Source organism: Lutra lutra, chromosome 18 (assembly GCF_902655055.1).
Source record: "Lutra lutra chromosome 18, mLutLut1.2, whole genome shotgun sequence".
NCBI classification, from domain to species: Eukaryota; Metazoa; Chordata; class Mammalia; order Carnivora; family Mustelidae; genus Lutra; species Lutra lutra.
The window spans coordinates 886875-1004572 of record NC_062295.1 but is presented as its reverse complement, the minus strand read 5'-3'; the positions used below and the strand labels follow the sequence as shown (position 1 = coordinate 1004572).

General features: G+C 65.5%; 5 protein-coding genes across 8 annotated transcripts in view; 4 read left to right on the top strand and 1 right to left on the bottom strand.

Annotated features, from left to right (window-relative positions):
- Positions 1-3016: 3016 nt before the first annotated feature.
- Positions 3017-4707, top strand: LOC125090220 (serine protease 29-like). Its single transcript, XM_047712758.1, has 5 exons — positions 3017-3110; positions 3278-3458; positions 3607-3872; positions 4073-4236; positions 4322-4707. The coding sequence occupies exons 1-5, from the start codon at positions 3053-3055 to the stop codon at positions 4484-4486; spliced, it is 834 nt and encodes a 277-aa protein (XP_047568714.1). The 5' UTR covers positions 3017-3052; the 3' UTR covers positions 4487-4707.
- Positions 4708-7423: 2716 nt separating this feature from the next.
- Positions 7424-12451, top strand: LOC125091108 (tryptase-like). Its single transcript, XM_047714548.1, is given in 8 exon segments — positions 7424-7582; positions 7837-7885; positions 8681-8840; positions 10679-10728; positions 10731-10946; positions 11265-11410; positions 12258-12312; positions 12315-12451. Coding segments are annotated over 8 exon segments (972 nt in total).
- A 3968-nt stretch (positions 12452-16419) lies between these two features.
- On the top strand, positions 16420-18207 carry LOC125090219 (tryptase-like). The gene is made up of 6 exons (XM_047712757.1): positions 16420-16474; positions 16684-16744; positions 16899-17070; positions 17165-17430; positions 17571-17734; positions 17893-18207. Exons 2-6 carry the CDS (start codon positions 16684-16686, stop codon positions 18055-18057), a joined length of 828 nt encoding a protein of 275 aa, XP_047568713.1. The 5' UTR covers positions 16420-16474; the 3' UTR covers positions 18058-18207.
- Positions 18208-22289: 4082 nt separating this feature from the next.
- On the bottom strand, positions 22290-78432 carry CACNA1H (calcium voltage-gated channel subunit alpha1 H). 3 transcript variants are annotated; one of them, XM_047712736.1, is made up of 35 exons: positions 78234-78432; positions 77633-77952; positions 44522-44633; positions 44305-44438; positions 43765-43862; positions 42545-42704; positions 41529-41847; positions 41273-41365; positions 39500-40274; positions 38083-38525; positions 36547-36698; positions 35730-35915; positions 35352-35469; positions 34986-35141; positions 34671-34761; positions 34349-34557; positions 32887-33297; positions 32392-32492; positions 32139-32262; positions 31992-32060; positions 31691-31875; positions 31461-31587; positions 31198-31323; positions 30997-31086; positions 30602-30794; positions 30180-30197; positions 28750-28901; positions 28013-28122; positions 27725-27858; positions 27403-27473; positions 26288-26366; positions 25333-25454; positions 24830-25223; positions 24567-24730; positions 22290-23956 (listed from the first exon to the last, which is right to left on the bottom strand). In XM_047712736.1, the coding sequence occupies exons 2-35, from the start codon at positions 77932-77934 to the stop codon at positions 22949-22951; spliced, it is 7026 nt and encodes a 2341-aa protein (XP_047568692.1). In that variant the 5' UTR covers positions 77935-77952; positions 78234-78432; the 3' UTR covers positions 22290-22948. The 3 variants fall into 3 exon arrangements, with proteins under 3 accessions (XP_047568692.1, XP_047568694.1, XP_047568693.1); XM_047712738.1 differs by lacking the exon at positions 30180-30197 and having other exon boundaries at positions 78234-78430; XM_047712737.1 differs by lacking the exon at positions 78234-78432 and having other exon boundaries at positions 77633-78048.
- A 33663-nt stretch (positions 78433-112095) lies between these two features.
- Positions 112096-117698, top strand: part of TEKT4 (tektin 4) — a 6057-nt gene continuing 454 nt past the window's right edge. Inside the window, exons 1-5 of one of the 2 annotated variants that reach the window (XM_047713886.1) lie at positions 112096-112523; positions 114679-114749; positions 115151-115294; positions 115730-115952; positions 116831-116985. In XM_047713886.1, the coding sequence (XP_047569842.1) occupies positions 112218-112523; positions 114679-114749; positions 115151-115294; positions 115730-115952; positions 116831-116985 (899 nt within the window). In that variant the 5' untranslated portion in view covers positions 112096-112217. Of the gene's footprint in view, positions 112752-114678; positions 114750-115150; positions 115295-115729; positions 115953-116830; positions 116986-117698 lie in introns of both variants that reach the window. The other variant, XM_047713885.1, reaches the window with a different exon arrangement.

The window sequence follows — 117698 nt, the reverse complement described above, 5'->3', positions numbered from 1 at the left end:
CCAGAGATCCCGGCCACGTCCCGCCAGCTCTGGACACCAGGTGCTGTGGGGGCCGGCAGGGAAACCCCTCCGCGTGGACTCCGGCTCCCTGGGCGACTGAATACAGAGCACACGCGCTCACGTCAGCGTAGCCAACTTGGAGCTCCAAGTATTTACGCAGAAACTTTTTTTCCCTTTTAATTACTAAGCATTGCTTTGTTTGTTTTTTAAAAGATGTATTTATTTCTCTGAGAGAGCGCACAAGCAGGGGGAACAGTAGAGAGAGAGAAAGAAGCAAACTCCCCAGTGAACAGGGAGCCTGATGCGGGGCTCAATCCCAGGACTCTGAGACCATGACCTGAGCCGAAGGCAGAGGTTTAACCCACTGAGCCCGCCAGCACCCCTAAGCACAGCTTTAAATCCCACACCTAGCCCTCCCTCCGTCCACCCTGCCAGCCGGTGAAGCCTGTTTCTTGGGCTGGGAAATGGGGACAGGAGCTGTGTCTTTCCTGTATTTACGTGAATGGTGGGTGATGAAGTCTGAATGGACGGGAGACACGGACACGTCGTCTAATGTGCGGCTGGCTGGGGGAGGGACGGAGGAGGGAGGGAGGGAGGGGTGGAGATAGGAATGGGTGGAGGGATGGACAGAAGGGTGGAGAGAGGGATGGATGGACAGATCACAATGGCCCAGCGGTCCCAGCCTGAGTACCGTCTTGGACCCGGCCCCGCCCCGCTGAGTGTGCTGATAATTAGGTGGGACGAGTACACGCGCAGAACGTTACCTCACTGTTGTTTTCACAGCAAACCACATAAACGTCTGTCCGCGGGGAGCTGGTTCCATAAGTTTCCCCAGAGCCGTACAACTGAACACACCGCGTCATTACCCACGACGCATTTCTCTGTGGGGGGCGGTGAAGGGAACGCGTGCTCGCGGCGACATCACGGCCTGCCTCCTCTCGCCGGCTGGGAGTGGGAGTGACCGTGGGCGGCCACGGCGGCTACTGCTGGCGGGAGATTATTGAGAATTTCTACTTTCTTTTTTTTTTTGTAGCCCGAGTTAGATTATTTTCACAATTAAAAAAAAGTATTTTCATGTTTGGAAGAAACACGGTTTCTGGTTTTTAAAAGCCACATCATAGTGGATTTTAAGTTCTTCCCAAAACTTCTGCTTTGATTTGGAGCATCTCAACGGCTCCGTCAAAGTGGCCCCAGGAAAGCCTCTTCCCGTCGGGGACGTCCCCACAGACACCGGGCATTTGCTGTGCAATGCAGAGACCTGACCCCCGCCGCCGCAGAAGGGAGACTTTGTGAGGGCTCCCGGAAACACGTGGGAGGGCCTTCCAGGTCTTGCCAGAGAGTTCTGCCAAAGCCAGGGTGCCCCCGTTCGTTGTTGTTGGGTTTCTGTTTGTGCCCAAAGACTGGGTCACCACGGGGGCCGTGGAGGAAATGTGGAGACGGACGCTCCTCCCTCCAGGTTCCTGTGACGCCCCCGACTCTCCGCTCTGTGCCGAGACCCCCTGCCCAGTCTTCTGCCCAGCCAAGACCTTTCGCAACCAGCCCCGGGCAGCCACATTCCTGACCCAACGACATCCCTGAACCAGGCATCCTGGCCACAGTCCTGACGGTTGCAAGCCCCCTGCCACGCGGCCCCCAATCCTTCCTCTGATGCTATCTCTCTGCCTTCTCCGGGTGGTCTGGTCCCGACCCTATCACGGCAAGCAGGTGTCCTGCCCCTGGGGGCCGTTGCTCAACAGCTGAAGCACCGGTGGCCAAGGAGCGAGGGCCTGAGGTTGCTGTCCTCCAGATAAGGGACCCCGTCCTCACCACTGGCACAGAGAGCACCCTGGGTGCTGCCATGCCGCTGCTGCTCGTTCGTGCCCCCAGCGTCACTCCCCGCGCTGTGGCAGCAGAGGCTGGAGGGTGTGAGGAACTGGCCGTCAGGCCCAGATCTGAGTCAGGAAGATGCCGGGCCCCCGTGCTCCCGCCTTCCATGCCTCTAGATGGCCGTTTTCCCTCAGTGACCCATGTCCTCCCTCGTCTCTCTTCCCAGATGCTAGGCGCAAAGATTTCTCTGATGGGCTGTCGGTCTTGGGCGTGCTTGGGAGACCCCAAGCCTCCCCTCGAAGGCTGGGGTGCGGGGCTTAGACCCTGCTCACTGACTCCAGGAGGACCTCACCCCCTCCGCCTGCCCACACGCTGCCGTGTTTGGCACGGGGCTCTCCAAGACTAGGGGCCCAGGCTTCTCCATGCACCCATGCCCCGTGGGGTCCCCTGGGCTCACTCTGTCCTCTTCATTGCCCTGTGCCCACGTGCCCTGGACAAACAGGGCTGGGCCGGGCCACTCAGCACGTGTCCCCTATCACGGCCCTTTATCCTCTGTCCCCGCTGGAGGGGAGTCCGGGTCGAGGTATGCCATCTCCCCAGCGACCTTCCCCCGGGTTCCTGAGGCCCAGTGGCCCCAAGCCAATCCGAATCACTGTCACCATTGACCACAGGCGCTGTTCCGCGCTTGGAGCTCAGGGACAGGAGGTTCTGAACGGGGCTGGGGCGTCACCTTCCTGAGTCGCTCTTGGGGAAGGTGACACACAGGCTGCTCCTGACACGTGAGAGAAGGTACGGGGTGTGGAGGCCTGGGGGCTGCAGCCGGAGGCTGGTTGGCCCACTCAGGGTAGGGCACGGGGCTGGAGACTCTCCCCAGGTGGGGAGGCCCCGGCAGACCCCATAGGACTTTGCACCTGCCCTGACAGGTCAGGCCAACGCAGGGGAAGACGATGTGTCTGCAGTGGCTGAAAGGGGGGGTTGGGGGCGGGCGGTAGGTGGGGAAGCACCCAGGCTGGGCCGCCCTTCTTCCCCATCCTCCCCTCCAAGGGCATGGCTGACCCAGCCACCTGTTTACTTCCTGTGACCAAGAGATAAAGGGGCTCAAAAGGCCCCCAGAGCAGAGGCCCACGGAGTCCTGGCAAGGTAAGGGTGCTGCCCCTCCAAGACACCCGCAGAAGCTCCCGGCCCTCTCTGTCCCTGAGCCCGGGGCCTGAATCCCAGCTATCCCTCCCTGCCCTCTCTCCCTCAGATGCTGTGGCTGGTGCTTTCGACCTTCTTCTTGGGGAACTCCATTGCTCGCAGCCCAGGTGAGTCCTGACCCCATGGAACTCCTCCCTTCCCCAGAGACCCCTGGAACCTTGTGTCTAGTTCCAGCTGCTGTGGGGCCCTGGGGTGGGGGGGCGCTCAGCTCAGCCAGCTCCTCCGGCCACTCACTCCAGGAGGGCCTCAGTGCCGCCCCCTGTCGCTTCCTCAGCGCCCATCCCTGATCGTGAGCTGGTGGGCATCATCGGCGGCAACAACGCCCCACAGGGGAAGTGGCCGTGGCAGGTCAGCCTGAGAATCTATGCTTACCACTGGGCCTCCTGGGTGCACATCTGCGGGGGGTCCCTCGTCCACCCGCGGTGGGTGCTGACCGCCGCCCACTGCATTTCCCGGTGAGTCCCCCACGCTGCTGTCCAGCTCTGGGTGGGACGTGGCAGGGGAGTCAGGGCTCACGGGAGGACCCAGTCTGGAACTGCCAAGGCCACCCTCTGCGGTGGCTACCCCCGGGGGACCCACCTCCGTGGCTTCTTTTGACCTCAGGAAGGAGGCCGACCCCTCCGCCTACCGCATCCACGCCGGGGACGTGTACCTGTACGGGGGCAGGGCGCTGCTGAACGTGAGCCGTGTCATCGTCCACCCTGACTACGTCTCCGCCGGCCTGGGCGCGGACATCGCCCTGCTCCAGCTGTCGGACTCTGTGGAAGGCGCTGCTAACGTCAAGCCGGTCAGGCTCTCGTCAGCCCAGCTGGAGGTCATCCTGGAGGACCAGTGCTGGGTGACCGGCTGGGGCTCCATCGGGATGCACGGTGAGTCCGGGGTGGGGGCCGTCATCCCCGGGAACTCCTGGGGGCGGGTGGTGGCGGTTCCGGGAAGGAAAGAGAAGGGGCCACCGGCGCAGGGGCGGGGTCTCTGGCCTCATGTCCCGCCCACCCCAGCCCTCCCCTCGGGAGGGAGATCTGACCCAGCGGCAGGACGCGCCGCCAGCCCCGGTGGCTTCTCTCCCCAGAGCCGCTGCCCCCGCCTTACCGCCTACAGCAGGTGGCAGTGCAGGTGGTGGAGAACGGCGTCTGCGACCAGCTGTACCACAACGCCTCCGAGCACCACCAGCTTGGGAAGATCATCCAGGATGACATGCTGTGTGCCGGCACCGAGGGCCGCGGCTCCTGCTACGTGAGTCCCATCCCGGGCCCCGGCCAGCCCCTGCTGCGGGGGGTGGGGGTCGGGGGACCACTCAGCCCTCCCTCTCCTCCCGCAGGGCGACTCTGGTGGCCCCCTGGTCTGCAAGGTGAAGTGTGTCTGGTACTTGGTGGGCGTGGTCAGCTGGGGCTACGGCTGTGGCCTGCGCAACATCCCTGGGGTCTACGCTCGCGTCCAGACCTACAAGCCGTGGATCACACGGCAGATCCAGAGCGGCCCCTGACCCGGCCTGGGGCAGCGGCTCCCACCTCCTCCTGGCACCTGCTGCTTCAGCCCTGGCCCCTGGTCCCGGACTGGGCCCCACCTTCTCGTCTGCCCTTCTCTGTGTCCACAGCTTCCCAAGCCACCAGCAGATGGAGCAGGGAGATGCTGGGGAGTGGGATGAGAGGCCAGTGGGGCGAGGGCGCCTCATCCTGCTGTCTCTGTCCGATTAAAGAGCTTGAGGAATGACCGGAGTGTGGTCAGAGTCTTTGTGGGACAGACTGACCATGGGCAACGTGGCTTTCCAAGGGAGTATGTCCCCCAGCCCCGATGTGCAGAGGGCTGCCCTGGGGCGGTGTCCTTCCAGGCTTGGAAAGGGACAGCGAGGCTCTCAGTGCCGGCTCCACTCCGGGGTCACAGCCTCTAGCTCTGTCCCGCCCTGGAGGTCACCATCTGGTACGGTGGGTGGTCCCAAAGGGGACTGATCTGAGTCCCAGGATTCGGTCTACTCACCCACCCATCCCTCTGTCCGTCCAACTTCTTTCGCATGGCCTGTTCTCTGAATTAGCCAGTCACCATGCAAACGTGACCTGGATGTGACTCGGGTGTCTCTCCCCATCCCGGGAGATGTCTGCTTGTTGGGTGAGAGTCTTCCCTGACCCTCCCAGGGTGCCCTCTCAGGTTGGCTCTGAGTTCCAGACGCTGGGCTCTGCGGGAAGAAATGCCCACTGGCAGCTGGGATCAGGGAGCCAACAGGCTGATGCTCCGGCCCTGGGGAGCAGGGGGCAAGAGGAGGCCAGAACGTGGGTGTGCTTTCCTGGGCTGCCCCGGAGCAGGCCCCACGGCCATGACGGAGAAGTCTCTGGGCACTCACCTTGGCGGGGTGTTGGGAGCCGCACCAGGGACAGCCTTACCCACAGTCCTGAGGAGCTATTGGCCTGAGCCCCATGGGGGTTCACAGCTCTAGGCATCCCGCAGGACTAGAAAGCTTTTCCACACAGGTGAACGGACAAGTGAACTACGAGTGTGTGCCCAGGTGGAAACAGGAGCAGCTGCAGGTCTCCCTCGGTGGGGGAGCGGGCCGTGCGGATGTGTCCACTGACCCCTGTGAGATGAGTCTGAGCCTGGGGTGGTGAGATCAGTCAGTGCCCGGAAACTCCTGGACTTGGGTCGTGGGGATCTGCCGGCCCGCCGTGGGGACACGCCGAGAGGCTGAGGGGCCAATGCAGGACATTCCTGACCGTTGACGACAGGGGAGAGACTGGGCCCTCGGCAGGCAGCACGACTGGTGGGATCTGGGGTGGTTTTACTTCTTGGCCGTGACCTTCCAGACATCTGCATCTTCTGTTCGGAAGAATAACATGTCTGTAACTGGGAAACAAATTACGATTTTTACCACGAAGACGAGAGAAATTTTCTGGTTGGGTTTTTAAACCACGTAAGTGCAAGCTTGAGCCGCCTGGTAAAGCACTCCCGTGCAAAGGCCCTGGGGCTGGGGAGGGCATGGCTGAGCAGCCGTGGAGGGCTGTGGTACCAGTTTGGTGGAGAAAAACACCCCGGAGCTTGGGGCGCCTGGGTGGCTCAGTGGGTTAAAGCCTTTGCCTTCAGCTCAGGTCATGATTCCAGGGTCCTGGGATCGAGCCCCACATCGTGCTCTCTGCTCAACAGGGACCCTGCTTCTTCCTCTCTCTCTGCTTGCCTCTCTGCCTACTTGTGACCTCTGTCTGCCAAATAAATAAATAAAATCTTTAAAAAACAAAACACCCTGGAGCTCGATGGCGGGAGGGGGAGCAGCACTGGGAATGCACTCAAGGCACTGAGCCATGCACTCGCGCTGGTCCAGGAGTGGAATCGACGTTTCCTACATGAGAATGTGCTCAAACACGCGAAGACCCGCACCGGTGCCTGCGTTTATGAGGGGTCCGGCGAGGGGCCGAGGGCACAGTCTGAGCCAGACGGAAGGCCGCCCGCCCAGCACGGGCCACTCTGTGAAGAGCCAGACCTCCCGGCCCATGGCTGCCCTGCGCCCCCCAGGGCTGGCCCCTCTGCCTTCCACCTCCCCGGATGGACAGCATTTGCGGGAAGCCAGAGGCACATGGGGCGGGGGCAGGAAGGGGAGTGGCTGCCGGAGATAAGATGCGCTCAGGTGTCTCCTGCCTTGCCAGAGTCAACAGGGACACAGCTCCCTGGGGCCGGCAGCTCCCGGAACCTCCCAGGCCTTCCCGCTCTGTGTTTGTTCTGCACCTGGACTAGGCAGACACTGAAGGTCACTCCGGGCCGGGCTTCTCACCTCAGATCCCACCCCGTTCCCCAAAGCCTGATCCCTGACCCCTGGTGTGGCCTTGCCTTGCTGGGATGGCTGTGTCCCAGAGCCTGGGGCTGGGCCCCGGGGGGCCAGGGAGGGACCAGGCCCTCTTCCCCGAGGGCAGGGCAGGAGACAGAGCTGACAGCAGGACCCTGAGGGGGCTGGCTGGGAGGGACAGCTGTGTGACCACGGTTGTGACACCATTGCCCATCAGTGGGACCTAGCCAGCAGCCACAAGTGGGGAGTCTCCCAGGGAGGAGGTCGGTGGTGTCTGGGACAGTAACTTATCTTCAGGGGGGCCCTAGGGTCACTTCCTGGCAGAGGGGAAAGGGCTCTAGCCCGATGGGAGCTACAGCCAGGGCAGGAGGGAGCAGCTCTGTGTCAGGGAGCAGGTCCCAGCCTGGGGCGGCCTGGGTCTCAGTGATGGCACAGCCCACGTGGCAGGGACGGCTGACCTTTCTTATCTGTCCCTGGCAGGCAGTGAGGGGGTGGAGAGCTCTCCCAGGAACATCAGGAACCAAGCAATCAACTTGGCTGGCTGCCAGCACCTGGGGAACCCAGGATCCCTGTGCCCTGGATCCCTCTGCTTGACCCCCACCCCAACGCCCCAGTACCGCCCCCACACCAGCAGCCAGTGGCTTCTGTCCTGCCCTGATGCATCCGGGACCGCCAGGGACAGGGAAGAGATGGGAAACCAAGAGGGAGGGGCTGGGTGTCGCTCCAGGCCAGCGTGACACCATGCCAGAGTCAGGAGCCACCAAGGCTCACGGAGAACCTAGAGTCCCTGGCGGGTCGCGGCCGACATCTGTCCCGGTGAGGAGGGGGCTGTGGGGAGCAGGAGGGCCAGGTGTCCCCTCTCCAGCCCCCTGTCTGCCTGCGCTCATTCCCAGGGCGGGGTTGGTACGGACCCCCACAAGGGCAGGGTCACAGGCTGGGGGCCACCCGGTTTCTCCTCTCTGGAGCCCCCGGTCTTGGCTGTGGGGAGACCTGTGGGGAGGCTGGTCCCGCAGCCCCCCACCCCTGCCCACTGGGCTTCCCGCACTCTCCACCCCTGCCTCTGCCTGCAGATGTGGCTCCTCCCGGTGCTCCTCATGCTCCCGTTCCTGGGAGAAAGGGGTGAGTCCCCAGGCCAGAGCGCCCAGCTGCCTGGAACCCGGGCCTCTGACTGGGGGGACCCTGTCCACGACCCCCCCACCCGGGGCCTCCTGCAGCCACACGCATCCTCCACGGTCCCTCCTGGGCTCCTTGCTTCCCAGCTCCCCGGGAGACGGGGCGGGGGAGGGGGACACTCGATCCAGACCGTCCTTGGGTCCCCCCACAGCCCGCACCAGCGGGTCTGTGTGCGGGAACCGTCACAGCCGTGTGCCCTGCCGTAACCATCAGCTCTCAGGGTCCTTTACCTTGGAGCAGCTCCTCCGCGTGGGACTCAGGAGGACGTCGAGGCACGGGTTGGGAGACTGAGGCTTCTGAGCTGCCCCCCCCCTCCCCAAGCCGGGCCGGGACCACAGGCAGGACTTTCTGCCAACTCGTGTTATTTATGCTTCAAAATCGTAGTCGTGCAAACGCCGTCCAGGGCAGGAAGACGGGAGGTCCGCCTCCTTCTCCAACCCGGTGCCGCCAGCCACCCTCGGGGGCTGCTGACGTCTCGATTACTTACGATTCAGATGAAAAAGTCCGGTTCCCAATCCCAGGGACGCTTCCCTCCCGTGGCCAGGGGCCTGGCCCGCACTGGCCCGCACGCAGAGCAGGCGCACCGCCGTAGAGAGTTCCACTGGGCTGTGCTATCTGCGGTTCAGAAAGAGCTGGCTACGGCGTCCACGCTGGAGGCGGGAGGAGGGCCCAGCTCTCCGGCCCGGACCTGGGTCCTGTTTTCCCAGAGGAGCCCGGCCGGTGACCCCGTCTCTCCACCAGGGAGCGGCTTTAGCCCGGAGGCCCACATCGTTGGGGGCGCAGCGGCTGTGCCCCGGCAGTGGCCCTGGCAGGTCAGCCTGCGTGACCGGGGCCAGCACGTCTGCGGGGGCAGTCTCATCGGCCACCAGTGGGTGCTCACCGCCGCCCACTGTGTCTCCAGGTGAGTCCGGCCTCCCCACACCGGGTGGCCCGGGCCGTGAGATGCCACGGGGCCAAGCGCGGGGAAGGGGATCGTGGCTGCGGAACGGCACCTGGGCCCAGGTGGTTCGGAGCCCTGCGGCGAGGGCTGGGCGCCTCAGACGCCGGACACTCCTTTCAAATTAGGAAACAAAACACACTTTATTTATCTGAAGGTACTTGGAAGTCACGAACTTGTTTCCAATTTTGGGGACTGGTTAAAGGCACAGCCTAAGACCGATCATCTGAATCCTTTCTCGGTGCGCAGTTCACACTGCTGAGGGACCCCCCCCCCTCCACCTGGGAACACTCTGTCCTCCCAAACTGAAGCTCTGTGCCCATTAAGCTCTCAGACCCCCTTCCCGGCCCAGCACCCCCCTCTACTTCCGTCTCCACGGTTCTGATGACCGCAGAGACCTCATCGCAGCCAAATCCTACAGTCCATTTCTCCAGAGTCTGTCCTGTCGCACGGGGCGGAATGTCTTCAAGGGTCAACCACATTATGGCAGCGAGTGTCAGAAATTCCCTCCTCCTATTGCTGGACGTTGCCCCGCTGTGTGCATGCGCTGCACTTAGTTGATTCATTCCTCCCCGTTTCAGCGATTGTGAGTCTCGCGGCCCAGCGCGGGGCTGCGAGGAAGCAGAGAACGTTCCGGAGCTAGATGCCCCTTCATGATACTTGAAAACAAAAAGCAGAACAAAGCTCCCATAAAGCAATCGAGCACTGAAGTCTACAGAGAGAGACTCCACAATCAAGGTGTCCCTCCCGGAGCTGAACTATGGGGTCAGCTTAACCTTAGCAGACAGGATAATTAAAACACAACCGGCTGGTCCCAGGTGTCATTTTGGGGTAAATAAGCCTTGGCCATTTCATGCTGGGGCTGTTCCTGGAATGTCCTCGGGAGATGTCCAGTCCTGGAAATCATGACCGATGGCTACCGGGGGCTTCCTGCCCTAGTGCACAGTCCCAAGCACACTCAGGACAACCTCCATAGGTAGACACTTTTACCCCCAGGTTCCAGGATGGGAAACTAAGGCACAGAGAGGTGAGTGATTTGCTTGAGACCGTATCATAAGCAAAAGGCAGTTGCGGGATGTGGACCCCAAGGAAAGGGACACTGGGGTTAGCGGCAGTCCTGCTGGGACAGCTTATCCCTCCGGGGCACAGGCCTCAGGCAGAGAGTGCATGGCTCCCTGAGGACCTGCACTTTCAGCACAAGCTCCTGCTCTCCGCGCTTCCAAATGGGTCCTCCCCAAGGGAGACACGCTGCCTGCCCACCTGCTGTCCTCAGATGCCGGTGGGGGGCCTGCTGACACGCTCCACGCGTTCTGCAGCCCCCCAAATGCAGCTCCCCCAACTTGCACCCCTGCCTGCTCTGTGGGGTCACCACCCCAGCCCCTGCCGAGAACGTAGTCTCCCTGCCCACCACTCTGGCTCAGCCCGACCCTGCTCCCCCAGAACCCCGACCCACCATATTGGCGCTGCGCCCCAGCTGTCCGTCTGGCCCAGAAGAGCAGGGCTGTGTCTGCTCTGTCCCCACCAGGACAGGCCCTGCCGCTGGGAGGGCTAGCCACAGCCCAAGGCTGATCTCCGTCACCAGGAGCTGGACTTTACTTGGGAATCTCTCCGGGCCAGACAACACTTCTCGGGAACAAGGGCCCAGAGGGGAGCCCTGTGCTCCTGTGATCCGACTCAGAAGGCCAGGGCAGAGCAGAGGTCCCTTCGGCGCTACGCCCCCACCCCAGCGGAGCTAGCCCGGTGAAGCCAAGCCACCAGCCTCCGCCCTCCGAGCCCACCACATCCTCTCTGCTTCCCACCAGCTCCACGAGCCTGAAGGACCTGAGGGTCCAGCTGGGAGAGGCTGCGCTGTACTCCGGGGCTCCATCTCCGTGGCTGTCGTCTGTGCCATCCGGCACCCCTTCTTCACCGGGGACGCTCTCCAGGGCGGTGACGTGGCTCTCTTGAAGCTGGCACGCCCCATGCCTTTCTCCAGCACCATCAGACCCATTGCCCTGGCTCCACCAGGCGCGGACTTCCCTGCAGGCTCCCTCTGCTGGGTGACTGGCTGGGGGGATGTCCAGCAGGACGGTGGGTGAGGGGCAAGGGGCTCGGGGCTCGGGGAGCTGGCCCGAGGGGAAGGCACTCCAGGAGCGGAGTGAGTCACCCCAGTCTCCTCTCTGAGCCTCACATCATGGTAGAGGCTGGCCCAGGCCTCATTCCGCACCACTCAGCCCTGCCTTGGTCCCGCATCCGCCTCCCCACTGGCAAGACAGGAACGTAGGCCCTGGGAACAGATGCCATGGAGCTGCTGCTCTGGGCTGTCCACAGGGAGCTGGCTGGGGGCTCGGCGGCGCACCACCGCGCGGCCCCTGAGAGCGCCTAAGCCACTGTCCCTGTGTTCCACAGTGGCCCTGCCTGAGCCCCGCAGGCTGCAGGAGGCAGACGTGCGTGTGGTTGGCCTAGACAGCTGTCGCAGGCTCTACTACCCAGAGCCCATCACCAAGAACATGCTTTGCGCTGGTGACGTCCAGGGCCAAAATGGATTCTGTGAGGTCAGTCCCGTCCAACCCGCATTCCTGCCCCTGATGCACCGCAGGCTCTGGGAGAGTCACTGGACACCCCCCCAGGCCTCAGTTTCCCCAAAAGTGCAGCGGGAGTAGGAAGCGGAGCCCCCCCTTTCACAGGGAACCTGTGATGTAACTCCCTCCTCCGTGCTTAGCCAAAGGCTCTGGTCACCTCCCTAACCCTAAGAGACCCTGGGAAGCAGGCTGGATCCTGGACTTGGGGCAGGGGTGGCATCTTCTGATCTAGCTCCCCGAGGCCAAGGGCTTTTCTCACCCAAGGTAGAACAGCGTCTGGCTTGGAACCGGACTTGACAGTATTTCTCGTAATGAGTCCAGAACCATCCTGACAAAAAAAAAGCAGAACGCGCAGGCTCCAACTGTCATAGGATGTGAGCAGGTGTGGCAGGGGTGAGAGGGACAGGGGTCCAGGACCAGAGATGCCAGGCGACCTGTAAGGGAGGCAGAGTGCATTGGAAGAAGCAGAAAGGCTTTGGGAGAATAACAACAGCAACCATAAAAAAGCGACTGCATCCCAGCACTGCTTTTACTAGCTGTGCAACCTTCAGCAAAGTGCTTGACCTCTCTGAACCGTTAAAAACAAACAAAAAAAAGAGGCAGCTAGAGCTGATACGCAGGCTGCAGGGAGGAACAGCTCCAAGATGGAAACTGGGGCGACCACGCCAGCTACCTAGAGCCCCAAGGGGACCTCCCCCTGCCTCCAGCATCCGACCCTCTCCCACGTGCTCCCTGACGTTAGCCTCAGTCTGAGAGCTCCCACCCCTGCTCCGCAGACCAGAGTCCCACTGCCCCTGTTTGTCATTCCTGTTTCCTTCAGGGCGACTCCGGGGGCCCCCTGGTCTGTCAGCTGCGGGACAGGCGCTGGGTGCAGGCAGGGTGGTGAGCTTCAGCAGGGGCTGTGCTGAGCCCGGACTCCCCGGGGTGTATGCCCGGGTCTCTTCCTACAGGGCCTGGATCCAGCGCCACCTGCTCCCGCCCGGGCACTTTCGCAGGAACTTCCGCAGGGGCTGACCCCTCCCCTCTCACCTGCATTCCTCCACGGGTCTCCCACATGCCGAGCGCCCCGTCTCCCTTCCTTCCCGCTGGCTTTGCCCCTCGCGCTCAAACACCGCCGCCCGCCCCGCTCGGTGCCCGGGCCCCACCCGCCCCCGGAGCCCAAGTCCCGGCTCTAGCTGAGAGAGAGAAGCGGGCGGGAGGCGGGCAGTCTGCCTGGCACCCGCTGAAGGATGGTAGCACGAGGGGGGCGTGGGGGCGGCCCGGGACGGCCACCGCCGGTCCGCGCGGAATAAATGCTTGGCTCCCTGCTCCTCCGGTCACTTCCTTCCAACCGTGGGAGAGCGGCAGGACCGCGCGGGTGCGCTGCACGCGGGGGCGTGGGCGGGGCGAGGGGTGGGGGGGTCGTCGGTGGGGCCGGCGTGGGCGGGGCGGGGCGGGGGGGGGCGGGTCGTCGGTGGGGCCGGCGTGGGCGGGGCGGGGCGGGGGGGGGGGGTCGTCGGTGGGGCCGGCGTGGGCGGGGCGGGGCGGGGGGTGGGGTCGTCGGTGGGGCCGGCGTGGGCGGGGCGGGGCGGGGGGTGGGGGGTCGTCGGTGGGGCCGGCGTGGGCGGGGCGGGGCGGGGGGTGGGGGGTCGTCGGTGGGGCCGGCGTGGGCGGGGCGGGGCGGGGGGTGGGGGGTCGTCGGTGGGGCCGGCGTGGGCGGGGCGGGGCGGGGGGTGGGGGGGTCGTCGGTGGGGCCGGCGTGGGCGGGGCGGGGCGGGGGGGTGGGGGGGTCGTCGGTGGGGCCGGCGTGGGCGGGGCGGGGCGGGGGGTGGGGGGTCGTCGGTGGGGCCGGCGTGGGCGGGGCGGGGGTGGGGGGTCGTCGGTGGGGCCGGCGTGGGCGGGGCGGGGCGGGGGGGGGTCGTCGGTGGGGCCGGCGTGGGCGGGGCGGGGCGGGGGGGGGTCGTCGGTGGGGCCGGCGTGGGCGGGGCGGGGCGGGGGGGGGGTCGTCGGTGGGGCCGGCGTGGGCGGGGCGGGGCGGGGGTGGTCGTCGGTGGGGCCGGCTGGGCGGGGCGGGGGGGGGGGGGGTCGTCGGTGGGGCCGGCGTGGGCGGGGCGGGGGGGGCGTCGTCAGTGGGGCCGGCGTGGGCGGGGCGGGGGGGGGTCGTCGGTGGGGCCGGCGTGGGCGGGGCGGGGGGGGGGTCGTCGGTGGGGCCGGCGTGGGCGGGGCGGGGGGGGGGGTCGTCGGTGGGGCCGGCTGGGCGGGGCCGGCCCTCCCAGGAGACGCCCCGGGCTTCTTCTCCGGCCTGTCGGCGTCTCTCTCTGCAAGAGTTTTCAGCTTGCGGCTTAATGCCGGACTCCCCCGGGGCGCCGGACACCCGCCGAGGGAGCACAGAGGCCGGGAGCCCGGGCGCAGCCGGGCAGGGCGGGAAGCCGCTCCCTCCTCGCCGCGCCGCCCGCAGCCCCGGCCCCGCCCCCGCTTTCTCCATAGCCCCGCCCCCAGCGCGCGCCCCGTCCCTGCAGCCCCGCCCCCGCCCCTCTGAGCCCCGCCCCCTCTCCGCAACCCGACCTCCCGCCGGCCCTCCGCAGGGGGTTGGAGGGGGGTGATCCCGGCGCAGAGGGACCCCGGCACACAAGCCCCTCCCGACTGGTCTGCAGGGCTGCGCGTCCGCGCCCTCCCCTTGGCGGCTGGAAGGGAGGGACTTGGTGGCTGGGGGCCGGCTCTCCCTCTCGCTCAAATAAATAAATAAATATGTATATTTCATTTATTTATTATTATGTTTTTAAAGATTTTATTTATTTATTTGACAGAGATCACAAGTAGGCAGAGAGGCAGGCAGAGGGAGAGGGAGAGGCAGGCTCCCCACTGAGCGGAGAGCCGCATGGGATCCCAGGACTCTGGGAACATGACCTGAGCTGAAGGCAGAGGCTTTAACCCACTGAGCCACCCATGCGCCCCTAAATATGTATATTTTAAACACTTCATCTGCTAGAGAGAGAGAGAGGGAGACAGCAGACTCCCCGCTGAGCAGGGAGCCCCACTCCAGGACCCGGATATCAGGACCTGAGCCAAAGGCAGAACCCTCACTGACTGAGCCACCCAGGCGCCCCGACCAAAATCTTTTAAAAAAAATTCAAGTGTCCAAATCAATGGGTCAGACAAATGCATGAAATCAAGTAGCCGCCACCATGATCAAGTTTAGACACAGTTCCCTCTCTCCCTCTCTGCCCTCCTGTCTCCCGCACCCCCAGCAGAACAGTCCCACAGGGAGGCAGGACAGAGGACGGGCTGAGGGCAGGCCCCACCTGGTGCTCCTGCGCACCCCAAAGCTGTGGGCTTTTGTCCGCCCTTCGTCTGGCGATGAGTGGCCGGCTCAGGGACACAGACCACAGCACGACCAGGTCAGACCCGAGGTGCCACTGTGGTTTCCTCCTCAGCCAGGTGGGGGTGGGGATCGGTGCCCCCCACCTCCAGGAAGCCGTCCCCAGACTCCCCGTCCCCACACCCGCCCCGGGCTCCCGTGGTCTCTGCCGCACATCAGATGGGCACAGCGCCCAGCTGCTTGGCTCATGGCGGGCCTTCCTAACGGTCCTCCGTGTGGCCAGGGCCTCATGACTGAACCACTGAGCGGCCCTGGGAGGGGCTGGCCTTGCCTGCACCCGACCTGGGTTTGAGAAGGAAACTCTGAAGACCATCTGCGGAGCCCCTCCATGTCCCTGACACAGTGCCCTTTCTGTCCCCTTGACAGGAGAGCAAACTGAGGCATAGGGAGGGGTGTTCTGTCCCTGCATGCCTCCCTGCTCTGGTCCCCAGATGCCCTCCTGGGTGGGTGGGCTCTCCTGCTGCCCAGTGGATGTGGCTCATGTGGGCCTGTGCAGTGGCCCCTCAGTCCAGGAGGACCCCTCCTCCTTGTTCCCACCCTCACACTAGCTGCTCAGTTGGCTCAGGCTGCCCTTTGGCCTTGACTTTTCCTTGTCTGAGCTGGGCTTAGCTGTATCTGTGAACAGGAGCTGGGCTGTGTGGGTATGGTTTTCAGGGACATGGGACACCCCAGATGTAGGTTCACCCTCTGCCCTGCTCCCCTCCCCGGCCCAGGGCTGCTCAGGTCTGCAGCTCCGGGCTTGAAGGACCCTAATCCCGTCTTTCTGTACCTCCCCCCACCCCGTCCCCACGGAGCCTCGTGGGCTGAGGAAGGCTTGGACGTGCATCGGCGAAGAAGGCTCCTGACTTGGTCCTAGAACCTCACGTGACATGGAGATCCGTTCTAGAAGGATTAGAGGCAAACCTGTGTGTACACGTGAATGGATAAGAATTAAATCTGCAGTCTATAACACAAACACCTCCAATTTTACAAAGCAGACAAAACAGTTTTTAGCAACTGTGAAAACCAAAGCATAAAGGTGTTCAGTTAAAAATCTCCAAATGCTGAAAAGAAGCCAAGAGCTCTATCTGACAAACAAAGGGCTGAGCCAGAGGCGACAAGCCACTGACCGGCACAGGGAAGCTCCCAGCTGCCCCAGAAAGGAGACGCACACAACTCTCGAATGGAAAGGGGGCCTCCCTGATGGCAGTGTGGGGGCTGCAGGGGGTTCAGGGGCTGTGGGGTGGGGAGGTGGGCTGGAGGACCCGGTGAGCAGTAGGCTCAGGGAAGAGGGAGGAGGTGGGCGGGTGGACAGACGGGGTGGGGGGCCAGGGTCTATATGTGTGGACTGGTAGGCATCCTAGTCATCCAGAGCCTAGGGAGCCAACCATGCCTCCCTAGGCAGAGGGGTGTGTGTGTGTGTGTGTGTGTGTGTGTGTGAGAGAGAGAGAGAGAGAGAGAGAGAGAGAGAGACATCCTCTGCTTGGCTCTATGCCCACTCTTGGGGCCTGGGGACACCCAGATGGGCATCTGGGTGGTGGGGACATGTGCCTGCCGTAGGAGGGCCTTCCTCTGAATCGTCCACTCCCTTGACCCTGGATTGGAGGATGCAAGGCCCCTCCTCTGACCACATCCCAGCCAGGAAGGATAAATGGGCAGGGGAGAGTGGGCTGAGTTCACAGCAGCAGTGGTCGGCCAAGGTAAGCCCCCCACCCGAGACCCCAACATCTGGGTGTCGCTGCGGAACAGAGCAGAAGAGCCCCAGATCCAGAGCATCGAGACCCAGCCCCCTGGGACTTGACTGACCCCCCCCTGATTCCGGGGGCGGGGGGCATCACGCCATCCGCACGCCATACCCTGCAGACCCCAGCCAGGCCCCACTGCCCCCACCCCACACTGCTCCTTTCAGATGCCGAGTCTGCTGGCACTGGCTCTGCTGCTCCTGGGGAGCCTGGTCCACTTGGCCCATGGTGAGTTCTGACCTGGGCCTGCCCTGGCCCTGCCCCCTCACTCTGCACGCCCAGCGATGACGGGGTGGATGGTGCAGAGAAGCCCAGGGTCGGGTGGGGCAGGGAAGGGCCCGGGCCAGGCCATGTCCTGTGCTAAAGGCGCTTCTGACCCCAGCTTCAGGCCGGGCGCTGGAGCGAGTGGGCATCGTAGGGGGGAAGGAGGCCCCCGGGAACAGGTGGCCCTGGCAGGTGAGCCTGAGACTTCACGAAGGTTACTGGAAGCACATCTGCGGGGGCTCCCTCATCCACCCGCAGTGGGTGCTGACCGCAGCGCACTGCCTGGGACCGTGAGTGACCCCGGGGCCTGGGGGTGCTGGGGCTTCCTGGAGCTCCCCCTGGAGCAGCCTGCTTAGGCCCCAGGGGGCCGCCTGCTCTCCCTAGGCATGTCACGTACCCTGAAGAAGTCAGGGTCCAGCTGAGGGAGCAGCACCTCTACTATGGGGACACGCTGCTGCCCGTCAGCCGGGTCATCGCACACCCCTCCTTCTACATTACTGAGAACGGGGCCGACATCGGCCTGCTGGAGCTCGAGGACCCGGTCAACATCTCCCACCATGGGCAGCTGGCCACCCTGCCCCCGGCCTCAGAGACCTTCCCCATGGGGACGCCGTGCTGGGTGACAGGCTGGGGGGACGTGAAAAGTGGAAGTGAGTGTCAGGGGCAGCTGGAGGGCTAGGGTGAGCAGGGGTGGGTCGCGGCCCTGACCCAGCCTCTGGGACCCCCGCTGGGGGGCTCAGGGCCACGGTGGCTTTGCTCTCCTGAGTTGCACGCTCGCCTCTCCCTCCAGCGCCCCTCCCGCCGCCGTTCCCCTTGAAGCAGGTGAAGGTGCCCATCGTGGAAAATGGCATTTGTGACGCACAGTACCACCTTGGCCTCAACACTGGGGACAACACACAGATCGTCCGTGAGGACATGCTGTGCGCGGGGGGCCACAAGAGGGACTCGTGCCAGGTGGGCCCTCACGTCCTCCCCAGCCCCCACCCCCCACTCCCCAAGCCCCCACTGACCCGGTCCCCCCCAGGGCGACTCCTGCCAGGTGGGTCCTCATGTCCTCCCCCAGCCCCCAGCCCCCTGCCTCGCGAGGCTTCACTGACCCGTCCCCTCCCCAGGGCGACTCCGGAGGGCCCCTGGTCTGCAAGGTGAGGGGCACCTGGCTGCAGGCGGGCGTGGTCAGCTGGGGCGAGGGCTGCGGTCAACCCAACCGGCCCGGCGTCTACACCCGGGTCACCTACTACTTGGACTGGATCCACCAGTATGTCCCCAAAGAGCCCTGAGCCCAGGCCCCGGAGCTGCCACCTGGACAGGCGCAGAAGCCAGCCCGCTGCTGTCCCACAGCAGTGCCTAGGCGGCATCCTTCCGCCCACCTTCCCCATGCCCTGTTGGGGAGCCCCTGGTGGGCGCAAATCCTCATTAAAGTGGATGGAAGCAGACATGGTTGTTGGTTGTCGCTGCGGTTTGAGTCGCGCGGGTCACTGAGGGAGAGGGAGGGGTCCAGGGCACAGCCGGGTGTTTCTGCTGTCAGCGTGGGGCCTGAGCATGGGGGGTGGGGGTTGCTGCGAGATGTCCCCTGCCCAGTCCCTCGGACAAGGGTCCATTCTCAGCTCACGGTTTCGTCTCTTGGGGGAATGACATCGCCCATTCGGAATGGGGACAGCAAGGCAGACTCTGAGAAGATGTTTGTGGGGACACCCAGGCACTGCGAGGGGGTCGAGTGGGCACCGCCCCTGTGCCCTGTCTCCGATTCCCCGCACACTGTCATGTCTCACGGCCGCGCCCACTCCTGTCCCGGGCGGCCGTCCAGGCTGCTGCAGGGTGCAGGCTGTCCGCACTGGGGGGTCTCGGGACCACGTGGCTGTGGCTGTTGCTGCGCACACCCCCCGGTGATGGTGGCATGTGCGGCCGGGGGGCTGCTGAGGTCTGGGGCCTGCACGTCGTCCTCCCCTCTCTAGATGGGGCCATGGGCTCTGGCACGCTGCCCCCCTTCCCCCCCACAGGGGAGGGGAGTGTGCCCATTCCTCCCCACCCTGCTGCCCTCTTTGCTGGACTGGGTGGTGGTCTTGTTCCATTTTTAGTTGGTGTTTTCTGGAGTTTGGATGAGTGCAGTCCTTTCAGCAGGAGGCGGCCGTGCCCTGGGTGGGGGAGGGGAACGGCTGTCCACCCGCACCGTGGCAGCACCACAGCCTGGGGACCCTTCCTGAGTCCCTGCCCCTGCACACAGACGCCCAGCCTGGGGGTGTTCCAGCATGACCCTGGCCGTGGCCAGGTCGCCACTGACGCCCACACGAGGTGCGTGTTCTAGGTTGGGCTGCTTTGCACTCGGGGTTATAGGGCCCCTCACCCTGGGGTCTGGGCCCCGGGAGCCAGGACGTGGACTCCCGCTGCCCGCCGGGCCCCCCAGGAAGGGCCGGTCGCTGGTGCAAACTGTTCCTGTCCTCCGCCGATGGAGGAACTCATTCGTTTTCGGGTCCTCTAAAGTGGGGGGCTAACGTCCGTCTTTGGGGGTGCGTGTTCCCTCGGCCCCTGCTTTTCTGTGTAGACGCGGTTGTGCGCATGAACATACGGAGCGCTAAATCAACGGCTTGTTTTCGGGAGTTTTCTGGGCTCGCTCTTCAGGCCAGAAAGAACTTTCTAGATCCAACATTCACCTCTCTCCTTCCAGTTGTCGGATGCAAAGATGCACATTTAACCTTGGAGTCTCTAGAAATGACCTCTGTGACCTCTGGTCACAGGAAGGCAGGGGGCCTGGTCTTGGCACACAGAGCCCGGCGCGCACAGAGCCCTCGCTCTGCTGGAGCCACCGTGACAGATGAGGTCCTCGGCCCGGACTTATCACCGCGGTTGCGTGTCCACTCCAAGACCATGAAAGGAAGGAAGAACCCGGAGAGCTCACTCCTCCCCCCACCATCTCACCCCTCGGGGTCCCTTCCCTCGATTGTCAGCCTCACATATGTACACGCAAACCTTTTTTAAAAAAAGATTTATTGGAGAGAGAGAGAGGGAGAGAGAAGGAGCAGGGGTAGGAGCAGAGCGAGAGGCTCCGGAGCAGCCTGCCCCCTGAGTGCGGACCTCCATCTCATGACCCTGAGATCCCAAGCTGAACCGAAACCAGTCGGGGGCCCGACTGCACCCCCCCAGGTACCCCCACACTTAAACTTTCTTAAGAGCAGGTTGTGGGGAGAGAGACCGAGGGATGAGATCCAGAAGGGATGGACCCAGAAGCCCCTGGATTCCTTGAGATGGGGGTGAGGGTCCCAACCTGGGGAGTGGGGAGGGGGCCTCGGACCCCTGGCTTCCCCATCTGGTCCAGGCAGCTGAGGAGCGCATCCCGTCAAGCAGGGGCGGGTGAGAGACCTTTTACTGGGGAAGTCAGGCCACCCTTGCAGGGCAGGCTGAGCCCGAGGGGGTCGGCCCTCCCACCACCACCAGGCGACAGGAGACCCCGCTGGGCTGGGAGGGCATCCCCGGGCCAGGGGAGGGGGGCACCTCGGGACAGGACAGCCCCCAGGAGCTGAGTGAGGGGGTGCCGGTAGGGAGGAGGGTCCCCACTAGGGGAAGCGAACTGAGCCAGGACAGCGAGGGCCCTGAAGTCCTGCCTGTGGGGACCCGGGGATGACTCTGGAGGCTCAGGGGTCCTGGGCTAGTCTCCTCCAGACCTACCCTGCTCCCCAACACTGGGTGCCGTCAGGGCGGCCTGGGCCGAAAAGCTGCCACCCCCTCCAGGCTGGCAGGAGCAGGTACCCCTCCCGAGGCCCACTGCCCGGGTGGGGGGCCATCGGGCTCAGCATAGACCCCACACACAGAGGCGACGCCACTGTTGTCCTTCATCATCAGGACAAACGCCGACCACACCTTCTGAGCCTCAGCTCCCCACCAGAGGGAGACAAGCATGTGCCCCGAGAATCCACACCCCGAGAGGTCGTCAGGCAACCACCCCATGCCTTAGTTTCCCCGCCTCTCAGAGGGGACCGTGGACTTAGAGGGTCTCATAGGGACCCTCCCACCTGGCCTGTGACCTGCAGCTGGGCAGGGAGCGGGGGGCGGGTGCAGGCAAGTCCAGCCCCTCCCAGGGCCGCTCAGCGGTTCAGTCATGAGGCCCTGGCCACACGGAGGACCGTTAGGAAGGGCCCGCCATGAGCCAGGCAGCTGGGCGCTGTGCCCATCTGATGTGCGGCAGAGACCACGGGAGCCCGGGGCGGGTGTGGGGACGGTGAGTCTGGGGACGGCTTCCTGGAGGTGGGGGGCACCAATCCCCACCCCCGCCTGGCTGAGGAGGAAGCCACAAGGAGTTTGCACATAGGGCACCTCAGGTCTGATCTGGTCGTGCTGTGGTCTGTGTCCCTGAGCCGGCCACTCATCGCCAGACGAAGGGCGGACAAAAGCCCACAGCTTTGGGGTGCACAGGAGCAGGTGGGGCCTGCCCCTTGGCCCCTCCTCTGTCCCTCCCCCGCACCACAGGTATATGGTGCTCCCTCTACTCCCCGCCCTAGGCCGACGCATGCAGGGCTCAGGTAGCCCCCTGACCCTGCAGGACCCAGCCATCGTGAACCTGAGGCATAGTGAACCCCTGCCCAGCTGGTACCTGATGGGGGACCTGTGAGTGGCTGGGGGTGGGGGAGGGCAAGGGCTTCTGCCAATTCTGTGGGCCTCCGGCTGGGGTCACTTTTCCAGCAATCGTGGAGTTGAGCCCCTCAGCTGGACACCCTGGCCCCAGGAAAGTTGTGGCTGAGAGAGATTGGGATGAACCTGAGGGTTGACACGAGAAAGAGTCCCTTGGTGTCTTGGTGTCTGCCCTGCCCATTGGGGTCAGAGTGCAGGACTCTGGCCTCAGCCAGGTGGGGCCTCCTGCCACCCAGAACCCCCCACCCAGAGGTGGCTGTGGTGGGCCATGGCCGGGTTCCTGCTTTGCTGCGTGGTGGGAAGGGCCTGAGCCCACCCTGGAGCCAGCCAGCATGGTCACAGCCATCGCCAGCAGGGATCCCAAGTCCTACCCTGTCTGGGCCATCAGTACCCACTCTCATGCCTCCCACGAGCCCTGGGTCCTGAGAGGCCAGTAGGGCACCAGGCCCGTGAAAGGTCAGGGCCAGAGCCTGGAAGGAGAGGCCAGCGCCCTGCAGAGCCTCAGCGGCTCTCCCCAAGGGCCCCCCGCTCTGCCCTCAGCACCCCTCCATGCCTGAAGCCTGGCAAAAACTTGCCCCGAACTTTCCCCAGCATGTGAGTGGTAACCCATGAACTTGGCTCCTACTGGGAGCCTGACTCCTCCCTCAGCCACCCGAGGGGACAGGCTGAGCCTCTGGGGGACCCCGTGGCTGGTGGCACAGCCGGCCGTAGCCCCGCAGCCCCCAGCCCCGCTCTCGGCAAGGTGACGGCTCACCACGCTCCCATGCAGTGGTGGGGGTCCCACCAGCGGCGATACAGTGCGTTTCTTAAATAAGTTAATATTTATTCCGTTTGGCTTTGCCTCCCATCCCCGCTTCCGTCCCCTTAAGAAGCCAAATGTCCCATATCATATTATTGCAACGTTTAACCTGAATTTATGAAAGAAAGGGCCACGAGACACAGGGGGTCGGCGGACACCTCAGCCCGGGCCCAGGTGGGGCCGCCGGCCGTGCAGGGACCCCACTGCCCCACAACGTGGGCGTTTCTGGAACACCCGAGGGCAGAACCGTGGGGCGTCAGAGACGGTGACAAGGAGTGGGGACAGACAAGTGAGAACTCAGACTGAGTGACAGTGAGCGTGGCTGTGGCGGCCCCGGGGACCAAGCTGCCACCCAGGAGGGCACAGGCGGCCCCAAGCACGTGTTCCCTAGAAAAGTAAGTGGGTGTGAGAACGGGGCGCACCCAGGCAGCCTCGGACCGCTTCCTCCCAGTCGTTTCCCCATCTGTCGCGGGGCACAGCAGCTGTCGGCGCCGGCGCGGCCTCAGACCACGGTGGCGAAACAGAAAAACCCACCAGTTGGAGTCGGCAGGCTGAGGGGCGACCCCCCCGCTGCGCTCTGCTCCACCCAGACCTGGCATCCGCCTCCCTCCCCGGGCGGACGGCCTCGCAGGCCTCTCTGCTGCAGCGGGCCCTGCGCTGGGGACCACGCACAGCCCCGCCCGGGGCTGCCACCCCGCCGGGTGCGCACCGGCCCCGCTGCTCAGACCTGTGTGGCACCATGCCCTGAGCTACACGGGCCTGTCTACGCTGCCCCCGGGGGTGGGGGTGGCTGGGGGAGACCCTGCTTTCTTTGGGGGACTCTGGAGGACTTTGAGGTGCAACCCCCATTCCTTCTCTGGGGGGTCGCTGGAGGACACAGGAGGCTCTGTTTTGTGGGGTTCAGGAGGCACCGTGGCCCCTGAGAAGGAAGCCCTGGGTTCTGGGGCCACATTGTGGCCACCGTCCAAAAACGGGCCTCCGCCAGGGCCCCCCACGTCCAGCGGCTCGAAGGCGAAGTTGGGGACGGTCAGGTGTTCCGCGCGGCAGGCGGCCTGAGCCCGCCGCTCCCCCTTGGCTCCAGGGTCCACCCCCACCCCCTCCACGGGCTCCAGGGAGTCCCTGTGCGGTACGACCTCACAGGACGGGGTTCGCCGCCGCAGAGTGGTGCTGCTGCCCTCGGCTGGGGGGGGCCGGGCCGTGCCCTCGTCCTCCACAGGGGGGTCCACGGAGATGCAAGGGGGGCTCATCTTCTTCTTCCTGCGTGCCCCCAAGGCTGGCTCGGCCTCCGGCGCCCGAGCCTTCACCTCCCGAGCCTCCGGGGGCCCGTCCCCGCCCCCCTGCTCCCCGGAGGCCCGCCTGTGCTCATCTGCCTGGCCCGGCTGTTCCAGGAAGCCCTGGGTGTCCATGCCGTAGAGCCCGCACAGGTCCGGGTCTCTGCCTCCCCCTCCGCGGGCAGTGGGTGAGGCTGAGGGGCTCCGGGCCGAGCTGGTGATGTGGCTGACCTCCTCGTCAGCAGGATCTGGGGTCTCGGCCGCCTCCCCTCCTGGGGCCGGCGGCCTGCTGGAGACACAGCGCTGTCCAAACGTGTGTTTGCGGGTGCGGATGCTGCTGGGCCGCGGGGACCGGGGTGGGGACCGTAGGGAGGGCCCCAGGGATGCCTGCCTCACGGGGGTCTTCCTGCCAGGCTCCCCCCAGCCCGGGCCACTGTCTCTGGGGCTGTCAACGTGTCCTTCCTGCGAGTCCGTGTGCATGGCCTCCTGCAAGGAAGGACCCGGGATCGGATGCGGAAGGCTGGGCAGGACCCGGCCGGCAGCTAGGAACGCAGTAGCTGTGCTCCCCAGAGAAGCCCCAGACTGGGCTTATGAGCCCCAGACGAGGAATCAGGGATCAGCCCTGATATGTGGCTGAGAGCCACTGTGGAGCAGGGGGAAGGGGAGGGACGACACTCTGGGCCCAGCCCTGCCTGTGCCAAACACAGGGCTCGGAACCAGGCTGTGTGCAGATGCTCTCCACGGGCGCTGGTCATGTTGGCGGGACCGTGAGGATGGGGGGCTGTGGGGCCGAGCCCCTGTGGGTGGAGCCTCACCCTGCCCAACACCACCCCGAGAACAGGGGTTGTTGGGGAGGGAGAGGCTCTGAGGCTGTGGGGCTGGAGTGGTCTGTGGGTACAGGTGAGGCTTGGGGTGCTGCCAGGTCCTGAGGCCGCTGTCCAAGCAGATGGAGTCCCCAGGGCCCTGCACTCTGTCTCGGGTTCCAGGGACGCACTCCTGCTCTCTTCTCTGGGGTCCCCGTCCCTCACCCTTTGGATGGGGGAGCCACAGCAGAACCCCCAGGTCTGGGCCACGGACCTGGGGCAGCTTCTCCTACCTGTCTGTAGAGCAGCCGGCTGAGGCTGGGGGAGCGGGCTGCACCCCGTGGGGACAGGGCGTGGAGCGTGTCGCTGTCCCGGGCTGGGGAGAGTGTGGCCGTCGAGGGGGCCTGGAGAAAGCTGCAGGGCTCCCCGGGTGGGGGGTGTGCAGAGGTCGCCGGGCCTGGGGCAGGAAAGTGGGCGCCCTGCAGCAGCCAGCACCCTGCTGGGGCCCGTCCCACCTGTCCTGCCTGTGTCCCCGGACCGTCTGCAGGGGCCGTACCAGCGGCGTCCGCTTCCCGTGGCGGGCGGGGGTGTGGGGCTGAGGCGGGTGCCACTGGCCGGAACATGTAGCTGTCATTGGGCAGGGACAGCACCCTGGACACGGACACCTTGCGCACCACCAAGAGGCCAGGGGCGTCCGGGCTGCGCGGGGCCGCAGGCGGGGGCCCGGCGGGGGGCCCCGGGGCCTCCTCCAGGTCCGGCTCCGCGTCCAGCTCTGCGTCTTCGCGGGCCTCCTTGTTGCTCTCCTCCAGGTGCTTCATGAGCACGGCCACCACCACGTTGACCAGCACGAACTGGGCCACCAGCACAAAGGTGACGAAGTAGATGGGGGAGATGGCGGGCAGGTAGCTGAGGCAGTGCTTGTCCTCGCGGGCGCACTCCCGCAGCGTGTCCTGAGGGCGGGCCGGTGGCTCAGGGACTGGGAGGGGCACCCTGCCTCCTGGCCCGCAGCCCCCAAGGGGCACCTTCCCTGGGGGGGCACCGCCGGGCCCACGCCGGTACCTTCATGATGCCGTTCCAGTTGTCCCCGGTGGACACGCGGAACAGTGTGAGGAAGGCCATGCCGAAGTTGGAGAAGGTGGCGTGCCGGCTCAGGCCCTCACACGGGTTGTCCTCGCTGCACTCTATGGGGAGACCCTCACCCCGTTAGCCCACCGGCACGGCAGGGGCAGGGCATACCAGACCCCTGGGGACTACGCTGACCCACTGTGGGCCCCGCCCTCCCCTGGGGAAAAAATTCTCTTCTCTGAGGGTAAAGGGCCCAGGCGGGTGGGCACGGGGCTCTATGGGGGCTGCATCCTTTCACAGCGGGGGCGGAGGTGGGGGGACAGGACTGCTCCCCTCGAAGCAGTGGAGGCTGCCTCTGGGCCTGGAGTCTCAGACCTGGGGCTTTCCCGACGGACATGGTCCCTGTGGGTCCACAGGTCAAGCCGTCTGGGGCAGCTGGGCACGGCTCAGCCCCAGCAGAGGGCTCCCATGCTCCCTAGCCTGCCTGCGGGGTCAGCACAGTCTTGGGCCTCAGCAGCGGGACAGGGGAGAGGGAGGCACCGTGAATGATGGGCCAGGCCCCGAGTCGTCAAGGCTGAGATCTGGGGCACCAGGTGCCCTGGGCAGACCTGAACTGGGACGGACAGGTCAGTCACCTTGTGGACAAGCCCCCCCGGGGGGGGGTGTGTGTGTTCAGCTAAACCAGGTGCCCAGGAGATCCCCCAGGAGCTCTGCGGTCCCAGGAAGCCCTGTCAGATCCCACCCAGAGCCTCGGGCCTGGGGGACGAGGGAGGACAGGGGCAGTGTCTGTACCCCACAGAGCACACGAAGTTCAGGAAGACTCGAGCACACGTTCGTGGCTGCACAGGGCGTGTGTGTGTCCACGTGTGCACGCGTGGAGATGCTCCCGTGAGGGTCTGCCCGGCCGGCACCCAGGGTCCCTGGCCTGCGGGCGGGGCTGTGCACTCACCGAGCCTCCCGAACAGCTCCACCCCCAGGGCAGCATAGATAAAAAACAGGAGCATGAAAAGTAGGCCGAGGTTCCCTACCTACACGGGAAAGAAGCAGAATGAGGTCAGGGGCCGCCCCAGCCCCTCCCCGCGCTGGGCACCTGGCGCCCCGCCTCGCGGGCCTCCCCCGCGTCCCAGCCAGGCTCCCCAACACGACCTTGGGGCTTTGCTCTGACCCATGTGTCCCCGCACCCGAGCTCTGCAATCCCTGTCTTATCCCGCTGATGCCCAAAGCCTCCCCCGCAGCATCCCCATCTCGGTGCCTGCTCTCCTCACACCTATCCTGCACCTTGAACCACAGACCCCACCGCCCACAGCCCCTCTGCCGCTTGGACCCCACCGGTGGACCCCGCACAGGGCCTGCCTCCAGCCTTGGGGGCCCCACGGGGGTCAGCCGTGCAGATGGAAGGGGCCCCGACCCCTGTCCCCTGCCTGCTTGTGGGTCTTGCCAGCCCGTCCTCCCCCTGGCTCGGCACGGCACCCCGTGACCCCTCTTGTCGCTCCCATAGACACGGGCTGAGGGGCTGCTGAGGGCGTGGCTGGGGCCCACTGAAGTGGGGAGGAGGTCAGGTGCCGTGAGGGTGAGTGAGCGGCCAGACAGGGGGACAGCCAGCACGGCTGCATGGACAGACAAGAGGACACAGAGTGGCTGAAGGGCTGGAGGGCCGGCAGAGAGACTGAGCACAGCATAGAGGACCCGAGTCTCCTTCAGCTGAAGAGGCCCCAAAGCATCGGGGCCGGCACTGTTAGAGCACCAAGGGAGGACCCGGGGCTGGGGCCGGAGAGGAGCGGGACCAGCGGCCAACACGTGGTCCCCTGAAGTCCGATGAGCGCATCGGGACCACGTTCCCTGCCCGCCGCATCCAGAGCTGGGCTGGGGGCACTAGTTTCTGGTCTTTCCCAACAAGCTGAGGCCCGGAGGGCGCCGGCCCCTGTGCCCGCACAGCTGAACTGCGCCTGCGAGCTGGAGGACGTGAGCGCCACCGAGCTCGGTCCGCCCACGGCTTGTGCTCCTGGGGTGTCTAACATGCGCCCTCAGGAAGGGACCGCGGCCCGGCCCGCACCACGGACCTACCTGGGGCAGGGCTTGAACCACCGTGTCCAGGAGCGCCCGCATGCCGGTGGCCATCTTCAGCAGCTTCAGCACTACGGCCGGGAGCCGAGCATCAGGAGGGGGCATGCGGCCTGGGCCCGGCAGACCCTGACCCTCCCTTGCTGGGGGCGAGACCAGGGCCCACCCCCGTCCCTTAAGCTCCCTGATGCCACACATTCCCCGGGCAGAGGCTGCAGGGTGAGTGGAGGAAGGACACTGGGCTGGGGATGGGGAGCCCGGCAGCAGGGCCACCCCCTGCCCCCGCCAGCCTCGGGGCACTGGGAAGAGCCGGCGGGCCACCTACCGCGGGCGATGCGGAGCACACGCATGATGCGGATAATGGTGGGGTTGATGGGCAGCGCGGCGCTCATCTCGATCTCTTCCAGCGCGATGCCCATGATGGACAGCAGCACGATGGCCAGGTCCAGCTGGTTCCACCTGTGCCGGGGGTGGGGCGGGCTGAGCACCGCCTCCCTCTTGCACCCACTGCCCAGCCCCCGTGCTGCTCAGGTGGGCTTGGGGGAGAGGAGGGGCACAGCTCTTGCCTGACCTCGCCCCAAGGACCCTCCCGGCCCTGGCACGGCCCCCACACCTGTCCTTGAAGAACCTCCGGAACCCGAAGGCCACCAGCTTCAGCGCGGCCTCGAAGACGAAGACGACGGTGAACACGTAGTTGCAATACTTGAGGGCCTCGTCCAGCGACTGCGAGCAGAGCGTCAGGCTGTGGGGGCCCCCGGCTCGCAGCACCCCTGTCCGGCTCAGCCTGCCCCCCTCTCCTCTGCACGCAGGGCGGGGCGAGGCCCCCAAGGTTCCCTTGTGGTGTTCTGAGCCCGCAGGTCCGGGGCACCTGCCCCTCCCAGCCCAGAACCCCTGCCCACCTGCACTCAGTCCCCACCCACATGGCAGACCCAGCTGAGACCACTCCCTTCCTCTGCAGAGGTGGGGTGGAGAGAGGAGTCCCTTCTTTAGAGCAGGGCAGGGACACAGATACAACGTCAGCACGATAAAAAACTAAGCGCCTTCCACTTGGCCAGCTTGCTCCTGGGCAGCTGGGCTCACAGATGTGGCCCCAGCCAGTGTTTCCAGACTGTGCGGAGGGCCCTTCGGGGTCGGTGGCCCTCGGAGCGTCACCCACACCACACCTCCACATACCCTGGGAAGCCCGGGCAGGGCTTGGCCAAGACCGCAGACTTGGGACCCCCAGTACTGATCCAGGCCACCCCCTGAGCGCTGGGCCCCACCTAGGAGTCCGTCCCCACCCGGGGGGCTGTGTCCCTGCGCCTGTCTTGGAGGCAGGTTGAGCGGGCATCTCCAGGCACCGGGCCCCACCTTGGGCTGGTTGTAGTGCTCCATGGACATGGTGATGACGTTGACCCCGATAATGAACGTGATGAAGAGATCGAGGTAGTGGCTGGTGCACAGCGCGTGGATGGAGCGGCGGGTCGGCGAGTAGTCCGCGTAGTAGGGGCGGCGCTGGGCCTCTGCGGGGAGAGGGTGTCTGTGAGCTGGGGCGGGGGCTGCCTGTGCCCCGGTGGCACTAGGATGTCCCTGCTTGTCTGCTGGGAGGGGTACAGCATGAGGACTGCTGGGGGAGGGCCCTGGGCTCAGACACAAAGCATTTACCGGAGCCTGGAGGAAAGGATTTCTTCCAGGAAGGGGGGCCCTTCTAGGTGGAAAACGGCTCCCTGTGAGCCCAGCTCCCACTCCTAGCTGGAACCACAGGTTAGGGGCTGGGGCAGGTCACTGTGTGATCTCCTGGGAGCCCTGGCCCTGGGACAGGTGCTAGGTGTGGGCCAGGCAGCAGAGATCCCACCTGCGCCCTGGTCGGTCCCCACCCAGCCAGGGGCTCCTGCCATGTCGGGGTGCAGACACCTTGATGATGGACACTGAGCAGACAGGGGCCTTCCTGGGTGCAGGACCAGTCCCGTCCCCAGCCCCAGCGGTTGCTGGGCATGGGGGCCCACTGCCCCCTGCTCCATCTCAGCCTGGACATGAGCTGCCTCTGGTCACCAGACCCACAATGTCTCTCCTCCTTGTACTCTAAGAACTCAGTGGCCACTCCCTGCTCTCTGGGCTCTGCCGAACCTCTGGTCCATCTGACGCTGATGCCCATGACCTGGGGAGGGCCCGTGCCAGCCAACGGTTCTGCCTGCACTAAACCCTTTGGAGCTTGTCAAGATCCACTGAGCACTGGGTAAGGGGGCAGCTGCCACCACTGGACATGGGAACAATCCTGGGTCACAGAGCCCCGCGTAGGCAGCGCCCAGCATGACAAGAGCTACAGCTGCCCTGGCCGGATGGCTCAGGGCCTGGGAGGGCAGGGGCTGATGGGCACTGACCCCACCCTGGGACCCTCATGCCCCTCGGGCTGGCATGCAACCACTAGAAAGATGGTTCAGCTCGTCAGGCTGGCAGCCAGGCAGGCGGAGCAGCCACAGGCGGGTGGGGGTCCCAGAGGGCAGAGCCGCAAGCAGGCATGCAGCCAGGCAGGGGCCGGGGCCCAAGCTCAGAGGCAGCAGCACGACACCGGGCAGGTGAGCCAGCAAATCCTCTTCGCTCGCACTGAGGCCTGGCGCCCACCCCCCGCCACCCTGTGCCCGTCTGGCAAGCAACCCCAGCAGGCCCGGCACCAGAGCTGGCAACGTCCACCCCTCCCCACGACAGCCACGGAGAAACCGAGGCCGGGCCCACCCACAGCCCCACGCGCAGGCGGGCAGAAGCAGGGCTGACACGTGCGGGGCGGGGGTGGGGGCAGATACCTGGGCTGGGGGAAGTGCCTGGAAAGACAAGGAGATGGTCTGAGCTGGCCTCGGCGGGGTTGGGCGAGAACTCCACACGGGGCAGGCTGGGCGGGGACACTCAGCAGGCCCCCTGCTGCCCCCAAGCTGACAGGGACTTCCCTAGGACCCTGACTACCTCTGGCAGCTTCGCTTGCTCAACCCGTGGCCCGCGAACTCTCACGGGCGCGAACCGTCCCCTAAAGCCACGGCCGTGAAGACCACGGGTCTCGTTCACGTCCTGTGCCGCTCGGGAGGAGACCCCCTCCTCCTGCCATGCGGCCCTCCCTGCCCCGGCCATCCGGGGGGTGCTCGGGTGCTGGGGCCCGGAGCCCGCCTCTCGGCCGGCGCCCGGATCGCAGGGCACGGGGCGCGGGGACCGACTGCCGCCAGCAGTGCCTTACTCCTGCGCTTGCGCTGCAGCCGCCGCTGCCGCTTCTCCTCGCGCCGCCGCGCCTCCTCGGCCTCCTGGTGCTGCCGGCACTTGTGGAAGTTCTCCACCACGACGCCCACGAACATGTTGAGCACAAAAAAGCTGACGATGAGCAGGAAGGAGATGAAGTAGAGCAGCATCCAGGGGTTGTGGTTGGGCACGGGCTGTGGCACACAAGTGACACGTGGGTGCCCGCTCCCCGCTCCGGGGCACCCCTTCTCAAGGATGGCACGTGCCCTCCGGGGTCAGAGACGGGGCCCCGAGATGGCCGGAAACCAGCCTCCTGGGAAAAGGTTCCTCGAGATGCCCGGAAGCTGAGGGACTGGGGGTCCCCGCGGGAGGTGGGCGCTGACCCCCGCCCCATACCTGCTGGTCTATGCCCACGGCGTCCAGCCCGTCATACATGATGTTCACCCAGCCGTCCTTGGACGACAGCACAAACAGGGACATCAGCGCCTGTGGGGGCAGAACAAGGCGGGTCACTGCAGCTCTGCGCCTACCCAGGGGACCACACCACCCAGGCTGACCGCGGTGCCGGTCCCCGCCCCCACCCGAGGCCCTGCCCACCTGGCCCAGGTTGTCGAAGTTGTACTTGCGCCGCACCCAGCGGTAGTGAGCCGCCCAGCACTCGGCCTTGGTGGAAATGTTCCTGGTGTCCGCGCCTTCGCAGTAGTAAAACTTGCCTTTGAAGAGCTGACCACGGGGCAGAGGTCACCCCGCAGCCTGGCCCCGCGCCCCCGGGCCCCCAGACCCACCCCCACACGACCCTCTCCGGGCTGTCGGGCCGCTGCGGACCACAGCCAGATGCCCAAGGCAAACAGGACGCGTACCTGCACCCCCAGGATGCCAAAGATGATGAAGAAAGCGCAGCAAATGAGGACGATGTTCCCGATGGGCCTGAGTGACGATATCAGGGTCTCCACCACGAGCTTGAGGCCTGGAGCTCGGCTGATGACCCTGGACGCACAAAGTGAAGGCGGGTCCCTGATCCCAGCCCGTAGCCCGCGCCGGCCCCGCGCGGCCCCGTCGCCCTCTGGCCCGCAGCCCCTGCCCCGCCCACCTCAAGGGCCGGAGCGTCCGCAGGAGCCTCAGCACACGCAGGATGCCCAGGATCTTGGCGCCCCCCGCCGAGGCCATGGCTACGATGATGTCCACCAGGGACACCAGGACCAACAGCCCATCCAGCACGTTCCAGCTGCTCTGCAGGTAGGCGTGACTGCCGGAGACCAGGCCCAGGGCTACCACCTGGGAGGCGCAGGGGGAAGGAGCGCAGGTGGGTGGGGGGTGCGAGGAGCACAGAAATTGGGGGCTGCCCTGTGGGCTGCCGGGCGGGCGGGCGGGGATCCCCCCAGGCCTGGTACCTTCACCATCATCTCGGCCACGAAGATCGCTGTGAAGATGTAGTTGGAAACGCTGAGGAAGACGCGCTCCTGCAAGCACAAGGCGGTGGGACGGGCCGGCCACGCCCCCCTCGACCCCCCCCACCCCCGGCTGGAAGGGCGCCTCACGGTGCTGCCCGGGTCGATGTCGGGCCTCTCTAGGGCGATGGTGATGCAGTTGAGAAAGATGAAGACCAGGACCACGTGATCGAACATCTTGTGGGCGATGATCTTCTGGCAGGAGACCCGGAACCTGGACGAAGGGCGGGAGCCAGTGAGACGCAGGGGCAGGCCCGGGACAGGGCCCACGTGGTGGGGACCGCAGGGGGCAGGGTTGGCTCCACGCAGGCCCGCCCCTCAGCTGGCGCGCCCCACCCCTCACCTGTTCTGCGGAGAGAAGAGGTACAGGGCCCAGGGCTCGCGGCTGCGACACCATGCGGGCTTGTAGGGTTCCAGCACCTTGTGCAGGCGCAAGCAGCAACTCTGGTGGGGGAGGTGTGCAGGTCCTCAGGGCCCCTCCCTGCCAGCCAGCCCCTGGGCTCCCAACTGGCCCACCCGGGGCACTGAGACCCACATGGGGAGTCCATGGGAACCCCCTCCCCAAACTGACCTCCATCCTGCAGAGCTGCCCTGGGCAAGGGGACTCCCCTTGGCCGGAGGCCAGGCCCTGGAGCGAACCTGCTCCAGAGGTCCCCGTGGCAGAGCTGTGGCCACATCGCCCCTGTTGAGCATGGCTCAGCCAGTCCTGCTCCCCCTACCCCCAACCTGGGGCGGCCGAGACCCCACACATCGCATGCCCTCAGTCCCTGCCTCTCCGTTCTGCTGTGGGGAACGGGTCCACGATGGGAGGGAGGTGTGGGGATGGGCCTCCACTCACGTCCTCCATGTCGTCGTCGAACTCCGTGGGATCCTCCTTGTGGCTGTCGATGCGCAGGAAGAACTCGCTGGGCAGGGCCAGTGCCTGTCCGTTGCAGTCCTGGGACTTTGGGGGCAGCAGCGCAGCCAGCCGCGGGGGCCGCACATCCAGGCTGCTGCGGTGGTCCAGGGACTCAGCACGCCGCAGCGGGACGGGGCGTGTCTCCGGGGAGGCCCTTGCCCCGGGCCTGCCGTCCTCCGCCTCCTCGTCCGTGCTGCCCTTGCCCTCCCCGGACAGCAGGGACTCACGCTCCCCACACTGGCTCCGCCGCTTGAGGCTGGGTGCGCGGCCCAGGCTGTTCCAGCTCGAGCGCCGGCTGCTCCAGGCACTGTTGGGGCCCCAGGGGGCGCAGGGCGAGCTTCGGAGGCTGGACTGTGTTGGGGGGTAAGGAGTGAGCAGGGCCAGTGCCCTGGGTTCCCCCACATATCCCCCGGGCCCTGGCCACAGCGGCCTTTCCTGACCAGCAACATTACTGTGAACACAGTGGTGGCACCTGCAAGGGATCGCCCCCTTGACTGCACAGATGGCCGTGCCAGGCAGCACCCAGCGACCCGGCATTTCAGCACGTCCCTGAGGCGCCAAGCCCATCCCCCGTGAGTTAGAGACACAGGCAGCCAATGTCCGAGGGCCAAGCTGGGCTGCGGCTGGCCACCTGTGGCCACTGTGAGCTGGGAGGCAGGCACAGGTGCTTATCCACGAGCCTGCACCCAGCCTCGGGCCGGGAGTCCTCACACACGGCACCAGTGGCCAGGGTGGGGGCCCACATCAGCGCTGAGCGGGCAGCGTCTGGGGCATGTAAAGACAAACCGAGCGGCTGTGTCAGAGTCAGGGATCTGGCTCCGCTGCTTCACCCTCCCTCCTGTCACTCGCGTCCCCTCCCGGGGGCAGCTCCAGCTGTGCTGCCCAGGGCCTCTGCTGCAGGCACAGGAGATCCTGTCTCCACGGGGCACCACTCCCCCTCCCCCTGCTCCCCACCCAAGCAGTGAGCCGTGCCCCCTCCTCCGCCCACCCTCCCTGCCTTCAGAAGCAGCTTCTCCCGCATCCCCTGGGTCTGCAGGAAGCCCTGTGGCTTGGGCTCTTTGGGACACCTGCCCTGCTTCTGTCACAGCATCTTCGTCTCCCTCTGGACGTGCACTCTGTGCCTACCAGCCTTTAACCTTCACTTCGGTCAGGAGACAAACTCCCAGCCTGGCGTTCCGCTGGAGAGGACGCAGCCATGTATTCTCCGTCTGCTCTACGCGGGCTCCTTCCGCGAGAGCAGTGGCTCCCGGCTCCGTTTATAGACGGAGCGGTTGTCTCCGCTTGGGGACAGACTTGTGCAGTGTGACTAGGGCGTATGTGGGGGCCCACACTCCTCCTGGGGAGAGGCCATGAGGACCCAGGTGAAGGGGGTGCCGAGGCCAGGGCAGGGAAGGGTCCCTACCAGCGACTTCTGGTCGCCCAGCTGGGGGTCCACAGAGCTGCTGCTGCCTCGCCGCGAGTCCAGGAGGCCGGGGGCCGGGTCCAGGTGCGGGGAGCTCTTGGGGGTGGGCATGGGTGTAGCCGCCGTGCGCATGATGAGGGGAGGGGGCAGGCTGCCTCGGCCCTCTGGGTGCCCGTTGGGGGTCACAGCCAATGAGTACATCTTCATCTCTGGTAGGAGAAGGGGGATGCTCGCCCCGGATGGCTTCCAGGAAGGGAATCCACCGGCCCAGAGCCTGCCTGCGGGAGTCCCAGCTGTTTAGCCCCGCTGCCCACACGCTTACCAGTGGCCCGGAGATCTGAGAACTTGTCAAAATCCTCCTCCAAGTGGGTGGACGTCTTGTCTTCGTCTGTGTCGGACCTGTTGGCGTCCCCCTGCGCCCCGCAGAGCGGGAGGCAGAGAGCAGTCCCCTCAGGTGGGAGCCATCTGTGCCCAGCACCCACAGGCAGACTCCCCAGAGACGGCGGGGCCAGTCTGCAGGCTGGGCCTCCGAGTTACCGCCGGGGTGGGGTGGGGGGGGTGGCTGCAGGATGGAGCAAAGCCCCCTCTCCACAGTGGTCCGGACAGGACTCCCATTCCTCCACCCTCCACCCCTCACCTCCGCCTGGAAGCCCTCCACCAGGATAGCCACCAGCAGGTTGAAGAGCACGTAGTTGCCGAAAGTCATCAGCGCCACGAAGTAGAGGGCGGCCCAGGAGGAGGTGGAGGCCATGCCGTTGTAGAGGACCACGTTCCAGTCCTCCTGGGTGAGGATCTGCGGGGAAGGGCCGTGAGGCAGGGAGTGCTGCGGGCCGGGGGAGGGGCACAGCCAAGTCCCGGTTGGGGGGGGCAGGGACTTGGCACGGGCGTCTCCGCAGCACCAGCCTCAGACAGGCCCAGGCACACCCGTGGGGGCTGCCTGGAGCTGGACAGTGGCTCTCCTGGGGACCACCGTCCCGTCGGGGGATGCCCGCACACGCTTTACCTGGAACACAGTGACGATGGCCCACAGCAGGGAGTCAAAGTTCTTCCTGTCCGGGACCGTGTCTCCGGTGTCTGTCGTCAGGCTGAACTTGCAGCCAAAGAGGTGCATACCCAGGATGCTGAGGGCAGGGCAGGGGTGTGTGAACTCGGGAGGGGTGCGGGGAGGCAGGCAGCAGTAACCTCCACACCTACAGCCCTCCTGGCGCCCATGGCCCGGCTTTCCCAGTGGTCGGCGGGAAGACAGAGGCCGGGGTGGGAGTGACCTGGGGAGCCCATCCCCCGGGGCCTGCCTGGGCCGTCCTGGGGGCTGGAGCCCAGGCCAGCCGGCCAACCGGCCACTCAGACGTCCCCTCGCAGGGCCGGGCTGTGCCGCGCCCACCTGAAGATGAAGATGAAGAGTGTGAGCAGCATGCAGAAGGTGGCCACGTTGTCCACGGTCTTCATGAGCACCACCAGCTGTCGCCGCAGCGCCGGCAGGAAACGCACCAGCTTCAGCACCCGCAGCAGCCGGAAGGTCCGCAGCACCGACAGCCCGCCGTCCGCCTGCCCCACGATCTCCCACACGCTGCGGGCCAGCCGGCCGGGGGTCAGCAGGGGCCCCCCCTTGTCTCAAGGGGGGTGCGCAGCCTTGACCGCATGGCTGAGAAGAGGTGCAGCCGTATCCGGGCACCCAAGGGGCCGAGGGGCCATGTCAGGGTGGCCAAAGCCCGCTGGCTAACTGCCAGCCACCAGAAGCTGCTGGAACTCGGGCTCTGGCCTTCCCCACCCTCGTCCTTCACGGAAAGCTGTGCCTACCTCCCTCCCTGCTGGGGGAACCCCTGGACTCAGAGAGCCCTGCTTCCTCCTGGGGGAGGGTCACCCCAGATTCTCCCCCTCCTTTATGTTGACTTGGCCACAGCAGACACCACCCAGGCAAGGTGGCCTTCCTTGCAGGGGCTGAGACCTGAGTGACCTCCAGCCAGGCGGCTGAGCGCCTACTCTGTTCCTGCAGGAAACAAACCCCCCGCGTCCTAGCAACACCTGCCCGAGAAGCAGCGGACTAGTGCAGCTGCCAGCAGGGAGGGACGTGGCCCATGACAGCTGGTGCCTGATTGGGGCTCAGCTCTGTGAGGCGGGGGGGGGGGGGGGGGGGGGGGGTTCGCCTGACCCCAGAACTTCCTGGGCCCCCGCAGTCCAGGAGGGAGGCAGGGGAGCACCTGATGACCACGATGATGCCGTCGAAGATGTTGTAGGGGTTGTGGATGTAGCCCAGCGGGCCACAGGCCAGCAGCTTCAGCAGCATCTCCAGGGCGAACATGCTGGTGAAGACGATGTTGCTGATCTCCAGGGCGCTGGTCAGCTCATCGGGCTGCGGGTGGCGGGGAGGCCGTCAGTGCCCCTCCACGGCTCCCACCCACCGGGGACGAGGCCTCCCTGCCCCCAGGAATCCAGGAGCAGGCAGGGCTACATGCGGGCAGTGCTGGGAGGCAACCTGACCTGGCTGTCCCCTGGGAGAAATTGGACCCATGCTCTGACCCTGGCTGTCCCCGGCTCCCCGGGAGCTCTGCTGGCTCAGCCTGGCAGCACGTCCGAGCTCCAGAGCAAGTGCGGGCCGTGGGAACTGAGCCCGGAGCATTCGCTCCCGGGTTCCAGGGTGGGCAAGGGGGAGCCCAGGGTGCAGAGGCATGGGAGCCACCTCAGTGGCTGCCACGGTGTCTGGGAGCTGCCGTGGTGTCTGGTGGCCTCACACACCCCTTCTGGTGGCAGAGGCTACGGGGGCCTTTCTTACTGGGGACATGCTGGCTCACCTGTGTGTCCGCACCTGCACGTGCGTGTGCGTGCCCACCGCTAGCACCAATATTCCCACCCGCGTGCACGCCCAAGCACTTCCCAACATGGGGCCTGCCGCGTGCACACGTACGTGACGAAGTACATGAGAATGCGGGTGTATACGTGCAAAAGTTCCTCCTTACCAGGGACTCCCCCAAAACCTCCCGGTGTCCCTGCCTCGACTGGCCCGTCCCCCGCCCCAGAAAGAGCCTCTCGACACATGGCCGCCACAGACTCCCGCTGCTCAGGTGACCCCTGAGTTGTTACAGAGTGGAAAAAAAATCACTTAAACAGCTGGAAAAGCCCAGGAGTGGCACTCAAGGAACACCCATTTGGTCACCAAAAGTGACCCAGCCTGGTCCCCGGAAACGACCCCCTCTCCCTGCCAAATCTGGCCACTGCCCCTCCCTGCTGTGGCCCCGGTCTGGGGCAGGGGCCAAGGAGGCCCAGTGTGCACGGCTGAGAGCTTCTACGGCTGCTGGGGGCACCAGACATGACCGCACCGCCTCCTCCTGGGGGCCACTCCATGCTCTGGCCTTTTGTGAGCACCCAGTGGTCACAGCCAGTGATCCCAGCTTATAGAAGGGGCGTCCCCTCTGCGAGAGCTAAGCCGGGGGCATCCCGTTCTCAGAAGCACCAGATGCCCTTGGCCCTGCTGCCTCTAGTCTATGCTGGCCCCCCGGACCCTGGGTCAGGAAGAAGCTCCATGCGGGAAGTGTGGCGCGTGTCTGCACTCGCTATCGACAGAGCCCCGGCCCAAGGAGATGCAGACATCTCCCGAGCAATGGACAGAAACTTCCTGCGGCCGAGCACACCTGCTCCAACACCGGCCCAGCCCCTGCCGCCCCACAGCCCTCCCGCAGGGTCCCACAGGAGCACGAGCTCCCCGGGGGGCACGAGGGCCATCCCAGCGCCTCCCTCACCTGCTCATGGTACTCCACGCCCATGCTCAGCGTGTTGGTGAGGATGGCCACCATGATGCCACGGTTGAAGTACTTGCTGTCCACGATGCGGCACAGCTTGCCACTGAAGGCGGCCCACGCGTGGCCAAGACCGCCCTGCTCGCCCGGGGCCGCCCGCCGCTGCGCCCGTGGCCGCGTGCTGCCCTGGCCCGGCGCGTCGGCTGCCGGTGGGGCCCGCATGGGGTCGCGGCGGTCCCCGTGCTGCGCGTCCTGTGTGAACTCGTACACCGTGTTGCCTTCCGAGCCTCCGCTCTCAGAGTCGCTGAGCTCGAAGTCAGGGTCGTCCAGGGCGCTGGCGCAATACGGACAGTCCTTCAGCTCGCACGTCAGCGTGCCTGCCTGGGGGCTGGGCAGGGGGCAGGGCACGCTCAGGCCCGAGAGGTGGCTGGGGGCCCGGCCCAGTCCTGCGGGGAGAAGGGCACGGGCAGGGTCAGGCCACAGCCTGGTGGGGCTCCTGTGAGGTACACCGGGTACGCAGCTTGACCGGTAGCAGAGACGCCCTGTCTGCCGGCAACTGCGTTGTCTGCGGAAAAGGCACGCGAGGGCTGCTCTAGTGTCCACGTCAGACAGGAATAACGAACGGCAATGCCCTATCTATCCCAACTTGTCTGAACCCTCGCTGCTCTGATCCGAGAAATGCACGTCACCCAGGGCCCACAGTACGGCTTCCTCGTGCAAAGTCTCTGGAGCCAGAGGTGTGGCTCCCAACAACCGCCCGCTGCGGCCTCCACGCGCCACAGCTCCAGAGCCCTACAGGATAGGCTGGGCTGCAGCACACACACCACAGCGGGCTGGCCACGCCCCCCACCTGCTCCTGATGCACTATGGCCTACACCCCTGCACACACCACCCAGGAAGGCCTCACAGTCGCATGGGACCCAGTGTCCCTCCGACTGCCTGTCCGACAGGGGTGCAGCTGAGCCCCACCTGGGAGAGGCCAGGAGTGTGCTGGGGCACACCTGGCCCCTTCCCAGATGCTCGCAGGCTCTGGGAACTCAATGTTACCTTCTGTACCCCGCGCCCCAGCATCTCAGCCTAGAAAAGGGAGGGACCAGCCACTCCTCTAGAGTGACCAGCCACAGACAAGGGCGTGTAACCACTCCTGGGGCCTGGTGGGGTTTGTCAGTCTTGGAATTCTCCTACCCCTGTGAGGTTTGTGTCTCACTTATACTGGGGCTGTCTGGGGCTTGCTATAAGGTGGAAAGAGACCTGGCGCCCTCTCCAGACCAGCGGCATCAGAGCCCAAGATGCCCAGCCCCCCCCCCCCCCACAATGAAACTCGAAAGGAGAAAGGAAGACATCCCAAGAGTCCTGTCTCCTCACGGCTCACCCAGCCTGGGTCCCAACCTCCACCACAGGTGGGGGGCTGGGCCCTTACCATGTTCCCCGACCAAATGCTGGATCTTCTCGTAGGGGTCGGCACCCCTCAGGCTCAGGGGGCTGTGCTCTCCAGCTCCTGGAGGCCCGCCAGCCCGCTTCCCCTTGGGTCCGGTGCCGCCTTTGCCGACCCCCGCGGATGAGGGCAGGATGGTGGGGTAGTTCATGGCTCCCAGCCCTGTGGCCAGCTTAAGGTTGGCGGTGGCTGTGGTGGACGCCACCCGGGCCCGCTCCTGCGGCCCCTCCACGTGGCAGTCTGCATGGTACACGCTGTGCACCGACTCGGCATCGGGGGGCCCATGGCCCGGCGAGGGCGGCGAGGGCAAGGCCCCGGCCCGCACCAGCCGGGTGTCCCCAGGGCTGGGCTCCGGCCGGCGGGGGCTGCCGTGGCTGAAGTGGTAGTGGTGGTGGTGGTGGTGGTGATGGTGGTAGACCAGGTGGTGGACGGAGGCCGTGGGCCTTCCCGCCCGCCTCGGCCGCCGCCCAGGGCCCTGGCTGTGCAGGCCGCTGCTGGGGTCCACCTTCTGGCGCCAGCGGCTCTGCCAGCGTGCATACAGACGCAGGCCGCGCCGCTTGACCTTGCGGCAGATGTGGCCCACGTACTTGAGCAGCTCCTCGTAGCAGCTGCCCGGCTCTGAGAAGCTGGCCAGTGTGCTGTCGTTGGACAGGTAGCGCGCCCGCTGCTCCCGCATGAGCTGGTTCTCCCGCTGCTTGGTCTCCGAGAACTGCGTGGCGATCACCACCAGGCACAGATTGATCATGAAGAAGGAACCCACCTGCGGCGGGCGGGCAGTGGTGAGCCTCCAGGGGCTGGCCGCGACCCGTCGCCCCGCCGGCCTCTGACCAGGGAGCTGGGGAAGAGGGCCAGGAGAGGCGGGTGACGGCCAGCAGGGCAGTGACTGAGTCCCCGAGGGAACACCGAGCCCTACTGCGCGCTGCTTGTTCTAGGGGCTGGGGACACAGCTGTGAGCATGGCTGGGCGGGTGCCCCACGATGCTGGGGTCCCCGCTGATGCGAAGCCGGAACCCAGCACCTGCCACGGGCGGCTCAGGGTAAGTGCTCCTTGCCCATCTGCACGGCCCACATGTGGACAGGTGAGCTCGCCACCCCCACCCGACCCCGCAGCTTCACTTCTTCCAGGAGGGGTCACCAAGCAACACTTCTGTGCTCGTGCTCGTGATCAGAAACAAGGGAGCAGGACACCTCCCCATCTGTGTTCACAGCGGGGTCCTCGCAGACCCTGCCCGGGTCACCTCCGAGCCTGGAAGCCCATGTGCACTGTGGAGGGCTGTGCCTGGCCGGGGCACCTATGCTAGAGAGACCCATGCCTTCAGGGCAGCCTGCTCTATGAAGGACTGGGTCTGTAGGCCCATGAGCACTGGGGCAGTCTGGGAACCCCAGACATGGTCCTGCATCTCCTGCAGCCTCCAGACAGGACCCGGCTGTGGGAGGGCCAGGGGGGCTACCGGAGGGCTCCTGGAGGTGGGCCTTCCCCAGTAACGCCGTCCTGTTGGAGGCCAGGCAGAAGCCCCCCGCCGCCCCACGGGCAGCCCTGGCCCTCTGCTGCCCTGCCCTGCAGCTCGGCCAGCTCAGCGACCCTGAGCGTCAGCGGAGGCTGGGAGGGTGCGGCGTTGGGAAGGGGCACGACAGCGCCCGCCGAAAGGGGACTTTGGTGGTCCGCGGCCAGCCGTCACGCTGCCGGGGCACCCCCAGCCGCAAGCACTGGTGAGCACCCCGCCCAGCCCCTGGGACTCGCCCCGTCGCCCGCACTCACGATGATGAGCAGAATGAAGTAGATGAAGTTGTAGAAAGAATGCGCGTCCATGACGTAATACATTATGTCCACCCAGCCCTCCAGCGTGATCACCTGCGGGGACAGGCGGCTGCACACACACACGGCCCCCGGAAGGGCGGCAGGGCCTCCTCGCCGGTCCCCCCGCGGCCCCCCACACGCAGTGCCCCCCTCCCCGCCCTGTCCCGGCTGATGGGCAACCTGAGGCCGGGCCCTCCGCCGCAGAGCCGGGACCCACCTGGAAGATGGCGATCCATGCGTAGCCGATGTTGTCGAAGTTGATGGCGCCGTTGTGGGGGTTGGAGCCGCCGGAGCGGCACACGTTGTAATACTGGTTCCAGTTGATGCAGGCGTTGTGGGCGGCACCGGCCACACCCTCGCGCTGCGGCTGCCCGTAGGCCTCCCAGCCCAGCGTGCACTCCACGCGCAGCTCCCGGCGGCTGGGGATGTGCGAGCACTTCTGCATGCCGTTGTCCCGGCGAGAGGAGCAGATGAAGGGGTTCTCCTCGCCCTCCTCCGTCTGGTAGTACGGCCGCAGGAAGGTGAGGTTGTTGTTTCTGTGGGCAGACGGCGGTCCCGGAGCCGCAGAGGGACGCAGAGACGAGACGGACGGACAGAAGAGCAGAGAAACAAAGGGTGAGATAGGCAGCGACGAAAACAGTGCGACAGGCGGATAGAAACGGTGACACGAGCAGATTAACAGAGAAGTACCCAAGAGCACCCGTAAAAACAAAAGAAAACAGATCCGGAAAAAAGATCCCCATCTAACAGTATCCTAAGTGCGTCCCTAGAACCGGAACTGGAGGGGAGGAGCCTGAGGGGCTGGAGAGATGGAGCATCTGGAGGCTGCACATCTAGGACATCTAGGGGCCGGGGCGGGGCATCTGGGGTGGGGCTGTAGGGGAGGAGCCTACTGGGGGCGGAGCACCTGGGGGCAGAGCACCTGGGGGCGGAGCATCTAGGGGCTGGGCTGTAGGGGCGGAGCATCTGGGGCGGGGCCCTAGCAGTGGACCATCTGGAGGCAGAGCATCTAGGGGCCCGGGCTGGAGCATCTGGGGTGGGGCTGTAGGGGAGGAGCCTACTGGGGGCAGAGCATCTAGGGGGGTGGAGCATCTAAGGGCCGGGCTAGAGGCTTGCAGCATCTGGGGTGGGGCCGGAGGGGAGGAGCCTGCTGGGGGCGGAGCATCTGGGTGGGGCCGGAGGGGAGGAGCCTGCTGGGGGCTCGAGGCCCCAAGAGCCCACAGGGCCCCACACCTGGCAAAGGCGCTGTCCAGGAAGCAGCGGTTGCGAAGCAGGCCAGCCCACAGCTGGACACCCACGATGCCGAAGATGAAGAAGACGAAGAAGCAGAGCAGGAGAACGTTCCCGAGCATGGGCAGTGTGTCCAGCAGCAGCGTGACCAGGATCCGCATGCCTGCAGGGGCAGGGAAAAAAGCACAGCAGAGCTCTCCCGGTGCCCCCTCTAGCCCGCACCCCTACGGAGCGCCCTCAGTCCTCCCAATTTTCACACATGGGATCGGCAACTCCGGGGAGAGCTTGCAGTGGTCCCCACACACTTGGCAGGCCCTGAGCCCCATGACACCTGTGGATCAGACCTACGTGAAGGAAAGCAAGGCTGTGGGCCTAGAAGGTCTGGGGGCTGGCGGAGTCCAACAGCCCAGCAGCCCCAGCCTCGGGGCCCCCAGGAGCTCGGGCTCTGGGATGCCTCCAGCACTCAGGAGCCCGGGGTCGTACACCGAGTACGGGGGTCGAACGAGCATTTCTTCCCAGGCCCTGTGTGAATCGTGCTGGAGGGGAGCCCTGCCCTGGAGGGAGGGACCCCAGGGCAGGGGCGGTGTGCTGAGAGGCAGTGCTGAAGCCTGGGCGCCTGGTGCTGGATAGATGCAAATGAAATCGGGAGCGGGTCAGCTGAGCCCCGGCCCCTACCCTCGTGAGCCTGACCCCGCCCAGACCTCAGCAAGGAGGACTGACTCCTCCCCCGGAACAAGCAAGGGCAGGGCTGAGGCAGCAAACCACCCTCTGGGCCAGCAGGAGGGGGTGCAGATGCCAAGGCCTCGAGGAGCAGCAACCTGGGGGGTGGGCACGACATGGTGGAACAGGCCCATGCAGCCCCCGGCATGACCCTCAAAGGCAATGCAGATGGGGAGCCTGAGGTTAGCCCAGGAGCACGGTGGGGAGCCCGGGCCCTGCGCAGACTGTCACTCCCCAACCCGGTGCGATTTGCTGTGTGCTCTCCAGAAAACAAGCGGCCAGTCCCCAGGAGCCCCTGCGGTGAGCGGCGGTGGGAGGCTTGCTACCCCCCCCCACCCCAGGGGACGCTTGCCACCCCCCCCACCCCAGGGGACGCTTGCCGCATCCCCCCCCAAACCCCAGGGCTGGGGCCACCGCATCTAGGAGCAGCCCCAGCAGATCCCGGTGAGCTCTCCGCAGGGCCAGCAGGACGCGCAGGCCTGTCCTGGGGGAGGGTCACTCACTGGGCACACGGTTGATGGCGCGGAGAGGCCGCAGCACGCGCACAGTCCGGATGGCCGAGAGGCTCACATTGTGCCCGTCCAGCGAGTACTCCATCATGCTGGGGGAGGGGCAGAGGGACAGGGAGGCTCGGGGGCTGGGGCCTGGGCAGGGCCCTGGGGGCAGGGCTGAGCACCACCTTTCTCCAGAGCACCTCGCCAGCTGAGGCCAGAGGGCCTGGTCCCTGTGTCTCCCTGCGGTACCCCTGGGGCCCCTCGCCACTCATGGACCATCTGCATCTGTCCTCCCCCCGCCCCACCGCTGGCCATGGGGCAGCGTCCTGCTCCCTGTCAGAGACTGCACCGACCCCACCCCCAGCTGCCTCCCAGTACTGGCTCCACTGGATCCCTGCAGAGCGCACTTCCCCCTCCTGGTGGGACCCTGGTCACTAGCAGGGCCCCGGAGGGGCAGGTGCCCAGCCGGGCTTGGCTGGACACACCAGCCACCACGGGTCCAAGGGTCTCCTGGGCCAGCCCCGGCTCTTGGGGGGCAGGGGAGCATACCCCGCCATGACGATGAAGAAATCCAGCCTGTTCCACGTGTCCCCCAGGTAGCACTTCTGCCCGAAGAGCCCTAGGGCCACCATCTTGATGATCATCTCCACCGCGAAGAAGGCGAAGATGAAATCGTCGAAGGCCTGGCGGGAGACGGAGCCTGAGCGCCGGTCCTGCCGGCACTCCCCCGGGGCCGGCCCCCGCCACCCCGGCGTCCTGGGCCCACCTCCAGGGTGCTGCAGCGCTCTGACTGGCACTCGACGTCCTCACAGGGCCGGAACATGCCCAGGGTCACGCAGTTGAGCATGATGACCAGCATGCTGACGTGCTCGAACCACGTGGGCCGGGCGTCGAGTTAAGGATCAACGGTGGGGACAGGAGCGGCCCGAGGAGCGCGGACCCGGGACCCACCTCAGCACCCAATCCGCGGGGCCTGCAGAGGCAGGGGCCACGACCCTGGCCCGTGTGCCGTGCCGGCAACCCCCTGCCGAGGGCCCCTGTCCTCCAGCCCCTGCCTCTCTGCCAGGCTCCCCCCTGACATTGGCGCCCCAAGCTGAGGCCGGTCACTTAGCTAAGGAGTCCTCTCACGGGCTCCATCCAGCCTGGGCCCCCATGTGCTGCGGATGTGCACACACCGTGAGGGGAGCGGGAACGTGTCTTGGCGCTAACCCCCACATGACTCCAGCAGGCCCACGGGGCCCTGACCAAAGCTGCTGGGACGGGGAATGAAGGCTTTCAATCTGCTCAGCCACTGGGCGCGGGGGACCCACTGTCCTCCTGAGCACCTGCACCAACGGGGACCCAGGAGGACACCTCCTCGCCCCCTCCCAGCAGCCCCCAGTCCCAGAGCCAAAGCTGCCCATGGTGACCGGCCCTGTCCAGGAAGCTCTGGCTGACAAGAGGATGTCCCCGTGGGGTGGGAGCCTCTGAAGCCAGCTCAGCAGGCAGTGCCACTTCCCCACACACTCCGCACCCCTGCATCCCTGGTGTGGGGACCAGAGCCCCCCTGTGACCTCCTGGACATCCCAGGAGCAGCCACCAGGGGGCGCCAGGGCTCCACACAGGCCATACAGTGCCCTGGCCCAGGGTGGGGGTCTTTGGGAAGGGGTGCACCCAGCACCCCCATCCCAGTTGGTGCACTAGGGACTCGGGGCGCCCTGTGCTGGGCCAGCTGGGCCAGGCTGCGTGGGGAGATGGGCGCCACGCAAACCCTGTGAATATGGACAGGTACGCCCAGCGGCTGGCAGGGCTTGCGGTATTCTGTGCACCTCACACGCTGTCCCCACATCATGATCTGGAAGCAGCCCCTCCCCTTCCCTCTCTCCCCCAGCACCCCGTCCCTGGGCAGACGCAGGGCCAGCACTGTCACTCCATTCCCACCCACACGGCCCCAGCCCGCAGCCCCCACCCAGGAGCCTGGCATGCTTGCGGATAGGGATGGGAGGCCAGAGACCTGTGGCTGACGACCGCACCTGCAGTGCGCCAGCAAGCCTCCACCGGGGCGTCTTGGGGCCCCCCTGCACAGACCAGGTCCCAGGCTGTCAAGGGGTGCTCAGGTTGCACCAACCTCCTAACCCTTTGTCCCTTAAAGGCTGCAGTCATACCTCTGAGGAGGGACATCTGTGCGTGTCACAGCAGGGGGAGGGTGTCCCCAGTTTAGAATGGCTCAGCAGACCCTCCTGCAAGGAGACGAACCCCCCCACATCCCCACAAGGCCCAGCCGGAGAGCAGGAGGCTCTGGGTGGGTGACGGTCAGAGGGTGTGAAGGAGTGTGTCCCACCCCTGACCCAGGTGGACGCAGGTGCACGCACCCCCTCCTTGCCCCGGCTTGGAAGAAGCCCACCAGCTACCCTCAAGGCCCTAACCATCATTGCTACCCACCCTCACTACTGCAAGACCCGTAGCCACTGTTCTGTCCTGGCAGAGGCAGGTGGGATGAAAGGGGCAGGTACAGCCATCTCCTGGTCTAGGGATTCCCGCAGGGGACCTGCCCCAGACCCCACAGCTGGTGTCGGGCAAAGCTGAGGACCTCTGCCCTCGAAAGCAGAGCAGACCCAGGCCCTGGGCTCCTCTAGGCCAGAACCCACAAGACTATTCAGCTCAAGGGCTGGGAGGGGCCCTCACTCCCCAAGACAAGCCATAAACCAGGGCCCTGTAACAGGAAAAGACAGCCCCACTTGGGGTCCTACCTCCACATTTTCCCAAGCTGCCGACAAGTGAAGCCTGGGACCCACCAACCGTGGCTTCCGACTCCGCTGGTCCTGTGGGCGCGGGCCTGCCTGCCCCACCCATGAGGCACGCCGGGCAGGCTCAGGACCCCTCGGGCAGAAGCCTGGGTGCCCAGCCGGGAGGACACGAGTGCAGGTTCATCCCAGAAGTAGGCACACTACTGGGGTGACTAGTGACCAAACCGCTCAGCACGAGCCCAGCACCTCGCAAGTCCCCCATCCAGCCCCAAGAGCTCTCACCCCTTTGGGGTTTCTCTCCTAATGATAATGCCTGCCCCCCAACCAGCCCAGACACACACCTGGGAGGAAATGACCCTAGGGTCCTGCACCTGGGCCCCAAGACCTTGCCTTGGTCTGTGTAGGGGTGTGTAAGGGTGCTCACATGTACACACGGTTCTCCCGAGACCCCCCAGAGCCACCCTGCAGATGGCTGGGGGCTCCCCAGAGAAAAAAGAGCAGCCGGCCCAGGGGTCACCACACACCAAGGCCACCTCCTCCCCCATCACACCTTAGCGGGCAGCCGAGGACAGGCAGGGCCAACCTGCTCCTCACCCAGAGCCCGGCGACTCCCAGAGACTTAATCACACAGATGGGATTTTCTGGGTTTTAATTAAAAATCCTTTAGGTTTTAAACCAACTTCTACAAATTAGAGTCAGCTTCCACCAGGGTCCAAGAAAGCCTCAGTGATGTACAGCCAGGAGGCGGCGGCCACACCGGCACAGGGAGGGGCCGAGTCCGACGCTGAGTGACGCGGTCTCTGCCACAGGACCCCAGAGCTCTGGCAGGCTCAGTCTGGCTGTGAGCCCCCTGACCCACATCCTGCGACTACCCCAGGCCTAGCTGTTCCAGCTCCAGGGAACTCCTGGGGCCTGGGCTGGGCCTGCACCACCACCCAGGCTGGTGGGGTGGCCCATCAATGAGAGACAGGGTCCAGACAGGCCTGATGAGGGGTCCCAGAGCCCCTCTCGCCACTGGGAACAAAGGTCCTGTCTGTCGGGGACCTCTCAAGGACCATGCCCACACTGCGGGCACCACCCTTCCAGCATATTCCCCCTGGCCTAATGCTAGCCTTTCCCACTGCCTCCCTCCCCTCCAGGTCTTCCCGGGCCTGGTGGGGTTAGCAGGTGCCCAGCCAACGCTGCGCCACCTTCGCACTCTCCCAGTGGCGCCCACGGCCAGGCCTCCCCCAGCTGAGGTGGAGGAGGAACCCAGTCCTGTCCTGACACTCTTGGTGCCGGACTGACGGCCTCTCATGACACCAGGGCTCCAATGCACCCCACACAGACACCCCAAAACCAGGCAGAGGGGGGGAGGAGGTGGAATCCAGGGCCGAGCCAGGTGACCGCTGTCCGTGGTGCTGAAGACATCCTGCCCCAGGCCCGCTGGGGGCTGGGGAGGAGGCTGTGGACCGGCCACCTGCTGAGCAGCCCTGAGGTGGGGTGAGTGGGGGGTGCTGCTCCCCCTGACCCAGGCTTCCTGGGGAACCACCACCGATCCACGTTCTTCCTCAGATTGCCAGCTGGCTAAGCAAAGCACACTAACCGAGGCTTTGAAGACGGTACAGGCCTGAGAGCACCCTCTCCCTCCTGTCCCTGGCTGTGGGCACTGTGGGTGGGGACGGCCAGGAAGTGGGGGTGACCATGGCAGGCACAGTCATCTCTGCACGAAGGCATCATCGGCTGGAAGCGTGAGGCTGCTGGGACTGGGCCTGGAAGCCAGAAGGGGCTCACGGACACTCAGCCCACGTTTCAGCGGCTGTCAGCCCCTCACCAGCAGCTGTGCCAACAGGGACCCTGACGCTCTGGGAGGTCCCCCTGGAGGCCTGTAGGGCACAGGACTGTGTGACTGAAGGGTGGTCCTGGACCTCTGAGCCGAATCCTCATTGATGGCCACCCAGCCCTGCTGGCTCAGGGTCCCCAGAACCGTGGAGTGGACCATCTTCTCTCCCCCCGCCCAGCTCACAGCCTGGCCCGACAGTACCACTATCTACCCCCACCCTGAGCCTCAGTTTCCCCAGCTGCAGCATGGGAGTGATGGCGGGCATCATCAGACATGGAGGGGAGCGCCCAGCAGGCTCCAGGTCCCCCTCCCTCATCCTGACGATGTCACTTCAGCTCCCTGGCTGGCTGTGGACATGCAGAAAGGGGACATCGTGTTTTCGACAGGGGTGCAGACGGGGAAGCTGGATACCCCTCCTTGAGGGACACAGACCAGCGGGGGACACAGCTGTAAGGCTGCGGGGGGGTGGCCACGATGCAGGCTTCATGGGGACCAGGCCCTGACCACGCAGGCTGGGCTCCCCGAGGGGCAGCCGTGAGCTCACAGGGACAGAGGGAAGAGGAGAAAGCCCCAAGCAGGCCAGCCCCGCCTGCCACCCCCAGAGCAACCTGCTCCACCACCTAAGCTCCGTTAGGCCACGTCCACAACAGCTTGATGAGTGTCCCTGCGCCTGGGAAGGTGGTGGGGCACATGCGGCGGGAAGGAGGGGGCGCAGGGCAGGGTGGCCCACAGCCTCCAGACTCTCAGGCTGGCACCTGTCTCTTCCTCGTGGCCTCGGCCCAGGTCAGGCCAGCAGCCTCCCCCACCTCCCTGTCGTCCGCCCTGTACCCAGGATCTACTGACTCAGAGCACAGCCAAGAGGCAGCCCGGGGTCACCCTGATCCGCTACCCATCAGGAACACCGAGCCCAAACCCCCCACTCCAAGCCCTCGGGCACCAGCCTCTGACCTCGATGGGGCTGGCAGTCTTCCTGCGTGGTGTGGATGAGGGGCCCCGACAGGCAGGGGAGGTGTGGGGATGAGCTTGGCCACTCCACAGGCCCACACCTGCCCTCAGACGCACAGTGGCCCCACACTCGGCACCAAGCGCTCCCCCCACCCCATGGACCGCTGGTGGGCAAACCCTTCCCTGCGGCTGTGCACATGAGGCCTGCTGCTCCTGCCCCTGGCCCCCCAGCCTTCGATCTCTTGAGCATTCAACCTTGCTTTTGCAATTTGTTCAAGGAGAAAAGCCTGTGTTTGTTCACAGGGGAGAAAGCCCCTTCTGCAGGACCGAACAATCCTAGGTCACTAACAAGATGTCTGCGGTCCCCACTCAGCCAAGTGGGCGGCTACAGACAGAACGGCTCTAGGGCGGGAAGGAACACCCCCCATGGGACCCAGCCAGCTGTAGATCAGATCCGGGGTCCCAGCGGGCAGCACCGGAGATCCCCAGACCCGGCCAACCTCACAGAGCACAGCGCGGCCTTCCCCAGCCTGGGCCCCTCCAAGCCCCACATCCGACGCCTGGGACAAGGGCAGTGCAGGGGAGCTGGGGAAGGAACCCAAGGGCGCGTGTGGCCAGGCTGGTGAGCCCAGAAGTGCAGTCGACAACCAGGGAAGCTGAACGTCACATCTCTGTGGTCGGGGGTCGGCTGCAGTGAAGAGCACAGAAACCCACCCTTGTTGGATGGAGGGGGCACGGCAGCGGCGGGAGGCATGCACGGAGAGAACGCGCAGAAGCTCAGCTCCCTAGGACACGTGGGACATACATGCATAAAGAGGCATGTGGAACGTCTGGGAAAAGCTCCCGTGGTGGGGGGGGGCGCCACGTAGACTCGGGGTCTCCGTGCTCAGCGCACGTAGGCGAGACGGGACCTGGGCTCTGCCCCGCCTCTGTCCTCTGGGCCTCCTCAGGCCACGTGGGACCACTACAGTGAGGCGTCTCACTGCCCAGGCCCACACTTCGTGGCTGCCAGTGTGGGGGAGGCCTGGGAAGGGTCCCCACCCACCAGGGCAGACACTCGGCCCCTTGCTCACGGTGGCGGGAATCCACGGGCCTTCTGCTCTGCTCCTGGCTGGCAAGCCCACCTCCCAATGTTGCCACAGCAACACGCTGGCGACAGCCTCCTCCCTGGCCCAGCATCTGAATAGGAAGCAGCATGTTCTCACCAGAGACGCACACCATTAACGACACGGCTCCTCCCAGACCAGCCTCGGCGCAGACCTGCTCCTCTGCACTGTCGGGGACCCACTAGGCCTCTGTGAGCACAGGGAGCCCCCAAGGGAGGCACACAAGACGGACAGCGGCTGAGCTGGGCAGCCGGGCTCTCTAGGGACAGTGGACTCGGCAGGCAGTTCCCCCCCGCCCCGGGGGCCATGCCCAGCCCACCGCCCGAGACCCTCCAATGGTGCACCCCGACGTTCCCGCGTGGCCCGGCAGCGCCCCCCCAGCATACCCAGAGGTAGAAACGGGTCCTCGGACACATGCACGCGCGCACACACACACACACACACGTGTGCGTACCCAGCAGCAGGGCTTGAGACCACCCCAACGTCCACTAACGCACAGCAGCACCTGGTCCACCCACGCGATGCTGCTCGGCCGTGAGGAATGGTGTGTCGACACTGGTGTGACCGGCTGACCCAGAGAACTGGACGCACAGGGAGAAGCCAGGCGCACGAGAACAGGGCTGTAGGACCCCGAGTCTACGAAGCAGGGCAGACAGATGCGGGCAGACCAGGGACCCATGGCTGCCGGGGGCAGGGGGGTTAGAGTTAATGGGACAGGCTCCCTTTGGGGTGATGGAATGTTCTGGAACTAGGGAGGGCGGGAGCTTGCACGGCACTGTGAATGCACTCCCCTCCCCAGGACTGCTCACGGAGGACGGGGAGTTTTACAGCCAGCGCAGGTCACCTCGGTGACGAGAACAGTCCGTGTCCATCCTGCTGGAGTCCCAGTCCCATCACTGGGGTCACTCACAGGGCAGACACACAGGACCTGCACCGGCGTGGGTGGGGGTCCCCTCTCCCTGGACTCTCAGCCCCCCTGCAGGGCACAGCCACCCCCCGACTCAGGGCCACTAAGTCCTCCTCAGGGCCAGTGCTCCTGAGTCCTCCTGGTGGCTCCCCACCATGGGTCCAGCTGCCCACAGGGAGGGCATCTGAGGACACCTCCAACAGCTCCCGGTAGCCAAGGTGCCGGGGTCAGGGGGTCTGGCCATGGGGGAACCTTCAGAGGCATAGTGGCAGCTGCAGGCCGGGGACTAAGCCAGTGTTGCTCAGCCCCCACCCTGGGCCGAGGCCGGTTAACCCCCGTGACCTGCAAACTGGGCCTGGCCCCACAAGGCACCCCCAGTCCTGGTGGGGCCCAAGGCTTTGGCCATACAACCCCATGCCTCAGGACGGTCCACGCCTGTGCATCTGCCAATGATGCCCCCAGCCTGAGGGCACCCAGGCCCCAGCTGGAGCTGCAGGCAGGGGGCCGCTCCCTGGTATCAGCGCCCCAGTGGGACCCCACTCCCGTGGCAGCCTGGGCTCCTGGGGCTGACTCGATCCCTGAAGCACAGAGGCCCCTTTGGGCAGAAGGTGTGGAGCGGAGACCTTTGTGGATCCTGCCCATTTCCCGGCCGCCTGGGGGTCCCCTGAGGTCTTCAGACTTCTGCCCCAGCCTGGGGGTTCGGGCACAGCCCCCCAGGGCAGATGGACCTTCCCTTGCTACTGGGCAGAGTTATAAACACTCCGGTTTACTTCACTAGGGATGTTACGGAGCGAGGCTCTCCCTGTTGTGCCAGGCCCGCCCAGGCTGGGATGATCACCTGCGGACGTGGGGCCAGGGGGGTCAGCGGGACAGTCACCTGAGCACCTGCTCGCACACCGGATCCCCGCAGAGTGGCGCAGCATTGCTAGGGCCTGGGTGCTTCTGCTGCAGAGGCTCCCCTGTATGTGGGACCCACCCTCGGGCCCAGCCGGCTGGTGTCCACACTGCAGGCGGCCACAGTGAGCGAGGACGCCGGCACGGCCTCAACAAGTGGTGGAGGAGGAATCCCACGGCAGCTGCCCAGCTCCGCCAGGGGCCTGCCAAGTGGGCACACAGACGTGTCCGCGGCTGCACCCCTCTGTGGCAGCCTGGTGGCACGCTCACCTTTACCTGCCCCGGCATGCCTAGGCTACTGACCACAGGGACACGTTGACAGCCATGACAACTGCCCAGATGTCGGGGGGATGGGATGCTGGGCTCTGGGGGGAAGCAGGCATCCTCCCCTACAGCTGTGGATAGGGCTAGCTATGCCAGACCTGCCACTGTGGGAGCAGGGGGTGTCCTCCAGCAGCTGCGGGAACGGACGGTGCCCACGGGGCTCCTGGAACAGGGCCTCTGTGCCACCAACCCCGATGCCCACACGGGCACTTAGTCCAGTCGCCTGGGGGGCCCTCTGCAAGGAGCAGGAGGCAGCCACTCCTGACCACGATGGAAGGAAGCTTCTCTCCTTCCCAAGTTTGCTGCCATGATGACCAGCTGCTGGAAAGGGGAGGAGGGGACTCTGGGAGGGGGATCCCCCAGCTCACACCCTCCACCAGCCCCACAGCTCAGCCCAGACCCTGGTGTCCGGACCCCTACCCCGGAGGCCACCACCCCAGGGCTTTATCTGGGGGAAAAGGGTGCAGTCCAGAAGGCCCTGTCAGTGTCTGGGAAAAAGGGGAGGACGGGAGTGGGGTCCGGGGGACTAGGGGTCCCCGCCAGGTGCAGCTGCAGGCACACTCTTTAGAAGTCGCAAATGAAGGGCTTCCTCAGCCTCTCCCCACCACACAACGCTGGCTCTGTGCAAGGAAGGGCCTTGGTCCCCTGCGGCTAGCCCCCAGGGCAGCTGCCCAGGGGACATTCATCCCCTCCGTGGGACACAGGACCGCTGCCCCCGGGGATGCCGCCTGTCAAGAACTCCCTGGGCACGGCTCACCCGGCATCCTAGTGACGGGACCTGCCACGGCCCCCGTGGGATGCAGCGGGACCCCGTCCCCTCCCCGCTCTGACACAGGGGCCAGCCTCTGTGCCCAGTCTGTCCCCCACGGCCTTTCCTAAATGGTTCCCTCTGCTCAGAGCCCCAGCCTCCCCCCTGCTTGCCCTCTGGCCAGACTTTGCTGCAGGGAACCCTCCTCCCCAACTCTGTCCCCGTCCCTGTCCCCCCACCCACAGCCTAGGCCTGCGTGACTCATGCTCACTCAGCTCTGGCCGGGGTGGGAGGCGGCATGGCTGGCCAAACATGGAGCTGTTTGTTCTCGGCCAGCCGCTCAGGGTCACACGGTGGGGGGGGGGACGGGGAGTTCAGAGGGGCTGGGCCGTTTCTGGGAGAGCTGAGCGGCTACAATCCCACTCCCCATGTGGGGACACTCCCACTGCCAGAATATTCTTTCTCTGTTCTGAGAGCTGCTCCCGGTATTGGCGACCTGAAGACTTCAGCCACCTCTGACCCCGACCTACAATGAACCCGCTTCCTGGACCCCCGGGCCCCTCCGTGTCCCCCAGCAAAGCCCAGGGCCTGGGTATGTTGTTGTCAGTGGCTCGCGGCACAGAGACCCCTCCCGCCCGCGTGATTTCCGAGCCAATCCAGCCACGGCACTGTCCTGGCCCGAGTGGCACCTGCGTCCATCTGCCACAGGAGAGGGGCACGGAGGGCAGGCAGGCCAGGTATGGCCCTGGCCACCCAGACCCCGGCACCAGTGTGAGCCTGGGGCGTGTCTGGGCATGTGCATGCGTACCTCTCGTCCCTGTGCACCGTGCACACCCCGTACACATGCACCTGAGTGGGGCTGTGTGTGCACAATGACACACGCACACAGCTTCCAGTGCTCACCTTAAGAGGAGGGGGGCCCGTGGCTGGCTTTTCTCCTGAAGGAAGAGCCCCCCGCCCCCCGAACAACATGAAACGCTCCCTGACACAGATATCAAGGAACCTGAGCACATGCCCACAGCTCCCTCTAATTGCACACAATTTTAAAGACCATGCTAATTAGGAAGAGTGCTAATGTCTCTACTTAGCTCTTAATAAAGAGCTTGATTTGGAATTTTTTTCCAAAGCATAATTGAGTGGAAAAGCACCCCATCCCCGTACCTGCAGGGCGCCTGCCTGTGCTGGCCATGGACCCTCACGGGGACCCTGTCAGCCACTTGGTGGCAGCGTGCCCAAGCTCCTTGAGGGCCCACAAGCCCCCTCCCCCAGAGATTTTCCTGTCTGAAAATGGAGCTGTTTCATTCCCACTGCTCCAGCTTTTCTGATGGATCCCCAGGTCACAACTCTGGCCCAGTTCCTGCTGGGGCAGCTGAGGGCCTGCTGGGCTCCCAGGACCTGGCCACCCCTTCAGGCTGGCTTTGTCCTGAATGCAGAAGACTGGAAGGGCCAGCCTTGCCAGGTGAAGTTTTCCCCCAGACCCTGGAAGAGAAAGGCATGGGCAGGGGCGCAGAGCCAGGAGGACCCCGGGGAAGAGGACAGACCGCCCGTGGGGACAGGCCTTCGGGGCCTGCTCTGGGCAGGAATTCTCTGGGCCAGGAATAGCAGCAGTCAGCCCACTGCACAACTGCGCGAGGCCGGAATTAGCGACCCCGGGGGACTGGACGGCCCCTCCTTGGGAACCCAGCCTGGAGGACGCCGTCGGCCCGAGAGAAGCTGGAGGAGCTCCTGCTGCCAGAGAACCAGGCCCCGAGGGCTGGAGCCAGGGAGGCCCAGCCCCTCACAGTCTTGCCCACGCCGGCACACACAGCGACTGTGGCGGGAACACGCACCACGTGCAGACACGCCACTCTGTATACGTGGGAGCCTGGCTCACCCCACAGGTAGGCAAGGGGGCCCTGCAGCAGGGCTGTTCCCACACCTGACCCCAACACCAGCCGCCCCCCCCACCACCCCGGGAAATCCCAGCCTCCCAAGCGTCGCCTGGCACCTAGGTACTGAAGGGACGGACAGGCCTTCTGGCCATGCCTGTCCACCTGCTCTCACATGGCCCACGGGGGCACCGCAGCCCAAGCCTCCCGCTGGGAGGGGGGCCCCCAAACCTCCCAGCTGAGGTTGGGGACGCCAGAGTCCAAGCCCCACGCACCCACGTGACACACGCCCACAGGGCTCCTTCCTAAACTTTCTGGTGGGTAAGAATCCCCAGGGTGCTGCGAAGAAATGCAGCCCCTGCCCCGGGCACAGGAGGGCCACCTGGGGGCCCCGAGGGCAGGGTGCTCGGACCACTCTGGCCGGTCAAAGTGGCCTGCCAACCTCGGGGGCCACGCGCCCTCCACAGTCGGCTGCCTGCTCATAGATTCACCCACCACCACCACCACCGGGCACTGCCGTCCCACCAGGCCCCCGAGGCAGCAGCCGCCCCACCGGATGGGGCCTGCCCTCCTGCTTGGGCTAAGAGCTGCTGGGCAGGGTCCCGGCCCTAGGAGGATGCTTCAACAGAGCCCAAGGCTGGGTGGGTGGAGGCCTCACCACCGGCAGAGGGGGCAGCATCTAGAAACTTCCAGATAAGTACCGGGCACCGGGGGCCCCCCAGAGCAGCTCCAGCCCTCACTGGCTCCCAAGGGATGAATGCCCAACAGACACCAGGCACGGGGGCTGTGGTCCTGCGGGCCCCACCAGCACTGTGTCCCCCGCACTGTGGGAATCCGCCCCAAGCAGGACAGAGGCTCAGGCTGACCACAGGAGCCACAACTAGAGCGGGATGCCCTGCCCCCACCCCTGACCCGAGACGCAGCTAGGCTGCCTTCCACTCCGAAAAGCGACGGCCAGGGACACTCGGGGTGGGGGCGCTGGTGGTAGATGGGAACACGGGGCTTTCAGATGCCTGCGCTGGGACTGGGCTGGAGGAGGCGGCAGCAGAGGCCAGGGAGCCCCTCACTGAGAGCCGCAGGTGTCCGGCACAGACCCCCAGACACCCCAGCTCTGCTCTTCCTCCCTGCGAGGGCACCGGCCGTCCACACCCACACGCAGTCCAGACCCGCCTGTGAGGCAGCTGGATCCCCTGGAAAGGCTCCGGAGCCCACGGGTTCCAACGGCCCCCATTTTACACACGGACACCAAAAGGCCCAGGAGAAGCAAGCTCCTGCTTGTGCGGTAAGTTCAAGGCCTGCTGGGCACCTCTCCCGGCCCCTGGAGAGCACACTGCCCCCGAGCAGACCCCCACCCATGCTGCTGAGACCAGCCCCTCGAGAAGGCCTGGGCAGCCCCCCCACACCCTACAGGGAGCTGCCTCTCCCGGCCGGGCCCAGCCCGATTGGGGACCCCAGAGGCCCTCTGGCCCCGCCCCCAGATTATTAATAGCGGTGACATTTGAAAAGGACCGCCCAGAACCTCGACGGTGGGTTTCAACTTGAAAGCAGCAGGACTGAGCTCAGCACCCAGTGCTGCTGTCCACGGTGCCTCCAGGGGCCCCGGGGCCCCTGCCGAGCCCGGCCCGACCCCTGGCCCTGACATTTACACAGGGCCGCCCCTGCCAGCATCCTTGGAGCGCCTGCCCGCAGCTCAGGGCTGACGCCGTCCCTCTGACCGCGGCAGAACGCACAGAACACAGCAGGGATCTGACCGTGGCTCCGGGTCCCCTGCGTGCACCTACAGTATGAGAGGCCCCTCCCGGCCCGAGCAGAGGCGGGGGCAGGACTCGCACATGTGAGGAATCCTGGGGTCCAGGCACAGAGTCCGCAGTGCCAGGCCTGAGGGGATTCCGGCCCCCTGACCCCGAGCCACAGGCCCCTTCCCTGCCTCAGCCACCAGCAATGGGGCGCTCCCTCCCAGCCCTGACCCCCAGCCCCCACTGCCACGGGCTGAACTGTGATCCCCCAGATTCCCCCGCAGGAGCCCTAACCCCCAGGACCTCAGAACATGCCTGCGTTTGGAAACGGGTCTTGAAGTGATTTAGGTAAACGGAGGTCAGTAGGGTGGGCCCCGTCCCCTCCAACTGGCGTCCTCACAAGAGCTGAGGGGATGCCCAGGAGGACCTGGCCATGCCCGGACCTCGGCCTCGCCAGCCTCCAGCCCTGGCAGGAACACATGCACTCCGTGGTGTCTGTCACAGAAACTGTGAGCAAAGACAGGGGCCGGTGCACCCCTGGGGGCAGGTGTGGCCCTGATGCCCCGTCCCCACTGAGCTCCAGAAATTGGTGGTGGCCTGCTGCCCAGATGGACGGTGGGCACACTTCAGTCCCCGGGCTTTCTGTGAACACCTCCCAGACACAGGCTCGGCCCAGTCTGGCCCGAGGGGGTGCCACTCCAGCAGCAGCTGGGTCCTGCCGGTCGGGCGTGGTTGTAAGAGCTCCTCCTTCCCCCACACTGGGGCCATGGACCCAGTGGTCTGGCTCTGGGCTCTGCCCAGGGGCAGGCTCCCCGTGCTGCCTGACAGCAGGGTGGGTGGCCACCAACCCTGTGGGGACAGGCACCCTCCCCAGAACCCAGTGAGCTGGACCGGGCACCACCCCCTAAACGGCCACCAGGATGTCCCTGAGGCAACGGCAGCCCCAGGCCACGGGCAGACAGAGGACCCTGAGGCAGAGCCCAGGCTGTCAGGGTGGAGAGGGAGGGAGGAGCTGGTGGGAGATGGGGGCCCAGCGGCTGCTGACACAGGTGTGGGTACCTGCTCAGACGGGCCGAGGTTCGTCCCAACGCGCCGGCCACCTGCAGTGCACCGTGTGCCTTCTGTCTGGGAGCGCTCTATGCTTGCTTCAGAAGCCACAGAGAGCGCCTCGACCTCCCTCACTGAGCACCTACAGTGCGTCGGGCCTGCTCCAGGTCCCTGGATGGAGTAAGCACGAGAGGGCCCGCCTTCAGGGAGCCAGCCAGAGGACGGTAAGGAGCAGGTGAGGTGTCTGGCAAGGACGTTAGTACGGCGACAATCGCTCTAGGCCTAAGTGAGGGGACGGAGGAGCTTCTGGCCTGGGTGAAGGCCCGGCAGCGGGAGCAGGGGGCACAGCAGCAGGGACAGGACGACCTCCGGGGGGGCAGAGCCAGGGCCAGTGATGGGGCTGTGCCCTGAGTTCACGAGACAAGCCCACTCCTCACCCCTGCGCAGCACTGGACAGGACAGGGTCCTTGGGACCGTCTGCCCCACACCTGGGGCCTCCTGGGGGTGAGGAATACTCCTGGGCCTCTCAGAGCACACCCTGCTCAACCCTCAAGGCAGAACAGAGCCTCAGGAAAACCCTGCGCACCGCAAGCTTTGCTTAGTAGGTGCACCTGTGCGCACAGTAGGCCCTCAGGTCACATGCGGCTTGGGCTCAGGCCTCTGTGCACACCAAGATAGCAGTGGATCATACACACAGTAGGGCCTCAGCCCAGCCGGGGCTGCAGATACAGGCTTCTGCACACAGTAGGGCCTCACCTTCCAGGAGTCATGCCCCCAGGAAAGCCTCCTTGGAAGGGTGCACCCGCGCCTCTGGTGCCCTGGGCCCCAGCCTCCCCGCACCCAGCTGACAGCCCAGCCCAGCCCACCGGCCCACCGGCCCCAACCGCAGGGGGGCCCTGGGGAGTCTCGCAGCCATGTGACATGCCGGTCGGCCTAGCCTGGCTCCCCTCCAGCCGCCCAAGTCCGAGCTGATCCCCTAATAACTCGATCCATTATGTTGGAGTAGACTTCCTGGAAACCGACAGGAAAGGGGAAGCTTCTGTGAATCATCTGAGCCATTTTTTTTAACCAACAATGGGGCGCCTCTCCCCTCCCTAGGGCAACGGGCTGCCCACGCTTGTTGTTGTCCCCCCCTGCTGGTCAGGTGGCACCGCGTGCCCTGAGGGGTGGGGGTCACGGGCACCGCTGGACCCCAGGGGCCTGGGCAGAGCAGCAACCCCCTCCAGAGCTCACGGCCCCATCCTTCCCACCTCCGGTTTGGCCGAGGCATGGCTTCTCCCCCGTCCCGCTGCCCCGAGGTCAGCCTGGCTGGGGGTCAGGCTGCCCACCAGCAGAGAGATCTGCGGCGTCTGTGAGCAAAGTTCCATCCAGCTGCTCACGAGTGCTATTCCCCTGTCCTGGGGTCCAGTCCCCAAAAAGAAATGGGGTCAAAAGGAAGGAGGGGATTGTGGAGCCTAGAGTGACCCACACAGACCCACGGGCCTGACTGCCCAGTGTCAGGGTGAACCGCGGCTCCCAGTGCCCGGTCCAGGGCGGGCAGTCAGGCCCCTGGGAACTCCATGTGTGTGTTCTCAGGGACCGCGGATCCCCTTCCCTCAGACGACAGGGAGCCACATCCACCCCACAAGATGCCACGTGGGAAGGCGAGGCAGACAGGGAGCCTCCCCACAGATTCCTGACCTGACCCCACAGCAGCAGGAAGGGGCCCGGTCCGTACGCGGGAGCGGGCCGGTGGGACTTGCCGAACCGTGAATGGCCCCCTCCTCACTCAGCCTCCGTGTTGCCACAGAAGAAAGGCGGACACGGAGCGGGTTCATTACCACCCGAGGATGGCCAGGCCCGCTGTCCTCCAGTTCTAGTGAGGCGAACGGCAAGACATGGTCCCGGGGCCAGCCGGCCGCCGTCCCCCGCGGCCTGGGCACTCCCGGTGCAAAGGACGCCGCACATGGGGCTCGCAGGCCACCAGCAAGCACGCTCCAGCACCCCAGACCAAGTCACCCTGAGCCAGAGGCTCCCGTGCCCTGAAGGACATCCCCCATTGCCCAGGGACGCCCCGATGGTACGCAGTCCCTGCACCCAGAGTCCCAACTGGTCTCTGGAACCACCAGGCCACAATTCGCCGCCAACACCCACCAGGACACAGGTACCTCTGGGCCCTTCCAGCCACACCGAGGGGTCCCCACGCCCCCGACGCGGCGCAAGACTTGCCCTCCCGCATCTGCCCAGGCTCCATGGGGCTGGGGCTGCGGATGGCCGGGGGGAGCGCCGGCCGCAGGCAGAGGGCTGCACGTCTCCTGTCTGTCGGAAGCCGGCGCTTTCATGACAAATCCCGCAATTAGGGAATCCCCGGGCTCAGAGGAGCACGGGCATGTGGTTGCCTGCTGTGCCCACATCTTGGGGTTCCCTCTACCCATCGAGGGGTGTGCTGCCCGAGGGGAGGGGGGCCCGGCCCTCTTGGTTGGGGGGTCTGGCGGGGAGCAGGCGGAACCCGGGGACACAGAGCTCCAGGGGGGATGTGAGGGCTGTTCCTGTCAGACACAGAAGGCACGTTCCGGAGGAGCCTTCGACACCCCCAGCTCTCCTGCACGTATCCGGAAGCTTCTGTGAAGGGGAGGCTCCGGAGGGTGTGGGTCTACAACATGGCTCCACGGGTGGGCGGAGGCTCGGGCAGGCTGGACCTCGGGACGGCGGTCATAGGGTCGGGGGAACCTCAGGCAGCCCGAGGCTGGCCCCACACAGCCTGGCCGGTTTTCCCAGGGACAGGGTGTCACCAAGCCCCCACCCTGGTTCTGGCCTGGCCTTCGTACCCCCCTGTTGGCCCCCTGGAATGCCCCACACAGCTGCAGGCCCCCAACTTCCAGAGGCGTCACCCCCAAGGAGTGGGGCTGCCCAGTAGGGTAACGTGCGGACCCCACAGCACACTGTTGGAGAATGGGGGGGCGTGCGCTAGTGCGGGTGGGGCGGGCACACAGTGACGCAGGCTTGGGGCGGGACCAGAACAGGGCAGCCAGGGCTGGGTCAGGGTGATGAGGGTGGGGAGCGCCAGTGCAGAGGTGGAGGGGCAGAGTAGGTTTGGGGATGTCCCCTAGCCGGCCCAGCCTGGGGGCCCCAGGGCGTGGTCTCCAAGAGCTGCAGGACCCTGGGCCAGTCTCCCCTGCCCCAAGACGCAGCTTCCCAGCCCAGAGGGACCACACGTGTAGCTGTAAGGGAGCCCCGAGCCCCGAGCTCTCCGGTTGGGAGCTAGGACGGGGATGCCTCGAAGGCAAGGAGTGGAGGGGCAGGCCCACACAGGGAGCAGGGGATCGAGGTGTTCACCCCACTCCCGCTGAGCACCCCTGCAGAGCAGGTGCTGGGAGGGGGCGCCAGAAAGGCTACCAGGAAGCCAGCCGGCCACAGGCAGAGACACACGGATTTCCTAAAGTCGGAGAGACGACACTGATCCCAGGGCAACCTCGGGTGACTCGGGGGAGCTCGGCTCGGGGGAGTGGCTGAGATGCTTTCAACCACCTGGTCCCTACCCTTCCCTCCCCAAATCCCTCTTTTACGGTAAAACTCCCAGCTGACCAGCGTGACCAGAGGCCGCGGAACAGTCCAGCCCGGCTGCCAGATTTCTCAGAACTCCCTGGTCCCACGAGCCCGCCCCCCACCCCCACCCTGCTCCTTGACTGCTGGCCACAGCCACGGGACCCGAATAGGCTGGAGGGTGTGCAGAGGGGTCTCCCCTCTTGGGGAGCAGGTGGCGTGGGGCTGACCACATGGAGACCCATGGGGGCAGGGGGCTGGATCTCGAGGCGAGGTCCCCCCTCCCGTGCCCACCAGGCAGCTGGAGCGTGCTGAAGGCGGGAGGCGCCCTGGGGGGGGCACCGTCTCTTCCCGGGCCCAGCCTCCAGAACTCTACAGATAAACAGTCTAAATTAGGAATTAAAACATCCCTTGTTCCCACCAGCCAGCAGGCCGTATTTCAGACGTGCAGGAAACACGCCTGCTGCCTCGAGCCCCAGACTTCCCAGCCAGACTCTGCAAGATCTCCCAGCAGAGTAGAAGGGGCGTGGATGGGGTCCCGGGCCCCCGCTAACACCGTGCTCCAGCTGCCCTGCCTAGACCTGCCGCCGGCCCCTGAGAAGACCAGAGCGGGTACGGAGCCTTACCATGGGGCTCCTCCCGCTGTCCCAAGGGCTCCTGGGGCCACGCGGCAGGCGTGGGGAGCCCTGTGACCATCCGTGAAGGGGATGTCGGGAGGAAGGACCCTCCCGACGGCCCCCTCCCTCCCCAGAGGAAGGCCTGGTGGGCACAGGGCAAAGATTCCCACCCTCGGGCACCGGCTGGGACTCAGTGGGGGGCAGACTGTGGGGACCCTTCCTCCCTGAGCTCCAATCCAAGACTCCCCCGACCGAGGCTTCCTGCCTACCCCGCTCCCAGTGGGGCCTGGCAGGGCTCATGCCTGGAACAGGGCGCAGCTCTGGGACAGAGGGTGCTCTGGGGTGGGCTTCCGGGCATCAGTCAACAGAACGGAGGGGCTCACCCCGGAATTCCAGACGCCTGGCCTCACGTGGGGCTGTCTGCTGTGCCAGGAGTCAGCGGGTGGCCCCAGAGTCAGGGGAGGACCACTGGGGCTAGTCCAGGGGACGCCACCTTCCCTGGGGGGGGGGTCCTTAGAGAGGACTTGGAGTCAAGGCCGAGGTGGGAGAAGGCGGCATGTCAGGAACGGGGAGAACAAAGGCAGGGAGGGAGGCTGCACCAGAGGCCGGGTCCCTCTCAGAGCCCCCTGCCCAACACAGCCACTGCCTGACTGCCACCAGGGCAGGGGTGTGTCCACTCCAAACTCTCCCCCAGCACCCCATGCAGGGGACTGGCTAGCATGGGGCCCCTGCCCCTGCCCCTCTCAGGCTATCCCCCCCACACACCCCTATCAATCCCAGCCACGATGAGCACTGCGACAGTGAGAGGGACGCTGTCTGACCCACAGAATCCTGATGGTGGGAGGGGACACCGGGCTCTGGCTCCAAACACCACCCAGCTGCCTCAGGCCAGGAGGGTCACCAAGCCCCAGGAGACACCTGTTCACACGGCCCCTCTCCACATGTCCGCTTAGACACCCCGGCCGCAGAGGAGTCACGGCTGCCCGCCCCTTCCGCCTGGGATCAACGTCTCCGTGAGCAAGTTGAGGCTGACCTTCATCCAGGAAGGAGACCAGGCAGTGCTGAGAAGCCGGACGGGGCCAGGGTGGCTGCTGACCAGCCACGTAGACATTGCGCTCGGCAAGAACAGTGAGTGGCACAGAGCACATGGCCAGGAGGGGCCCCTGGGTGACACGTGCAGGGTGGCCACGGGCCCCCCGGGGGCGCCCACCCTCTGATGTAACAGCTGCCCTCAGCCCGTGGTGTCAGCCTAGAGAGGGGACACCCCGAGGCTCAGACACATCGCAGGTGGGGACAGGGTCCACGAGACTTCAGGCCTCCGCGTCCCACCAGCACGGCCCCTCCGCCCACCAGCTGCTCATCCGAGGACCAAACCCCACTCCCCCAGCCACGACTCTGCAGCCCATTACTGCCCCTAGGACAAGACCCCAGTCTCCTCTCCTCTCAGAACAGATGTCCCATGACTCCCGGTCGGGCCAGCCTAAGAAAGGTCGAAGCCGGGCCTGGCAGGACCTGGAGACCCAGACGCGGCCAAGGGCCCAGGAGCTCCAACAGCAACGAGGGGAGCGGAGACCTCGGCCCGGGATCACTGCCCAGCAGCCCACCTCCCTCCCTTCTCTGGCCCCCACTCCCCAGCACTGCAACCCCAACGTCAGATCACTCTGCCATCTAGAATTACCTAGAACCTTCCGCACATCCTCCCTGCTGTCCTGAGCACCCCTGAGCCATCAGTCCCGGGCCCCAGGCAGAAGCAGTGCCGGAGGCAGGCGGGGAGCTCTCCGGGACCTGAGACTCCCGCCTGGGTTTACCTCCACATGCTGCCTGGGGCGCGGGGGCACCAGGGGATACAGGCAGACTCCTCCCTCTACCAAGGTCAGCAGGGCCCTGCGAGGGTGCTGTCGACAGAAGGAAACCCTGGGCCGGGCCACAGAAGGTGGTCGGTTTACTACCAGGGGTGTGAGACCAACTGTTGCCCAGGGAGCCCCACGTCGAGTTGCTGCCCGGACGCTTACTGGCCAGAGGCTGTTCCTGGGGGGCCCCAGGGCGGGCTGCAGACGCTGGACGGAGGAGGTGTGGCTGGAGGAGCCCACGTGGTCCAGGAACCCTGCTTGGTGCTCTGGGAGGCTCGGGGAGACCAGGGAGCCCCAGAGCTGATCCAGGACCACGGGAGCGCTGGGGAGCGGCCTTCCTCAGACCCTCCCAGGCCGGAACCCTCAGAGAGAGACTATGCTTAGAGAGGAATGTTTCGACTGGACAACAAGACGTTTGGGTAAAATGGGCCTAAGCGTCCCTGACGCCCTTGTAGCCACGAGGAGAAGACACAGACACGCACTTGGAGTGAGCACTTGAGGACACAGGGAGCAGCCAACCCCGTCCAGGCCTGGGTCTTGGATGCCCCGCGTCCAGCACTGGGAGACGACACACCCTGCGCTATGCTGTGGGCTGGGGTCCTCTGTCACACGGCCCAAGCCCACGCACACGGAGACAAGGCAGCACCACAGCAAGGAGTCAGGAGAGGGTGCCCCCAGCGGCTCCCTGAGCTGCCCTCAGAGCTCACCCAGCAGCGGGGGAGGGGCTCGCAGGGGAGTCAGGCCCACGAAACACACTGGGCACTGCCCTGACGGAGGCCCCCCTTCCTACCAGAGCTGTGTGGAGACAGCCTCCTCCAGGAAGCCCTCCCTATACCGTCACATCTCCTACGGGGACAACTGCACAAAGCCACACGCCTCCCCACCTCGCACCCACTCAGGCAGCCGGAGGGTGTCCCAGAGCAACTGCCGAAGGAGCCCACACCCTCAAGTCAGGAGCCTCCCACCCGGCTGGCCATGTCCGAGAGCCGGGCCCGGGCAGGCGGCCAGACTACCCACAGCAGGGTCCACCTGCCCCAGATGCCTAAGCTCCGGCCTCGGCACAGACACTTGCGGGCGGGAAGCAAGTGGGGGCCCAGGCCACGCACCACCGTCGCCCCCCCCCCCACGAAGGCCCCAGCGTTGGAGCTGGCTGAGCCGACACCGTGGTCGGTCGGTGTGGCATTCCGCCCACACCTCCTGGCTATCAGCGTGGGCTGGGGGTTGCCGGAAAGCACCTGGCCTTGAAGGGGTCTCACCACCTGTCAGGGTACAGGTGTCCATGCTCCTTCTAGAATGTTCTCCCATCACCACACCTAGGCCAGACGGAGGCCTGGGTGCTGGCCCCAGGGACCCAGCCAGCTCTGATGGCCCTGAGTGAGTGGCACACTGCTCCCCCCCTCGGCATTTACCGACCCCCACTCTGGGCCAGCCCTCCCCGTGCAGCGCATACGGCAAGCCCGGCAGCAAACGGACCCTCCACAGACTCTCTTTCCAGCGAACACCCAGACCGGGGGCCTCTGTTCCCGTGGCTGCGGGACTGCACGTGTGGCCCGCGGAGGGAGGGGGGATGGCCGGCTGCTGGCGGAGATGGGTGTCTGGGGAGGCTGGGGGCCGAGGGGGCTCCATTCTGGGAGCAGCCCTGCACTTGCTAAATTGCTTTATGTAAGTGGGGCCAGGCCAGGAAACCAGGAGCCCGGCTGGGGATTAGTGACAGGCGTTGCCACGGCAACCTGATTAGTGGGAAACATGTCGTCTTTGGGAGTGCTGCTCGGCAAAGGTAAAAGGAACCCCAGAGATTCATTAGCAACAGGTTCCCATGGCAACCGCTCCAAGCTCATTAATAATTTTTTTCTTATTCCAAGTGTGGGTGTTGAAATTCTCCAGAGAACTGATGAAGGAACGGATGCCGGACAGACAGACACGCACACGCGTTGCTCCCACCTACTGCCAACCCCACCCCACCCCGAGATCCGAACAGCACATGCCTCGCCCCGCCTGGCTGGCCCTGGGGTTCCGACGGCCCCCGACCTGCCTGGATGGCCCCCCACAGGGCAGCCAGATCAGAAGGGCCGCTCTGACCTGGGGGGCGGCCAAGACCACCTCCGCGGGGACACCCCAAAGCGTGTGCAGGAAGGGAGGCGGGGAGGGGCCCGCTCACGCTGCATCAGGCTGGGCGTCCTGCCCGCTGCTCGCCGGCTGCCTCCTCCGGGACGACCGCCAGCGCCCCACAGAGCTCCGCAGAGACCCCACGTGCGGTGGGGCTGGGGCTCCACAAACAGACGCCGCCTTGGAAAGCGCGTCAGCAGGTCCTAGCACAGCTCCACACAGCGAGTCCGCTCTCGGGCGCGCACCCGCCAGCACCGACATCAGGGCCCAACGGCGACCACACCGCGGGGCTGCTCCCGGCGCCGCACAGGCCGCAAGAGCCCGAGAGCGGACGTTCCCGCGGACGAACACGCACGGTCCGTCCACACAGCGGGATGGGCTCAGCCACCAAGGGAACGGAGCCCTGACAGACGCTACGGCGTGGCCCCAGCTGGAGGACGCGACGTCCAGAGGCCACGGGCAAAGAGCCATGTGGCGTGGGATCCCATTTCTAAGAAACACCCAGAAGAGGCAGATCCAGGGACGCGACGAGATCAGGGGCGCCAGGGGCCGGGCTAGGGGCTGGGGTCTCTCTGGGGGGACGAGAACGCTCCAGAGTTGACAGCGAAGGCCGCACAGCTCTGCGGGTTATAAAAACCAGGCAATCGTGTGCTCTCCGCGTGCGTCGTGCGAGGACCCCTCTGTGACAGCACGAGTCGGCGGGTGCTCGGAGTTCTGGAGGCCACGCAGGGACCTGCACTGGGCCACACTTCCCCGTCGGGACGCAGGACTCCGGTGCTGCATGTCCCCGGGGCTGACACCAAGGCAGGGGCTCCCCACAGTGAACAGGGCAACTGCTCGCCTCCACCCCCTGCCCCACGGTCGACGGGAACCGGCGACCAACCTGCAGGGCGTGCACACCTGGTGCAGGAGGGAACGTGACCCAGAGCCCGGCCACAGCCTTCTGGGACGGCAGGGGCCCCCCGCTCCATCCTGGCCACGCGGGGTGGTTGGGCGCCCCGAGAAAACTAACAACGCAAGCACTCCCTGACGCTGAGCAGTGGTTACTGGGTCTGAGGCGGCGGACGGGAAGCTTCTCCCGGTGCTCCCTGTCCAGGAGCTGGCTCCGGAGCGGAGGGACGCAGAGACCCACGGTCAGTGGGCACACGGGCCGTCCCGCACTGCACCCGCCTGCTGCCAGTCACGCCCCAGCACGGCCCCTGACCCGATCCGGAGTCGCACACCCAGCGGTCTGCTCGGTCACACTGGATCTGGCCCCAGAGGGAGAGAAGGGAAGGTTGCGGGGTGGGAGGCCAGCAAATCTCTGGACATCGTACACCAGGACAGGGCGTGTGCAGGGATAGGGCGTGTGCAGGGACGGAGGCCCCAACACCCGGGTGTGCTCAGGTGTCAGCCTGGGCCCTCCAAACCCCCAAAGCCAACACCCTCATCTTTGCCCCGGTGCCCCCTCCCCCGGGCTCCCCTGCCTCTGCCCGCAGGCTGCCACAGCCTGCGTCCCCTCCTTAACCACGTGACCCCCGTTTCACGGTAAAATTAAAAAAAAAAAAAAAAAAAAGGCAAGCTCTGGAACATTCAGAAATGTGAGGCACGCCCGGTTCTAAAACATGACACCACGGTCTGTGGTTGTGGGTCTGTGAGCCTCTGGCCCCAGGCCCTCCAGTGAGCCATGTCCCCGGTGTGGATTCGGACTTCTAAGTGTTCTTGGGACGGAGGCACGGGCCCCAGCCCCCAGGCAATCCCGGCTAACAGGGCCAGGCGGAAAGTTCCCAGGCGGCGGCCACATCCCCCTGCAATCGGCTGGTGTCCTCCCCACCGGGACTCTCCCGACGCACCCTCTGCCAGCCCCTTCCGGGGTCCCGCCCCACCCCCAGCACCCAGCAGCCCCCCTTGGCCTCCAGGGGGCAGGCCATGCGCCCCATGTGAGCGGTCCTCCAGGTCCCCGAATGCCCTGCACCAGATCTCCTCGAGAGGCGCCTACAGGGCACTCCAGCTAGCTCAGGACTTCAGGGGCCTGCAACACCTGAGGGCACGTCACACGCGTGCCAGACACGGCAGGCCAGCTCGGGGCCAGGCTGCACGGCTGCCCTGCCAGCAACCCGTGCCCCAGACCGCGTCCCAGTCCCCAGCCACGAGGCGCTAATGCAGGCTGACTCATCAGACTGCGGCCGGCTGGGGACAGGTGCAAAGACAAAGGGACGCAGTGGGCGCACGAGGCCACGTGGCCCCCACCTGGCCCAGGGAATGTCCTCTGGGCCTCCAGGCACGGGATCCGTCTCTGTGGGGGGCTGAGGATGCGGACAGGCTGCACAGACGCCCAGTGCCCCCGCCTGGGCCCACACCCCAATGCCCTCCATGCCAGGTCCTTGGGCCACCGCCCATCACATGGCACCCCGGGGCCCACGCGCCACCTGCCAACCCCTCTGCCCGCAGTGGCCCCCACAGCCTGGGAGCAACCGTCCCCCGGACCTTCACACCCTGGCCCCGCAGGGCCTGGCTCTCCTCTACCCTCCCTACCCCCGCGACTCAGCCAAGCCCTGCCACGGCACCCCAAACAAGGCCCCAGTAAGCTGGGGGTCACCGGGAAGGCAGCACGCCCTTGTCACCCAAGAATGAAGGGGCGCTGGGCTCCAGGGTTGGAGGAAGGTCCCCAGGGAGGCCCCCCCCCCCCCCAGATTGGAGACAATCTCTTCTCTGGCTAGCCCCCAGCCCCTCTGTAGCTTCTCAGAGGGAAAGAGGGCCGGCTCCCCGAGTCTCTGTTGCTGCAGAGGGGGTCCCCGGCTGGGAATCCAGCCCCATCAGTCCCTGCAGGAAGTTGTCCGCCTGACCACAGGTCTCAGGATGGAGTCATGCTGGGCTCAACCTGGGGCTCTGTCTCTGGTCCTGACACTCTATCTGTGTGTCCCTGGGGCTGCGGGGACCTGCAGGGGGCGGGGGAGGACACTGGTGGAATGAAGGCCTCGGACTCCCAGAGGGGTCTGTGGGACTCTATCCTGGGGGGACAGGCCAGTCCAGAGAAAAGGGACTTGCAGAGCTGACATCGGGACAGCTCCTTCCCTGGGGAAGCCCCCCGGAAGCCCGGAGGATGTGGGCACAGAGACAGGCGCGGCCCCTGCCCCTCCTCACCACGGAGCCCAGCCTCTGACACCCTGCCAGGGCCCAGAGCAGGAGGGGTCCCCCAGGCTCACAGCCCAGGCCTGCCTTGCTGCTTGTGACTTCAGGGGCACACACTCCGTCCACCCCAAACTGCTCCGAGTGGCTGATTTCACGGTCGGTTTTCCCTCTCCCCAGGTGGCTCCTCGTCAGAGAGCCTGACACGGCCCAGCTGGCATGACTCATATCCTAACAAGGACTCCCTCCTGGTCAGACATCCAGCACCCCCTCTATCTCCCTCTGAAGGGACAGCAGAGGGCACACCCACGGTGTGCGAGCTGGCGTAGCAGGAGTTCAGTCTGGAGCTGTCGGCATGCCAGGTCCTTCTGGGGGTCCCCCCGTTCCAGTGGCTGCAGGAAAACCTGAGCATCACGGACCCATGACCCCAACTCCCCATGATCTCATGCACGGTCTGCCTCTGTCTTTGCTTCTCTCCTGAGCACACGGCCGCTGTGCCAAGGGCCCCCCACTGACCTCGTCTCACCTTGGTTATGGCCACAAAGACTCAGTCGCCATGGAAATCCACGTTCTGAGGTTCCTAGTAGACGTGAACTCGGGGGATACTAGTCATGCCAGTACGGTGGCTCCCATGTGCCAGCTGGAGTGAGCGACATGCACAGCCCCAGAGCCCCTGACTCAGGCTGCCCCACGATGCCCTGCTGCAGAGCAGGGGCACGGCCTCTGAAAGCAGCCAGCACTGCCACCTTCCCGTTGCTAATTCTCTCCACCCCTGCCAACACCTCCCCGGCCAGTGGGGACCCCTCCCTGGGCCAGCACCAAGGGCAGGGCCCAGAGGACTTGCCCTAACCAAGTCCCGAGAGGTCACCCAAAGGCCACACAGCTGGGAGACAGCTGGCCCCAGACCCTCTGGGTCGCCCGAGGGGCAGGAGAGGTTCAAAGGTCGCCCCTGGGGCACGAAGTGGGCAGCGTGGGCTGTGGCCTCAGGTCTGATGCCAGGAACATCCACCTGAGAATCTGGGGGGCTTGTTCCCATAGGTACCACCCAAAGGCCATCAGGGAAGACCCGAACCCTGCCTGTCCCCGACAGCCTGGTCCCTGCTGCCCAGCTCCTTGGCCATCCTCCTAGGGGATACGCGGCCCTCCATCCACGGGCCAGCGGGTGATCCCCAGCTCCCCAGCCCAGAGGCCGAGACTCCACGCTACCGCTCCAATGGATGGAGATCGAGTGGCGAAGGGGACCCACACCCAGAACGCAGGCCCCTCCCTCAGATCAGGAAACACAACCCCAGAATAAGTCCTTGTCCACCAAGGCCCTCAGCTTCGGGGTGGGGACCCAAGGGGCCCCAGCCTCTGACACAGGGATGAGGTCTGGAGTAGGAGACCCCCCAAGCTCAGACTACCTCTGCTTCGCTGCCTCAGACTTCAGGGACACACACCCTGTCCACCCCAACAGCTCTGCTCTTCCTAAAGAACACTCCCTCTGCCTCTCCCTCCCGTGTTCCTGTGTCCGCGACTGCACACCCTACACGCAATCCGGGGACGGGGGGAACCGAGGGGAGCCCCATGTGCTCTCAGAGCCAGGGACGGCACGGAGGGCGAGCCCAGGGGTCTCCGCGGCCCTCTCCCTGGTCAGCTGCGCACTGGCCTGGGCCCTTCACCCGCTGATCAGGGTCCCCAGTGACCCCACGCTATCAGTGACCAAGAGAACAATTGGGACCCTGTGAGGAAAAACCGAAGCTGGCGTGGGGCCACCGCCAGGCTGCAGGAAGGGTGCCAGGAACACCTAAGGAATCTTGGAAGGCTCTGGGGCCCTCCCGGGGTGAGGGGGCTCGGCCTTGGGGCCACACGCCCTACAGAGCCGGTGTTGTCCCCACCTCTCTGCCCAAGGCCCTCAGGCCAGCAAGGAGCTGAGACACAGGGTCCCGCTGGTGGCCGCACCCTCCACACCAACGTCCCCAGCATCCAGTGCTCCAACCTCCCTGAGCCTAGGAGTGAGGGAGGCACCGGCAGAGCCCTGAACAGAGAGGACGGCGTGACCAGGCAGGCTGGCCGCGGCGCCAAGCACGTCTCAGCACCTGTACCAGGGTCCGGCTTTGCTGGGCTCCAGCAAGACAGGGAACGGCACCTCCCCAGGAGGACTCACCCGCCCAGGGCTCTGAGTGGGCCAGGGGAGCTGCTGGCCCCTGATCACCCCTGAGCATGACTGCCCAGCCCACCCACACCCGCCCCTGGCGGACTCCGCGCTCTCAGTAACGTCAGTTCCCTCTCCTGCGTGAGCGTGTGGTCGGCAGACGCCGAGGCCGGGCCTGGGGCCACCCAGCATGAGCACAGCGGCCAGATCGCAGGCCCACCTGTACCAGTCTGGCCCTGGGGCCGTCGCTGGGCCAGAACCGAGACTTCCGCGCCCGGGGACGGTGTTTCTGCTCTGTGACACACTCAGTCCTCGTGCGTCTTACAAAGAACGCAAGGGGCTCCTGGTGCCCCTGAACCCTCCCCCACCCAGGAGCGACCCCTGACCAGGCTGCCGGCTGCTGGGGTGCATTGCGCCCACCCTGTGCGCTGGTTTCACGCCCTCATCCACGGTCCCACTAATCACAACTCCAGGAGCGGACAACCCCTCCTGGCAGCTGGGGGGCTGGGGACACACCGCCTCGCCTCCCCTGCACAGTGTGCATCTGTTCCCGGGGGGGCCTGTAAGCAGAGCTGCTACTCACTCAGCGGAGACGCGCAGCAGAGGGCCCCCATCTGTCATCCGCGGCGGGCACGGTGCTCTGGGGACGGTGCCCGAAGCCGCTGCCAGCTCCCGAGGGCGGGGCTGTCTTCCTCTGCACCCCATCCCGTCTGGGAATCCAGACCTTAAATAACGATGTCAGGCCGTCCCCGGACTCCACTCCCCCATCTCCTCGCTGGAAATTCAAGTGGGCCCCTGTGACTCAGGGGTGTTCCTGTTCCTACCTGTGTCACCACCGAAAAAAGAGCGTAACCGAGTCGTCACGACCCTAACCCAACACCCACTTGCCGTGGAAAGAGAAAGCCTGTTCCTGACCAGGCCTCTGGCGGGGAGGGGGGCAACAGGAAAAGGGGAGACGGCGGGGGAGAGGGAACGGGGACTGGACACGAGGACACCTGGATGCAGAGATAACACGTCCCCCCTGACCTTGATGGCTTGGGGCCGAGGTCTGGCCCCTGAGAGTCCAGCGAGCAGGCTGAACGGGGGCTGAGCCGGACAAGCATGGCTGCCCTGCGTTCCTCTCAGGGATGCCTGACAGGTCAGCCCACCCCCTGCATTCCTCCACATCCTGACCCTGGACCAGGAGTCCTGCCAGCCGCTCCGGGAGGTGCTGTCTGGCCCGCTGCACCACAGGAAGGCGCAGGGAGCTCCCTGGACCCCTCTGAGTGCTCTGCTGTGCCAGGGAGGATGGGACACCCACAGTGTCTGAGAACGTCCTCTGACGGGCTGGCACCAATTGTGTCCTGCCCGGACGTCATGGGGGTGGTGGGGGAGCACCGGCACCTTCTCGTCTCCTGGCCTCTGTTCCTGCAGTGCCCTCCACCTGCTCCTCTCTCCCTACCTCTCTTCTATTTTTCCCTGACCCTGGTCCCCACATCACCGCCCCCTTGAGGGCTGAGTCCAACCCCCCTGGGGCAGAGCCCTTCCCTGAGACACGGTCCAGGCCCACCATACTCACTCCTGGCCTCCCTGCCTCCCATCACCTTTACCTTGCAGCAAAACCCAAACAGCTCCAGGCTCACGGATACATCCCACCTGCCTCAGGACCTTTGCTTGTGCCATTCCCCTGCAGAGGACATTCTTGCTCCATATCCTCCCACAACCAGTCTCTGGGTCCACTCAGCTGCTGCAAACTCCCCAGCCCCCAGCCCCCAAGGGCCTCCATCTGGTCCCCCCAGCCCAGCGCCTCCATCAAGATCAGGCCAGTGGAGCCCTGATGCAGAGTGAACGATGGCAGGACACACTGAGCACACGGTGGGAGATCCCCGAGTCCTGCGGAGAACCACAGCAGACCCAGCACAAGGACCAGCACAGAGCTCAGGCCGAGAGAGATCCGTGGAGTGAAGAGGGCTTGCAGCCCCCACCGGGCTCTGTGCCCTCAGGGCCCCCAGGCCCTCCGCAGGGCCCAGCTGGACTGCAGATGTGGGGACAGGACCACACCTGGCCTCACCACAGCACATGCACACCCCATTTAATCAGGGCTTCCCGATCTCTGCCGACTAAGCAGGCCGCCAGTAAGCTCAATGAACACCAACCGTCTGCCCAGCTCGGGGCCCCAGGGGTGCCTGGATGGGGGCACAGGGCAAGAGAAAAGTCTAGACCACAACCCTTCCTGGGCCGACCCAAGGAAGCAGCGGACACGCAGGAAGCCAGGTCCGTCCCCACAGACGGACCTCAGCGCACACTAACCCCCTTCCACTGCCTGCCCCCCAAAGGCTGAGGCCGCCACAGACCCAGACTTCTCACCGGAGGCCGATTCCCAAAGACCAAACCCTTCCGCCTCCTTGTGGGAAGCAGAAACCCTTTTAAGACCCACAAAAATCTTCCCGCTCCTTCTCTACTACAGCTCCTATCCACCCACACAGCCCAGCCCGACCTCACTTCCGCCAGGAAGCCCTCCTTAGCAGCCCACAGAACCCAGGAGAGGGCACCCCGCTGCCCAGGTCTCACTCAGGGGCCAACAAGAGGTCAGGCTCGCATCTGGGGACACCCCCCTCCCACCAAGCCCTCCAGAAGCAGCCACGCTAAGAACAGGGCTCCCCCGACCCTGCCTCTGGCAGGGATTCAGACCCGCCTCGCCCAGCTGCCCGCCCCAGCGCTCGGGACCAGCAGTCTCCCTGAGAAGCCCCCCACCATACCTATCTCCGCTCACGCCGGCCCGAAGAGCAGGGACAGGCCCATCCCAGCCAGCACACGCTCAGGGCGTGACACGTACGTAAAGGAACAGCAGCGCAGTCCAGACACACGGGACAATCACCGTTCCTTGTTCCTCCTTCAATCGGAAAAAGGGAGCCACCGGGAGAACGGCCTGCAGCGTGGGGAGCCCATGGCCCGTGCAGACACGCCATGCCCTGGCCAGCCCACAGAGGTGAGGCCCCCCACTCTGGACACACCCCTTCTGCCTTTACACCCCCACATTCTACCAGGTATGGGTTGGCCTTCCCATTGGCCCACCCCAGGCCCGTCCAGCACCCGTTTCAGAACCTCTCAAGGACTCCCCACGAGAGGCCAGCCTGGGGACTCTCAGTCTAGGCAGAGACACACGTGGGTGCCAGGAGAACAGAGACCCAGGTCCAGGAACAAGATGCTGGCATGAGGAGGGGCTTGGAAGGGGAGCACCCCCAGGGTTCTGTCCCCAGAGCACAGGAAGGAAGCCCCGTGCGTCAGGCAAAGTGTGCCGGGGAGCACGGCCACAAGGTCAGGAAGGTGAGCACCACGTGTAACTGTCCTGCTCAGTTCCGGTGTGCAGGGGCAGCGTGGGCCGCGGGATGGAGAGAAGGATCGGGCCTGTTCTAGGTCAATGCCCTCAGCGTCCGCACCAGGACACCCACACCCACTGTGAGGCCTGGCGTGCTCGTGACGGCTGGACGGCTAGCAGCAGCTCTCATGAGATGCCTTTAAAAACTCGGACTGGCCCAGCCTCGCACCCCTGCCCAACACAGGGACCTGAGAGTCTGACCGGGCTCCCCCAGCTCTGCCCTCCAGCAGCCTCGTGACCTTGATGTGTCCTCTGACTTCTTCGAGCCCTAGGCGGAGTCGCACCCCGTACCTGGCCCCTGGGAGGTGACTCCTAGAGGTGCGTGCCACCCGAGCCCCCAGGGGCCTCCTCGGCACCCTCCTGGCCCCTTACACCCTCGCTGGGCTGCAGCCGGCCTCCCCTGGGGCCCCCTCCAGAGCAGTGAGCGTCCCCAGAGGCCCTGCGGGCTGGGTGCTAGGACGCAGCAGCTGCGCGGCTGGCAGACAGGCGCGGAGTCAGGAACCCAGGGGGAGCCCGGGCAGAACATAACCCAGCCACGCAGGCTACAACACACAGATCCCACCCACCTTCCTCTATAAATAAACCCGTGTAGGAGAAACAGCGCTTGCCCCGAAAGTTCCAGCGCCGCTGTCTTTTCAAAAAGCCAAGTCAATCGATAAGGACGCGGGCTGCCCTTGGCTCCTCTGCCACCTGTCGGGAGCCCCCTTGGAGCCCGAGCAGACCACGCAGTATCGTGGCTGCTGGGGTCACCCCCACGGGGATTCCCGAGAGCTTGGGGGCTGGGGGAAGGCCCCTTCCCGCGTTCCAGTCGCCAACTGAATCCCGGTGTGGGGCTGGAACGTTGGCTGGGACTGCGCCAGCCTCCGGCAAGTGTGGGTTCCCAGAGCAAACCCAATTATCCCACTTGGCTCTCTGACTTTGTCCCCTGCAGCAGGGCAGACAGGGAGCTGGCGGTGGCAGGCGCACCCTGTGTGTGCCCGGGGCCAGCCCGTCGACCTGCAGGAATCTGAGTGCTCCGCCGAGCCGCGCAGGGCCCCCACGGGCTTGCCAGGGGAACCAGTCCCCACCTGTCCAGGCGCGCGGCTTATTTTAGGTTTGCCCCAGAGCCGACATGCCCCCACTGCTTCAGCCTGGCGTCTGCTGGAAGTCAGCAGCCGCCCCCATGAGGCCAAAGGCTGTGCCGTGCCCACCCTGCCTGACAGGCGCAGGATCTCCACAGAACACAAATCAGCGCATCCCGGGATCTGAACCCACCTCCTGCCAGTGCCATCCCCCTCCAGCCCGGTGGCCCTCCTGCTCCCAGAGCGACAGGGCATCCTTCTCCTTGGGTCACAAGGACGCACAGAGATGGGGACGCCACCACAAGGCCCAGCCGGCCCCATCCCCCAAGCCGCTCTGGCTTCACCCTACATGCATGAGCCACTCCTGCCCCCGCTCCCCTACATGGAGTCACACACATGCGCGCCTGTCAGACACGTTCAGGGACACAGAACACCCAGCACCCCTGGGTCAGACCGTTACACTCCCTCAGCCTCCAGGGCCCGGAGCAGCCAGACACGGGGCTGTCAGCGGAGACAAAGCACAGGCCCGACTCGGCTCTTTCCTTATCTGGTCTCTGCACACGCTTGGAAATGCCGCACACGCACGCGAAGCCGGCGGCCAGGCCCGTCCCAGCCTAGGGTGCTCAGACAGACATGGCCCCGTCACCCGCCACGACACCCAGCCACGCCACCCTCCTGCCAACCACGAGGTGCCCGGGCCATCTCCAAGCCGGAGTTCCAGAGAGGATGGACCATGTCCCGACATGGGGGAGGTGTCGCCCACCGTCTGCCCAGGGCGCAGGCGGTCAGGCCCTGAGCTGGCCACTGGGCTGCGACCATGACCCCCTTCTTCACAGCTAAGAGCAGAACCGGACTCGGCCGATGTTTGGATATGGAGAAAAAAAGCAGCGTGGGTTTTATTACTTTTTTGGTACAGTTTCCTCTTTTACATTTAATATTTATACAGTAAAACACACAAGATAGGAAAAATATACACACGCGTTGCTGCTTTAGCCTCTGTCTCGATTTTGACAAATAAAGTTTACTTGCAGGTCCCCACCTCGGTCAACCCCCACCCCCTGTCCCTGTTTGTCCAGGATGTCCAATCTCTCCAGGGCAAGGAGCCTGAAGGCACAGCACCCGCGGCACCGTCTCCTGAAAACCGGCTCCCACCACCAGCGAGAAGAACCAGAAAGGCAGGACCCAGAGCCAACCAGAGCCCACCAGGACAGCCCCCAAACACCATCTGCTGGGGGGGCCACCAAACCTGCCGCCTACATCCCACAAGTGACCCCTGGCTGCCCCAACACCACTCTGGAACCTTCTCTGAAAGTCTGTGCCGCTCTGGCTGGAAGCAGAGAGGGGCCCCATCCTCCAAGGCCAGGAAAAGCCCTAGGGGAAGGGACCGGAGCGCACAGAGCCAGCTGCGTCCCTGCCCCCCACCCCCAGCTGCGCATGACTTAAATCAGCCCCAGCACGGAGTTCAGCCTGGAGAAGAGAGTTCACAACCGACGTCACGGCATCTCTCCGCGGAAAAGGGCCCGCAAACTCGCACCGCCTCCCGGCCCCACGGGTCTCCCGCGACGCTCCGAAGCGCAAAGCACAGGCTGAAAACTTCGCTCCCCTTACTCTACGTCCTGCCGGCCGCCCCCTCCCCAGCGAGGGTCCCGCCTCTGGCGGACAGTCTGTAAGCCCAGGGGCCAGCACTCCCGTCCCGACCGCCACCCAAGTGGGCACGACTTCCCGCGCGGCCGACCCCTGTTCCCCTCCAAGCTCGTGGTGGTCTCGCGGCTTCTCTCCCACCCTCTCCCATCCCGCGCTGGCTCGGCACCGGGGACACCCCGGCCGGGTATGGAGCGAAGCCCCCCCCCCGCCGTCCCTCCCCTGCCAGGCGCTCCCCGCGCGCCCAGCCCGCTCCGGGTTCAACGAGTCCGGCCTCGCGGGGGCCACGCGGAGGAGGTCCCGCGCGCTGGACCCCCCGTCCCGCACCGCCGCAGCCCGGCGGCCCTGGAAGGATATGGGTTACAGACCAGCCGGAGACACCAGCTGCGCGGCCGCGTGGTCTGCCCGAGGCAGAAGAAGACCGTGGCCGCCAGCGCCGGGTACGGGACGGGCTGCTCCTCGTCGGCGCCCAGCTCCGCGCCGCGCTCGGCCGCCGGGCTCTCGGGGGGCGACGCGCCGGGCCCGGACCCCGGCTCCGCCTTCCGCCCCGGCACCCCGGGGCTCGCCGGGGACGCCCCAGCCGCCGCCGCCGCCGGGCCGGGGGCCGGAGCGCCCAGAGGCACTCGGACCTCGTCGGCCGCCTGCGCGCCCTCGGTCATGGTGGCAGCGGGCAGCACCTGCGGGGTGACAGGCGGTAACCGGGACCCGGGAACGACACCCCTCACCCGCCTCGGGCACAGCGGAGCTGCGGGAACAGCCGCGGTCGCCGGGATGTCTTTGTCTTCCCTTATTAGAGACAAATGCGCCCCCCGCCCCCGCCCGCCCCCTCCCTCCGGCGAGGGTTGGGCCGCCCCTCCCCCACCGCCGGGGCGGGGGCCCCAGGGGCCCCCTCGCCGGCTCCGCTAAGTTGAAGAGGGTCCCGCCGCGCAGTGGGGCGCGCGTCCCCGCCGAGTCTCACCTCGCTCCGGCGGCCGGCAGCGTCCCCGCGGGCATCGCCCAGGCGGCGCGGTCACCGCGGACCTGGCACGGCGCTCGGCCGAGGCTGGAGCGCGCCGCCCCCGGCCCCGAGCCCCCGGCCCCGGCCCGCCGGCTTCGGCTCCCGCTCCGGCTGTCCCGGCGGCGACGGCGGCGGCCCCAGCGCGGAGGGGACCGCTGGGCGGACGAGCCGGGGGCGCGGGGCGCGGGGCCGGGGGGGGGGGGGGGGGGCGGGCGCGGGGCGGGGACGGCGCGGCGAGCAAGCCCGGAGCGTGTCCGCGCGCGGCGCAGGAAACTTCGGAGTGAGCGGCGGAGAGCGGGGGCGGGGCCGGCGCGGGGGCGGGGCCGCAGGGGCGCCGAGAGGGAGGGGCCGCCCCCGCCCCGAGGCTCGCGCGCGCCGACCCTCCCCCATCGCGGGGGGCGCCCGCCGGTTCCCAGGGTCCCGGGAGGGGGGGCGGGGGCGGAGCTGGACCCCACCGCGCCCCCACCCCCTCTCCGGGCGCGCGGAGCGCCATGGGGCGCGCGCGGAGCGGCTCGGCGGGGGGGGCGGGGAGCGGCGCCAACGTGCTCCCCGCCCCCAACTGCGGGGGCGGCCCGAGCCGCGGAGGCGGGCTCTCCCCTCCCCCTCGCCGCCGCCTTCGCCGCCGCCGCCGCGCACCGCCCCTACACCCCGGCGACTAGGGCCGGGGTCGCCGAGGGGGCGGGGCCGGGCGGGCGTGGGCGGCCGCGACCGCGACTGCGAGGCTGCGTGCCCCTCCCCCTCCGCGTGTGTGTTTTGGGTGTGACCGTGCCCGTGTGATGCGCTGCCGTGTCCGTGGGTGGGATTCTGGGCGCGCCTGCGTCCGCATCTCCCCCAGCACCGGCGCGCGCACACACACAAACGGGAGGCAGTTTCTGCGAACTTGTCCGCTGCCCACCCCTCCCGGGTGGAGACCCGTGAAGGCCTGGGAAAGGGGAAGGGGCGAGGCCCTCCAGCAAGGCTCCCGGCTCTCACGCTGAGCACATGCAGGACAGGTCACTGGAGTGCCTGTGTTCCAGGGGTCCCTCCACAGCGGAGTCCTCGCGGGGCCCAACCCCGCGCAGGGCCGGCGGCACCTCAGAGCCTGGACCAGACCAGGCGGGCTCCACCAGGCCCACCGAGAGCCCTGTCCGCCAGGTGTCAGCAGGGAGGGCGCCGGCGGCTCCTGACTCCTCCCCACCCCAGCGCCCCGCCTTGGTCGTGGTGGAGGCTCCTACTTTCCCCACCGTCCCGTCCCTGTCCCCCACCCCCCGGACTTCCTCTGGGAGCACCTTCCCCACACCCCAGGCAGCCCTGGAGGGGCGGCTCCCTCCCTCCTTCCAAGCCCACCCTCAGCGCCCAGAAAGCCCCTTCCTCTGGACAAAGAGCAGGCAGGTGGTCCCCACGAGCCCAGTCCAGGAGCCTTGGTTGGGCCTTGCCAGCTGCTGGCATGGCGTGGAGTGGGGGCCACCTGGCAAGGCTGCAGTTAGGTCCCTGCCAGCCTGAGCTTCCCCACCTGCAGGGCAGCAGGCCAGGTGTAGCCCTGATGGGGAGGGGGCTGTGTGGGGCAGGGGCCGAGCAGGGGCGGAGGGGGAGGAAGGCCCCAGGAGGCAGCTGTGCCCTGGGAAGGCACTGGACGAGGCGACAGGAAGACATGACCAGGGCAGCTCTGGTGCAGGTCTCGGGAGGTGCCCTGGACAGGCTGCTCTCCGCTCGGCAGGGCCTTCTCTTGTATACGTGAACTTTTCAAGAAAAGGGAAACATTTATTCTATTTTAATGCTACTACTTAGCATTGGAGGGCCTCAGCCAGTAATTAAGGTCCTCAAACAGCAATTAGGGCCCTAGCTAGGGAGGAGAAGGCTCTGGGAGAGCCCAGGGCCTAGAGCTCAGCCCTACAGGGAGGCTTGCAAGGAGGGGACAGACACCAGAGCTGAAGCAGGTCCCTGATCTCCTACACACTCATTAAGTCTAGGGCGAAGCTCCAGGTTGGTTTTAGTTGGAGGCTGTTACTGATTTGCTGGACAAAAATTAGGGGGGGTGGGTCTGCAGTGTGCCGGGTCTGGGGTGGAACTGGGGTGCAGTGACAAGGACCAGTACAGGCCTTGTCCTTGTTCCCTGGAGCTTCATTCCAGGAAGGCGGCAGCCAGTAATGCATCCTTGGATGCAGGACAAAAACATTTACAAACTGTGTTCAGTGCCATGGACAACCGAGAAAGGAAGCAGCAGACATATTGAGAACAAGAAAGCAGCCAGAAGAGGAGCAAAGGGTTATTCCCAGCAGTGAGAGCAGCCTGTGCAAAGGCCCCGTGGCAGACAGGAGAAAGCTGACCCGGAGAGAGCCTGGGGTGCCTATGTGGTGGGCGGACTGTGAGGTGTGGTGCCGGGGATGGGAGGGCCGGACAGGGCTTCCGCAGGATCTTGTGGTACAGGGAGGAAGCTGTCTGTCATTCTAAATGAGAGACTGTCACCCTCTTCTGTCACGCTCCGTCCTCCAGGTGTCTGCAGAAGGGACAGGGCCACGGATTTTTAAAGTAGACATTATATTTTAAAGACAACATCTATAACCTGACAAAGCCTATGGCCTTCAGAAACCCCATGGCCCATTTACCACCGGTGGTGCTGTAAAGACCCCCGGAGGGGCATTTTCCATCCCCGACTACCTTTCCCTCCACTTGCCCAAGCTGAGGACCTGCCGGAATGGTCCTCCCAGGTTCCGCATCCCCTGGCCTGGTGCTCACCGACTCTGCGTCCACGGCGTCCAGTGGGGCTGAGCCGCCCAGCCACGGGCTTGCCCTGGGCCCTCATCTTGCTCACGGGAACACAGTGGAGGCCCACGTGCCTTCCACTGGAGGGGTTCTGCCCCACGTGGGGACGGCCTCGCCCCAGAGGGAAAATGAAAAGCAGATCATACGTTGATAGGAGAAAATGACATTAAAAGCAATGAAACAGTGATATGTCCACATTGCTAGAAAGGAATGTTCAAGCAAGATGAAGCATTGGACAATTTGGAAATTGGCATTAAAATTGTTTAATTAAACTGTACAGAGTGTTCAGATGTATGTCTTTTAAATCCTCCAGGCCTCTGGAAAATTTGGTTCTGCTTTTTGCTATTTATTCTTTTTTTTTTTTTTTTAAGGACAAAGCTTTCCCTTGACAAAGATCTGGTGTGTGCGTGTTGGGGGGGGGGGTGGCAAATGGCACGTTTGTCCAGGCAGCAGAAAGTAGAGACAAGACCCCGCCCCCAGGAAAGGGACTCGGACCCCAGAGGTATGCGGCTGTGGAACGTCCCAGCTGCCTTGGGGGGCCCTCTGCCTGGCTGTCTGGACCTGGGGCCCCCTCCTCAGCTCAGGGGCCCGGAGGGCACCTCCATCACCACCCCCCCAGCCACAGTGCTGTCCCTCCTGGGCACACCTGCTCCCTTCAGGGCACTCTTGTCTACCCGTGGGCTGGCTGGAGCCCTCGAGGTCATTCTCCCCGTGTCCAGACCTTCAGCTGCCCTCTCTGATCGTCCCCTTGCCTCCACGGGCCCTCTTCCCTCCTGAAGCCCCCATGGGTCCAGGGCTCTGGATCCAGCCTCCTTAAGCCAGCAGGACCCACCTCCGGGCACTGCCCTCCACCGTCTCTTCAGACCACAGACCCACCAGCCTTGGCCTTGCAGCGCCCACCGCTGGGACGGCCCTGCTTGACATGTGTAGTCAGCTATCTGCCAGCCAGGCTCCTCTCGGGGCTCTCCGAAGCCAGCCCTACAGCCCTCCCTTCGCTGTGTGCTGGTCCCTGTTTGCTTTCCCGTGATGCTCGGCCCGTGTCCGCCCTAGCTGGGGGCACAGGGAAGGCCTAGCCCACAGGAGGTTGTTAAGAGCAGGGACCTGAGCCAAAGCCGGGACAGGTGAGCCCAGGGTCACCCAGCAGGTCAGTGTGCCGGACTGTGGGCCTCACGGCGCAGTGGCAGCAGGGAGGCTGAACCCTCTGGGGTGCCGAGGCCTGGCCGGCAGGTTGTCAGCGTGTCGTGGCCTCCTGCAGCCCCTTCAAGCCCACCTCAACAGGACACTGCCACCGACAAGCAGGGCCCAGCCCTATGCTGTCTGGAAGCCAGGCCTGGAGGGACCCCCCGCCTCAGTGTGAGGAAAGCTGGGCCAGGCTCCACAGAGAGTGGATTTTGGGGGCAGGCGCCCCAGACCCCTGGCCAGTTGTCTCAGTCCTACACCTGCCCGGTGTCCCCCCAGCTCAGGGGCCGCCCACGATTGCCATGTGCCCAGCCTAAACAGCAGTGCTGGACACGGGTGCCCCTTGCGTCCCGTTCCCAGTCCCCAGGACAAAGCAGCAGCTAAAGGAGGGGCTTCTGTAAGTTCATACTCTAACGGGGCTGGACCCATCAGGAGGGGGGCCCCCGCGGCTCTCAGCGTGTCTCTGGCCCCAGCCCTGCCCTCTCCCAGACGAGCAGCTCTCATCTGCTGCCCCTGCCCCAGCCTGGTCCCAACCCCTCTGCCCGCTGGGTCCCTGCAGCAGGTTGGGGACGAGCAGGGGACGTACCCGGCACCTCACACCCCCAGCTGCAGAAGTCACACACCACTCCGCTCCCAGAAGCCTCAGGGTGTGGCCCATCAGATGCAGCAGTTAAAAATACAGGTTGGCCCTGCTGACTTTTGCTCTGTTTTGTGAGAGACAGGGTGGTGGGGGCAGTGGGAGAGGGGGAGAGAGAGAACCCTAAGCAGGCTCCAGGCCTGGCCCTGTGGCTCCATCCCACAACCCCAAGATCATGACCTGAGCCAGAATCCAGGGCCAGATGTTTAATGGACTGAGCCACCCAGGCGTCCCTCCGAGTTAACTTTGAATCGCAGACAAACAATGATTAATTTTTGGTACAAATATATCCCATGTAATGTTTGGGAGCTACTTATACTAAAAATGTGTTTATATCTGAGACTCTGATTTAACTGGGTGGTGTATCTTTTCCCTGGTGGCCTTCCTCCCAGCAGCAGGAGGTGAGGCGTGGCGGGGAAGGAGGAGGGATCCGGGCCCCACCCGAGCCGGGTGCACTCTGCAGGGCCCTGGGGTGCCCTCCCCCAGAGTCAGAGCAACCTGAAGAGCAGACACTTGGGGAGGGGGAGGGGAGGCCCCCTGAGTGTGTGTCCTGCGTGGCCAGCTGGCCTCTGTCCCCCTGCTCACCCTCCGTGGGCTCAGACGCTTCCGTCTCAGCCCCAGGCTCACCAGCTCGGGTCCCCTCAGGTCACAGTGCTGGGGTGGTGGAGGCTGTGGGGTGTGGCTTCGGCAGGGCCCCTTCGAGCCCCCAGACTCTAACGGCAGGTCACTTGGAAGGGGAGGCGGCTTCTAGATCCTCACTTTGCGCTGCACAGCTCTGCAGGGCTGCAGATGCCGGGGCAGGGCTGGGGGCAGGTGGGGCCTATGGCAAGTGCTAAGGCACGTGGGCAGCTTGCCCAGCTGAGGGGTCCTGCCCTGGGAGGGGGATCTGGCCACCCTGGCAGACGGCCGGAGGGACTCGGGGCTCCCGGCCTTTCAGACGTGGTCTGCAGTCTCAGCTCTCGGGCAGCAGCGAGTCCAGTAGAGCCTTGCCATGAGGCAATCCAGTCGGTATCAGCACTGGGTGCGGAGCCATCCTGTTTGATCACCACTGGGTTGGAAATAGCATTTTCTGGGGGCACCTAGACCTCCCGCTGTCCCCGCAGGGCACTCATCCTGTCCCGTCCCCCTCCTGCTCACTGCCACTGCCTTACCAGACGGACCGCAGGGAGGGTGGAGAGGGCAGGGAGCACAGCCTGAGTGTGGCCCGCGCCGTGTGAGCCCTGCCCTGCCTGGGACATGCTGCGGAAGGGGACACAGGCCAGCACGGGGCCCCGGCTCACGGAGGGGCTCCCAATGTTCTGGAGCCTGCCCGTGCCGTGGGTGGGGGGAGGCTCAGGAAATCCTGTGGGGGCAGAAGGGCTGCTGGGAGGAGGACCCTACCATGTTCTCCGGTTCCCCAAGCTGGAACCAACCCAACTGTCCTCTGGACACACGGGCCAATGGAACGTAGGCCACCGCCACAAGGGAACACTACTGAGGCGTGAACGGGGAGTGGGCCGGCCGCGCGGCCTGGAGCATGGCCCTCGAGGCCACAGTGATGATCAGGGTCAGAAGCAGACACAAAAGGCCACAGAAAGTGTCGGGAACAGGGGCAGCCATGGAGGTGGAACGTGGATAGGTTGCCGTGGGCTGGAGGGAGGGCAGTGAGGTGCGTGTCCTTTCGGGGTGACAGAAATGTTCTAAAAATGGGGCTGGGTGACGGTTGCACCTCCCTGCGACTTTGCTGGGAGCCACCTGCACATTCTGAATTCCACAGAATTCAGGGGGCCGTGTGTGGCGTGTGATTCACAGCTCCACGAGGCCGTGAACGGAGCCATGAGGGAGAGGCCACGCTGCCACGGTGGTGCCCACACGGAGGGCTGTTCTCGGGAGCTGGAGCTGGTGCTGGTGCGGGTGGCCCTGGTGGGAGCCGGGCGGGCCTCGAGGGGGCTGTGCCTGGGATGGGGGCGGCCTCCCAGGCTCACTGGTCCCTCCAGGTCCTCAGGGGCTCTCGGGCGTCTGCAGCAACATCTGGCCTAGGGCGGGACAGGGCAGGAGGCGGGCTTGTGGGAAATTAGCCATCGCTCCCGCAGGAGTCAGGGCAGCCCCCTGGGGGTTTGGGTGGGACCTCCTCTGAGAGGGGGGCTCAGCCTCCAAATCCGGGGTTGGAGAGCAGCGGGGCTGGGTGGAGTGCCCCCAGCAAGATCACACCCCGGGGTGGGGAGGGCGAGGACTGACCCGGGGGGAGGATGTGGGGGGGAGTGCTGGCTAGGGTGCTTCCAGGACTTTGATGGGGCCGTGGGAAGTGGGAGGCTGGTGGCAGATGTCAGGCCTTCATCCCCGCCCTGCTTCCTCCACTGACCCCCAGCCCCGGCCCCCAGCCCCTGCCCCCCAGCCCTTCTGCGTGCAGGGAGGCCTGGCCTGGCAGACTCCCTCATAGTCTTCCCTTCAAACTTCAGGGCCCCAGCTTCCTCAGCCTGGCAGGCTCCCTATGCGTCTGATGCTCCCCGAGACCCCAGGAGATGCAACTCACACCCACTGGGCATTGAGAACCCTGAAACGCAGTCTGCGTGCCGGCCTCTTGCCCAGGTTCTGCGCCTCTCCGACCCCCATGGGCCGGGGGCAGGCGCTCACGACCCAGGCGGGAGAACACCCTCAGAGCAACGTGCTACGAGCCAGCCAGCCCTGCAGGCCCCCACCTGACACCTGTTCTCCTAGCTGGGCGGGGTGGGGGGGCTCCTGCATTCAGCGGTGGGGCCCTGCTGGGAGGCCAGGCTGCCTCTGATTCCTGCCTCCTCTGATGCATTTGCCCCACAGCCGTGGGGCATCTGTTTGACCTTTACTGTTCAATGGAGATTTGGGTGCCCCTCTGGACAGACGTCCTGCTCCGCTGTGGGGTGGTGGGGAGCCCCCCGCCCCGCATGGTCAGGGGTTGCCCCCTGCAGGTGGGGGAAGCTCACAAACCCCTGCCACCACACCGCAGGCTGGCAGAGGCCTGGGCTCTGAAGGCATTTCCACAATTTAGTGTTAAACAGTCTTTTGTTTATTGTTCTGATGCTTCCACTTAATACTGGCTTGCCCGGTGCCTGCTCTCGCCTGCTGGCCTGGACACCCGGCCTGCCAGCCCACCCAGCTCCGGGGACGCCTGCCTCCTGCAGAAGGAATTTCAGATTGCCTCGGGTCTGCCTCCAAGCACTACCCTCCGACAAGCAGCCACCTGGTCCGGGTGCACAGGCCAGGTGGCTGCTGGAGTCCTGGAAGGAGCCGGCGCAGGACGCGGCCAGCCTGGTCCTCAAGAAACCTGGGTCCTCGAAGCCAAAGCCGGTATGTGGGCAGCCAGGGCCTTGCAGCCTAAAGTGGCGGCTTCCAGAACACTCCTGCTTCCTCCCCTAGCGAGCACCAACTCCCGGCTAAATCCTGGACTGTGTCTACGGGCTCTGGTCCTCGCCACGCGCCTTGGGGCCACCCGGAAGACGAGCTGAGTGGTGTGGAGATGGAAGGTGGGCACGGAGACTGGCCGGGGAGGACTCGGTAGGTGCGGTGGGTGGCCGGGGGAGTGTTGGACTAGTGCCCTGGTGATCCTGGTTCCAGCATGGACCCTGCATTCTCTGAGGCACATGGAGGGGGTGGGGGGGGGGGTCCTTCCTGTCGGCCAGAGGCCCTGAGCTGGCTCCACGGGTCCCTGCTGTAACTCCCCCGCTCCCTTGGCCCAGGCTGCAGAGGGCAAGGCAACAACGGAGGCCTTTTTCATTCCTGTCTATTAGTAGTGAACCAGGTTCTCATTGTTGTCGGAGAAGGTGTTCCCGGCGGTGGCCCGGGGTGGGGGGTGGTCCTGGCTCTGCCTGCCCATGGCCACCAAGCTGGCGGCCAGTCAGGCCGGATGATCCCTGACCACTACAGAGCCCCTAGCCCGCAGCCCCAGGGAGAGTGACAGGTGTCTTGTCCTCCCCGGGAGGGTAGGGCTCACGGGGCGTGTGGGAGCCCCGTAGCCTGGCCTCCCTGAGGAGCCGTGCCCCCGAGGTCCCACCGCTTGCTGGTGGCCATGGATTAAGTCCTTCCCAGTCCACCACCCCGCCGCAGCAGCCATGCACATGTTGATGGACTGAGCTTCTCAAGTGCTTTCTGCACGGTGAGTGCGGACGGCAGAGAGTTTAGGGGGCACTGGTGGGCAGTGATGCAGAGCTGGGCCTGGGTCTGCCTGTCTGAGCTGCCCCCGCCCCCAGGGGTGACCCCCCCTTAGCTCAGAGGCAGACCCAGGCTGAATCGGGCTTCCCAGGGACCCTTCCGGGGAACGAGAATGGCAAGCCTGGGCCAGGCATACATGGTGTCCAGCTAGAGAAACGGGGGTCCTGGGAGACCTTGCGAAGACAAGTGGGGGGTCCCTGGCACCTGAGCTGTCCACGGCCTGGGTCTCGGCAGGGAGAAGTCCCTGCACATGGGCTTGTAGCTGTGAGCTCCGTCTGGGCTGAGTTTGAGGCTGGTACCAGGAGTTCAACCCCTCAGAGTCCCCTCTTTGGTCCTAAGTTGTTCCCCTGTACAAGCTAGACCCTTGGGGAGCTGGCAGTGCCTTCAGGACAGGGTCCCTGGACGCAGGAGGCCCCAGGACCGTCCAGAAGGACCAAGCGTGGGGGCCGGGGGGGCACGTCCCCTCCAGGAGCCTCGTCCAGCTCCTGCCCCCTCCCCCGGCCAGAGAGCAGCTGCGGGAGACACTGGTTTCTGCTCAGAAGATGCTGACACTTTCATTTTCCTGGATTTATGGCCTCTTCCGTGGTTTCATTACTGAGATAAGGACGGAGCCCATCCCTGCCGGGCTCCGCGGGGGACACGCAACCAGCCATCCAGATAAAACACTGACACGGCCGACTCCCAGGCAACACGGCGAGGCCTCGGGTCAGCAGGGCAAGAGCAGGCAGCCCTCCTTGGGGGGGTGGGGGCAGGGCAGCCGGGAACCCCCTCACCCTGATCAGGGTGTGTAGGAAGACCAGGCGGCAAGCGTCCCCCTCGACAGTGAGAGACGGACGCTTCTCCCCTCAGATCAGGAACAAGCCAAGGACGCCTGCTCTGCCCTGGCCGCTCCGCATGATCCCACTAGAACGAAGACAGCGGCTCCTGAGGGCTCCAGGCGACATGGGAAAGTACATGCCAGCAGCGACGATTGCAAAATAAAATTTGGAAAACTCCCATTTACAATGTCATCCAAAAATAGCAAACGTGGGCCGCCTGGGGGCCTCGTCGCCGGGCGTCCGACTCTCGTCAGGGCTCCGGTCCTGATCTCAGGGTCATGAGATCGAGCCCCACGGGGGGCTGCGCGCTCCGTGGGAAGTCTGCCGGAGCTTCCCTCTCTCTCCCGCGGCTCCCCCCACCCCCGCTCGAGCTTTCTCACAAATAAATCAATGAAGTCTTAAAACACGTAAAAATCAATTGGGCAAAAGATGTACCAGCCTCAGGAATGAACCCGAGAGCCGGAGTTCCGGAGGGAGGTCGGAGACACAGCGTGCCTGCGGGTCAGGGCTGCTCCCCACGTGGCTCTGTGGGCTTCAGGGAAATCCCAAACCAAGCCTCGAAAGGCTACTTCCGAGTTAAAGACACGTGTGGAGGGGCCAAGGGCGCAGAAGAGCTAACGTCGCGTCTTGAAAACAAAGCTGGAGGACACGCTCACTTCTACGGAAGGTCACGCCGTGGCTGGGTGACCACGAGTGGGGGAGGGGCGGGCCCAGGGTGGCGGGTCAGCCGTGCGTGCGTCTCAAGGGCACACAGGGCCCTGTGGGCACCGCTGAGTTTTGACGAAGGGGCTAGTGTACCTCAGTGGGAGGAACAGAGGTGTCTGCGGCCGGGGATTTGGGAAAAGTGGGCGAACCCTGGAGGAAAACGACCCTTGACCCCAGCTCCCGCCGCACACACATCAGCGAGCCCCAGCACGGATCCAGGCGGTGACGCTGCCGTGAGAAGGGATGGGAGGGTACCGTGGGGCTCTGAGGGAGACAGACATTTCCTAGGGGCGATGCAGAAAGCGTTAGAGAGAAAGGAGTGGTGAGCTGGGCTTCATCGGGCAGACGCCCTCGGCTCACCCGAAGGTGCTTAAGTCATGGCGACGGGACACCCGGTAGGCGAGGGGCTTGCATCCGGGACACAAAGAGCCGACCAAAACGCACAATGCCAGCGACACAATCTGAGAGCAATCTGAACATCGGAACAGACCGGTCAGCAAAGGCGTGCGGTGGGCAAATCAGCACAGGAAGGGATGCCCGCCGTCCCTAGTCCCCAGGGACACGCACAAACCCCCCCACCACTGCGGGGGCTCCAAGGTGGTGGGCAAGGGTCCCCAGGGAGGCTCACGCCGTCTGGGAAAATCTAAGTAGGGCCTCCACCAGAACGGGGCCCTGCCCAGCCCCTCCCTGCCCAGAGGCCCCTTAGCGCCCCCGGGAAGGTGACCGAGCCCTGTGTGCCCAGCCCAGCAGACTGACCGGCCTCCCACGGCAGGACCTTCTTCAGCCTGAAACTAGATGAACAGGACCTCCCAGCACAGGACCTGGGCCGCGCAGGCTGGGGCTGAGCAGCTGGGGGTCCAACCCCTGTCCATGGAGAGAGAGCAGGGAGCCCAGGCCCGTGTTCCTGCTCCCATCTGACCCTGGGGCCCCACGACCGGGGGCCAGCGCTGACTTCTGGGAACCTTGGTTTCCCCTGTGCAAGGGGGTTACCAGCCACTCCCCACCGACCCCTGTAGGGCCGCTCAGTCACAGGATCTCCAGCCTGTGCCACTCAAGGCACTTGGCGAGTGACCAAGACTAGCACTAGGTCCTAGCGTCCCCGAGGCGGTGTGGGTGTGCGAGGTAAGCGTGTCGGGGTGTCCGCAAGCCCGCACGGGCGGGGTGGGGGAGGGGCTGTATAAATGGGCAGAAACCCATTCTCCCAGTTCTGGAGGCTGGAAACGCGGGATCGAGGTGAGGGAGGGCAGCGGTCCCTCAGACGCCTCTGGGGGAGGGTGAGTCCTCCTCTCGCGGGCTCTGGTGTCCCCCACTCTGTGGCCGCATCTCCGCCCACGGCCTCCTTCCGGTGAGTCTGTGCGTCCCCCTTCTTCTACGAGGATGCCGTTGTTGGGTTGACGGCCCGCCGGGCAAACCCAGGACGACTGCATCTCATGATCGTTAACGTCATTACATCTCAGCCCTTTCCCAGATGAGGTCCCAGGCACAGGTCGCGGCTGTTTCTGGAGGGGGCGACAGTCTGGCCCATCTTGCGGCTGCAGGATTCTTCCCGGGGGGCCCTGCCTGGGGAGGGTCCATGGCCCGGACGTGGAGTGTCACCCCCGGCGTCCGGCCTCTCTGCCGACACACCTGTGCACACTCTTGGAGTGCATAGTGCCTCGGAGAGCGGGGCGTGCGGACTGGGGGGCCGGCGGGCTGGGGGATGCCTGCCGCTGGCACTGACGGGCGGACTCCACTGCAACTTCCTCGTGGCTTTATTGAGCGGCTGCCTGGCTGGCCAGGGACCACCTTGCATTGCCAGGACTGGCGCCTTCCGTCTCTTACTTTGGAACGTAGTCAGTTCATGTTTAATGTCCCCGTTGGGTGGAGAACATGTGCTCTGAGTCCCTGGAGTCCCGGTCTCTGGGGGCGTCTAGATGCGGCTGAGGGCCCCAGACCAGGGCTGCGGGAACCCTCGGGGAGCCCGCGGCACCTGAAAATCCCAACCAGGGACATCTGGGAATGCTGGCCGAGAGAGTAAGGGAAGGAGAGGGCGACGATCCCTGCTCCACGAGGAGCTCCGGACGGGGAGGCGGCATGGTCGGACGCAGAAGGACCGAGGGCCGCTGGGCAGTCTGTGAAGCGTGCGGACCCCGGACTCAGAGACACAGCAAACCCCAAACACACGCTAGAGTCCATTCCCCTTGGCTTGGCCTCTCGACCCCCGCAAAGAGAGGCCACGGGGACAGGTAGAGCGAATCGGGTGGTTTTGAGGGACGGCGGGTGACGGATCGCAGACGCCTCACCAGCGGAGAGAAGCCGGAGACCAGGGTGGCGTCCCCGGCGGGCGCTGGGCAGACAGGAAGCCGCTCAGACAAGCCAGGCCGGGAGGGGGATACGCGGGACGGAGCAGAAGAATAAAAACGCTATTCAGGACACGAAAGAAGATCTAAGTCCTGGGAGAGCTCTGATCCTCGCGCCCGGGAAGACTCCAGGCCGCGGCAAGGGAAACTCTGCTAAGTTAACTCCATGAACTCAACACCGTTTCCATCAGAGCCCAACGGACTCCCGGGAGCCTTGACGCGTGGACCCTACGGTGTGTCCAGTTGGATGGGGGCCTGTAGTGGCCAAGCCGGTTCCCAGGAAGGACGGTGGGGAGGGCTCCTCACCCCGATGTCAGGGTTTCCTGTCACGCCCCTGTCGTTAAGCACCTGGGGAGACGGGCCGGAGAGGGAGGCTAGACAGACGGCGATCCCGGGGGCCCCGCACGGCCCACCCTGCGTGGGAGGCACCCGGGTCAGCAGGTGTCTGGCTGGAGCCGCCGCATGCTGGCCCGTGAGGACCCGGGTGACACGTCCCAGAATTCGGTGGCTGCAGAGAAGCAAGTGCTGGAGGGCAAGCCGCTGCTCGTGGAGCGTCCATCGTTTGTGTGAGGGCGAGGCACGGAACGCCACGTGAGGGACTGAACGACAGACAGCAACCTGGGGGCAGTGGGGCTCCCGCTCCGCGGCCGCGGGTCGGCTCCGGGTGCGGGAGCGGGGCTTACAACCAAGAGTGACCCACATTTATGAGTATCTGCGGACCGTGGCCACACGCTGTGTGTCTGGGTACCATGTGCAGTCAGCGCAGACCGATGTGAGTGGCCCGGTGACCCTCCCTCGGAGACGCTGATGTGCGGGGAATCCATGGCGGGGGCCAACACCTGTGTGCGTGGACCGACACCACAAGCCTCGCTCATCTCCGGGGAGGGTCCGGCGCGCCCGTGGCTCATCTCCATGTCTCTGGATGAGCTCGAACTGTCCCATCATTTCAAACTGGCTTCCAACAGGGGTGCCCCCTCCCGAGGGGACGCCCCTCCCCTCACCGGGCAGGAATGTGTCCCCTGCTGCCCGCTGAGGCCAGGAACGCAGAAGGCCACGGGGGCCCGGGGGTCCCGCATGCCCGAGGGAGGGCGGAGGCTTCCTTCATGTGAAGAGAAGGGTTCTCTGTGTCCCTGGCGGTGAGCTTCCCCGGGACTCAGGCCCAGTGGCCTCCTGCCCAGCCTCCTGCCCCGCACCCCGGCTGTAAGGGCAGCCCGCCCCCCCAAAGCTCCCGGCTACTCCATCAGCTCAGGCAGCCCAGAATCGATCCAATTGTAATTGGGTCTTGGAAGAGGGTTAATATTTAACTGGATTAAATATTTAAACAGGGCGAGGAGAAGGGCGCGGGGCTGCCCCGGGAGACGCTCACAGCAGACAGGGTCTGCAGATGCGGGGGCAGGCCTCGGGGAGCGAGAGCCTCAGACACCCAGGCCCGCCCCCCAGGTATCAGGGCGGACCGGGGGGTGGGGGGGCTCCTGCTCTCTGCTGGCTGGGCGTGCCGAGGACTCTCCAGCCCTTCCAGCGGGCCCTATGTATTGAGCACCAACTGTATGCCAAGCTGAACTGGGGGGATAATACCGCCTTGCAAGGGCCCCTGGAAGGCTGTGAGTGGCTGCCTCCTTTAGGAAGCCTGCCTGGCCTGGGCCGGCTCCCCGGCCTGGGCCGGCTCCCCATGCCACACAGGGTTGCCCTCCTGCACGTCCCCTGCACCCTTGTCTTCTGTGAGGCTGTGCATTCGGCTGAGCCTGACTCCAGACCTACTCCGCCTGTGTGGTCCCAGCTGGGGAGGTTGCCTGGGGGTGGGTGCTCGAGGGATGGCCTCAGGGCATGAGGTGAGGACATGGGTGTGGGTTCCCCAGGGCGGCCAGGTCTGGAGGCCAGGATCCCAGGGCTGCCCACTCTCCAGAGGCTCAGGGGTTCCTCCTGCCTGGTCCAGATCCTGGTGTGGGGCCTTGGCTTGCGGCCTCATCTGCCAACCTCGGCCTCCACGTGGCTGACTTCGGGCGGCTGTGCGGCCAGATCCCCTCTTCTTAGAAGGACGCAGGTGCCTGGGTTAGAGCCCAGCCCAATGACCTCATCTTAACTCCATTGCCTGCAAAGACCCTATTTCCCCAATAAGGTCCCATTCACAGGCCCTGGGGTTTCAGACTCGGACTTATCTGCTGGGGGGACACAATTCACTCCATTGCCAGGGGTCACCTCCCCAAGTGCTTGGAGGGGGGGGCAGCAGGCAGCCCCAGCCCTCGAGAGCCCGTGGAGGACCCTCTTTCCGTGCTGCTGGGTAAGCCGGGCTGAGCCCATGGTCACCGGCCCCGAGTCTGAGTCGACGGGTGATGTGGACACAGGGGAGTAGGCAGGGTGCGGGCACCGTGCTGGGGTGCAGAGACCTCCTGGGGTGGTTAAAGACGTCAGCCTGTGGCGCCCCACCTGTTTCTGGCGGCTCAGAGCGGCAGGCCTCCTTGCCAACCCTCACCATTCTTCCTTCCAAGCTTCTGAGCGTGTGGTCCTGCCCCTCCCACAGCAAGAGCCCTGGGGAAGCAGGAGGGGCGTTCTAGAATGCATGGGTGGTGGCACCATACCCCTCAGGCTCCCTGCGAGGGTGTCCAGAGATGAACTCTGGGAGGGACGGGAAGGCCAGGCAGGGGGAGGTGCAGCCCCTGGACCCCCTGTGGCCCACAGGTGGTTGCCCATTTCCAGGGCCCACGCCCCTGCAGCACTCTCGGGAAAGCCTCTCGACTCACCGGGCATCGATCAACTGCAGGCAGATGAGCAAGGCCCCACAGCCGAGGGCCCGGGATCTCAGGCCCTCTTCTGTGGCTGGAGGTCAGTGGGCAGCTGGGCGGCCGCCCCATGCCAGGCAGGGCGCGAGGAGGCAGGAGCCCCTGGGGTCCCGCGTCCCTGTCCTCCAGCTGCCCAGCGGCAGGGCGCCCGGGGCCAGCTGATGGTCTCCCACACAGAGCACCCCACGTGGCCGGGCCGAGCCGGGTCTGTGCAATGTCAGCTCTGTGCGGGAGGAAGTGAGCGGGGTGGCCGGGCCCTCATGATGTCTTGCAGACCCCAGGAACCCGGAGAGACAGAGCCCACACCCCAGCCCAGGATGATGGCGTGGTTCCAGGTGGACTCAGGACTTCCTGAGTCCATCCAGGTCTGGGGCTGGACCAGAGGGCATGGCCAGGGCTGAAGGACAAAACAGAGCAGTCAGGGAGAGGCTGAGACAGAGCCTGAATCCTGGGGGGAGGCGCACTGAGCCTCGGTTTTCTGGACTGCAAGGCAAGCCTGAGGTTGACCTTGCTGTGGGCCGTAGACACACGAGCCAAGTGCACAGGCCAGTGCTCTGACCAGCCTTTTGAGCTTCTTGCTGGAGGGGTGGACACACAGACAGGGGGCAGGAGGAGGGAGGCCTGGCTGCTGGGGGTCTGCAGCGGTGCCCTCCCCCGCCCTGGATGCTGGGGAGGCTGCTGAGCCCAAGGAAGCCATGGCTGCGACCCAGATTCCTCGATGATGCCGGTCTCAGAGCAGGAGTCTCCTGCTCACTTCCCCGCCGCTGGTGGGCTCCTCTGCCCCCCAGGGTCCAGGCCTTTCACGGAGTCTCTGCCCTCATTCTGGGCTCTGACCTGCTCTGCAGGCCCCCAGTCCTGGGGTCTTGCCTGGGGCTCCTCGGAGGCTACAGGGAGGGGGGCAGGCAGGGGGAAGCTGGAGTCGGATGGGCCCCCGTGTGCCCCAGGCTGGGTGTGTGGGAGGAAGGAGGCCAGGACAAGGCAGTCCCAGGGGTGGGCTAGTGGCCTAGGCCCCCTCCGTTGCTGAGGCCTCCCTTTCCTGTCCTGGAGTGAGTGGGGTGTGCCACACTCTGGCCAGGCCTACGGATGGGTCCTCTCCCAGCAGGATCCCACCCAGCCAGTGACCAAGAAGCACCAAGGCAGCCTTGGGGTTCCATGGTCAGCCAGCAGACCCGCTGAGGGAAACTGAGGCACAACCCCTTAGAGCCAACACGGTAGGCAGGGCGGGTAGGATTGTGGCCCAAGCAGCCGCTCATGGGGATGAACCACCACTCTCCCCCACCATACCCCACACTGGAGGAAATGGCCTGGATATTTGTTCTGTCTGGTCTGCTGGGCCTGTGGGGGCCTCCCAGCCAGTTCTGGATGGATGGATGGATGTCTGGTGGGACCATCTGGCTGGGTTAAAACCCAAACCCAAGGGTTCCCCTTGGGGACCCTGGTGCATGTAGTGTCCCCCTAGTGGGGCAGCTGATTCTAGGGCTGGGGGATCAGAAGGGAAAGGCTTGGGGGGTACTCAGGATCTGAGGGGTGTTTTGAGGGGGGGCCCTCTGCTCTCACAGGTGGGGCCGGCCTCCACGGTTCTACCTAGAGGATGGACACAGGTCTGAGGGCAAAGGAAACATGACCGCATCCGGAGGGTGTTGTTGGGGTGTTCTTGCTTTCCGTCAGCAGGCCTCCTCCTTGCAGGGAAGGGACGCACCACTTGGCCGTGACCCAGCGGCCGCCGGAGTCCCTGACCATCCAGCCCCAGACCAGCTCTGTCCCCGAGCCCCAGGTCTGACGGACCAGCGAAAGCGTCCAGCTGCCTGCCATCAGCCCTCAGGGCATGGTGGAGAAGGTCTCGGTTTGGAAGGACCAGCACGAGAGCCTCTAAAGCACAGGGTGCGGGAAGGACCCCTCCTGCCCATGCTCTGGCAAGGGCTGCAGGTCCCTTGGAGCTGGGCTCCTGCTTAGAACATTTCAAACCCTGCGTGGCTCTGGCCCCAGTCCCGGCTCTGGCCCTGGATCGATGCTGAGGTCCCCAGAGCCCAGGGGGAGGGAGTGTTGCCAGGTGTGGCCAAGGGCGGGGGGTGGGGACGGCTGGCCGGTGGCCCTTCCCCTCGCCCTCACCAAGGTCCAGCCCGTCCCCGGGCATGTTTCAGGTGCTGACCTGGTGGGGCAAAGGTGTTGGTGGCGAGGGCCCTTTCCGGGAGGAGTTGATCCCCCGTGTCCTCCTCAATTCTAGGCCTGTCCCAAGTCCCTTCCCCCCCACAGGTCCGTCTTCCCCGAGGTCCTGCCCGGTGCTGGGTTGGGGCCTCGGCCTAGGGGGGACTGGTGGCCAGCCCAGTGGGTGCTAGGACACAGTGGGGGTGTTGGCCAGGCCTTGGTCCTTGTGGTCCCTATGGTCCCTGTGGTGAGAGGGGGAAGGCTTTGGGGGTGGGGAGCATGTTGGGGGTCAAAGGTCATTGGGAGTGCCCTGGAGAAGGAGCCACCCCCCCAACACAGACCTCAAGGGGAGACGTCAGGGGCTACTGGGGGCTGCAGGAGGGCCCAAGAAGTGGTCCTAGCCAGGAAGCTCTCCTGCCCACACAGCCACAGCCTCTCCTGTGCCCCAGAAGGACCTCAGGTTACCTGCCTGCCCCCTGCCGTCTGGGTCTGTGCCCCGAGGAGTCAGGGATGTGGGCACGGACGCAGGGAGGCCCGGAGGGGTGAGGGCCGACACTGAGGCAGAGCGCGAGGCTCGGCCCCGGGAACCCGGAGCAGTCTGCCAGCGGGAAAGCAGGATCCCTCCCGGCTCCCTTGCATGGGGACCCCTGGCAATGCCAGGAACCCCCCCTCCGGCTGTATCTGTCAGGTGGCAGCCCTGGGAGTCCCCTGTTCTGGGACCCACACTGCCCACACCAACCCATTCAGCTTCAACCCCCGAGGCACAGGGTGCTTCTTCCTCGGTCTCCCCCACCTCTGGAGCAGGGGCTGGAGCCTGGGGAGGCGGTGTCTGAGAGCAGCTGGGAGAGGCCTGCAAGGAGCCGCGGGAGGAGCAGCAGGGGGACCGGAGGCCGGGGAGGCTGAGGCCAGCGTCATCCGGGTTTTCCGGAAGCAGACTCTGGCCAGAGGGCTCTGGTGGAGGCTTCCCAGGAAAATCCGCCGGGGGCTGGCCTGGGCTGGGCTGGGGTGGGCGCAGTCAGGAGGCAATGCCGGCCTGTCTGGGCACAAAGGCTACAGGATAGGCTCAGGAGACCAGTGACCGGTCAGGGGACAACCCTCAGGTTGTCGGTCAAGGCAAGCCCCCTGCCAGTATATGGTAGCCCCCTCGATGCTCAGAGGGCAGCCATGAGGGTCAGGGTGGGCGCACCAAGGCGGCAAGGTCAGGTCAGGTCCCACTTCCCTCCTCCCCCACATGGGTTCTGGGCGCCTGCCTGTCATGGCACACGTGGCCTGATCCCAAAATAAAATACTTGGTTTCCAGGGCTGATGGCCTTGAAATGCAAATGTTGGTTTTCTGTTTCCAACAAACAGTCACACTTGGGCCTCCTGGATCCCTGTGCCAGCTCCCGGCCGAGATGCCCAGTGTCCACTGTCCTGGAGGGCACCGTGCCAATGTAGGGAGTGGGTGTGGGACCCCCGGCTGTGTAATGGGTTAGGCAATGGAGGCTGGCTCTGGGTGGTACCCCGAAGTCTGTCTCGGGACTCCTAGGCTCTCAGAGGGCCCCCACCTGGCCCATTGGACATACCGGCTCACCTCTAGGAGACCTGGTGCTCAGATGGTCCCTCCCCCAGAGGCCCTTCCCCCTGCTGCCCCGGGGTGGATACGGATAGAGGGCCTGTTCACATGTGGGGGGGCCTGGGGGGCCTCAGGGCCACAGAGACGGAGGGGCTGCTGTGGCTCAGATCTGGGATGTCTCATGCCTGGGCAGGTAGCAGCCCAGAGGGAGCCCTCCACCCCGCACCCCCTCCTCCGGGACTCAGAGGCTGAACTAGAAGCCCTTGGAGGGCAGAGGTCCACCATGGGCAGCGGGTGGGGAGGGGACCTCCAGGTCTGATGGGAGAAGGGCCTCCCCCTCCTCCCTCCGCTCCGATGAGATCTCTTTCTGGGAGATCTTTCTGGGAGATCCGCTCTTTCCGGAGCGGAGCAGGCAAGCCTCAGATCACACTTCCCGTTGGGGGCACACCACCGCGGGGTTAAAATCAGGCTTCCAGCTGTCTGAGGAGCTGTTCGGCCTCTGCCCCGGGCCAGGTAGCTCCTGACCTTGATGCAGCTGGGCCGCTCTGTCTTGCTTTCCTGGTCTGAGGCCGAGCACAGGGGATCATTCCAGGCTCCGGTGGGCCTGGGCACCTGCGGTGCGGTGAGACCCCGGGCTCGCATCCTCTTTCTGGGGTTGGGCGCTGAACATGGAGGGTCAGCGAGCTCAGGCCCCCCAGCGGCCCAGGAGCCCTCCCCACCATACCACCGGGCCCAGGGGAGCGTGGGGCCCGACCGAGAGGCTGGGGTGGCCTCCACCCCCGTCCCCCGCCCAGACGGGCTGAGCCGGAGGTGCTGCACGGAGCAGACGGCCTGCAAGGCTGTGGGGGCTCGGGCACAGGCAGCCGGGTTGCCAGGCAACCGCCCGGGCCTCGGCGGTGGTGTCTGGGCTCCTCCGGGCCCGGAGCACCGGGTTCCAACACTCACGCTTTGCTGCTAGCAAAGTCGCTGTCAGTGGACGGGGCAGGGGATGGTGTCCTTTGGGGCCAGGTGGCGGAGTCCCAGGAGGGGGAGAAAGCACGACCTGGGTGCTCCGTTGTGTTCTCAGACAGGGGCTGGGGAAGCCCCCTGATGACAGCGCCCCCGGGCAGGGTCGTCTCCAGCCCCTGGCCAGGTGAACCAGTCGCCCCAGCCCTGCTCCCTCAGGGCCCTGTGGGGCAGCCGGGTTCTCCAGCACCTTCTGTGGTCCCCTGTCCTCCCCCTTGGCCTTCCACCAAGCTGGTGCTCCCTGCTGACCCGCCCAGGAGTGAGGGTGCTGGGAGGAGGGTGAAGGCTGGTCGCACGGGAGGGGGCTCACCGACTGTTTGTGACCTTATCCTTCCCTGGGGTCCACTGACGGGGTCCACCCCATGACGACCTTGGTCTCCCCACCCATCTCATGGGCCCAGTTCCTCTGAGCAGGTTGGCTGTGCCAGATCTGCCCCCACTAGGAGTCTCCCCCAGGCCAGGGTTGGCTGTGCCCCACGCACACGGGGAACCCCATCCCCTCCACTCTCACATCCTGGTGGAGACCAGGGTGTCTCTGGTCTGAGGGTGCCCCTGAGGCAGGGGCCATGCACTCAGGCAACCCCACTGAGGAACAAGACCAGCAGAGAGCCCTGGGGTCCTGGCATACCGTGTGCAGCCTCACGGGGGACGGGTCCAGTCACACAAGCTCCGCCCGAGGGCTCCAAAGAGAGGCACAAGATGTCTTCCCGGGGAAGGAGCTGACCTCCATGGGGCAGCAGCCTGATGCCCCCCTAGGCCTGAGTCTGCTAGGTCAGGGCCGTGGGGGTGGGGGAGCTCCCCATGCCAGCCCTGGTCTGCAGGTGGGGGTCTCTGCATCTCGGGACCCTCGGGTCCCAGTATTGTCCCCTGGGAGGGCTCTGGCCATAGCTCCCTACAGGGCTCCTGGAAGCAGGGTCCCTCCTCCCACCGGCTTAGGGTGGTGAGGAATTGGGGCACCCAGACATCCAGGCCTTGGTCCCCCCAGAGGCTGGCAGGTTCAGCGGAGGTCCCCCTCATCAAGCCTGGGGGTTCCCAACACCCCCCACCTGTGAAGTCACAGCCCCACACAAGCACTCGGCCACCATCTGGAGATGGGGCGGCTGATGCGCACACGGGAGGCAGATAGATCAGGGATTTTCCTTTTACTGAGCGTAAAATGCTTGCGTAAGATTTCAAATAGGCCACGTCGGCTCTGTCTGGTCCCAGGTGCTGGCAGTGGACGATACCCTCAGAACTGGAGGTGTCTGTGCGGAGGGGGCCCGCTCGCCCCCACCCCTGCCCAGGGCCGGGCATCCCCGCACAGCTGGCCCTCTGCTGCTGACCTTCCCAGCCCCCACTGGCTGTTCCCCTCGTGCTGATGGCGAGCTCTCCCTCCAGCCTCTGACTGAGGGGCTCGCAGCCCCCGGCACCAGCCCTCTGTGTCAACCTCGCGTTCTGGGGCTTTTATTCCCTAGGACACTTAGTGAGCACGTCCCGGCACTTTCTATGGCCCTAGGACACAGTCTGGCACCAGAGACCGAGCACCATGGAGCCCCCGCCTTGTCAGGGCCCAGGAAGAGCTGGCCGGGGGCAAGTCGGGGCGCCCAGGAGCTGAGACCCAGGGAGCCCAGGCTCCATGACCCTCGGCCCCGTCGGCCAGCAGCAGCCTGGTCTGGCTCCCAAGGGTGAGCACAGGGCTCTGCAAACCCTTTCCCCTGGCTCTGGGGCCGCTGCTCTCCTCTCTGGGAAGTTCCCCCACAGAAACCCTTTGAGGAACCTCCTTTGTGCCCCTCTGGCGCAGCTGACAGCTGAGACCAGGTGTTTGCCCCGTAGGGCGGAGGATTTAGGATTTTCCCTCCGGGCTAGTGACTGGCCCTACTCACCCTGGAAATGGGGGTCCAAGCGCTATCCCTGGGGTCAAGCCTGTGCTTCTAGACCGGAATGGAGGAACAGAGGCAGTCCCAGTGTGGGGGCCGCCCACCATGCCCACCACCTTCTGTGGCTGTCACTGTTGCCCCAGCAGTGAGGCCCCGCAACCCCTCCTCTCCTTGGCTCCCATGCAGACTCCCGGCTAGCCGCTTGCCACAGGCACCTTGTGGGGGTCCTGAGGCCCTTGATGCTTCCGGGAGCATGGGAGTGGGTGCAGAGACCTCCGGGTGGGGCTGCACGTCCTCGTGGGGACCCTGAGGTACAGCCAAGCGCCACCCCCTGCTCCTGACCCCCAACTGTCCTTCCAGGATGTCGGGGCTGAGCTGGGGAGGGGGACAGACGGTAGGGACTGAGGGGGCAGCCGCCCTGGCAGCGGGCCTGCCCCTCCCTATCGATCTGGAGAAAATTACCCCATGGCAAATCCCATTAGGTCCCTCACGCACCATTAAAGAGTTTTAAAAATAACAATGTCTCATCCACGTCAGTGGCAGGCCAAAGTTCATGGCGGGATGCTGTGCGCCTGGTTCTGTGAAGGCGACTGTCACTTTGATGGGGGGCTGGGATGTTGTAAATCGGGTCCCCCAAGGTGGGGAGGGCTTTGTCTCTCTAGACAGCCGGGCCCATCCTGACCCCCACGTCATCGGGTCCAGCACGCCCAGAAAGCAGGGCACGTCTGGGGGAAGCCCCTGCCTCTTGTTGGGAGACAAGCCTCCTGCTTGCCCTCTGCCCCTCACCCCCGTCCCCAGGCCTGGTGAGCAATCCTCCACCCAGATCCGGAGACCCGTCGTCATAGAAACAGACCGCATTCCCAGAGTAAACCAGGGCCATCTGTGTCCCTCTCTGGCCAGGGCTGGGAGTGGGTAGGGACAGGCAGCCTCTCCCCCCCCAGATAGGGAAACAGGACAAATAGGGTCGGGTCCCTGCCCGCACTCCCGCCAGTGCTAGCTTCCCACGAAGCAGGAATCACATCCCACAGGCCCCCTGCTCCACCTTCTCCCTGTAACACCTCGCGTGTGCCCTGGGCCCCAGCTGGCCGGCAGACACCCCGGGCCGGAGCCCATCCCATCTTCAGGACCCGTATTAGCCACAGGCCAAGGGACACCGGGAGCCCCTAGAAGCCGGACGAGGCAGGAAGCATCCTTCCCTGCAGCCTCCAGAGGGACCATGGCCCCGTGACACCTTGATTTAGAACTTGTGGCCTCCAGATTAGGAAAAAATAAATTTCTGTGTTAAGCCGTCCAGTTCCTTTCCTCTGTTATGACAGCCCTGGTAAGCTAACGCGTCTCCTTAAATAACGGTTATCGCTGTCATCGAACGTAGACAGCTAATACTTTACCTAGAATGTGAATACATTTAAGCCCTTCGCTGCCTTTGTTAATTTGCAATAGACAAAGGAAACTCTGTACTCCGGACAGCCCCACCCTCCCTCGGCACTTTTTCCAACTAGACAGGCCCTCCTAGCTGCCCCCCAGGCCCCCCAGACCCCCGTACCAGCCCTCGGGGCAGCCAGTGATGCTCCAGCATCCGGCCGGGGTCTCATTCTGTGACTGTGAGCTGACTGGTCAGCTGGGCCTGGGGTGGACAGCCTCGACCTACCCCATACCTGTTAGCCTCCCCTGGGCGCTCTCGGTCAGCCAGCGATGACCCCTCCAGGCTCTGGCAATGGTCACAGTGCGGGGGGTGGACCCTGGCTCAGCGGAGGGGGGACTGTAGCCCCTTGGCCCATGAGTCTTGTAGGACTCTCTGCCTGTCAGGCCCTTGCTGTGGGAGACAGAGGTGTGGGCGGCCCTGGAGGCCCAGCTGGAGGGCACAGGAGGATCTGAGGATAGCTCGGAGAGCTTCCTGGAGGAGGAGACCCCAGGGCTGGGTCCCAAGGATGGAGAGAGCTGGGAGGAAGAGGACAGTCTGGAAGGGAGAGCATCCTGGGTGGAGGTGGCTGGAGGCAGTGGCCCCATGAGGTCAGCCTGAGCAGAGGAGGAGGCCAGGGAACTGCGGGAGGCAGGAGCTGGGCATGGGGGACGGGGAGGGGGTGGGGAGCTCACCAGGAAGCAGCTTCCAATAAATACGGAGCAAATGGTGCCCCTGCCTCACAGGGGCGGGGTCACCAGAGGGCCTCTGTCTCCTCCAAGAAAGCTGCAGGGGCAGTAAGGCCAAGTACATCAGCTTGGCTGAGGGCTCCCGCCCCCCCCACGACCGCTGGCTGGCCCTGGCCACTTCGTGGGGACAGCGCGGCGGCCGGTCGGTGGCTCACTGGTGGCTGTTTAGAGCTGCCCAGGGGCAGCGAGGGAGGGGAGTCCCTAATGGGAGGTTGGGGGATGGTGCAGAGAGCAGGTCTGCCGTGGGCCTGTGGGGTCAGGGGCGGTCCACATCCCACCACCCTTAACTCCTGGGCCCAGAGAAACGCTGGGGTCACGCTGGGGGCTCCATGTCTTTCAGGAAACTGGCCTGATGGCTGTGGTTGGCGCCCGTGTCTGGCGATGGCCACCGAACACTGGGGGGCCGCCCACCCTGATTCTGTCCTCACCTCGACTGGGGGACCTGCGGACCAGGCGGAGGGCGGGCTGGCCTTCCCTGCCCCCCATCCTAGCCCCGGCTACCCTCCATTCCCAGCTCCCAGGATGCCGATGGGCTCCAGGTCTGGCGCCAGCCCCCCATGCCCCCTGCGCCCCTGTGGCCCCTGCTTGCCCTCAGGGATGGTCCTGCAGAGGTCCTGGTGTGTGAAGGGCGCTGTCCCTCTGCAGACCATGCCTATGGCTGTGCCGACTTCTGGAGCCCCACCTGCTCCCCATCCAGCCAGGCCAGGCAGAGATGGGGGTGTCCGCAGACGCCAAGACCCAGCAATCCAGGAGTCCCGGCCTCACCTTGGGGGGCCTGGCTTGGGGGGCATCCACACCCAGGAGCTACATCTGCCCTGAGGCCACGGCGGCTAACAGCAGCCCACAGTCGGGATTCGGGATTTGAGAGACGCAAACGGGACAGGGCAGACGGCCCGGGGGACCTGGGGACTGCCCTCCACTCTGCTCAGAATGCTGGGCGGGGCAGGGCGGGGCCGGCAGAGCAGGCTGGGCCGTGCAGGAGGCCCAGGCTGGGGAGACCAGGGAGGCCGGTGGGCGGACGGCCCGAAGCTCACGGTGACCCTGCCCCGCCCTAGCACTTGTGCGGTGGCTGCTCCTCTTGGGGGAGATGCCGTGACTCTGGCAGCCCGGGGCCCACCTGCTAAGTGGCTCCATGCCGTGTCCAGCGCTCCCATGAGGCTTGTCTGGGCTCAGTGCCTCTGTCCAGCCAGCGTCCTCTACATCTATTTCCAGGGCCTCTCAGGGCTAAGTGCTGCCATGGTCCCGAGAGGGGCCGGAGCTCAGGGCTGTTTGCATCCTCTCTGGGGCCACGGGCACGTGGCCTGGGCTCCTGGTGCCGCCACAGGCCTGCCGGTCCCACAGGTGCCCTTGGGATGCCCTTGGGCTGGGGGTTCTAGGGAACACCGTCTCCTCTTTCCTGCTGGCCGCGGGTTATCTTAGAGAGAAGGTCTGCGAACAGAACACCTCCTTCTAGCTCCTCCAGTGGGAAAGATCCGATGCACCCCTCCTGGGCAGTCTCGCCCTACCTCAGCCCTGCTAGTACTCCGGCTGGGCCATCCCTTGCTCTGGGGCCGTCCCAGGCACTGGAGACGCCTGGGCAGCAGCCCGCCCCCCCAGAAGCCAGAGCACCCCTTTCCCTGCCACTGTGACAGCCACAATGCTCCCAGACACGGCTAAACGTCCCCTGGGGGCAAAGTTAACTCCCAAAAGAACCCTGCTGCAGAAGGGTCAGGCTCCCAGCCCCACCGCGCCCAGAAGAGGGCCCGTCGCAGGGGTCCCACACCCCCAACGCTTGCAGGCATGGACGGGCCGTGGGACTTGCCTACAGAGCTCCCTAATGGGTCCCTGGGACTGAGAGGTGAGTGGTGGGGGGACACGAAGTGCCAGGCTGAGGGCTAGACACCCTGTCATGGACACCCCGGCCAGGCCACCACGGCTCCTGGTTGGCGCACAGCTCAGAGAGGCTAGGGTTTTGCTGGCGGTCCCACAGCGCATGGGCAGGATGTGGGGCCCACGGGGTGGCCTGACTCTGAGACAGCTCCATGCCCTTGACTGGACAGCTCTGCAGGGGCAGGCTGAGAGGGAGGGGCGGTCAGGGCAGGAGCGGGGGAGAGAACACATTCTCGGCCGTCCTCCGAGTCTGCCCTCCAAGTGACCCGCCCGGCTCTTATCTAGTGCCCACACACCCCTAATCGGCTCGATTACCCACACAAGCATTTGCAGATGTTTCTGGAGCCTCTTAGCATCAGAAGCGGCTCAGAGCAGCGCTGCTCCCTCCCCAAGGTCGCTGGGGCCACAACCGGCCTGGGGCTGCTGGAGAGCTGGGGGTGGGGTGCAGAGCTTCCCCGAGGGCCCCCCACATGGACATCCGAGGGCACACCGTCAGGGTCAGCTACGCAAGTTCCCAAAGCCCAGGGGCCCAGGGTTCCCCTGGGACGCCGTGAGTTGTGCCTCCTTGGCAGCCGTGTCCTGTCCCTAGGGCTGGGTCCCTGGGATCAGGGCACATTTAGGCCACCCCCCACCCCCAGGCCCTGTCGCCTGCCTGGGGTCTGAGGGCTGGGAGATGCCCTGACCTGGCCAGACCTCGGGTCCCTTCACTGGGAACAGGCTGGCTGCTGGGAAACAAAGTGGGATCCTAGCCTGCCCGTGACAAGGTCGTGGGGGAGCCCCCCCTAGCCAGGGCACCCCCAGGCCACAGGCAAGGCAGCCCGGATGGGGCCGGGAGAGGGGAACTTGGGCACGGGGCTCTGCGCACCCATCATCCTTGCTCAGGCCCCTGGAGACGGGCAGCTGGGCGCCCCCTCCCCTGCCCACCCACGGCCCCGGCCCCGGCAGCCTTGCCACGTCAGCCTGTTCCTGGCCCTGCTTGGGCAGACGCAAAATCTCTCCCAAATCCCGTATTTAATTTTGTTCTCTGGGAAATTGTAGGAGGTTTTGGAGATAAAGCTGAGCTGATAAATCAGGGGTTTGGCTGTTCTTGTGGAAACTCTCCGATGACGGGCGGGCGGCGGGCCCGGGTTGCCCAGGTCAGCGGGGCCCCGCGGCGGTGTCCCCGCAGTGATTCACGGGGACCCCCACCAGCCTGCTAGGTGACAGGTGTGAAGGATGCCAGGGTGACGACAGCATATACGGGGGCCAGACCACAAGGGACACCCCGAGGTGGTGTTAGAAAGTGGGTCCACGCACACTGGAAGAGGTTGGGGGCCTGAACCACACAGAGCCCTCCTCTCCGAGTCGTGCCTCTGTGGATCCTTCCCCAGGGGTATGCTTTAGTGCCCGCCCTTGCTGGCTGCTCTGCCTCTGGCCACCCCACTTAGCCAACATTCACCCCTGGAACACTCTCCTTCAATCTCCCAAGCACGTTCTGGCCAGTGTGGAGTGGAGTAGGGCTATCACTTCCCTCATCTGGGACACTATACCTCTTCTAATGTGACTCAGAGGGCACTGGGTTTGTCAGCCTTGAAATCCATTGGCTGATGTCCATGGGGGGGGTCTCAAAACCCCCCAGGGGTAGGGAGGTTTTCATCTGGTTTCCTCATTACTGTTGGGCTTGCCCTCGGCATTTTTTCATTTCCTTAGCAGGTCTGAGTCCCTCTTATTCACAGTGAAGGCTTAGAAATGCCAGGTAGTGCCTGTGTGCTCTGGACCACTGAAGGCAAAGGAGGAGGAGGAGCTGTGAGACTGCGAGAGGCAATCAGGGAAGACTTCCTGGAGGAGAGGTGAACTCACAAGAAGTGGGGCCTGGGGCATTCCAGGATGGGGTGGAGAGGGTCGGACTGCGGGGAGGGTGGGTGTGAGAAGCCCCTAGATCCTGGCTGGGCCCGAGTCAGTTGGGATAGGCCGGGTTTCCTCGGGGTAACAGAGGTCTGGTCACCTCAATGGCTTCCCACAGCAAAGGTTTATATCTTGTCTTGCCCCAGGTCCCCCGTGGACTGTGCTGGGCCCCATGACATCCTTATTCAGGGACGTGGAATATCTCGGGCCCCCTGGCAGGGGCAGGGCCGAGGGAGAATCAGGACTGGCTCGTGAATGCTCTGTCCACGAGGGACTTGGGTCACTTCTCCCATGTCATCCACCCGAGCGGGGACACAGCCTCACCTAGCTTTGGAGGGCCATCAGGGGCCTCCCCGTGTCTGCTGCGGAGTAGAGGACACGGGGCCCCTTGGGGACTGGCTCTATCTCCCCAAGTACCAGGCTGTCCTCGGCCCCAGTGGAGGGGACGGGGCCCCTCATCAGGTGTGTGGAGCCTGGGGTCCCCCCGGGACCTCGGAGCCTGTACCTTCCCCCCAGTGGAGTTGAGCTCTGGCCTCAGCCCTGGGGTCCATGAGATCAAGCAGCCTTGCGGCTGCAGGAGACTCACTTTCTAGAAAGAAACCAGATTGAAAAATCTGCCTTGAGGTCCTGATGGGAACATTCTACTAAAACTGGCTTTGGACAGTGACGTGCCATAGGGGAACGTGGGCATCCTGTGGTCGCCGGCGGCTCCCGGGGAGGTCTGGCCCATGCCGGCCCTGGGCTGGCCCTCGGCCTGCTTTCTCCCAGCTCCTAAGTGGCTGCTGTCCCCCCACCCCCAGACGGAGGGGAATTAAACACAGGGAAGGTGTTGCCCCCCCACAGCTGTGCCCAGAGCAGTCCTGGCCTCAGCCTTGGGAAAAGGTTCTGGAGTCTTCCAGTCCTCTGACTGGTCCCTGCTGTGTGACCTTGGGGTGACCCAAGGCTCCGTGCCTGTTTCCTCATCTGTGCTTGGGGACCCAACTGCATGCCAGAGGGAGCATCCAACAGATGCAGGCGGGGCCCAAAGGAGGCTTGGAGCGGGGGTCAGTGGGGGCGAAGGCCGGGTGCAGACGGGAGTGTGGAGCACAGCTCTGGGCTCCGATGGGCTCCATGGTGAGTTCCAAGTGCCGACACGCCTGGGGGGGGGGGGGGACGCGCGCTGGAGCCCAAGGATGGGAGCCTGGGTCTCAGCCCCCTTGCACCCTCCTAGGCCGTGGTGGAGTGGGCCCAAGGGACAGAGCCTGCTGTCCCTGAGGTCCAGGAAAGACCAGGCCAGGCGCAGAATGTGGACGGGCTGGAGAGTGTGGGGCCCTAGTACCCCGCAGCCGGTGGGCTAGGCACAGTTCCTCTTGGCCGCGACCGCACCCAGGTGTCTCTGAGCAGAACGAGGCAGGTACGCTGCACCTGAAGCCCGCTCCCTTCTCCCCAAAACTGCTTGGACTCTGCCAGAAGCCCGTGGGGACGTGCTTCACAGGAGTAAGGAACACCTGTGTGCAGGACGGCTGCAGGGGCCCAAGTCCTGTGGACATTGGCGGGGAGGCACCTGGCAGGGAGGGCGGCGGCTCTGAGAGCTGCTTGGGGTCCCCCACACTGTCCCTGATGCCTCCGCCATTCCTCGGGGCGGGCCGACAGGGCCCAGTGGGTGGGGCGCCCCCGGCACTCGCCTCCGACACAGACAGGAGAGAGCCCTCCCTCTCTCCGCGCGGGATCCGTGGACTGGGGAGCAAGAGCTCTCCCAGGCATCCTGTTCCAAGGTTCCCCACCGCATCCTGATGCCCGGCTGCTTGAATACCTCCAAGGACGAGGAGCTCACTCCCTGTGGGCAGTAGAGCCTATACCCAATGCGCAGGAATTAGGGCCCCGCGGGCTCTGAGCTCCACGTCTTAGGGAACAAACACTATTTTGTGGTCACATCTCAGGCATCCTTTGTCTGTGCCCAGACCGCAGATGCCGTGGAGCTGAGCCTTCCCGGGGCTCTCCTGCCCAACCACTTGTTACGCGGCCTCTTCCGTCGTTGCTCTGATTGTAAACCCCACCGTGGTGTAGCTCGGAACACTGACGTTTCCCTTCCCTTTGAAAAATGCCCCCTATTCGCGTCATGTTTGAGGGCGAGCGTGAAGGGACTGGGACAGCTTATGTCTCTCAAAGTCACCTGACCAAGTCCTTTTAGAAAGCTCACCGGATCGGCCAGGCCCCAGGACAGATCCGTGGGGCTTCCCCCAGGGCCCGCCCTCACGGGGCGTCTGGTGCCCTGCCTTACCCTGGGAGATGGGGCGCAGGGAGGCAGCGGCCAGTGCCTCAGGCTCCTCGACGCATCCCTGTGTTTTCAAAGTCCTGGGCTTTGGGAGTCTCCAAGCGGTGTCTGGGTGACAAAAATACCAACGTACACAAATAACTGAAAATGATTGCTCAAAGTGCACCCGAGGTCCCAAGAGCTCTGCCCATGACCACCAAAATGTCCCCGGAGGACGCGCGGGTAGCAGGCCACGGTGCACCCAGGCACTGGGATACCCACCGGCCAGGAGAAGGAACGCAGCCAGACCCCTGCTGCCTCATGGACGCGCCCGAAGGCGGCAGGGCCAAGCCTCCTGGAAACGCACCTTGCTGTCCGGGCTGGCCCGGCACAGCCAGAGAGGGGTCGGGGAGAGACAGGTGATGTGGGCCGTTGCTATTCGGGGGGCTGGGAAAGTTCTGGAACCAGAGACGGGTGGACGGGTCTGTGTGCCGCCGTGTCCACATGCGCTGGCCCGCCCAGCCCACCCCTGGGGCCTCTCCCCGGCCGCCGGTGTCGCGCAGTCGTCCTCCAGAGCTCAGGGCCACACTCTGCAGCCTCGTGGCGTCTTCCAAAAAGCCCTTAACGCAGACGTCTCGGAGCCGGTTCTGCAGGACGGAGGGCGCGAGCGGTTATGAAGGGCAAGGGGGTGCAGTGCCCGGCCCCAACCCCCGTGTCCCCTCTCTACGTGGGCGCCCAGAACGGACCACAGACTGCCCGGGAAGGACCCCTCGGGGACAGAGGCTGACGGAGAGACTTCCAACGGGAACAAGGTCAGGGGTCAGGCCACATCGGGAGGGGCACGCACACCATGTCACTCCATCCTCAAACACCCAAGAGAGAGGAACTGCCCCTATCCCCAGCTCACAGATGGGGAAACAGGCATGGTCCAGGCAGTGTCCAGTGCTGCAGTCTAGATGCGCCGCCCACACCACAGACCTCCAAAGCCTCGCATGGCAGAGCCAGGCCATGGTGCTGGGGACATCCTGGGTGACCGGGCCATGGTGTCTCAAGGCTGCCAGGGCCTGGGCTGAGCCCTGCGGGGGGACACAGCTGCCCAGAGTGGGAGCCCCACGTGGTTCCAGCTTCGGGCTGGGAATACGGTCAATGAGTGGTGTCCTCTCTGGGCGCAGGGTGGACAGGGGAGCCTCATGGTCCTGAGTCCCCACCTTGTGCCCGTGGCCGGGTCGGGGACAGGCCCAGGGCTGAGCAGGCATGAGCCCCCGGCCTCTGTCGGCCTCCCTCCTGCCAAGTGCAGGGACGTGGGACGGAGCCTTGACTGGCAGGCACTCGGGTTGCCGGCTGCAACCGCCAACCGCCCCCGCCCCCGGCATGTCTGCCCCCACCCACATCCTCCTGCCCTCTCCTGCAGCAACCCCCGACCCATCGCAGGGAAGGGGACCTCCCCAGCTGCCCAGCGCCTCCATTCCTAGAGCCCACGTCCTGGGCCCATCCACACTCCGTGCTGCTGGACCAGGAGGGCGTGTGCGCTTCTTCCCTCCTGCCTGGGGGCGGGGGGCAGGCCTCCCTCTTCCCCGGTGGCAGCTGCTGGGCCTGGGACTGGCCAGGCTCAGGGCTGAGACGCTTCAGCTCCTCCAGTGACCAAAATGTCCTGTGAGCCCGGGAAGCCCGAGGAGGGGTGAGGCCGTCCTCCAGGCCCCAACCGATCCCCGTCCCTGCAGGTGGCTTCCCGGAAATGCCAGGGCCTGCATCCTCTCTCCTCTTGCTGGGGTCCCGGGTCTGAGGCTGGCAAGTGGCCTGCCGCCTCCCAAGACACTGGCCGTGACTCAGTGTCCCTCTGTGTGAGCAGAGAGCAGCGGCCCAGGGGTGTGGACAGGTAGAGGCCCCAGGGAACCGTTCCTCCACCATCCCCTCCCTGCCTCCTCCTGAGTCAGCTAACTCTCCGGATCAGGCCAGGCGTCCACTGGCCCCGTGAGAGGTCATGAGAGGTGCCAACCCCCGGGGCAGGGGTGTGTGAGGAGGTGTCCTCCAGAGCGACCCTGGGAGGAAGGGAGCTCCCCGTCCCCGGGGGCATGCAAGGATAATCTGGAGGGAGTGCTGGGGGGCCTCAGGACCTCCCTGACCCCATGGCAGGTCCCAAACTGCTGTCTGGCCATGGCAGGGGAGAGGGCAGCGGGCGAGCACCTCAATTTTCTCGGCTCAAATGCATTTTGGCAGCAAATCCAATAAGCCTGCGTATCACTCAGCCGCTGCTTTGAACCCGACACTGGCAATCGGCCTGCTGCGTCGAGCCCAGAGACCCCGCAAGGCTGGGGAGCTGGAGGGGCAGGAAGGGGCTTGGGAGGCGCCGGTCACTCCCAGCACTGGGCACCGCGCCAGCCGCCCCACGCAGCAGACGGCATGACCCCTCCGCAGAGGAGAAACAGGCCCAGGACCACCGGCCTCGCCACAGGGTGACAAGGGCAGGGCCAGACTCCCGTGGCATGTTCACTTCTGCCTCTGGACAAGGGATGGATCTGCCACTGTCCGGGGTGGGGGGCCCAGTCCCCTGACAGGCACCCAGTCACGTCCTGTGGACCGGCCTTGCTGGGGACCCGGTCATTCCCGAGCACCTGCCTTGGGGACCATGTCCTGTCACGTCCCCAGGTTCTCCTGAGTTTGCCCCTGGCCCCGTGTTCAGCAAGCTCCCTGGGTCAGCAGGTCATTGGGGCAGCTCTGGCCTCAGAGGACAGATGCTGTGTGCAAAGCAGGGTCCAAGTAACAGGTAGGGCCAGGGGTCTCCCCTTTGGCCCTGTCCTGAGTGGGCCCTGTGTGTGCAATGCCGTCAGGAGACACAAAGCACAGAGAGGCCCCCCTGACCTCTTGCCCTTGAGGACAGGCTCAGGTCCAGTCTCAGCTGGGGAAATCTGGGGCCACATTTATGAAGGCCCACATTTATGAAGCACTGGCTTTGGGTCAGGTGGCAGACATGCTTGGCCCCAGGGCCCCTGCCAACAGGGCACAGAGGTCAGGCCCCCAGGAGGGGGCACAGCCAGGCCGAGGCTGATGTACCTGAGGTCTAGGGCTGGTGTGGCCCAAGCTGGGACAGAACAGCATGGTATGTGGAGGGACAGGGGCTGTGGGATGGGGGGGCGTGGGGTGACACAGGCATCCTGCAGGTGCACTGTTGGGGGCTCCTCTGGGGCTAATGAGGCGTGCGGGGTGGGAAAGGCCATCCAGGCTGTGGATCGGGTGGGAGACAGGCTCCGGAGGGAGAAGAGACCTTCCCCCAGCCACTGTCCCACCCCCTTCCCAGAACATTTTTGCGGCCAATGCTGCCCTCTGCTGGTGGTGCTGGAGATCGCCCCTGGCGCTTCCGTGGCTGGCAGGATGGGGCCGGAGGAGCTGTGCCCTGGGGAAGAGGCCTCCTTCCTGCTCCTGTGGCTTCTGCCATGAGGCTGGCCCTGCGTGGCCTTGGGGACACTGTCGTGATCTGCTTCTACCCGTGTGGAGAAGATGCGGGTGTCTGGGTCCAAGGTATCCCCTGGAGGCTGAATTCAAACCCCTTCAAAGACAGGCCCACCCCCGTGCGTGTCCGGGGGACCTGCTCCCTGGGACGAGTAAGATGGGCAGGGGACAACGGGCCCTGGTGTCAGGCCACCGTCCCGGTGCAATTCTGGGCAGACGCCACATGTGGGCCAGGATGGGTGCTGGGGCTGGGGCCTGCCTGGCCCTTTAAGAGAGCCTCTAGGGGAGGGGGCCAGTTGCCCAGCAACAGAGGGCTTGTGTGTACCTGTCGCTGGGAGACCAGAAATGTCCTGCTGGGCACAGAGTGGCTGGGACCTGCCCCGCTGACCGCTGCCCTGACCACTGACCATCCCTCCCCGGGGGATCGGGGGCGGGGAGCACCATGGCGCAGACGGACGTTCTCCTGACCAAGGAGCCGGCCCCGCAGACGGTGCCGGCCTGTGAGCTGCCCCGGAAGCTGTACGATGTGGCTCGGAACACGGGTGCCCATACGTCCTCGGGCCTGGCCACCGCCGGCTTCCGCTCGGCCAAGTACCTGGCGGACGAGTGGTTCCAGAACTGCTATGCCCGCTACCACCAAGCCTTCGCCGACCGCGACCAGTCGGAGCAGCAGCGCCACGAGAGCCATCAGCTGGCGGCGGAGACAGAGGCGCTGGCCCGGCGCTCGCAGGAGGACTCCACCCGGAAGGTGGGCGCGCGGCTGCAGGACACGCACTGCTGGAAGTCGGAGCTGCAGCAGGAGGTGCACGAGCTGGCCGCGGAGACCGACCTGCTGCTGGCCCAGAAGCAGCGGCTGCAGCGCGCCCTGGACGCCACCGCCGTGCCCTTCTCCATCACCACCGACAACTTGCAGTGCCGCGAGCACCGCCAGCACCCCGACCTTGTCCGCGACTTCGTGGAAATGGAGCTGCTGAAGGTGCTCCGGGAGCCGCATGCCCCGTGGCCCTCCCCCACCTCAGGGAGTGTGGCCTGCACAGGGTCGAGGGGGGGGGTGGTTCTCCCTGGCGCCCCCACGACCACGCAGACTCGTGGAGCCCACGCCCCTCTGCACACACGGGAAATACTCAGAGCACGTAACCCTTGGCACACACGCCCGGGTCCACACCCAGGCACAGTGACACCAGCTCTGTTTGTAGGTTGGGGACCCACAAGTTGCTGGGGCCACAGGGTCAGGGCTCAGGCCACACAGGACGGAGGCGCCAGCCCTGACCCCAGAAGGGTGCCCAGTCTGACCTTCCCAGAGCCCAGTGCTCACAGTGGACACTGGGGGAGGCTCAGCTCCTTGCAAAGTGGGCCCCAGCTTGGACCTGCTGAGTCGGGGACACCATGGCATGGGGACAGGTCCCAGTGTAGGGGTTTGAGCAGGTACGGGGGCTGGAGCTGGACCTCACATCCGCTCACCCCAGCCCATGTCCAGGGCCTCTGCGCTGCCCCCACCCCAATCATTGCTCATCCTGGGGTGAGGGGAACAGAATTCACACCTGGATGTGTGTCAGGTTACATTTGCCTAAGGATGGGACACTCCAAGGCCACTGAGGCGAGGTCCATCCACAAGCCTGATGCCCCCCAGCATACACCCCATGGATGGGACAGGGACTGAGCTGAGCCCAGTGCGGGCGGAACCTGAGGTCTGGGATACAGGCAGGGCTGGCAAGTTGGGTCCTGTAGGCTCCTGCACTCAGGGGCAGCCCCGTGGCCACCCTTGGGTCCTGGCACCGGCTGGGTAGACCGTTGGGGCATCCTAGCTCATGCAAATTAAGCCTGAGCCTGAGCTCCTAAAGGCCAAGTGCACCATAGCTCCCCCTCCCTGATGCCTGTGCTGGGAATCCAGGCCCAGCCCAGTATTCAGGTGCTGATGATGAGGGTGGGATGGAGGTCACTTTCATACCCCAAGGCTTCCCCACTCCAAGCTCAGCAGGACCTGTCCTTGGGGGAGCCTCACAAGCATCAGGGAATGACCCAGGCCAGTCCTCTGCTCCAAGCACCTCTCAGATCCTGGGGACCTTACTTGTGAACTGCAGGCTGTGGGCGTTCCTGGGAGATGCGGGGCACCCCCTGTGCACTCCAGGCTCAGCCCAGAACCTTGAGTCTCCCCTCTCCCAGCCCCAATGCCCTCCTCGGTGTCCCTCCACCTCACCCCCACACTCAGCTGCTCAACGAGCTTCCAGGGCTCTGGCTGGAGCTCCCTGGGCCCTTAACCAAGAGACACCCCCCTCCCCCTCCCTAAGCGTTACCCCACCTTCCCACTGTGAAAACATGAACAATGGTCCAGGTACAGGGAGAGAGACCTGGGGACAGACCCTGGGTTTAGAGCCAGATGGAGGTAAAAGTCCAAATGGGGGTAGCAGACTGTTTGTGCACAGAAAACAGGGCCACCGCAGGAGCAGAAAGGCACACAGGTTCCCCCTTGAAAGGCAAGAAGAGGAGAGAGGGCCTCTCTGAGCCCAGGGCCCTTGCTGGGAGGGCACATGGTTCCCAGGGGCCCAGGGCGTTGTTGGCCACCCTGCCTGGGGGCAGGTGGCAGGGATGGCCCCTAGAGCCCAGGGGCTGCTGGGTGGGTGCCAGGTGAGTGGGAGCTGGCCCTAGTGCCCCCCAGAAAAAACCCTGCACTGTGCCACACCAAACAGAATATTCCAAAGCCCAGAACAAACCCAGTGAAAAAGAGCGGGGCTCCTCCCTCCAGCCTCCAGGGAAAGAGATAGGGGTCGACTAGCTGGCTGTGGGGCCCAACCAAGTACAGCCAGGGCCAGGTGTTGGCCGAGGCATTGAAGGGGCTGACCATGGGCCCACACCGGCCTGGCCCTCCTCTGATCCTCACCAGGGAGCGGGGTCTTCTTCCCCAGGAAGCCGAGCTTATCCGGAACATTCAGGAGCTCCTCAAAAGGACCATAACGCAGGCCGTGAACCAGATCCGGTGGGTCTCGGTGGTTGCTCGTCTACCCTGTCTCCTCAGGGTGTCTCCTCACCCCTTGGGCTGGCTCTGGGCAGGAAGTTGGGGTGAGCAGGCTGGGAGTCTCAGAGAGGTGGGGGCTTGACCCGGGTCTCAGCCAGGAGGACGGGGGAGGTAGGGGCAACTGGTGGGGGTGCAGACTCCTGCATGGCCTGGGGGTCTGGGCGTCCAGAACCCAGGCCAGCCTTCCAGGGCCGGGAACATCTGCTCCTGGACGCTGTTGGCCAGGCAGAGCCTGGGTGGCCCGAGGACCCCTGTCCTGGACAGATGAGGTGGACTGGTTCACAGTGGAGAAGGGGGTGTGTGCTGGCTCCTGGGGTGGTGCCCTGTGCCCCCTCCACAAACACAGACCCTGCCCACCCCAGGCTGAACCGAGAGCACAAGGAAACGTGTGAGATGGACTGGTCTGACAAGGTGGAGGCCTACAACATCGACCAGACGTGCGCGCTCTACCACAACCAGAGCACGGAGGTGCAGTTCCACCCGCACTCGGCCAAGTTCGAGGAGAGGTGGGCCACCTCCGCCCCAGCCCCTCCCAGGGAGCCCCCTCCAAACCCCGGTGCCCACCCCGTGCCTGTGCTCCTGCGCCCTGTGCTGGGGACCGTCCCCCAGCCCCCCGCCCCTGACGCTCTCGCACGGAGGGCCCTGTGTGCGGCTCTTCTGCCCACAGGCTGGGCGGGCGAGCCAGGAACCCCGCGCAAGCACCCCGGACCCCCGCGCAAGCACCCCGCACCCCCGGCTCACCAGGGGCTTAGGGTTACCGGCAGCTCCTCGGGCGGCCGGCAGGGGGCGCGCAGCCAGCACGCCGCGGGGCGCGGGGGGCGCGAGGGGGCACAGGGCCGCGGGGCCGCGCTGGAGGTGCTGACTCGTGCGGGCGCAGTGGTCTCGGGGCGCAGGGGAGGGCCGGGTCACAGGAGCCGTCGGCAATCCGTGCCCGCCCGCAGCGCCTCCACGCACGAGACGTGGGCCGGGTTCACCCAGGACAACCTGCACCGCGCGGAGCGGGAGCGCCTGGCCTCGGCCAACCTGCGGGTGCTCGTCGACTGCATCCTGCGGGACACGGCCGAGGACCTGCGGCTGCAGTGCGACGCGGTGAACCTGGCCTTCGAGCGCCGCTGTGAGGAGCTGGAGGACGCGCGCCACAAGCTGGAGAACCACCTGCACAAGGTGAGGCCCCGGCCCCGCCCCACCCCACCAGACCACGCCCAGACGCGGCGCCGGCTCACGCCCCGCCCCGCCCCACAAGGCTCCGCCCACCGGACACGCCCAGGCCCGGCCCCTCCCCGTAAGGCCCCGCCCCTGACCCCGTCCCGGCCCAGCCCCACCCAGGCCACGACGCGTCCCTCGCCCTACTCCAGCCTCTCCCAGCTACCGCCCCTTCAGGCCCGATCCGCGCCCCTAGGCCCCGCCCCCAGGCACCACCAGGGCCGGTCCCACCCAGGCCACGTCCGGTCCCTCGTCCCACCCAGACCCCGCCCAGGTACCGCCCCATCAGGCCCCGACCCCGTACCCAGCCCCCACCTCCCACCCCCAACAAACCCCGCTCCCTGTGGACCAGCCCCGCCCCTGGCTTGGTCACAACCTGGCGGGACCGGGCCGTCGTCCTCTATCCTGTCCAGCCTGAGGGACCCCAGGCTCCAAGGACCCACTCCTCCCTGGGCCCTCATTAAGCCAATACAAAACCAGGTGACACTGGGGGTGGCTGTCAGGCAAGAGCAAGAGGGAAGGTGGCAGGAGGTGGCCAGGCCTACTAGGGCTCTCTGACCCTGGGCTCTCAGGGTGCCCTTTGCTGCCGCCATGTCTCTCTGGTTCTTCAGCAGGGTTGGGGCCCAGTGACCAGCAGCGTGGGGGCGGGGGGGGGTGCTCAGGCCAGAGCTGCTGGACAGTAGGCTTTGCAGCCCCACCCCGGCCCCCTGGGTGCCCTTGGTGGGGCCGAGGGGGCCGAACACATCTTCCTGCCTCCATACGTCCCCCCGAGTCCGTGGACAGGGCGGGGGGTGCGGTGGGGGTCACGCTAGCTCCCCCAGGGACTGTCCTGTGTGCAGACGCTGCGGGAGATCACAGACCAGGAGCACAACATAGCCATGCTGAAGCAGGCCATCAAGGACAAGGAGGCGCCCCTGAAGGTGGCTCAGACCCGTCTGTACCAGCGCTCGCACAGGCCCAACGTGGAGCTGTGCCGGGACGCCGCGCAGTTCAGGTGCCCGCCAGGGCTGTGGCTCAGGGGCAGTCCTGAGGACAGGCTTGCCTGTGTCCCCCTCAGCCCGGCCTCCTTGGCCTCTGGGCCCCACAAACACCCTGCCCCCCGCCCACACAACTAGACGCGGATGTGCCTTTCAGGGCACTGAGTGTCACGGACAGTGTGGCACTTCCTGCCTCACCCTGTGCTGTGCAGTCTTGCCGGCAAGGGATCTCAGGGTTTGAGAGGCTGAGCCCCTGAGGCCCCTGGCCTCCATCCCACGCCGCCTCGGGCCCCCCATCCAGACCCCCCATGGCACGGGTGGCCCCTTGGCCCTGGCTCAAAGCCGAGGCAGGATGGGGTCTCTGGTGTTTCTGCCCTTGTTGGCAGAATCCCCCCGGCATGGCTCCCTCCCTGCCTTCAGCACGTGCAGGGTACTGGGGCCTTGGGCAGCACCCGGGGTCCGTCCAGCCTGCCTCCAGGCTCCAGGAACACTGGGACCCAGGAGCCTCCACGCTCCGCCAGCACTGCACCTAACTGCGGCGGGTGTCACTGAGCTCAGCCCTACGGAGTGCTGCCCATGTGGGCTCTTCCGGTGGGCGGGGGACAGGGACGGCAGCAGAAGTCCCAGCTCAGGCCCAGCGCGGTGGCCCTGTGGGGCTGCAGGCTGGGAGCACACTGCGTGCCCTCTCCCACCTGCCGCGGGGCCCGTGTGGCATCCTGGCCCGGCCCAC

What these genes read in the sequence shown, in the direction of transcription:
- CACNA1H (XM_047712736.1), bottom strand. Translation starts at nt 77,934, where the DNA reads ATGACCGAGGGCGCGCAGGCGGCCGACGAGGTCCGAGTGCCTCTGGGC. An exon ending in CGGAGGTTCTTCAAGGACAG is followed by an intron (nt 27,859 to 28,012) that starts GTGTGGGGGCCG and finishes CCCCCGGCACAG; the next exon opens with GTGGAACCAGCTGGACCTGG. An exon ending in ACTGGAACGGCATCATGAAG is followed by an intron (nt 25,224 to 25,332) that starts GTACCGGCGTGG and finishes GCCCGCCCTCAG; the next exon opens with GACACGCTGCGGGAGTGCGC.
- LOC125090219 (XM_047712757.1), top strand. Translation starts at nt 16,684, where the DNA reads ATGCCGAGTCTGCTGGCACTGGCTCTGCTGCTCCTGGGGAGCCTGGTC. An exon ending in CCTGGTCCACTTGGCCCATG is followed by an intron (nt 16,745 to 16,898) that starts GTGAGTTCTGAC and finishes TTCTGACCCCAG; the next exon opens with CTTCAGGCCGGGCGCTGGAG. An exon ending in GCAGCGCACTGCCTGGGACC is followed by an intron (nt 17,071 to 17,164) that starts GTGAGTGACCCC and finishes TGCTCTCCCTAG; the next exon opens with GCATGTCACGTACCCTGAAG.
- LOC125090220 (XM_047712758.1), top strand. Translation starts at nt 3,053, where the DNA reads ATGCTGTGGCTGGTGCTTTCGACCTTCTTCTTGGGGAACTCCATTGCT. An exon ending in GGGCTCCATCGGGATGCACG is followed by an intron (nt 3,873 to 4,072) that starts GTGAGTCCGGGG and finishes TTCTCTCCCCAG; the next exon opens with AGCCGCTGCCCCCGCCTTAC. An exon ending in AGGGCCGCGGCTCCTGCTAC is followed by an intron (nt 4,237 to 4,321) that starts GTGAGTCCCATC and finishes CTCCTCCCGCAG; the next exon opens with GGCGACTCTGGTGGCCCCCT.